The sequence below is a fragment of the Dermacentor andersoni genome, chromosome 2 (assembly GCF_023375885.2).
Source record: "Dermacentor andersoni chromosome 2, qqDerAnde1_hic_scaffold, whole genome shotgun sequence".
NCBI lineage: Eukaryota > Metazoa > Arthropoda > Arachnida > Ixodida > Ixodidae > Dermacentor > Dermacentor andersoni.
This window is the reverse complement of record NC_092815.1, coordinates 49,020,356-49,164,534: the sequence shown is the minus strand read 5'-3', so window position 1 is coordinate 49,164,534 and position 144,179 is coordinate 49,020,356. Positions and strand designations below refer to the sequence as shown.

At 45.6% G+C, this 144,179-nt stretch overlaps 1 protein-coding gene across 1 annotated transcript; it reads right to left on the bottom strand.

Annotated features, from left to right (window-relative positions):
* Positions 1 to 31,313: 31,313 nt before the first annotated feature.
* On the bottom strand, positions 31,314 to 107,325 carry LOC126542336 (uncharacterized). Its single transcript, XM_055077393.2, has 13 exons — positions 106,860 to 107,325; positions 101,509 to 101,556; positions 78,746 to 78,952; positions 71,478 to 71,929; positions 66,295 to 66,561; positions 65,626 to 65,838; positions 60,838 to 61,023; positions 59,870 to 59,887; positions 59,597 to 59,805; positions 51,535 to 51,806; positions 48,331 to 48,484; positions 43,080 to 43,199; positions 31,314 to 38,539 (listed from the first exon to the last, which is right to left on the bottom strand). The coding sequence occupies exons 1-13, from the start codon at positions 107,323 to 107,325 to the stop codon at positions 38,353 to 38,355; spliced, it is 2,799 nt and encodes a 932-aa protein (XP_054933368.2). The 3' UTR covers positions 31,314 to 38,352.
* Between the last annotated feature and the right edge of the window lie 36,854 nt (positions 107,326 to 144,179).

The window sequence follows — 144,179 nt, the reverse complement described above, 5'->3', positions numbered from 1 at the left end:
AGGCTGCCAAGACGTCTAAGCAACTTACCATCTAGCGCTGAATCCTGTCACGAAAGTAACGGGCTACGACGCGCCGCTGCGAAAATGTGTAGAATTAAGAGTAAGTAAAGATAGGAACAGAGGACGCAGACTGAATCTAAGGTTCAGGAAGACATTTCAGCCACCCGCTAAACAGGGAAGTACGAAAATTAAAGGAAGCCGCCTGGCATATAATTTTTCTTTTTTTCTCCGACGGAAGCTGATCAAGGAAACGGGACAGATTCGATTTCGCGCCGGTGCCAAGTCAAATTCACTCGCTTTGCGTGGGCCCACGTTTTCGCACGCTTTCCTTATCAGCCACCGCTAAGAGGTGTGGAGTGGGCGCGAAATGAGGCTTTTTCGTCGCCAGTGACGGACCCGGTACTTCTCGCTATTTTTCTGGCTGTCTTTCCCACGTCCGTACGCAAACTGTAATTCGGCAGAACCAGATCAAGAACTGTTCTGTGCCGACCAAAATTGCGGAAAGTTTCTTTCCTTTTGTGTCTTGCTGCTTTCTCGCTCATTTCCTTGTCTCTGCAAAAGCCTGTTACCTTGAGTCTTGTGGCGGAACGCGTGGAAGAGCCGAGATTTTTCTCGGTTCCATTATAGCCCTTTCTGACGAGCTGACGGAAAGTGCTTACGAAAAGGGCGCGAAGACGCAACGAAGTTCTGACTAGTTCACGTTGACGAAAACTTCGTTACCTCTATCTCTAATGTGCGTTCAAAGCTATTAAATGCTTCTTTAACGCGCTCTGCGCAGTAACGGCATAGGAACATCAGCGAAGGAACATGTGATGATACCGTGCTACATATTGTATTTCACATTACAAAGCTTAAGCATCTATCTAAGATGACCATACCTGCCACTTACCCGTCCTTTACGTCCTCTCACAACAATCGTGACGCAAGACAAAAGGGGAAAAAACGCAATAAAACTAACGCATACGCACTAGCCGCAACAGCCGGGCATAGCTACATCAGCGACTCCTCCCGGAAGTCGCAATCGCTCGCAACGTAGTCTACTGCAGACTTCAGCCCTTTTACTCAGTGCTTTGCTCATCGAGTGTCCGTAAATAATGAATTATTCAATTCCATCGCACCAGTGACGATTAACTTAATCACGACTTCAAAGAGCACCAAGGCGCGCCAGAGAACAGGCTACGCCGCATAGCCCGATATGTCCTCAGGCTGTTTCGGCCGGCACGGCAACGGTCAGCTCGGTTCGGCATGCCTCGGCGCGTCCCCTCCCCTCTGCGAAGCGAACCATGCGCTCTATCAAAGTTGAGCCCGTAGGCGGTGCAGAGTTTGTGGTGGGCTATTATAGAGCCCACGGACTTTTCTCCGGATCTCTTCATTTATGCTCCCGGCCGTTAGAGCCGAGCGCTTTCTCTCCGGATACTTTTTTTTGTTCTTTCGCTCAAACGACGGCGAACTGTGCGATGGCGGCAAGGGGGAGCGCGTGTCCCTAAGTGCGGTCCAATTTTCCCGGAGAACGAGCGTCGCCGTAGGGAAGCAAAATTTATTAGAAGTTCGTTCAGCGGCTGTTCCTATAGTCGCGGCGGTCGTGAAAAAAAGACTGGCATGCCGAAAACATGCCCAGAATAGTAGGTTTAACGCGCCCACACGCTTATACGTGGGAGCCTACGCCATTGTTACGAGCCAACGTTTCTTGCGGCACCGGAAGCAGCTGACAGCTGTGCTTCCCTCGCAGCGGCCGCATTATAACCAGCAGGTTCTGCGCGATGCGGGTGTTTTTCGTTCCGTGAACGCATTTTAACGCGAAAGCGTTAAGGGCCCCGTGTCGCATGCAGAAACTCCGGTGTCGGCGTCGGTGCCCGGCGCTGGCGTCCCCATGAGCGAAAATTCGCGTATATATTTAGATATATGTATATTCCACGCCTTGCTATATAAGATGCGTTATATGCGGGTTATATTGCCACACCAGTCTATCATTAAAGTTGCTCATACCTCGTCTTGCATTTTAACAAGGCTATTCCTGGGAATTTTGAGAATGACGGCCCACAAACAAATGTCGCGTGACAAAACACCGACAGCGCATGCCTTCCATACGAAATCTCCTCAGACTTACATATTAAAAGTGCGAAACAATAATAGAAACCTGAAAATGATGTGTTCTTTTTCTTTCTTTTTCTTTGGGGGGGGGGGGGGGGTCGGCTGTGCACTACTTTCGGGATCGGCCAACGCACGAGGCCGCCTTTTTACCATGGAGTAGGCTCGCCTTCATGTTCAGCATTCGCCAGCGTTTCCCGGTAGACATTAAGGTTGCATAACCTGCAGTTGCCGGGAAGCGTGAGAAGCAGTCAGGGATCTTTGACTGCTATCGCGATCCAATCTTAAAGCCGAAGCTTAAACGTCCTCCAAAGTGAGTGAGTGAGTGAGTGAAATAACTTTATTTCGGTCCAGAGAAGATGCAGGGAAGACCCCGCGCCACCCGGCTAGTCCCACGTAGGGACCGCCAAGCCGAGCTTGACGGCCCGATCGCGGGCACTCTGGACGGCCAGGGTTTGGTCGTTGAGTTCGGGGCTGCCCAAGAGCGCAGCCCACCTATCCTCGCTGAAGGAGGAGCCGATGGCTTCACACTCCCACAACACATGGTCCAATGTTGCCCTCAGTCCACAGGCAGGGCAGTCCGCACTGGGATATCTTTCAGGGTATATGGCATGAAGAACCGCGAGGTTAGGGTACGAACGGGCTTGTAGAAGTCGAAGGGTAACCGCCCGCGCCCTGCATAAGGCGGGGTGCGGGAGGGGGAATACCCGTCTTGACAGATAGTAGTGTGTGGTGATTTCATTAAACCAAAGCAAGGGTTCCCCGCGGGGCTGGGGTACTGCTGAGGCGGCGCGGTCAGTGAGTCCTCGCGCGGCCTCGTGTGCGCCCTCGTTAGGGTTAGAGGGAGAACCCTCAATCGACCCCAAGTGAGCGGGAAACCAAATGGGAGAATGCGGGGAGATACTTTTGGCGCTTTGGAGAATGCGGAGGGCCTGGGGGGAGACCATACCGGTTTGGTAGGCCTTAATGGCTACCTTTGAATCACTATATATTGCCTCTCTGCGACCATCGAGCACAGCCAGCGCGATTGCAACCTGTTCGGCTACCACGGGCCTCGAAGTGCGCACCGTAGCGCAGCAAGTGAGCCTTGAATTGGAGTCTACGATGGAGACGGCGAATGCCTCTTGTTGGACATATGCCGCGGCATCCACGAAGCTTGCTTCAATGTGGTTATTGCGGACATGCTCGAGTAGAGCTGTACCCCTGGCCCGACGTCTGCCGACGTTGTTTGCGGGGTGCATATTGCGGGGAAGGGGCGCGATGTGCAGGTGAGACCTGATGTCGCTGGGAATCCGCACGGCGTCGGGGCACTGGTCGACAGGATTGAGGCCCATTTCGCCGAGTAACTTGCGGCCCGTCGGGGTGCCGGATAGCCTGAGCAGCTGTGAGTGCTCTTGTGCCTCGATAATTTCTTCGAGCGTGTTGTGGACTCCGAGCTTCAACAGGTTTTCGGTTTGGCTGCTTGCAGGTAAGCCGAGGGCGAGCTTAAAGACCTTTCTGATCAGTGAATTGAGCTTGTTCCTCTCTGCAACATGCCAATTATGCATCGCCGCCGAGTATGAAAGGTGGCAGAGAACAAAAGCATGTATAATGCGGATGAGGTTGTGTTCCTTGATTCCCCGGTGCCTGTTGGCGATCCTCCGAATGAGGCCGAGAGCACTCTCCGTCTTGGCGGTGATCTTTCTGAGTGCGGTTCCATTGGCACCGTTAGACTCGATATACATCCCCAATATTCGGAGCGAGTCGACTCTGGGCACCGGAGACCCGTCACCAGTGAAAAGCCGTATTTCGATTTCGGACGCCGGTTTCCAATCACGATGGCCGCCGCCTCTGGGTCTTTTCTTGTAGAGAAGTAGCTCAGATTTCGATGGAGAACATCTGAGCCCAGTGGGGCGGAGGAAGCGCTCGGTCGTATCGATGGCGCTCTGCATGGCGGCTTCAACTTGGCCGTCGCTCCCGCCGACACACCAGATGGTGATGTCATCTGCGTAGATGGTATGGTTGATTCCTTGAATCTTCGTGAGCTCCTTAGAAAGCCCGATCATTGCGATGTTAAATAATGTTGGCGAGATGACTGAGCCCTGAGGCGTGCCGCGTGAATCGAGGGTGATCTCTTGCGAAAGGTATCCTTCGATCTTGAGCTTGACAGTTCTCTGGCTAAGGAAGGATCGGACGAAGTCGTAGGTCCTCTTCCCGAGCCCGAGGCCGGCAATAGACTGGAGAATGAACTCGTGTGAGATATTGTCGAACGCCTTCTGCAGGTCTAATCCAAGAATGGCTCTGGTATCACCCGTGCTCCGGTCGATGATCTGGTGCTTTATCAGCTTCATGGCGTCCTGTGTCGAGAGGCCGGCTCTGAAACTAATCATATTGTGGGTATACATGTCGTTGGCCTCGATGTGCACCTTGAGCCGGTTGAGCAGGGCATGCTCTGCAACCTTACCGACACACGACGTCAGGGAAATTGGTCTTAGATTCTCTATTCCTGGTGCTTTACCGGGTTTGGGAATGAGTACCGTGCAGGCCGCCTTCCACTGTGTGGGGACCTGTCCACTACGCCAGACTTCATTAATCCTTTCAGTGAGGAAGTCGATCGACTCATCATCGAGATTCCTTAGCATCCTGTTAGTTACGCCATCTGGGCCAGGGGCAGATTTGACGTTGAGTGAGAAGAGGACATCTCGGATCTCGGCCGCGGTAAAGTCCTGGTCCAACTCCGGCACCGCACACCCCGCGTAGTCCGGGAACTGGGTAGGGGCAGAGCTATCCGCGACCGGCAGGTACTTGTCTATGAGCCTGTCGACAATCAACTCGTCCGGGGTAGAGTCCGTAGCGAGGTGGATGGCTCGCGCGAGGGATCGTTTCTGGCTGGATCTGGTGCTGCCCTCATCGAGAAAGTGTTTGAGCAGACCCCAGCTCTTGCCTGATCTGAGCTGACCCTCGACGGATTCGCAGAGCTCATCCCATTGTTGCTTACACAGGTTCTTGCAGTGATGTTCGATCTCCCTGTTAACCTCCGAAACCTTCTTGCGGAGCCTCCTGTTATGCTTCTGCCCCTTCCATCTCGTGAGGAGGGCTTGCTTGGCTTCCAGCAGGTGCGCCAACCTGCTATCCATCTTGTCAACGTCGAGCTCAGTGACGACCTCCTTGGTTGCCGCCGCGGCGTCATCCCTGATCCCTTTGCACCAACCTTCAAAATCTGTCCCGGCCATCGGTGCGCGCTCGGCTCTGATCTTGCGGAAAACGTCCCAGTCGATCAACTTGATTTTTCTCGTCTTATAGCGGGCAATCGGGAGGGAGACTTCGATGACGTAGTGGTCACTTCCGAGGTCTAGAGCCGTGTTTACCCACTTGACCTCCCCTACGTTCTTGACAAAAGAGAGGTCTGGGGTAGTGTCCCGGCATGCGGAGTTGCCTCTCCTAGTGGGGAAATCCTTATCGGTGATAAGGGTCAAGTCCACTTCCATCGCAGTCTGCCATAGTTCGCGTCCCTTGGGCGTGTCATGGGTGTACCCCCACACCCTATGTAGGGCGTTGAAATCCCCGACGACTACAAGGGGGTGACCACCGGCCAGGCTGACGGCCCTCTTGAGGAGAGAGTTCGCCCTCGCCCTGCGGTAGCTGGGGCTGCAGTATACGTTGAGGATAAAGAGGCTGTTTCTTCTGAGGCCCTTTCTGGGTGGGTTCATGAGGATTTCAGTCATGACGTACTCGATGCCATCACCAACTGCGCCGAGGTCGCGAGAGAGGCAATTGTACCTTTTGTTGACAAGGGTAGCAACTCCCCTACCTCCTGAATGTGAGGATGCTACCAGATAACCTGCGAGTTTGATAGGAGCAGTGGCGTAGCAACAGGGGGGGCCGGGGGGCCGTGGGCCCCGGGTGCAAGGGGCCAGAGAGGGGGGGGGGGGGGTGTCATATACGTCTGAAGACACCCCTCTTTCCGCCGGCTACACCCGGGGAGAGGGGTGACAGAAGACCTACGGGCCCCGGCTGCCAGACGACCTAGCTACGCCACTGGATATAAGTACTAGTTACAACTTCCTGAATAGCTATGATTTGGGGCTCCTAAGTGTTGGGATTGCTTTCACCCTTAAATATCTTCTACAGAAAATAAATATGCTAATTTAATATGCCTTACTTCTAGTTAACCTAAACTATGGCTGTCTCGTATGGGGCGGAACATTCAAAACGATCACCGGATTATACTATTCGAGTCCAGAAAAAAATATAACGAATAATTTGTTATAAACCATACGGCTTCCCCACTAGAACTTTATTCCAAACGCTCGGCATACTTAAGGTACACGCCTTTTGCATTATCGCCTAGTGTCACCATACCAAAAGGAAATAAAAATACTGTCTGGTAAATTTGCGAATCGCAGCTGTTTTAAGTCGACACTTTGTATAACATAAGATTTCCAGTACAAATAATTAAGAAGAACGTAAGAACGTAAAGAAAATCGTAAGCACGAATTACGACAATCAGATGCTTTACTATACGATCCCAACTTCGCTTGTATGTTTATTTCAGTGTGTATCTCCACACTGATTGATGTTGAGTCTTCATCTGCAATATATAATTACTATAGCCTACTATAATTCCACCTCTAAGTACTTTCGTTGTGCATATTCCAAAGCGTTGCCTCATTTTCTTCCTGGTATTTCTATTTATTTATCTTTATTATCTATTTGTTATTTTTGGTTGTTTCCACTGTAACCAATGCACTGTCGTGTTATGGTTGTGTAACGTTCCGATAGATGCTTTGTGCAGTGTTATTAGATTTTCAGGCAAGCTGTCGTTGCCGATTTTTCTTTGCGATTTTTTCATGTCCCTCGTAAATATAGTAACCTAAAATTTCATAATTAAGTTTGACGCATCTACTTCCTTGACTATCGTTTTTGTTTTTGCTTTTTGAATTATTCAGTGTGTGTTTCGTGCACTGCTCGCTGCTCCACGTGGGACTTTGCGCTAGTCCACTTTCCAACGAGCAACCTTTTTCCGAAACCACGACATGAATTTGTAAAACTCTATGGGAACTAAAGTAATTTCAAAGTCAGTGAAAACAAAGCGTACACTCTACCGGGATTCAGTCCCACCGTATAACTTTTATGCGCATAGCACGCGAGCAAAATACACTCGTTCTGTTAGGCTTTATATATTGCGTTGTACTGTGGTTGCCGTGGTGCGGGCGACCACGGTTATAATCAATGAGAAGCGAATCGGCTGCAGTTTGTCGCCTATTCATGGCGCTGGGACCTTTTCTCTTCTTCATAATCACCACCAGCATCATCGTCATCGTCGTCGTCGTCTTCGAATCATCTGCTTCATACCATTCCACTATATTCTTGCACATGCGTAAGGGACAAGGAGATGATTGGCGAATTTGCTAAGGGGTTCATCAGTTCTGGTTGTCGTTATCGCGTATTGTCATTTTGTCATTCTCCTAATCTGCCACGCGCTGTGGGCTGCTGCTGATGACTGTGCCGTTACAATGCAGTCTGCAAACATCCACGTGCTAATACGAAGCCTTCAGTGCTTAAAGTCATTCTTGCTTTTTTTATATTATAAACGAGAAGTCAGTGCCCTTTACAATGATTGCGGTGCATGAAAATCATCACTTAGTAAGAAAAGCGGTACCATGGCCCGCAAACCGATCAAAGGAAACAACGAGCATTTTGATCGAGCAGCCGCGGAAAATAAAAACGCACAATAAATCATGGAAATCACCGCCGACAATCAAGCCGTGCTTCAGAGATTTACGAGGTATACGTAGGCCAACTGACTGTTTCTTAATTCATTATTATCCTTTTGTTTTTAGTAGTCGGGCCTGCATATCTGCAACATTTTATGAGCGACGGCAGCGCGTAATAGGTTTGCTAACGAGATCATGTTTTACTGCACTGCTAGGGAACTGGTATCAGCTCATAACTTGACTCGCGAACGAGCAGGTTATTGTGTCAGTCACTGACGGGCGCGAAATTGAATTTCCTTCTGGCGCATTTCTGGCAGCACATTGACCTGTGTTCCCATAGTGCATTCGCTGCACTTGGTTAAAATAAAAGAAAGAAACAATTTAGAAGGCGATTCAACCTTCCAGTTCAGTTCGATGAAAGACAATGCCTTCCTGAGCGAGTTGGGTGTGAGAATGAGGTAGAGTCACTGCACACGGCACTCACTCACATCACCCTTCGCATGTGGGGGATTAGAATTAGCGTCGGACTGTTATATTTTTTTTCTTTTTTTCTTTTACTGTACTGTTTTCAGGATCGGCCCTCACATTTAACGAGCACATACCTACGGGAACGGCTTTAACCTGCACTACTTTCCGGATCGGCCGACATGTTAATACTGCACATACCCACGGATATACGGCTCACATTTTTTAAACCTCCCTCCTATCGGGATCGGCCCACGTACTTAAACTGCACATAACCCATGGAAACGGCTTTTGGAACCGTGAGGCTTGTAGTGCGTGAAGAGACAAGGACGAGAGGAAGACTTGACACACACAGGCGCTAACTTGCGCCTGTGTGTGTCAAGTCTTCCTTTCGTCCGTCTCTTTTCCCGTGCTATAAGCCTCACGATGTCATACCAACAAACCCAAATCACTGCATTACGGCTTTTGGAACCAGCCTGCATTTTTAGACTGCACTATATCCGGCACCGGCCCACGAAAGATATTAGAAGCAAAATAGCAGACTGGTGGGATAGTTCATATTGTATAACTTGAGGTTAAGCGCAAAAAAGCATGCAGGGTGACAAAGGAGATGAAGACGCAGTGTTACTAACAACTGATTGTTTATTGCACGCGGTTAAACATACCGGGTGTTTCAGCGAACACTTTCAAGCTTGTTTAAAACTTGCCTGTGGCAGATAGTACTATTCTAGTTCATGAGCTGGTCTACTCGAAGAGGCGGACATCACTTGAACAAAAATAAATTGGTATGCATAATCGACGAATTAACTAAATTTACTGATTAAATCATTGTCTAATTACCTTATGACCAATATTGCAATTTACAAGTTCTAGCCGTGGAGTTCGCAAGGCGGTTTCACTTTGAACGAATTCTCAGAATGACACCAGTTTGGATATATTAATTCCCGAACTTTGCGGAGAAAGGCATTGGCGTTCCAGTTACTTTTTTTAAGAAAACGTCGTTTTATGCATTCAAGCACAAAAATAACTTCGGGCAGAAACTCCGCTTCGTGTAGACCACCTCAGGAACTAGAACTGTGCTATCCGCCACAGGCAACCCTTAAGAATTTTTGAAAGCGTTCGCTGAAACACCCTGTATATACCATAGTACAACAAGAAGAGGGGAACAAAGCTACCGTCCCAATATAGATTGCTTTTTGGTATCATCATGCGTCACAGGCCGCTACCGCGATAGGAGCAGGATTTCTTTTTTCGACAGTGAAACAGACCGGTAGCTTACCGAATTATTCATTTTAATCGTTTCGAACGCCTCGACAATCTCCCTAGTCGCTTGATTAATGTTTCTCAATATTACTCTTGATCTATAAAACGAGGTTTCACAGCCACAGCGCACGCAGTTAGATGACCGGTCTCTGCCATTTTGTCAGCATTGTCGGAATGTTCCTGTAAGTGATCATTGAGGCATCTTCCCGTTTGTGTAATATATTCCTTCCCGCAAGACAAAAAAAATAAAATACAGTGAGCCAGTCCTTCCATGCAAGATACAAATTGCTCTCGGTGTTTTTTTTTTTTTTTTTATTGCGGACATGACGCTTCTGTGCCGTATTGTTCACTTTCGCGCACAGAACAGATAGTTTCAAAGGGGCGGAGAAAACGACGTCAACGCCAATACGTTCCCCAATTTTCTTCAGATTATGGTTAATTTGGTGCAAATACGGTGTGACAACCTTTTTTTTTTTTTTTTTGCCTCTGCCCGATTGGGCAGCACACTCAGGACAATCATCGCGTTTTTTTAACATGCTGCCAGCCACAGCCTTCAGCAGTCGCAAGGAGTAGCCAGGTGCGCTAAGGCACGTAGCTTGATTTACCAAGCTTATGTGCACAAACTGATTTTAAGAAGAGCGTTTTTAGAACAAAGGTTAATGATGCCTCGCTTAACTGATTTGGGGCGCACTGATGAGAATGGTAAAACGATCTTATTTCCTCGGGACTCGTAGCACCAACATACATGACTGTTTAAAAAACGAAGCGCAAGATATAAAAGTCTAACTAAATCATTAACAGGCTCTTCATATGTCAAGATAAGAGGTTGGAGGCACTCGTGGAAAAATACAAACCGCAGACATGGCAGAAGCCGAGCATTCATTGTCGCATTTTAAAAACACCAAATAATCATCTGCATAGCTAAATACTTTCGCGACTGCAGATCCTTCCGAAAGAGTGCACTGAATCCTATCGTAATGAGCGAGAACGAGGTCGGTTAAGAGAGGTGCGAGGCAGGAACCAATACAAATGCCGTCTCTCTGTAAAAACGTTGAGTCACCCGAAGCGGCGAACGACGAAGACCGATAAAGCTCTAGAAGTTCTAAAGACTTGTTAGCGGTTAGACCGACTTCGTCCGGAAGCCCACAATACCGTGGTTGTCAATGGCGTCTTCCACGGACTGAAGTACAGCTATTTATGTGGTAAAGAGTAAAACAAATCTTGAATGTTTGAAGAGAAGGCCGAGAAGCTCTCGTGAATGTTATCTTTTAAAAATTAAATCACTTCGTTAGAGCTGTCGACCTTAAAAGGGTCGAGAGCTAGAATGTTGAGTTTTGCCTGCAAGAAGCCAGAGACCGATTCCTGCCAGAAGCATTTTACCGCGAAGCTGTTAGCCTCTCGGTGGTCAACATTTTTCGTCTCCGTCCGTGAGCAAAAATTATCATCATCAGCAATGCCTCATACCCCCTAAGCAAGCAAAAAATACAATGGCTCATCCCCCTCGCAATGCAGAGGCTACAAGCACTCAGCAAAGTGAAGCGAACAGTTCATACATTAATTGGAGTCACGCATACAACGTAGAGAACAGCGTACGTTCCAATAAAGAGAAGCTCAAAACAATCATCTATCATCATCAGCAACGGCTCATACCCCCGCAATTAGCAAGCAAAAACTTTGTGGAGGACGCTTAAGCTTCGCCATTAAGAGCGGAACACGATAGAATTCAAAGATCCCTGACTGCTTCTCATGCTTCCCGGCAACTTCAGCGTATGTAACCGTAACGTTTACCGGGAAACGCTGGAGGCTAACGCTATGCACAAAGGCGAGCTTTCTGGTAGAAACGCGGCCTCTTGCGTGGTCTGCGGATGCGCGGAGGCGAGCGCCATCTGGATGGTATTACAAGGAACCGGACGCGCCGCATTATGAATGGTAGAAACGCTGGAAAAATGGGTTTGTGTTTGAGTTTCCGCGTAACAGAATTACGTTTTCTCGTATATTCAAATTACAATCAGACGCTATCATGTCTGTTGGTTGTGTGTAAATCGTACTTCACGATTTTTCTGACGCATATAAATTCAATTGGTTCAGTAACGCCTTTACGCTACACGGAGGGCATGCGTGGTTGGGTATGCATGTTTCGGAATAATTTTTCGCTCACGAGACCGTCAGCCCTGGATGCCAGGCACCTACGCTGGATTTTATGCGACACGGGGATTTTCTGCGACTCCGTAAAGTAAAGGCTACAAGTGTTCAGCAAAGTGAAGCGAACAGTGCATACATTCATTGAAATAACCCATACAACACACAGAACAGCATACGTTTCACTAAAGAACAAACTCAAAACAAGCATCCAAACCACCAATAAGACATTGCAAATCCTCCTCATCAGTTGTAGCGGTAGTTTTGCGACAGCTTTGCTGGACATCCATTTTCGCAGGGCCGGGATGGCGAGTCAATTTTTTTTTCTGATACAGTAACACGGAACTGACACACTTCTTTGTATGTTTTCGCAGAAAAAAGACGTTTGCAAACAAAGTCCCTTAGTTTTGTATAAGACCCGACAAAGGGCTTCCAGATTAAAGCTCTCTCATAGTCTACGCACCTCTTTTTTAATTCTTCCAAGGTGCACCTTATCCCGTTTACCAAACGTAGAGTTCATGGCTTCCAATGCCTTAGCACAGTACGCGCATTTTTGAAGCACAGCGAAACTGCCCTCTTTATGGGCCGGAACTCAGAATAACGAATTGTTGAGGTAGGTAATTGTACCATTCCGATTGTACGTACGGACGGGTGCAGCAGTTCTTTCAAGCCCGTCCACACCTTCTGAGATGCAGCGGTAAACGTCAGTGTCAGGCGTGATGCTACCAATCCTCCTGATTCTCGGCTAGTTCTGGCGCTGACTTCATTGGTTAAACGGTGAATTTCAGTCCCTGTTTGAGAACCTTCCTAACGTTTTCCGGAAGGTAGACGTCCCCGGCTGTGTGACCGGGGCTCTGGGTAACAGATGGCGCATTCGGAAGACCGTTTCACTCACTGTTTCACTGTGGAAAAAGTATATCCTGTTCCTGTTGCGATAGCGACCTGTAACAGACGATTATGCCGAAAAGCAAACTATGTTGGGACAGTAGCTTTGTTCCCCTATCCGCCGTGGTGGCTCAGCGGCTATGGTGTTGCTCTGCTCAGCACAAGGTCGCCGTGTCGACTCCCGGCCGCGGCGGCCGCCTGTTGAAGCGGGCTAAGTGCAGAGACGCCCGTGTCCTGTGAATGGGGGCACGTTAAAGATTCCGAGGTGTTCAATATCAATCCCGAGGCCCCCGCTACGGCGTTACCCATAATAAAATTGTGGTTTTGATTCATTAAACCCCTGATATCTTTATTTTTTTACAGTGGAGCTGTATATCTCCACCGATATTACAGCGAAGCTGTCTATGGCTAGGATCTGGAAAAAAATGTGTCCGAGATGATGTTAAGAACAAATCATTAATGTGGGCCTATCCTAGTGATAGTGCAGAAAGGGTCCAAGCTCAATGGCACAAACCTCTGTGGGCTCGGGGACTGCTAACGGGTCGTTGAACTGTCCTTGTCACACGTGGGACCCAAAGGTCTCCCAGGCACAAGGGTAAGAACGGATGTTTTTGAAAAACATTCTTGTACAACTTTTTCAAAAAGGACTGTTAAAAACTTCTTGGCGCTAACCACGCAAACGCGCTAGTGCTACTGGTCGCGCGTTCGGCGTCATCGTCTTCCTCCACAGCTGGCTCTGTTAGGCAAAAAACTATCATCATCAGCAATGGCTCCAGCGTCGTCTTTTACAGCTGGCTTCGTTGCCGCTCATCATTCCAGCGTAGAATTTCACTTCTGCCGTCGTAATGAGGAGGCCGCGTTTAGAAAAGTATGAGCCATTGCTTATGGGGGTATGAGCCATTGATTGTCTTATGTGACGGACACATTTAATAACAGAGGTGATACGCGAACGTGTGTGCGTACCTATAGGACCACGATGACCACAGATTAGGACAATAAATATGTTCGTAGCTTTGTTCAATATTCTGGGTCACATCTCTGTGGTGCGCTAAGCAGCTTCGCTGGGCATCCACCTTCACAGAGGGAATGGCTCATGAATGTTTCAATGTCCGTGCCTCAAAGCTCTCGCGACCTCTATGAGGAGGCAAGTCGAACCAGTAAGGCATATGCTGACACCTGGCGTAGCAAGAGAAAAGCTAAGAAACCATGCAATACATAGTTTCACACAATAATTACTAGAGGGAATTCTCGCGCTAGTGTCAGTTTATCGGGGCAGTTTAGTCTGCATGGGAATTATGGAGAGTGCATGGGTTTGCCTAATCTACGTCATTCTGGCTTTAAATGGCGCTTCAGCTTTGTAAATTCGTCATTTTCAACAAGGTACTGTGTAACAAATATTTAAATAAACATTATAAAATCATCCGCCAGCAGGATTCGCACACAGGACCTATAGCAGAAAAGCCCGGCGTTGAAACCATTACGCCACGGACGGATGCATCGACAAGCTGCATAGGACGCCCTTATAAATTTCTTGCGGGCAAGCCAGCGTCTTGAGATGCTTGGCGCGTTTTAATTTGGGCACCTCGACAGATTGAGCCGCTATTAGTAGCCTTTGTACGTGTTCGCAGCGTATTCTATAGACGCGGAAGGGAAAATTCCCAAAATGAGTAAACTTTTACACTCAGTGGTGTCCTTTGCCTTTCTTAAATCTCCGCCCACATTCACAGAGTGGAATTGCTGCAAATTTTTTGTTTCCTTCTTTTCTTGTTTTACTATGATATATATGTGTAACCATGTGCAAAAAACAATCAATCGTTAATAGCGCTGTCTTCGTCTCCTCTGTCGACCTGAGTGCTCTTTCGCGCTTTACCTCAAGCTAGAAAGAAGCATACTCAATGCGGATAAAAAAAAGAGGGGGAGGGGGGCTAACTCGCCAATTAAGACATTGTCAAAAAAAATTACTACACGCTTTCTCTATATTTCTGAATAACTTACCTTCCTCAAACAATGAAGCTGACCGGCTTCAAAAAAAAATGTCGCAAATGTCTTTTTTTGATGGTGATGTGGCGTTTTATGGCACATGTCTGCCTTTAACTGCTTAATTGTCGGTATCTGAAATGTCAATGTTGCTGTCTATTGTTTGATGCTTTCTCACATGCAAACTCAAAATGAGGGCACCCAAGAAAACTTATATGACGACACCGCGGTCGACGTCACAGATGCATTTTCTTTACCTCATATTTTGCTAATTTACCGAAGTACAGCACTATCTTCAAAACACAACAAACGAAGGAGTTTGATGAGGAAGCTTTACTCCTACCGACGTCGACACATCTTGCCATTAAGTTCGGAGACGGAGCGCCCCCCCCCCCCCCCCACAAAAAAAAAACGAAGTTTAATTTAGAGGCCCAACATTCGAAAACATTCCGGATCATAATCCATCAAAATGTTCTTCGAGTAGCTATCTTGTGTCTTCTATTTCATTAGAGAGAACTTTTTCTTTATGGGAGGAATGGTGTGGTATGACATCTCTTTTCTCATGTATTGCTCCTAGCCCGAAGGAATTAGCCCCTATCCATATATCTTCATCTCCCCGAGCAGGCGTCCATTAAAATAGTACAAACTTCAGGTTTAGTCTGTTTCCAACTTTTATTACTTATTCGAAGCTGCTGCTCCTGCGCACGCGCGTATAATGTCTGCGCAAAACTGTCAAACGCTAGAAGGTAAACTCTTCATAAATTTGAATCAGATTCTACCATGACTACACAGTGTTATTCCTTTTGGAACAACGGGATAGCGAAAGACAAAAGAAAATATATTCGCATGTTCATGTTTTTGCACGTCCAACTTCCGATGCATTTATTCTACTTTTTCGCAAGAACTCTTCTACGAAGAGTTTTGATACGAAGACAATATTGTGCACGCGCACCCCTGAAACGAACAACGAGCAGGAAATGCTCGTAGAGAGTAGTTCACGCGCCTGCGCGTATACTATCGCCGATCTCGTCTCTTTTCGCCGTCATAAGACGCTGGCGTTCCTCGCGGTCGATGCTTGCGCGCTCTGGTAAAAAAATGGGAGGGTATCCTATCCACTAAGGAGGACGTCAACCCCCATATACTGAATTGCATTGTGTGAATTGCACGTCTTCGAAGAACCTTAACAGTTACTTGTTTTTTTATAACGACCATTCTTGTGGCGAATAGCGACAGCAGGACACTCAAACAAATGTACACCTTTTGGGCCGTATCTTGCCACACAACGATAATCGTCATCTGTCTTGCTTGCGTCTCCCTTCTTGAAAACGCTGCGCTCGTTACTTTCACGTCGCGAATGCTCTGTTATGCTGATAACGCGCCTGCCGTTCGTAACTTGGAAGTACGGAACGCGCAGCATTAAAGAAAAGAAATGCGGACAAGATAGATGACGATTATTGTTGTGTGGCAAGATGCGACCGAATGGGCGTAATTTTGCTTAAGAGTGTAGAATCGTTCGTGAGGGTTCGTACAGTAAAAAATAAATAGGCTGTAGCTTCGAGAATTCAGAAAGAAACAAAACTGATGTCTCTGTAAGTTTGCAAAACAAACTCCAGAACGAGAGAGCTGAACGAAATCATTAAAACAAAAATTTCGTAAGTCCGTCCTCACACTGCAATGCGATAGCATTATCAGGATCGGCCCATATACACCTTGATTACACAGCCTCCGAGGCCGGCCCGCTTTTTTTTGAGTCGACACTAAAATCAAAAGTGGGTAAGAGCCGTGCATAATGCATTAAGAAAATCATCTGGAAATTTACGCTAAGGAGTTATCCGCGAAGAATATCTCCGCTTTGTGTGTCTTTAGAAAATGATAAGTAAGGCGAAGCTTTGTCACGTCTCTCTGGAAGGGCTACACAAATGGAGAAGACGAACGTTGTGGAGTGCCGAAAAATAGGACGAAATTGAGCTGTTTCTGAGCGGAAACATCCTACGATGTGTGCCCAACAATCGCTACACAGAGGCGTGTAGTGCTATAACTTTCGGCGAACACCTACAGAGCGAAAAGAAAAAACTTAGAAACCTAGATGTATATTGCTCGGATGTGGTTGTTAAGACCTTGAGGAGAAACAGTGCCTACGATGTGTCTTGTTTCTATATCTTGCTTCAGGGACACTGACAGAAAGTCGTTAATCATGAAAAATACCTCCTCCCATTTTATTGTTACCTGTCTTTTTTGGGAGTGTCTTCATCAACGATCACGATGGAAGGATGGCCTATCGGTGATAGCAACAATAGCTATGTTTGAAGCGTCAGGTTAGCATGCCATGGAGCTTCCTGAACTGTTTTCTTCTTTCTTTTCCCCCCTTTAAATCAACTCCAAGGCCCCAGAACACCGCAACAATAAGAAAAAAATCGCTGGAAACTTCAGAAGTACTGCATACGATCCTCTCGACGCTGCTTGCCTTCCCCACTTGTTGCATTCGTTCATTCTATATTAAACTTGGAAACCCCGCAATTTTGCGAAAGTTTTCGAAACCGGTTGACTAAAAGAACATTAAACAACAAAAAGCAATAGAAGATAGCTAACTTATGTTATGATGCTTGATGTCAGAGACATTCTACAATTTGGCACGGGCTTAACGAAGTAAACATGGTTTCCTTTTTTTTATTATTTCATTGCATACGAGAACTAATTTCCGACAAAGAAAAATAGTTTTTATTGAGATCACCTTCGCTTACGTGAGACAGGAAAAGGACGCAGAAAACTTCATGAAAAACACAAATGAACACAACAAACGAAAGCATTTACAACCTTCCAATAGCGTGCGCCCTTCTCGCAGATACTTTCGCACGAAGTTGGCAGGCAGCCTTTGCAAAGGCTGCCTGCCTTTTTTCACTGGTGTACATGTACACCAGTGAAAAATACTTTTACTGTACACCAGTAAAAGCCACATTAGGCTTTTAAGTTATATTAGACCTTATATATATATATATATATATAGACACATGTACTTGTTTATCTTTTTTGGGTGACCCCTCTTCACCGGTTGACAAATGTTATCGCACAGCGCGAGACGCGTCCGCGTGCATCAAAGTTTCTTGAATGTTATTGATGGTTCTATCTGCTGTCGTCACTGAAGCTTGTGTAATCTGACTGCATGTGCGACGCGAATTGTGTAGAACTTTCTGGAAGGCACGCGGGCACCAACGGTTACTCTGGAACCTTCGATGGCTCATGTATAAAAGCCGAAGCGCTTGACCCGCTCATCAGATTTGCGATCAGATTATTCGCTGTCACTACTAAGTGACAATACATATACAATGTGTTCTCGCAACGATTAATTCTAACCGGTACAGCAACTGTTCCTTCTGCGTCGCTCTACGTCTATGTGAAGACGCTCTCTTCAATGCGAGCCGTGGAATCTCAATTACATTGAGCGCAGATCTACCGGCCATGGTGGCTTAACGGCTTTGGCGTTGCGCTGCTAAGCCCCAGATCGCGGGATCACATCCTGGCCGCGGCTGCCGCGTTTCGACGGCGGCGAAATGCAACAACACCCGTAGATTGGGCGCACGTTAAAGAACCTCAGGAAGTCTAAATTATTCCGGAGTCCACTATGGCGTGCCTGATAATCATATTGTCACGTGGCAGTGACGGTCAAGGACACAGTAAGAAAACTGAATGGCGAAACTAACTATTGGGCAAACCTGTGCCCAGAAAAACAGGCTACACTCAAAGCTGCAGAACGAAAGCGGCGAACACAGTTGGCGACCGTCGAAAATCTGATCTGCGGGGCAAGCGCGTCGCCTTTTATACACGAGGCATCGAAGGTTCCAGAATATTGGCTGGTGTACGCGTGTACGTCTTCCAGAAAGTTATACACAATTCCCGTCGCAAATACAAGCAATCAGATTACACAAAGTTTAGTGACAACAGACAGCGGATAGACCCATCGATAACACTCGAGAAACGTATGATACATGCAGGAGCGTTCTGCGCTGAGCGATAGTATTTCTTAGACGGTGAAAAGAGGTCGGAGCACGTCGGAGATTTCTGAGCTGTTGCTGCTTACTCACGGAGTGACTTGGATTCATGTCGAAGTCTGGTTCGGCAGCTATTGTCGTCGCGGTACGTAGAAGCGGCAGAATCCGAGAAGACAAACACATAGCTGGCTTCCACAATTTCCTCGATGTTTGCGATAGTCGAGCCCATGTTGATGTGCTTATATTCCTGGCTTAAGTTTGTCAGCATCACTTTCGCTTTCCGTCCTTGCAATCGAGTGGTCCCTCTTGCAACGCAAGTTTCACGCTCGAGCATGCAGTATACGTTGGTCGCCCTGAATGACACTAAGTCTGCGGGTGTTGCAGTGCCGACGGAAATAACGCTGGAGCGAGGCGGGATGCCGACTTCTTCGAGCACGGTCAAGGCATGATGACTACGAGCGTTCTCCGACGGTATCACTTGATCTTCGGATAGTGTTATCGACTTCAAGTCGATCATTGCGCCGTGTTGGTTCATGAAGTCCATGCCAAGAGTCACGTTTCGTGAACAATGCTGGAGGATAACGAAGTTGGCATAGCAGGTCCGGTCATGAACGGTAATCCTTGCCACGCAGATTCCAGTCGGCGTTATCAGGTGTCCTCCAGCTGTTCGAATTTGAGGGCCTTCCCATGCAGTTTTACCTTTCTGCAACTGGGCGGCGAAGGGTCCACTTATGGCGGAGTAGTCGGCTCATGTGTCCACTAAGGCGGTGACTGCTTGGCCGTCGAGAAGCAAGTCGAGGTTGGTGGCTCTTTGTCGCGCGTTGCAATTAGGTCTTGTCATGGGATCAGGGCTGCGTCGCGTCGACCTTTGGCTGGTACGTCGCGTCGTCAGGTCTTCTTTTGTCAGCGTATTCTCTGCGTCTAGTCTTTGTCGGGATGGCGGCATGTCGTTGCTACGTCATCGAGATACATAGACCTTGAAGCGTCGTGGTCATCGGCGGAGGATCTTCGACATTGTGACGTACAGCAATCGAACCTCCATCGGTTGCTGCTTTTAGTTTTCCGGATATAGGCTGACGGACCGGCCCAGGGCAGGGCCAGTGTATGGTCGGCGCTGCGGCAACGGATAGCGTCGTGGTGACGGCGAACGAGACGTTTGTCGAGGGCTCCACTGAGTTGCGGCGAGGTAGTCGAAGATATCACGAGGGCGTTAACCTTGCTGCGGGCGCGCTGCGTTGACGGCGAACTCTCGCAGTCCCAAGTCGCGGTATGGGCATCGGCGGTAAACATGGCCGGCTTCCCTGCAGTATTAGCACAGCGGGCGGTGGTCGGGGGCGCGCCAAATGTCCGTCTTCCTCGGGTAACTGCGCTGGGCGACGGGCGGGATTGCTGGCGGGGGCGGCGGCGGACGGCTGAATTGCGGCGTTACGGAGCCCTGGCGCGGTCGCGAAGGGGGACCTTGACGGCTGGCGACAGCGGCATAGCTAATCGCTTTTGGCTGGGTTTGCGGCGATGCCGGAACGACTAGTACTTCCAGCAGTCACTGTATTTCCTCTCGGACAACGTTAGCCATCGAATCAACTTGGGGCTGCAACGCTGGGAACGAATTCCGGAGTTATTCTCGCCCAACTGCCCTTATCGTCTCCAGCAAATCATTGGAGCAGAGTACTTGAAGGTCTGCGTTGTCTGGCGTCGAGCGGCGGTTGTGCTGCCTACTACGCATCTTGAGAGTATAGTCTCAATCGTCGTTTCCTCTGGCGAAAACTCAGCTGCGGTCTTCGGCGGGTTGCAGATCAGTCCAGCGAAAACCTCTTGCTTCACACCACGCATCAGGAAGCGAATTTCCTTTTCCTCAGACGGGTCCGGGTCGGCGTGGCGGAACAGATGAGTCATCCCTTCTGTGTAGATCGCAGTGCTCTCGTTTGGAAGCTGCCCACGGGATTGCAGTATCGCCTCAGCCTTCTCTTTGTTGACGACACCCGTGAAGGTGTCCAAGAAGCTCCTGCGGAAGAGGTCCCACCTTGTCAGGGTGGACTCGCGGTTCTCAAACCACGTTCTGGCGGCGTCTTCCGAGCAGAAGTAAACATGGCAGAGCTTGTCGCCATGGTTCCAGTTGTTGAACGTAGCGACTCTTTAATACGTATCCAGTCAGCTTTTTGGGTCTTCAATTGACGATCCACGAAATGTCGGTGGTTATCCCTGGGCTGCGTCAGCATGATCGGTTTAGGTGGAACTGTAGCTGTCATCGTGCCTGCTGTGGTGGCCATGCATTTCCTGTTCTTCTCTAGTATAGAAGTCCGTGCTCTGGGGGCAGGTGTCGTGGCTTGCGCCTTGCTCGATGGTCCGGGACGAAGTTGGTGTTGTCTTCTCGTTCCGGGCTTGGATCACGGCTTGTAGGGGACGTCCGGTACATGAACGCAAAACACCTCCACCAGATGTCACGTGGTAGTGACGGTCAAGGACTCAGTAAGAAAACTGTAAATGGCAAAACTAACTATAGGGCGAACCTGTGCTTCGGAAAACAGGCTACACTCAAAGCTGAACGAAAGCAGCGAACACTGTCGGCGATCGTCGAAAATATGATCTGCGGGGAAGCGCGTCGGCTTTCATACGTGTCATCGAAGGTTCCAGAATAATCACTGGTGCACGCGTGTACGTCTTTCAGAAAGTTCTGCACAATTCGCGTCGCGCATACAGGCAATCAGATTACACAAATTTAAGTGACAAGAGACAGCGAATAAAACCATCGATAACATTCGAGAAACTTCTGATGCATGAAGGCGCGTCCGGCGCTGAGCGATAACATTTGGTGAAAGCGGTCAATGGTGAAAGATAAACAAGTACACGCGTCAATATAGTTGTTTTGGTAGGTAAGACCCTACAATTTGATTTATCTTTCGCTAGATTCACATATGTTTAAGGCCCGCATGGACGACATATGCAAGATGATCCAGAAAATACGTTTGAAATTCATTAAAAATAATATACGGATGCTGCGATAAATAGGCGATTATCCCCGAATTGCTTTTACCCCAGACGAATACATTTAAATGTTTTTCGAGGTAGTAACCAAAAAAGCCAAGCAATTGATTCTAATGCGAAACTTCGTGCAAAGTCCGTCATTCATGGAGTACATAACGGTTTAAAGGCACGCAAAATGTTGGCGCTGCTCTTCTTCAACGCTAGTAATTTCAGCCACTTTCACTCAGAAAACTGAAAGTGAACTGTTGAAGAGCGCAACTCACCCTTTTGGCAAACACCCACGTGTGACGCGACCAGTTACGCCTCACCCGCAGGCGAACATGAAGCGACCATGAAGCGCACACTTCATGCTCGCAATAAAAACTGTAATTCGTTCACAAACCCAGGAAGCACGCAGCTCGCTAGTAGACGTCTACCTTCCAGCTTGAAGCTAAGGTCACAGCTAGTAGCTGTATTCTATAAGCTGTACTCTAGGCCTAGACCTTTACAAGAAAGCTGGTAACTCAGCTAATGCTCCCTGCACTTGCGGCTAGTAGCCACCTAGAGAAGCACTGCTGTAGCTGTGGTGTAGACATGTAATGCCCAGACTTGTTTCAGCTTTGCAGGTGCTATAGTTAGCTCTGCTTACCATGATTGCGGTCCTGAAAGGTTGAATTCTTATTTTACGTGCCGCTACAACAATGCAAGAAAGACAATGACCTCAGTAAAACTTCCCCTTTGACTTTGTCATCTTTCTAACCCCTATCCCCCATCCCCAGTGTAGGGTAGCAAACCGGAGACTCATATCTGGTTAACCTCCCTGCCTTTCCTCTTCATTCTCTCTCTCTCTCTCTCTCACCCTTTGACTGTAGTCAGTGTCTTTCTTGCGCCAAGTCAATTCCCAACCAGATTAGCTGTTGTCAAGCCCTTGATTTCGTAGAACGCTGATAATTAAATGTGCAATTGCTGAACGCACCCAATAATGATGAGACACTGATGCTGGAACAAGCAAATAAATGTGTGGTAGTACTTCAAAACTATAAATGTGTGAATGAAGATGAATAGGCAACGTGTCACAGCTCAATACAAACAATATGACATTTGGCAAGCACTGAACATCGTTTATATTTTAATGGGTGTGTCGACTATAGTCTATATATAGTTTACTGCCCTGCTCCATACATGAATTACACAAATGTATAGCTGGAATCAGCAGTGGAATTAGCAGCTTACTAAGTGAATCGACTGATATCATTTGATATCTTGGAGCACCAGGCACTAGCCAGGTGGCATTGCGGCTGTTTAAGCTTCCTACAAGATCTGCCGAAGCCAGCCACCCTGGCTGCAACGGAAAGGAACCACAGCATTCTGAACCAACCACAGCAGACCCGCGCCTGTTTCATGGCTTGGTTGAATGTGATAAGCAATGCTGTCAGGAAGGAAAGCCTATACAAGGAAAGCCGGTGCCTATAATTATATATATGTCACACATAAAACATTCAGTGATAGCACATTTATTATAAGAATATAAAGATAATAATTATCTCGTAATTATATGAACACATGGTACTGACTGTGCATAGTGAACACACAGCATTCCATTATAGCCCACTCCTTACACCTGCATATGGATACGAGGCCCACTAACTCCACTAACCAGCCAATTACCATCAGCAAACAAAGAAAGCCCATCGCAACGATCATGTTTGCCACGTGGTTCTAATTCTAATGTAATTGTTTTTCTTTTCTTTTCTTTAACAAAAGGCTAGCGGATGTGCTGTAAAGAAACAATTCATTTCCATATGTACAGTAACAGCTCGTTAATTCGTTAATCATAAGTCTTTAAGACGTACGTGTTAATTCGTGTCAGCTTTAAAGTGTGTGTAGGTTAAGATGCGGCGGTGGAGCACTCGCAAAAGAAAACGGCGGTCGCCCGGTCGTTCACTGGCTGGTTTAGTCGTTCGCTCGATCGTTCGTTTAGTCTTTCGCTTACTCGTTTGTTCAACTATCAGCTCGTTCGACCACTATGTCTCTGAGACACATGTAATGAGACAACAAATGCTGCCTAAATATGAACGACTGCATCATTTCACTTATCGCAATTTCGGCCGCGTCATAGTGCGGCAATTCTATTGCGCGATCATCACTTCACTGAAGTCATATCTCGCAAATGTTATTTCGGAATGAGCGCAACCGTCCTCAATGCATACACCTTAGTGCAACTCGGATCGCGACAAGTACGTCACTTCGTGAACGGATGAGCTAACACACGATGAAATGTTATTCGTGATGAGTCACTAACCTGAAAAAATAATGCACTTAATTGTTTGAGCCTGAATGAAGCGCTGTTACCGCATTCTCGCTTCGCGAACGAATGCTAAACAACTGATTCCATTTTATATATGCGCAGAATCCCGATTCGACGATCGGCCGCGCGTATTTCTGTCGACTTTGAGGCACGAGAAACATAATAGCACCAGCGCCCACCTCTGATCCTTTGCGCGTGCTTAGAAGATTGGCAAGCACGCAGGTTGGCTGCGTTGGCGGCACTGTAGCTTGTAATACCCTTTCGAACCTTGAGAGCAGCGATCGTTCGTGCCCTCTGTCGGCCCTTGTACGTCATAGCTGATACGCGCCGCAAATGCACATAGTAAGGACGGCGCGGATTATTTAGGCTACTGAGGGTTTGCTGGAGGTCAGGATGCTGGCATTCGATCGTAAACGTTTTATTTACAACCATTCGCAACAAGGTCTTGCGACATGCACTTTCCAAATGTTGCGTACCCAATTGTAGCGCACGCGATACATTCGGAGTTGTCATGGGACAGCGTTAGCGCTCGTTCAGATACTTTATTGAACAAGTAGTTATCAAGACAGGAGAAACAAGCTGCCGTCACTGAATTTCAATAACCGTCCGTACAGAAATTCTATGCTGTACACGAAGTTACTCGGAGATAGAAAGTCAACGCGAATGTTTCCAGTGCACCGCCTCGCTATGCGTGCATTCACTCTGCGAAAGGTCGTCTGCTACGCTCGAGTGGTGTAGATGGCGCCCCGGTCGAGGAGGGAGCGTGAAAGTGAGGAGAAACGAGGAGGAGTGAAGGTGGAGGAGGAGAGTGTCGCTACTTTACAAAGTTTAAGGCGTTTTACAGCAACACCCTCTAGTGAACTGAAATCCTTCTAGCTGTACTCTCTCCCCTCGACCTACGTCCCGCAAAAGAGGCCCACATAGAAGTTCCGTGCAGCGTGCTACGAAGCTACGAGCGGCCACCTGTGTCGAAAATCAGACGCCGAAGACCGAGTGGGCGACGACAGCGATAACAGCTCGATTAGTTCCAGGAACCCTGCCGCTCCTTGGATAGCTTCGGGCTTAGAAAAGTCCTGGCATGTTGCGACATGCTTCCGACCGCACTTTTTTTCTGGGCGTGAACCGTGGATGTAGTCTCTGCGCTTGTGCTACGATTGCGGTTGTGTGTCCGGCAAGCCTTCATTGCCGCGGAATGTGGATTACCTTCATGCCAGGATATGCCTAATAAGTGCTGCGTGCCCAATTGCTGGCGCAATTACAAATCGGGGCCGAAAAATCATGCGTTCGTGTTTCCGCAAGATCAATGACAGGATATTGGGTGTCAATGCTAAGGCAAAGAGAAAAGCTGGGATTATGCGGAATAAGACAGCTGTTTCTAAATAGTTGCGCGAATGTTTTCTGCCTCCATTGCTAAACTCATTTCAGATGTTGTAAATATGTGAACTGCGGTACTGTATGTAATAATGCCTCGAAAGCGAAATTATTCGTCAAAGCCTAATCTAGACTGGAATAAATACAGCAGCATCATCATCATCAGCAGCAGCATCAGCCTGTTTTATGTCCACTGCAGGACGAAGGCCACTCCCTGCGATTGCAATTACCCCGTCCTGCGACAACTGATTCCAACTAGCGCCCGCGAATTTCCTAATTTCATCGCTCCACCTAGTGTTCTGTCGTCCTCGATTGCGTTTTCCTTCTCTTGGTATCCATTCTGTAACCCTAATGGTCCAACGGTTATCTAACCGGCGCATTACATGCCCTGCCCAGCTCCATTTTTCCCTCGGTGTAATATCGTCTATACTCGTTTGCTCACTGATCCAAACCGCTCTCTTTCTGTCTCTTAACGTTATGCCTAGCAATTCTCATTCCATCGCTCTTTGCGCTGTCCTTAACTTGTTCTCAAGCTTCTTTGTCAGTCTCCAAGCATCTGCCCCATATGTCAGCACTGTCAAAATGCACTGATTGTACACCTTCCTATTCAATGATAATGGTAAGCTTCCAGTCAGGAGCTGGCAATGTCTGCCGTATGCGATCCAACCCATCTTTATTTTTCTGTGAGTTTCCTTCTCATGACCAAGGTTCTCTGTGATTAATTGACCTAGATAAACGTACTCCTTCACAGACTCTAGAGGCCGACTGGCGATGCTGAACTCTTGTTCCTTTGCCCGGCAATTTATCACTATCTTTGACTTCTGCAAATTAATCTTCAACCCCACTCTTACACTCTCTCTGTTAATTAAGGTCCTCAATCATTCACTGTAACTCATCTGCATTGTTGCTGAATAGAACAATGTCATCGGCAAACCGAAGGTTGCTGAGATATTCGCCGTCGAATATTCCCAGTTGAATAGCTTGAATACTTCTTCTAAGCACGCAGTGAATAGCATTGGAGAGATTGTGTTTCCCAGTCTGACCCCTTTCTTTATAGGTATCTTCCTGCTTTTCTTGCGTAGAATTAAGGTAGCTGTAGAACCTCTGTAGATATTTTCCAAGATATTTACGTAAGCATTCTGTACTCCTTGATTACGTAATGCCGCTATGACTGTTGGTATCTCTACTGAATGTATTGCCTTTTCGTAATCTATGAAAGCCATATAAAGCCTATGAAAGCCACATGTGTCCCGAATGTGAAGAAGGGCGCCCCAGTGAAGTTGTCATGAGATATGTGTTATGGTGCAGTGCTAACTGTGTTAATTATGGCACAGCGCTAACATTTTGTTGAAGAACTTTTGTGGTCGCATGAACGGCAAACTCTTTGACGCCGACGATAAATCAAGGCAAAAAGCTACTCTGAAGAAGAGGGGAGCACTGTGACTTTTCAATATAAGCCATGCTCCCTGTCATCATTTACCCGAAATTCGTTCCCAAACCTAAGGTTGAACCATTTCATTTTTTATGGACGGGCTTGTTAATAATGCAGCGCGTAAATAGTTTTGCATAAATAAAATAATCTTGGAACACCCTCTGTTCTCTGCGGGCCATCTGCTCAACTATGCCTAAAAAAAAAACTGCGCTATGGTTAACGTTGCCCATAAGGGCGCGATGCCTTCATTCAACCTGTATCCCCGAGCACGCCGCCGGCCTCTTCTCCGTGACTTCACTCGCTGAGCGCTCAGGCCTTCTCTTGTCTGGGTGGTGTTGGCCTCGCGCGCGACAGGAGAGGGCACGCATCCGCCCCACTTTCCTCGCTCGCGCACGCGAGATTGAGCCCCGTACGCCGGCTCACCCTCGCACGCTTTCGCTCGCACATACAGCATACGGAGCCCGGCGACGATTTTATCGCCCTTGAGCTTTGGACGGAAGCTCACTGGAGAGAAGCGACCGGCTACGGAGGCGTTGTCCATGCCTGGCCAGGCGCAAACGCATCTCTCTCCACTCAGGCCTACACAAAGGGCCGCAGATGGAAAAAGCAAAGCCGCGCGGCGAAGCCAGCGTGCTCCCGCGCACTAGCACTCTCTCCATCCACGATGGCGCGGAGTTCGAATTATCGGTGACAGTGCGTATTTTCGTGTTAATTAGCGAGATGTGTTGCATACTGTTTCAATGCACTGCTGGACGGACCGCGGCGGCTACTTCGAATCCAAAATTTCGAATTGCCGAATTGTGAATTATAGAGCTTTTACTGTATATGCTGTATGCCTCGCTTTGGCCCCATCTTGTACCACTTCTTCGCTTCCAACAAGACTGCAAACTGAAGGGTAACTTGTAAGCTTTGGAGGCTTTGTCACTGAAAACAAGGGCATGGTTTTGTCTGCTAGCTCCTGAAAATGGTATAGCAAGTCGGTTGTACTGTTAGGCTACAGTGACAGCAGAAGGTGAAGCGTAATGTGCAAAGCGCACAAAAGAAAAGCTAAAGAAGCACAATGAGTTATTTTTGAGGTTAGCTGATTCTGCAATATGTTTTATTAGTAATACTACTAGCTGACAACATCTGAAGTCCGTGCCATGAAGCACGCGCTCGAAATAACAATGACCAGTACTAGCATAGTAAGAGGCTGGCACACCGCGCGCATGCCCCTCCACCCCCCCCCCCCCCCCCCCACCCCCCCAGAAAAAAGAAGGCGGTGGTGTTTTATGCTGTTATAACAAAATTATGGCTGCCATGAGCAGGAAAATTCAATGAATAGCAGGAGAAAATTAGGTGGGGTGATGAGATTATATGTCGGTATGGGGTGGGGCTCGCTGACACAAGACCAGCTGGGTTAGTTGAAGATCTGTGAGAGAAGCCTTTGCCCGGCAAATATAGAAAGCAAGAGAGCGAGAGAAATAAGAGAGGAAAGGCAGGGAGCTTAACCAGATGCACGTACAGTGTGCTACCCTGCACTGGGCAAGGGGAGTAAGGGACGAAAAAGGAAGAGAGGAAAGACCACAGTTTGGCGCAGATTTGAAGGTTTGAACCGAGTCTACAAACAGTCTCAAAGACCTGTCGATGTGAGGTACTGCAAGAACACTTTCGTGGCTTTCTGTGCCATTGGTGCGTACAGCCATGTCCAAGGATATTCATTTCCGAAAATTGTCTAGCGTCCAGCCAGTTCAATGTTGTCCAGAGAGCTTCACGCTCATCGTCATACTGGGAACAGGCATATGATGTGTTCAATCATATATGTACTTTTACAAGCGTCCCAGATGGGCATATCTCCCATTCCAATGCGAAACGAGTCATCATCATCAGCAGCATCATCATCAGCCTGGCTACGCCCACTGCAGGGCAAAGGCCTCTCCCATACTTCTCCAACTACCCCGTGTTAGGGTTGGCGTCTGACACCACGTGGCAAAAGGAATTTCATCCGACCATCTTCGTCGAAATGAAGCGTGACTTCTCCTGCGATGGTTAACGTCCCGCGCCTCGCGCACAAAGAACTTTCTCTCACCGGACCTTTCACCAGGCCTCGTCGAAATTAAGCGTGACTTTCTAATTCGCCATGACCGTTTCGAGTGTGCCTGTCTACCGGAAGCCCCGCAGTGTACAGCCTCTTTTATGTGCGTGTGTGTGTGTGTGTGTGTGTGTGTGCGTGCGTGCGTGCGTGCGTGCGTGCGCGTGCGCGCGTGCGAGTTTAGAGAGGCCCTTTCCTCGAATGGGACCTAGAAGAGAACTTCCACGAACTGGCAAAGCGCAGAAGTGGCGGACAGGCGTCTACAATTCCGGGAGGCGGGACGACTTCTTTCTTCAGCAGGCTCGGTATAACCAGAGGAGGAGGGGCCTTCTTTCCACGCCGGTCACGTGACATCGACGGAAGCAAGATCCCGCCTACGATTGTAGAGAGCCTATTTAAGGGGCTCCGAAATGTACTTTTAAAAAACTTCATGCACTTCTCATTTTCTTTCATCTACCTTTGAATAAACCGTGCAAGTTTCGCACTAGCAATCGTCTCGCCCTTGCTTGCCGCCCCCCTTGCCTGCAGCCCGCCGACAACGCCACGCTACCAAATAAGTAACGTCGGTCGAGCTTCGATAGGCAGGCGCCGCTACTTCTCGGCAGGTAGCAGTACGATACGCTACCCTGGAGTACGCAACACCCGGTCATGTGCTAATTGTGGCCATGTTGTCCCTGCAAACTTCTTAATGTCATCCGCCCACCTAACTTTCTGCCGCCCCCTGCTACGCTTCCCTTCCCTTGGAATCCAGTCCGTAACCCTTAATGACCATCGGTTATCTTCCCTCCTCATTACATGACCTGCCCATGCCCATTTCTTTTTCTTGATTTCAACTAAAATGTCATTAACTCACATTTGTTCCCTCACCCAATCTGCTCTTATCCCTTAACGTTACACCCATCATTCTTCTTTCCATAGCTCGTTGCGTCGTCCTCAATTTAAGTAGAACCCTTTTCGTAAGCAACCAGGTTTCTGCCCCGTACGTGAGTACTGGTAAGACACAGCTGTTATGCACTTTTATCTTGAGGAATAATGGCAAACTGCTGTTCATGATCTGAGAATGCCTGCCAAACGCACCCCAGCCCATTCTTATTCTTCCGATTATTTCAGTCTCATGATCCGGATCCGCGGTCACTACGTGCCCTAAGCAGATGTATTCCCTTACCACTTCCAGTGCCTCTCTACCTATCGTAAACTGCTATTGTCTTCCGAGACTGTTAAACATTACTTTAGTTTTCTGCAGATTAATTCTTAGACCCACCCTTCTGCTTTGCCTCTCCAGGTCAGTAAGCATGCATTGCAATTGGTCCCCTGAGTTACTAAGCAAGGCAATATCATCAGCGAATCACAAGTTACTAAGGTATTCTCCATTAACTCTTATCCCCAATTCTTCCCAATCCAGGCCTCTGAATACCTCCTGTAAACATGCTGTGAATAGCATTGCAGAAATCGTATCTCCTTGCCTGACGCCTTTCTTTATTGGGATTTTGTTGCTTTCTTTATGGAGGACTGCGGTGGCTGGGGAGCCGCTATAGATATCTTTCAGTATTTTTACATATGGCTCGTCTACACCCCGATTCTGTAATGCCTTCATTACTGCTGAGGTTTCGACTGAATCAAACGCTTTCTCGTAATCAAGGAAAGCTATCTATAAGGGTTGTTTATATTCTGCACATTTCTCTATCACCTGATTGATAGTGTGAATATGGTCTGTTGTTGAGTAGCCTTTACGAAATCCTGCCTGGTCCTTTGGTTGACAGAAGTCTAAGGTGTTCCTGAATCTATATGCGATTACCTTAGTAGTAAATACTTTGTAGGCACGGACAGTAGGCAGATCAATCTATAATTTTTCAAGTCATTGGCGTCCCCTTTCTTATGGATTAAGATTATGTTGGCGTTCTTCCAAGATTCCAGTACGCTTGAGGTAATGAGGCATTGCATATACAGGGTGGCCAGTTCTTCTGGAACAATCTGCCCACCATCCTTCAACAAATCTGCTATTACCTGATCTTCCCCAGCTGCCTTCCCCCTTTCCGTAGCTCCCAAGACTTTCTTTACTTCTTCCGGCATTACTTGTGGAATGTCAAATTCCTCTAGACTATTCTCTCTTCCATTATCATCCTGGGTGCCACTAGTACTGTATAAATCTCTAAGAACTCCTCAGCCATTTGAACTATCTCATCCATATTAGTAACGATCTTGCCAGCTTTGTCTCCTAATGCATACATCTGATTCTTGCCTATTCCTAGTTTCTTCTTCACTGCTTTTAGGCTTCCTCCGTTCCTGAGAGCATGTTCAATTCAATCCATATTATACTTCCTTATGTCAGCTCTTACGCTTGTTGCGAAACGAGTAGGCCTTTCTAAATGCCACCCAAAGCCTGAGGTAGCACAATAGTGTCGCCTCAGATCGGGAAACTTTTGATGCCACTTGTAGCTTTAGAGATGGATCAAGTCTATGAAGATGTCACTTCGGAAGATTGCGAGAAGATTGGTATTTGTGTGTCATAGCTTTAGCCACAATATGAAGCTTTCTTACAGCGTCAGTTCTCAATAAGGAAATCAGAAGTCATCACTTTGCCAAAGGATGTAATTAAGCAACTACAGCTAGAAATGACGATAATTTCTTATATGAGCTGTGTTGGCGCTTTAAAAATGTATAAGACCACATGCACTTTTACAGAACTTTCTTTATTTAAAAACACTTCAGTACAAGACTGACCACACTAGAGTGTCACGAGTTGAAATCACTTTTTTTTTCTCTAACCTAACAGAAGAGAGAATATTTTCCTTCTTCAAAACAATGCACTGCTGCTGTCCCTGATAAAACTACATACAGCACTGTAAGAACAAATGAAAGCCTTCTGGCCGCAGAACGCTATGTACACACACGTCAGTCTGCCAAGCAAAATGGCACATTGCATTATGAAGTTCCAGCCACCCTTCGGCATGTCAAGTCTTGGCTGCGAAGCACAAAGGCCTGCAAGAACTGTGGGGCAAATGGCAACACATTTACAAAAACCGAGAACGCATTTACAAGCTGGTCTTCCTGTACAAGCTTTCACAAACTGTCTCGTGGAGGGCACGGACACACCTTAGACCTCAAGGTCTAAAAACCTATGCATGAGCACGCCATTTAAGTACGAACACTTCGTGGATCTCTGTACATTTCTTAGTACTGTCACACTAGAAATAACAAACTTGCCATAACACCATTCACATGAACATAATAGGTTAAGAAAAGAAACAATGGGGACGCACACATTTTATCTAAATAGCTAGTTAAAAGAACATAAAAACACAAGAAAAACGTCTGTTTACATTTTACATGTATTTTTTCTATTCCCTTGTGCAAAGTGAGTTGTGCAAAAATAATACATATCTACATGACAGGTGCTATACTTGTCTCACCTTAAACCACCCCTCTCATTCATTAGATGTTTTAGTGCACTCGAGCACCAGACTTGATTAACATTTACAACTGCAAATGTATTATTGGTGCAATTTACAGAGACATATTTTTGGCACGTTTCCTACTCAAATGAAGCAAAGCAGCTCTGAAGAAGTCCAAGAACACAAGAACAGCATACAGTAAACATCCCAGAAAAATGATTTAGGCAACAATGCATTTGCAAATTCCAAGTAAAAGTGGTTCTGCAATAAAAAGTAGAGCCTATTATCATGCTGTTCATACTGCAGGATCAGGCTGATGCTTCTTATTAGATTAACAGTCTGAAACAAAGCCCTCCACATGTAAGTCATAGGTAATAAATGTCAATCTAAAATCAAAACACTTTAAAAACTTGTTGAGTATAGTAGTGATGGAATGAAAGCCTTTATCAAATCGTGCAATCACTTTCTGCTAGCACACTCTCATAATCTTTTTTTTTTCTACGGTACTTAAAATAAGTTTACTTGGCATGACTTCATTACACTTGTATGCATGGGCTCATGATAAACGCTTTCAAAATGCTGTCACTTCAACATTTCCCTTTCCACTATTGCACATCAAAACGTGTTGCAGACAGCTGGTAATGATTACTTTGCTGTTCAACAACAGAAGCTTTGACATTGTCATGCGGCCTTGAAAATCACAACAGAAGTACAGACAGCTTCAACTGTACAGCCTCTGCGACCCCACATCCAAGAATCTAGTAAAGCACACAGGAATAGTTACAAACACACAAAGAAAACAAAAAGCAGACTCATTACTTTCTGTAGTGAAAATAAAATTGTACTACTTAGTACTATTAGTCTGGCTCCCAAACAAATTGTAATAACAAGACTCACTTGAGTTTTCAAAAGCTATTTCAAGTTTTTCCCCGGCTCACTCAACACAGACATTTGAAATTTTATCCACTTACCATGCCGAATCGCATTCGCTATGAAGTGTTCCAAGAATATGAAACATCATTGCCTTCTCTGAAAGAGTACAAATAGTACTGTTTTCTATAGGCACAAGCTGTGTTCTCAAAAGTCACATTGTAGAGCCCCATTGTTATTGGGCAGTTCCTTTCGTTTCATCTATAGAACCATGCCACCTACATTTATTACATACTGCGACAAAGTTGAAGGAAAACCGACAGTTCTAGCAGACACACACACACACACACGCATGGCAAACATTTTATAGCCATGTACGTATGGAAAACAAAGCAATTACAGTTCTGTTGTTTATGACTTGATATGTAGATGTCCACGTAAACAGCTGTTTAGCTTATCCCCCTTTTACTTTTGAAAAACTGCCCACGATATATCGTGACATATGGTAGAAACATGAGCAGAGTCCTGTATACTTGAAGAAAAGAGCGCTACGAAGATGCGGACTAAAAGAGGAATATGTACGACGGACAAGGCGCTACTTCCAACTAAATGTTTTTTGAAGAAACAGGCTTTTAAATAGATACAACCTAGAATGACCCATCGTGACATCTCGACCTCCCTATCTCATTAGAAATGCTATGTCTTTATTGGTAAGCATCACTGAAGGGCAGGTAATGCACGTGCCTTCGGCCTTTGCAATGTAGAATGCTTCTAATATCTCCCGTTCTAGTCTATCTCTAGACCATGCCAGAAACCTGGTGTCACGAAGATACGGGCGGCAATTGTGACATTTACAGTGTTCTGCCAGATGGCTCCCCGCATTCTTATTTATGGCCCAATTGTGCTCACGCGCCCTTTCATTAAAACACCGTCCGGTTTGACCGATATAAACCTGATGGCAACTTATGGGTATCTCATATACGACACTACTTTTGCAAGCCGTGTACTGCACTGCATGTTTCTTAGAGCATGGTTCGGGTTTTGCTTTTGTCATCATAGGGCATATCTTGGCCAGCTTACACGGTGCACTGAAGGCGCAAAGGCACAGTGTTAATCTTCTTTTCAGTGCACCGTGTAAGCTGGCTAAGATACGCCCTATGATGACAAAAGCAAAACTCGAACCATGCTCTAAGAAACATGCAGTGCAGTACATGGCTTGCAAAAGTAATGTCATATATGAGATACCCCTAAGTTGCCAACAGGTTTATATCGGTCAAACCGGACGGTGTTTTAATGAAAGGGCGCGTGAGCACAATTGGGCCGTAAATAACAATGCGGGGGGCCACCTGGCAAAACACTAAACGTCACAATTGCCACCCGTATCTTCGTGACACCAGGTTTCTGGCACGGTCTAGAGACAGACTAGAACGAGATATATTAGAAGCATTCTACATTGCAAAGGCCGAAGGCACGTGCATTAGCTGCCCTTCAGTGATGCTTACCAAAAAAGAGATAGCATTTCTAATGCGATAGGGAGGTCGGGATGTCACGATGGGCCATTCTAGGTTGTATCTATTTAAAAGCCTGTTTCTTCAAAAAACATTTAGTTGGAAGTAGCGCCTTGTCCGTCGTACATGTTCCTCTTTTAGTCCGCGTCTTTGTAGCGCTCTTTTCTTCAAGTGTGCAAAACCAACTCGCCCACATCAAGCTTCTGCTGCTTCAGAGTCCTGTATACTTGCTGCAACAGCCACTTACTGAGTGGCCCATGAATGACCGCAAGAATGACATCCCTGATGAATCTCTTGAGTGGCAACACAAATTACAAGCAGGCGCACAAGCATTAAGTACTTAATTAAAATATGTTGCTTTTACGCACTTACATGTACTACAGACAGCTGCGTTTATGCTCACAATATCAGTAGGTTTTGACCATGCCAGACAAATGGTACTTCATCACTTAAAAGGCAGCATAACTGTGCAGAACACAGCAAGAAATGCAAGCAAAATCTGCCACCTTTACTGCCCAGCACAAAGAGGCAAGAGAGAGAAAACTTGACTTAGAAAAAAAAAGGGGGGGAGGCGGGTTTGTTATGTTGGCACATTGCAGATATTTTCGTTCTGTGCAAACAAGAGTTGCCGAGACAGCTACCTAGGAGGCACAACATATAATCAGGATGACAATGTACACCATTTGAACACTTGAAATTTAGAATCCAATATGCCTATTATCTTAAAGAGGTGGCATGGTGAACGAGTATAAAACTAAGTACATGAACCACAGCATACTTGGTTCATTTCAAGGCTTTATGCGAGTAAGTCAAAGATTACCAGTATACTTCAACCACCGACAACATTTCAACTTGCTGCCAACTATCCATAAGCACATCAAATTACACCGTAATCACAAGGTGCCTAGCACTGCCTCTAACATAAATGCAACAGCTATGTGCTAATAAATATTAAGGAGAGTCAGAAGCAAGCTTAATAGCAGCTTGCCTAAAGCAAGCTAGAGTCGGTTTCTTCACCATGGTACCAACATTTCCTGGCTGGGAATGCCTGACTCTGCAACTCTCCACAACGCACCGTCTTTCAACTTCCAAGTACTGCTGTCTCATTCTCACAGCTGAGAAGGCACATCATGCAAAATGTGCTCAAGCAGCGAAAAACGCAAACATCAGCAGCGCAAATGAAAGTCGGAAAGTCTGGCGAAGCACCCGGCAGAGGAAAATTTTCACTGGGACCACAATACCACATTGGATCCCATCACAGCACCTGTATCTATACGTGTTCACTCACATCCAATCATTTGTTAGCCAGGAGCGGAATTCACAATACTTTTCTCACGTCACAGTGATAATGAAATGATGGTAAAGGTGCTGGTGAATTATGGACTGCACGAGCATGTTAGAAGTTCTTGAAATCTAGCATCGGAAGCTTAGAGAAAATATTTTGCAAATAGAGCCAAATCTCGTGACAAGAAAGTTGCATTCAACATTAAAGTACCTTTGTTATATCCGATATTAGTTATAGGCATACCATATTCATTACATGCTGATATCAGCAAGAAACATTATATATTTATTTTCTTTTATCTGATATTCCCTAATATCCAATAATTCGTTATTCAGTGTTTGTTATATCAATATCCAGCTTTTCAACTGTTCAAATTTTTCCATTCTTAGCTGAAAGAGCATAAGACGAACACTGGCTAATGACTGGCAGGATAAATAGAAAAAGCAATCGTATTTTGCATACAGTAGTACCTCTTCCAAAGACGGAAGTCATAACACTACGGCTTATGGATGAAAAAATTTCAATGCCGCAGTACTCGCCAGAGAATGTTGAGCATGTTCGGCAAGGCAACGACCCTGGCACCAAAATCACTTTGCCACTCGCATCATGCGAAATGATAAAGATAATGTGTTTGGGATGCAACAAACTGGCACTGTGTAGGCAAAGCTTATTCATGGCAACGTGCCACTTGTATGAAGGTGGGAAATTTCTCTGAGAGGATTGAGCTACTGCGTCATGCTAACTGTGTAACCTCACTGCTGGTTTGTCTGATGGTGCCGGAGATCAAGTGTGTTGAAGGCGACCATAACAACGACATGCATATTAATTTTCTGCCTATTTTTCATGAAGGTGCAAGTGAGTGCTAGTGGCCAATTACTTTCCACACTGGGAGCTCCCAAAAGCAAAACACTAATTTCTTACAGGGCTAATTGCTGTTTGTTAGGTATGCAAATTTTAAGAGCACCATATAATACATTGTAGAGATTTGCATATTTTTAGAGAGGCACGTGCATGTCAGCTGGAAGTTTCCTGCTTATACAAGCCTTTTGTTTTTATATCCATTCCACGTTGCAAATTGAAAGAATAGTTACAGCCACATCCTTACACCTTTTAACTGCAGAAAATGATAATATAGTACACTGACATTTGGTGTAGGCTCTTGAGGCAAGTGCCTAATATGTGCCAACACCCCCAATGAAATTAATTTTTGTGCATGTTCAGATATAGGAAAAGAAGGAGGTAAAAGCACAATAATATATCTGAAAGTCTACACCCTAGCAGAAACATTTAATTGGCACCTACGGTTCAACAAAATTATTAGCCCATTTCTGTGTCTAACCAATTATAGACATTCTGGAAGCCAGTATAATAAAACTGTTAGCAGCAGGAGAAAGGCTAATTATCAAGGACAACCCCTCAGCATTTTTTTTTATCTGCATGACAATAGGGTAAACAAAAGTAAAAACTGCTAAACACAAGCTGAATGTGACCGCATGAGCATCTTCAAGTGGAATTTGATTTTGATGCAGAATGCCTGCCCAAGCTTGCCGCATGTTGATATAGTTAACATGTAGGCAGTCAAAGCACCATGGATGCACTTCTCTGGTCAAAGACCACTTCGCTCGTCTTAAGCATACTGCATGTTTTCATTCTTATACATCAGCTGTGCAACTGGCAATAAAAACACTTTTTACACTACTCACATGCGCATCTTCACCCTCTTCGTAATACGAAACAAAATGTATATGTACCTTAGGAAGTGCCTAAACCGACTAGAAAATTTCACACCATGGAAACAATGAAATAAATACTTGGTAAGATTAAGTACATAACCTCACTTCTTAATTATCTAATGTGCAGTAGAAACAGAGTGAATTATGTATAATGGAATGTTGCCACCAACAAATGAAGTGGTTTGACATCTAGACTTGAGAGTGAGTCCTTCCACACAGGACATTTCACTTAAGTACCACGACAGTTGTCATAGATAAGGAAATGGACAAATAAGGCCCAGAAAGCTGCTTCTGAAGCTTCAGATAAAGGAAAGCAACATCTGCTAGTACTTCGAAAATCCTGCGAGTGACAATTAACAGAGCTGTTGACACAACGATGTCATGACTGTTTGGTTTCTAATGAGAGAAGATAATGAGAAGATAAATGATGGAATAAGCTAGAATAAAGAAACACAAATAAGTCAGCAGTAAAATTTCACTTCAGTTTAAAAAGAACCGTGTATGCTCTTTGTGTGAAACGTGGCACCATTCTGCTTGAAACATGCAAGCAATATTACTCATTCATGAAAATGCACAACATTAAAGAAGGCTAAATTTCAAAAATTGTAATACTTTGCTCAGAATATGCACAGAAGTTGTTTGCTTACAATCTCAGATAGCTACATCCTTACTCAGGCAGACAGGAAAGGCTGAAAAGAGAATTCGACACGTGTACTGTTTTTGTACACTGCCTAACTCTAAGAAAGCTCTAAATTGTGCAGAGAGCTTGGCTCTCTTTTTTTTTTTTTGGCATCTGTCACTCAGTAGTACAATATAAAACATTGAAGAAGAGAATGGGCATTTTGAAAGAAAATAAAGAAATTAAAGGTATTCTATATGATGCTGCCAGCACACAGCAGGTGACACACAGTCCAATGCATTTTCAGAGAAGCTGGTCAATGACTGGGTAGAGAAGCGACATGTGCTCGGCTCCCTTGATGGGCAGCTTGTTGACTGAGTAGTGGTGGATCATCTCAGGGATGCTTTCGAAGGGCTTGCTGAACTGGCCCAATATAAACTTCCCGTCTTCATTGTGCACTATCTTCATATGCATGAAACCCCGTGCACTCCTGCACAGAGATGAGGGGGCAGTACATAAATAACAAGACACAACCTTTGATCTGCACAAGTGGCTGGTGCATGTTGATAAACTGGTAGTCACTGAGATGATAAACTGACGAGCACTGTCATGTGTGCTTATTTTATGCATAATTTAAATGCGTGCATTTATTAACCTCTTCCATGCCTTGAGCAAGCTGGGTTAGTATGTATGCATTTCTGGTAAAAACGGCCAAGGATGAGCTCAGCTCATCAGCGGTACTTGCATTTTCTAGCAATGTCATGGAAGAGCCTAGCTCTGTCTAAGTGCTTGGTTGTGCTTTTGGTAGATGGCAGCACCCAATCCATGGGGCAGCACAAGCAGAAGTGAATTTATTCTTTCCAAGGGGGTAAAACATGTTGGTAACTGGGGCCCTCAAAATTAATTTGGGCATTTTTGGTCCGAATTCGGGATGATAGAATGGCATGGAAGAGGTTAAACATACTGGGATGATACCTTAGTACTAGCATGGAGCATTTCCAACATCCACGGGCTTGCCACTCTTCAAATTTTTGTCGAATTTTTTTAATTGATTGATTGATTCATTGGGTTTAATGGACTATGAGAAACACTGTAGTGAAGGGTTTTGGATTAACTTGTGACACCTGGCGTTCTTTAGTGTGCATCTATAGGAGGTGCATGCATCCTGTTAGAGTTGGAATGCAGCCACCACAGCAGCTGTCACGACTTTCCATGAAAAGCTCCTGCTTTACAATGCAAAATTTATTTTTTGCACAAGTTATGTAGTTATGTCTTATTTAAGGACAAAGGGTAGGTGCCACAACCACAGGGTCTTCTATATTTGTTTTCACTTCAATAAAACAAGAGCACCAATACTTTGATTAAGGGCATTACAGCTGGCTGCCTTTCCCAACACAGAGCAACCCAACTTTGTAATTCCGCAATATTAAACTGAGCAGCTTATACATTGACTGCCCATACAGTGTGCAGAGGTAACAAATAACTTGACAAGATGGCAAGGACATGAAGCTGACATGAAGGAAATGAGGTTGGGCTATGAAAAGGCAGCCACACACTGCTAAAATTGATATTAAGGCAATGAATATCAGCAAAATATTAAAGTACAGCAATAAATGCTCATAAAAAAAGTGACATCATATGGAACAAATCACAGCTGGTAAAAGAACAGTGATAACATTAATAGCAATAAAAAACAGTTACATTACTGGTAAATAGACAATCGATAAAAATGAAACTGGAAGATTTGCTACAAGGTTAAAAAATTGTGGTTAAAAATCAAGTACCGACTGACACTAGACATTATGAAATCTGTTACATTAAAAGTATATGTATAGCAAAAGCATAATTTCTTTTTGCATCAAAGACAAAGAAATGTGCTCGCACACTTCAGGCAATGACAGATAAACACCACTGGCCATTCAACCTATCTACCACGTGCTTGACAACATAACCGTGCTTTTGATAAAATTTTAGCTGCAAGTTCAATGTGTCTAGTCAACATCATGTCGTCTTGTTTTGTTTTTATTCTTTATTGTTAGCATTCTGCCAAAAACAGACAACGATACTGTATCAAAGAGATTGCTACTTATGCAAATATGTAAGGACAGCAGTTCAGTGCAGTTCACCTGTAATAGTATTCACAAAGCCGCATATCCCAATTGTTACAGGAGTATTCTCACTGCACCCAAGCTTAGTTTCAATACACCTTGGATATGTGAAATAGAAAAAAAATCTCACTGGCGGAGATGTATATAGTTATAGCATTATCATCGTCTATGTACAGGTGGACTGCACTAGGAATTGACTAAATGCAATGTTAATGACTGATGCACCATTTTTACTTGTTTATCAGTGTCATTCACACCAAAGGCCCTTACATTTGTTACCTTAGTGGCTAACCAACTCAGGAAACCAACAAGCTTTACATTTAGTCACAAATGCAGTTTTTTGCATAGGTTAGGTAGGTTAAAGATATCATCATCTACTTCCATGATTAGGTAAATAAATATGTAATCGTACTACTGAAGCATAGCACAGCTGGCCAAAAAAAAAGTTATCTGTACAACAATGCTCTGTGTGACACAGAATCTAAAAAGCACTTCAGGTCTAGAAGAATTATGGGCAGTTAAGCTTTTAGCAAAGCTTTAGTTTCAGTTTATTACCAGTTTAACAAACAATGATTAGGTACAGATAGTATGCAGACGAGAGGTCCCAAAATCAACATCTGCAGTGAGACCCTAGTGATATACGTGCCAGATGTCAAATGGTTTTGCTGAAGATGGGCAAAGAATGTGAAGGGTTTCAGGCAGAGCAAATAAATGCGAATGAACACCTACACAACATAACACAGATGCTGCCAGAATTGCAGCTTGCTGAAACAACACACTGCATTTAATACTGTAGAACCTCATTGATACATTCCTGTTTGTTGCATATTCCCAGCTGTTTCACTCTGAATCACTGGTCTCATGTAATTTCCATGAGGTCCCGTGTATTCGCTGCCCATTTGTTACGTTTCTCTTCCCATTTGTTATGGCCAAAAACTGCAGTGGCACAACCCCGATAGAGCATCATCCATTGGCTGCGTCTAGGCTGACCGCCGCACGTTGCCACTGAAAATGATCGCTTTGCATAATCTGCCATGTGGCGCAAAAGGATTGCCATCGCAGTGTTTCGATCATTGCCAGTCACCGACCTCAACACAACTTGCAAATTTGAAAGCCAACAGGAGGTAAACAAAGGTGCAACAGGTCACCCCACAATGACATTCACTCACACTCTCTCGTGAGCTTCAGTACCTTCAGGGCTCGGCAAAGATACTTTCCAGTTGTATCATGATACGATACATAATACTCCAGCAGCAAGTATTTGAGACACAGATACAAGATACGTACTCCCTCAACTATTGTATCCCATACAATATTTTCCATTTGTATCTTAAGACACTTTGATACATTCACAAATGTGTTGTTATAGATCTATATAATGTAGCAGCAAACGCATATGCACAAAAATGTTTGCCTTCAATATTTCTCAACTCCAACAAACTTTGTTTCATTTGAATTAGATGTCTGTTAGTATGTTAAAATTTTTGCCTTTCTTGCTTAAAGTATATATATTTCCATTCCGAAAAAATTTATGGGGGTTGCTTTAGCTGTTTGACATGAAAGCTCTTTATACACTGCGCTGTCATTGGTTTTTGCTTGTGCCTTTTGCAATTGATGGGAGTTGCTGCTCTGCTTGCCGAACTGCTAGTGGGTCCCCATTTAAAACAAGAACTTCTGTAGGAAGCCTCTGCACAATGGCGCAAATACCGCTGTGGTGTCTTACCTTGTGCATAAGCGTATTAGCGTTTATGCAATACCGGAACACCGGACAGGTGTACAACAGCAACAATGCTGGTAGCGAAATTTCTGTTTGATGCATTGTATATACAGAGAGCACATAAAGTTGCAGTCACCTTCCATACTCTACGTATCTGCTGGCGTAATGCGTTCGTTCGTGACATATTCATTACCATGCAATCATTTTCCGATTTTTCTTCTGCAAGAAAACTTGTGTAGCTCAAGAAAGTTTCATACAAATTGTAGTGGGACAAAACGTCACAGAACACCACAGCCATCATTCAAACTACTGCCGCTTATAGCTCCAATTACTTGGTGATTTGCAACAGTAAGAAACTTAAGGGTGAGCTAATAAAAAAAGAAAAATATATCCAAGATGGAAAGGCAGTTATATATCACACAATCACAGTGAATACGTCAAAACACAATACAGGCCATTAATAGCTTCGAAATTTAAGCATGACTTATGTGTTACCTGTTAAGGTCATACAATGGACAATTCACTGCCTGTGGAAATTCAGGTGGCTTAGCGGCAGCAGTATCAGCTTGAGAAGCGGAGTTCAGCCAACATTTATAGTTTCGCACAGTGATGTCGTGATAGCCAGTATCTTGTGTCTTAAGATACACAATACACATTCTTTCATGTATCGGAAATACAGATACTGATACATGTCTTGCCAGACGTATCATGATACAGATACAAGATACCGAATGATTATCTAAGATAGTATCTAAGATAGATGTATCTTTGATACTGCCCAGCACTGATTACCTTGCACGGTTATTTCAATATACAAGGTTGCACGGAAAATGGACAAGGGTTTTGAGTGCTTGAAAAAAAGGCTGTTTTATCAAAGTTACCACCAAAGTGCCAAATAGAAATTATGAGCTTCATTTAGTGTGATTCACCTCTAAGACTGCTCAAAATAGGTTTTTAACACTCAATCTTACCACCAGACACCTTTACTAAGCGGATTTTCAGTAATCTGTTGGCTTCCTGTTCAACTTCAAATAAGATTTTATGTGGGAGAAGCTTTTTGTCTCATAAATGGTACTGCTGCATGATTTATCAGATGTTGCGTTTTCAGGGATCATGCAGTTTTTTTGTGTGGTCTCCTAAAGAACGTAGCAATAGGGCTCTAAATAGTAAATGGTTACAACACCATATAAGGTCCATAGGCTTACTTCAGGGAGAGTGAGAAGTCGTGCTTGGAACTTTCACTGTTGCGGACGAGGTAGCTTCCTTCCTTCAGAACCCTGAGCAAGTTCTCAGCGTCAAGGCGACTGATCGAGCCATGGTACCACCTTAATGGAAGAAAGAATAAAGTCATAAAAAAGTATTTGATACTAGACCACGCTGGTGCTATGGTATCGCAAGTCCCATGCCCATCATCGAGAGATTGCTCAATGCCTCATTTTTGGGATGTGAACACTATGAGATTCATGTGAAAACATCATAAATTGCCCATCCTACCAAACATGTTGCACCATGTGCTTAGATGTTACAGTTGCTGAGAGCAGCTTTCTTTTTATGTTGAGAATAGCAAACTGAGTCACAGCTGTGTGCAGTCAGCCATGCTTATGCACATATTTACTTTATTGTGCCATTTGTTTGCCAATTGTTTACAATGCACATGTAGTGTGCAGATATTAGAAACTTGAGGATCAAGTCAGATGGTAAGGGCTCATTGTGATTGCCCTGGTGAATACAAGACGTTGATCAATACTAGCCTACAGCAACTGCTTTCGTCGCACTCGTTTGTAATTTTCTTTATATCTTGCATCTGAACTATTTCTACTTAGACACTGGTGCATTGCCCAGTCAACCTTTAAATTAATAGCAGGCAATAGGACATTTGGAGGACACTACAATAATTATCATGAGCATAAGCAGGCATGAGAAAGCTGGTGCACAACAAACATCCCAGGGACAGCATCATGTGAGACTACACAAGAAGCCACATGCAGTCGTACTTACCTAGAACAAAGTTGCATTTGTCATGAAAATGCATTCGTTATATCCATTTTTGTTGTAAATGTATATTTGTTACAGATATAGGCGAGAAAATATTGTAGATTTATTTTGTTATATCTGTGTTCATTATCGAGGTCTGACTGCACCAGCCTTCTTTTTCTGTACCATAAATATGCGCTGGATGCTTTGAGCAGGACCTCAAACAGGACACGTTACAGCTACTAAATCTGACTTTCACAACTAATTCACTACAAAGCACCCACCATAAAGATAGCATCTACAATTTAGCAAGGTCTCTACAGTGAAGTCTTGAAGCAAATGAACATGTGCAAGAGCTACCACTTTCATACGGGCCTTTAGTAGTGCTCAACAAGTTATCCAACTGCAGTCACACCAGTATGGTAAGAAACGATTCGAAAAGAATAGGCATATCTTAAACAACCAGAGCTAAATGCATGATAGACATGTGCTTTGGTACATCTTTGTCGGTCAGACAAGTTGTGAATGAAACGTTTGCTTGAAAACAACGATGCCATTACATATTACAATCAAACCTCGATACAACAGTCGGTAAAATCAAATTTCCTTCGATTTAACAAAATTTCATTATATTGAAATTTGACCTTTTGTAAAATAAATACAGTCGCCGATGAAGGGGCCGCAACATTTTACGAATTATCGAGAAATTGGAAAAACAAGTTTGAATGAGAAAAAGAAATCATTTTGTTGAATATGAGAGTTGTTGACGAAAGATGCGGTTTCATGCTGTGTCGACAATAAGCCAGCCAAGCTTTCATGTTCACTCCACCCCCACGGCTGATAGTGTTGCTCGCAGTGGGACAATGCTATGATGAAAAGCAGCAGCAGTGTGGAGTGAACGCTTTGTCTGCCTCTTGCTTCAATTCGTTAAAAAAAAAAACTATGGGGTTTTACGTGCCAAAACTACTTTCTGATTATGAGGCCTGCTGTAGTGGAGGACTCCGGTAATTTCGACCACCTGGGGTTCTTTAACATGCACCTAAATCTAAGTACCATGAGTGTTTTCGCATTTCGCCCCCATCGAAATGTGGCCGCCCTGGCCGGGATTCGATCCTGCGACCTCGTGCTCAGCAGCCCAACACCATAGCCACTGAGCAACCTCGGCGGGTTTGCTTCAACTCGTCTCCCAAAGTCGATATTGTGCAACCCCCAGCACTAAAGGCACTTAGTCTTTGGCACGCTTCATTTTTCGTTGTTGAGCAATGTCACAATCAGTTCACATACTGAAATGGCAAATTGGGCTATCACACAGGTCAGCTTAAAGGGCTCCTGAACCTCTCCACGCGCTTGGCAAAAAAAACATAGCCCATGGATGGCTTACACTCCTGTGAACATCTCAGCCAAGTTTTGCAGTCGTGCATGACGCATGGAGCTCGCAAGCGGAGTGTGAAGTCACCTTTCTCTCAAACGCTCTCTTTTCGACAGAAGCCTGCTCCTCACTCTTTTCTGGATGCATTATTTCATAATATAGCAGACTCCTCCACGTGGCTGCTATTGGCCTGTAGCTGACATCAATCAAGAAGAATGTTTGAACCAGTGCGCTTCTTAATTACTACTGTTACTGTGTATATTTATTGCCAAAGTTTAATAAACAGGCTTAAGTAAGCGAAAACGTGTTTTTGAATTTCCATAATAATTACGTACTTCTGGAAGACGCTGACTATCTATTGTCTGCTAGCTCACACTCGGCCGTGGTCGCCCGCAATGGAACCAACCTTTGGCCACCCTGCTTATCGATATCATAAACACCAGGTCTTGCTGATTTCGTCTAGTTTTGAACTATCAACTAGCCTCAAGCGAGGTAAAACTTAAGGTCAGACTACACGCACCCTTGCCAGCATGCACAAACTCCTGGCCACTCCTGGTTAAACGGCCTGGCAGACTACTTATAGCGCTTAAAAATTCACAAGTTGGACATGACTACTATTCGTCAGTCAAGCTGGTGAAGGACGAAGCCCATCTACACCATGTAGCACAGTCAGACTGGACAATATCAGCGTGAGCACGCAATTAAGCCCTGTCATGCACAAAGCAAATGCTGTGCATTCGTACTACAGTTGCACGTAGCTGCAGTCTGCTCAACAGTGTAGATACCGTAGCCGCCACAGGGTGACATGGCAAGTCCACTCGCTGAGCGCACTGCAGCTTGCTGAGGACAACCATGTTTGGCTAATGTTTGGTGTGTCGTAGGTGCCAAAATCGGAAGTAGTATTGTCTGTGTTAATATCCAAGATCAAATTTGAACTGCGCACCACCATGACGTCCAGCAGGCAGAGTGTTGTGGGCATGCCCGGCTCCCCCGTAGCCTTCACAGTGCAAGGCATTGAAAAAGAAGCGGAAGCACCGCAAAGGGTGTGTTTGAGTGTGCTTGAACGCCACTTCTGCTGAATGCATTGAAGTATTTTTTGTGGCAAAGTATTCTTGAAATAGCCTATTTCAACTTCAAATGCATTTCTCCACTTCAATAAAATGTGGTTCAGAGCCCCTTTATGGCCAGCCTAAGTCAGCTGCTGCCGTCAAACACCTCTTGTATTCATACATGGCACAGAACATGGCTGAAAATGTCCACCCACGGGTACAGTAAAAGCTTGTTAATTCACAACTCGTTAATTCTAAATTTAAGATAATTCGAAGTAGCCGCTGCGGTCCGTCCAGCAATGTACTGACAGCAATATGTAACACATCTGTCCAATTCTCACTGAAATCCGCACCGTCACCGATAATTTGAACTCCGCTCCATTGTAGATGGGGAGTGTACTAATGCGCGGGAGCACATTGGCGTTGCTGGAGTAGCCACACGAGCTGCGCAGCTTTGCTTTTTCAATCTGCGGCCCTTTGTTTAGGCCTGAGTGGAGAGCAACGTGTTTGCACCCGGCCAGGCATGGCCAGCACCTCTGTTGCAGGTTGTTCTTCTCCCGTTCGGTTCCGTATAAAGCTCATGGGCAATAAAATCGTCACCGTGTGCCATATGCTGTATGTGCAAGCGAAAGCATGCAATGGTGAGCCGGTGAATGCGGCTCAATCTCACGTGCGCGAGCGAAGAGTGCGCCCTCTCCTGTCGCGCATGAGGCACGGGACAAATGTCTGTGCAAACATCTCTGCAAACTCGCACACTGCAAAAATCTGCGATGTTTGCAGAGTGCGCATGGTGCCCGTAGCTTCTATGCGATGTGCTTCTACCTTTCATTCGCGTTGAAGTGAGGGTTGTACGAAGGTCAATTCGCTCATTGCTACTGCAGCGATTCCCCACTCCAGCATTTTTCAGCGAGTTTCCGCAGTCATCGAGCGAGATGTGTTCATGTTTACCTGTGCGCGTGTGACATCGTACTTGTTAATTTAGTTAGTAAGTGAATTTTTACAAATTTATACGGCCAATAAATCTACCATCTTTACTTCGTGCAGCTGTCTACTAATTTCCTATCGCAATTAATGTTCACTTTTCAGGCGAAAAATTTTTTTTTCTCTGCACCAGTCAGCGCGACGAACGTGCGGATGGTGCAAGAGCCACCTCGACATCGGGCAAGTCAGACTGCGTTGGCCGCGTCCGGTTACGCTGCCGGCGCCAGTGCTTAGAAGTATAGATGTTGTTCCCGCCAACGTGACACGTTGGTGTGTTGTTCACGCCAACGTGCCGTCAGACTATATATGTGCCTTAACCAAGCGATTTTTCTCTGACTTTCATTAGATCGAAATTTGTATAATTCGAAATTTCCTAGCATCCCCGTGGAATTCGAATCAACGAGCTTTCACTGTACATGCTGCGGCAAGTGCACAACATTCACTGTTCCTACCAAAGGCATGTGAATTGTGTGCAGGCATAGCCTCGGGTATTTGCAAAATATAAACTTTCTACCTGTGAATGCATGATACAATGCAAAGAACCTACAGTAAAACCCTAGCGATGTTTCTTTCACTAAAATGGAAAAAGATATGTTTGGAGCAGGAAATACCACCAAGTGTGTAGTTTCACCTTAGAAATGATTTGTTTCATCAAACTTAGCCTTCAAAAACCAAGAAAATCTCAAATAAATGTTGTTGGGAATGTTATTCTCATTATCCGCACTTAAGTTCATGTGGTTCTAGCTTTTGGGTCCATGAGGTGCAACAGCTCCTAGACAAGTGTGATAACAATGATGATAATGATTACACCACAGTGACGATAGATTAGAATTCAGACAAGACAGACAGGTGACCAACACAAAAGCAAGCAAAAGAAGTTTTTATGGCAAACAACTCCTAAATATCAGTAGTAAACTTTAGTAAGCTGAACTCTATCTGCAATATTGCTTACAAGATCTCAGCAGCAACAACTGCCTCAGTTTTATAAAATTTTCTTTCTGTCCAATCACTACTATTATTTACTAGTACTATCGGCCAGCTTCAGAAGATAAAGAATGCCTAACCAAGCAAAGAAGCACTCACCCCTGCTTTTCAAGAGCGACGCTGGTGTCTACTTTCTCGCCGACGACGCTCAAAGCGGCGCAACCAAAGTTAAGTGTAAGGTTGTGCCGAGACCGCTTAGGCGAGTTCGATGCATTCAGGTTCAAGTTCAGGTTGAGCATGGGTCGTGCTGGAGCTGTGAAAAAAGAGCAAAATAATAAATACGCACAAATTATGTGGGAAAGTATCTGTGGGAAAAACACCTTGAATGGTCACTTTCTATAATACTTTTTCTTTTACGTAAGAAACCATCGAATGTGATGTGCTTCAGTAACGTAAATGGCAAAAATAATGTGATAATGTTTCTAGTGTCCACTCAGTAAATACACTTGAAATCCATGTTACATGAAAATAACACAAATGGGACTTGTGTCCATAGACAGATTTCGTCAGCCATGTCCTCGGCAAACAAATTTATTTTACAGTGAAGCTGTTAGGAGGAGTTCCACAACGGTCTTCTTGCGGTGGCATAGCCAGCATCAAATGTCAATCAGAGGAAAGCCAGCAATGTGGTTTGCATTGGAGCCTCAAATTTGCTTTAAATTGTAATTATCAAAACTTATAAATTAACAGTTATCTTGCGTACAGTAGCTCGCCTGAATAGACAAACATTTCTTTATGTGGTTTATCTCAGCCAGTAACCTGTAATTCTTGTCTCTTCTACCAGAATTCACCAGCTCCATGTTGGAGGTGAGCTAGGAAGGGCCCAACTTATCAACATTTTATAGGAATTAAGTCTCTCGGCGTTAAGGCGAATTTTAGTATCACTTTTTATGAGTACTTTCGTTCCGTATCATCTCTATGTTTCTTTAACAATAAAAAAAAAAAAATTACCAACGATTGCGATAATCCCTAATAAGAAATTTGAGTGTTTTTCCTGTTTTCATTCTGCGATACATTGAGGCACCGCACCAATCATCACACCGAATGACAGAGTCACGACACTCAGCGCTATATATAGACTGGCCACACTGTTGCCGCTTCCCAGTAATTGCAGCTTATGCAACCATAATCGTTACTGAGAAACGCTTGCGACGAAAGCTATGTGCGAAGGTGACCTTTCTGTTTCCTTTTCTTTCCTTTCCCCGTCATGGCCGGTGCCGCCGCTTCCACAGAAGTTTCGCACCATCTTGCACCATCTTGTAGTGCTTCAAGGTGGCTTCCTCTGCTTTCCTCCTCGCGGTCTCTTCGCTCTCACCATATTTTGTCACCCCCTGCGCTCCACGTTGCCTCTTTCATCTTTCCCTGTGCTTGTTTGCTCGCTAACGCCGCTGAGGCACACCAACACTCAACGCAGCAACGACCGCCTAAGAGCTGAGCTATAAAAGCTACCACAGGTATATGTGCAAAGCTCAGATATAGTGAAGCATATGAAAAGGCTCAAAACAGCGAAGGAATTGCGCCAAATATAGTGAAGCTTTTGCAAAGTCTTGGGCAGATTTCAAGCAGTGCCGATACAGACCCTTAAGACTACCACAGGGTGTATGTGAGAACTCCCTTATACAGCTCTGCTGTCTTTGATGTAAACGTAGCTTGGATTGGCATGCGCCCTCAAAGGTTTTTTTTTTCCAAAGTCTTACTACACCTGCTTTCTTGTCGAAGCTTTGTGGAATGCGACTACAAAACATTGGGGAAAGCAAGAAAATCACAATCGTTTTTCGCAAGCCCTGTCACATTCTGTGTATCATGACTCAACTCCAGCTCTTCATTAGCAATTTTTGCAGCCAGATGGACGACATGTCGCCAGTGGCTCCACAAACCTGTAGTATATTTACTACTGTGACTTAGATGAAAACACACGTGGTGCAGATATGTGAAGCGGCTATCTGTATAATCCACACAACAAACTTGCGCTTTCCACATATGAGCAATGATTTTGAATGTTATACCTCAGCATCATAATTGTAGCCTGCACTTCCATGTCTGAAGGTTTAACCTGCTGCAAGGGACAAGAGCATGGCTGAAGTATAAAGACACATGCGATACATGCGTCCAAAGACACAACAAGCGAGTGATTCTATTTCAGCGTGTGACAAACATCGACAACTTGGTTAGGCTCACTCGTGCTATTCCCTCTCCTGTTCACCACATGATAATCTTCAGTGATACTGAAAGATGGGAGAGGGCAGTTTGGCTGCATTCAGCATGTGCGGTGCAGCCAGAGTTCGCCACAATCCGCTCCCTCTTTAAGCTCTCATTAGATTCCTATTGAAATACATTTACTTTCATTGGATTCACAGTGACTTCAACTGAGTGGCATTATATCACAGGTTGAACAACTAAAACAACCCACAATATAAAGGAGAAGTAGTTCATCCTGAAAGATGCACAATTTTATATTCCTTTAGGTTAATGGATACTGCATTGTGATTTGAAATCAGTGTCTCCACACCTTGAGCGTTTATACTGCCCAATTTGCTCCTTTTATGCCTTTCTATGTGTATCTGTGTCATTTCTGTGCTCCTTAATTGCACATTTTGCTCTCTGGAATTAAAATTAGTTTTTGACAGTAATACAGTACTTCTGTGAATGGTCTTCAAAATGTACCTTATAATCCACTGTACATAGAATAAAGTCCCAAAGCCACCTTGACTGTGGGCCACTAATGAAAGGAACTTAGCTTAAATAAATTTAAGCACAGTATTCCAATAAACTGTAAATTATTTTTCGTGCCCTCTCAAATATTTCACTCCATAGTTTATCACCTAAAAAGTCCATGAAGTTTTGCCAAGCTTTTTCCACTGCGAATGACTTGCACATAGTGTTCTTATTCAAAAACACATTAGCTGCATAGTTTAACCCCATGTATTCAACATAAACAGTGACTGGAAATATCGCTGGAGCTAACGGTGCAATAAGAGCACCTCTCTTCATAAGGGCAACAGCTGCCCTGCAACTGCTCAGACAGCAAGTCTGCAATATTTTCTACACCCATGATAGCAAAACAAATTTAAGCAAAAAAAATAATATGCATTAGCGCCAAAGACCAGCACTTTTGGTTTGAACAAGCTCACGTAAATTACTCAAGCGCAGAGCAAAGCAAGATGCGCCATGAATGAGCACATTTTGTTCTTGGCAATATAGTAGGTACAAACTGGCACAAGTACAGCTTGAACTTGCAAGCAAGAACACAAAGAGTAAACCAACTTGTTGTGCTCCATGTATGCAAGGTAGCAAGTCACTGACCGCTGGGCCTGGCAGGTGGACCTGCGGCAGGTGACTCCATCGCAATGGACGTGTTGGACGAGGATGAGGAAGAGGAGGCCATCATGGCCACTGAAGGGGAGGATGAACTGGGGCCACCGCCACTGCTGCTCGAAGCTGTTGGCGCAGGGCTGGCGCGACAGAGCTCTGAGGCTTGTGGAACTGTGCTCTCGGGGGACGGAGGGGGCAGCCGGACAGCCGAGGGCGGCGCCGCTGGAGTGTGCTGCGTGGGCGACTGCACTGCCGGCCGGGACCTGCAATTTCCATCAAAGAGAAGATTAAATTCAGAGGTTTTATGTGACAATGGTTTTACGTGAGCGAAAGGAAAATGAGTGGATTTCAAAGATCCGAGCAAGACAGCAAAATGCTGTAGTGAAGGGCTCTCTATGAATTTTACCACTTGGGGATCTTTACGGCACACAAAAATGCTTAATAAAGGAGTATTTTTGCAAACAGCCTGAGTTTATTATTCATACACAACTTACAGTAAGTTGCGTACCTCATATGCATATGTAAGTGTACAAGAGTGTGCCCCAATTACTGTCACACAATTTGGTCGAAAATTGTGCCTCTGATTTCTTGACATTTCTCCGCATCCTTTCTTCAAACATATCATTATTTTTTTTTTTTTTTTGTATTTCAACCGTGTTTCACGCAGAGTTGTCTATTTTTGGGAAAATGGCCTACCTGGACTTGCAATCTCGAAACTAAGAGAGGCCAGATACTCTTTTTCCGAAGTCGCCAAAATTTTAAGATTCACCGCGAGATTATCCACTGGGCTCTCAAATGTGGTGCGCTTAAAGGGGCCCTGAACCCCTCTTTATCAAAGTGGAGAAAGGCATTTGAAGTGAAAATAGGCTATTTCAGAAATGCTTTGCCACAAAAAGTACTTCAATGAATTCAGCTGGAGCGGAGTTACTGGCAATCAAACACCACCGCTGTGCTCCCGTTCCTTCTTCAATGTCTTGCACTGTGAAGGCTACGCAGTTCAAATTTCATTTCGGATGTTAACGTAGATGCCATTACTTCTGCCTTTGGTGCCTATGATGCGCTAAGCATAAGCCAAACACGGTTGTCCTCAACGAGCCGCAGTGCGCTCAGCCAGTGGACTCGTGGCAGCACCCTGCGGTGGCTGCAGTATCTACACCATGTAGGCGAACCACATCTTGATGTCAGCTATCAGGCAATAGCAGCTGTCTAAGCGAATGATGAAATAGTGCGTCTAGAAAAGAGTGAGGACAGGGCTTTCTGTTGAAAAGAGAGCATTCGAAAGAAAGGTGACTTCGCGATCCACTTGCGAGCTCCACGCACTGCGTAGGACAGCAAAACTTGGCTGAGATGTCCAACCCATGGATTATGTTATTTCACCAAGCCCGAGGGGTGGTTAAGGGCCCTTTTAAGCACTTAACCAGCAGTGGTCATCCTGCAGCCTCTCTGGCCATTTCTCACCTTGAGAAAATTGTTAGGAAGATAATCCAATGCCAGACATGAAGAAGCATCCGAAGACTGGCCATGGAGCTGACTCTATCAGTGACAACATTGAGAAGAGCCATGCAAACGGACCTGAAGATGTTCCCTTACAATTCCCAGAGAAGACACAGACTGACAGAGGTGAAAATAAAGGGCAGGTGGGAAAAATGCTGGCTGCTGTTGGCACGAAGTGCAAATAAGGAGCACTTGGCAACTGCCTTCATGGTAGTTTTCATGGTAAAGGCTTGTTACAACACTTGGAACTCTTGTGTGCTTGCTCTGACGTCAGAGCTTGCCGATGCAGCCAGTTGGACAGTTTCTTTAAAAACTCATGTGGTGTATGTCAAGGTTTGAGCTGCACATTCCTCTTGTTTTTGTGACAAATGATGCAAAGATTGACACTGACAAATACCTTTAAATTATTTTAGAAGCTCATTCACTGCCCTGGTGCTAGTCCCACTTTGTCGAGTAGACTTTGTTGAGTAGACTTTGCAGCAGGATGGTGCCCGAGCACAAAAATCGAAGAGCGAATCAACAGCAAAGCATTGGTGTCATGCTCTCATTCCCAACTTTATTCCATTTGAAGAGTGGCCAGCGAACTACACCCTGACCAAAACACAATAGCCTTATGTGTATGAGCTGTTCTTGAAAAGGAGGCCCACACCCATCACCAAACCAGCATGGCGGGATTGAAAGAATCACTGGAGCAAGCATGGAAAAAAATTTCCCTGGGATAACTTACGTGCTGCGAGGAAGCATACTCAGAACACTTAAATGCCATGACCCACTAGAACTTGTGAATATCAATATGTGCCACCAGGACATTAGTTAAAACATTAATTAGTTAATTTTAGTTATTTAGTCAATTATGCATTTCAATTGTTTGTGAAAATAATGTCTACCTCTTCAAGTAGACTACCTCATAGGCTAGAATTGTGCTGCCTGCCATAAGCAATACTTAAAAATTTTTGAAAGTCTTTGCTGAAACACCCTGTATATTTGGTGAACACCTAATAAATTATTTTCCCGATATTTCTTAATTATCAAGCTAAATATTAGGTATAAACCTTGTGACAGTACTTATGGCACTCCTTGTAGATATATAGACCTTGTAAGCATTTGTAGAAAAATTTGAGTAATACTTCCAGCATATGGAACAAGCAAGAATTCATCAGTTTCTAACACCAGTGAAAGGGGCCTTGAACAACTTTTCATGAAAGTGACGAAATGCATTTGAAGGTAAAGCAGGCTATTTCAGAAATATTTTGCCACACAGAGTAGTTCAATGCGTTCATCAGATGTGGAGTTACTGGCAATCAAACACGCCCTTCGCGGTGCTTCCACTTCTTCAATGCCTTGCACTGCGAAGGCTATGGTGGAGCAGGGCATGCCCACAACGCTCCGCCTCGTGAAAGTCACTATGGCACGCAGTTCAAATTTGATGTTGGAAGTTAACATAGACGCTACTACTTCCGATTTTGGCACTTACGACGCACTAAACGTTAGTAAAATGTGGTAGTCCTCTGCAAGCCGCAGTGCACTTAGCTGGTGTAAAGCCCCTCTATTCTTTAAGCCACTGGACTCGTCGCGGCACACCGTGGCAGCCGTGGTATCTGCGCTATGTAGCAGGTCGTAGCGACATCCAACTTGCTCATTTTGAAGTGCTATTAATAAGTCTTACAAGTCATCTAACCAGGAGCGGTCAGGAGTGAGCGTGCACTTGGAAGCGTGCGTGTGTTTTGGCCTAAAGTTTTGCGGGGTATGAGGCTAGTTGAGCGTTCAAAACTAGTCGAAATAAGCAAGACCCGCCGGCTACGACGCCAATAAGCAGGGTGGCCAATGTTTAAATACTTCGTGGGTGGCTGCAACCGAGCATGAGTAGACGAGAGTTGGTTTTCTCCAGAAGTACGTAATCATTATTCAAATTTGAAAGCAGATTTTTGCTTACTTCAGCCTGTTTAGTAAACTTCATCAATAAATATAGACTGTAACAGTAGGAAGATGCGCACTGATCCAAACACCCTTCTTGAGTGACAGCGCCAGCTGCTGGTCAATAGTAGCCTTGTAATAGAATAGGCTTTTTTCAAAATAAAGCATCCAGAAAATAGTGAGGAGCAGGCTTCTGTTGAAAAGAGAGCATTTGAGAGAAAGGTGACTTCGCGCTATGCTTGCAAGTTCCACACACTGCGCACTACTGCAAAACTTGGCTGAGATGTTCACAGCAGCTTATGCTATTCGTGGACTATGTCTTTACACCAAGCCCAAGGGCTGGTTCAGGACCCCTTGAAGCTGTAAATTTAAACTCCTCATGTCCCATTACACACACATACTTTTTCTTTATATCATATTATATATTATTTATATTATATTATATTATATTATATTATATTATATTATATTATATTATATTATATTATATGTAACCTTGTTTAACAGCATGTCCTGTCTGCATCCTTCTAACATGCTTATATCAGGTTTACATATTTAGTGTTTTCTGAGAAAAAAACAATCCTCAGAATGTGGTAACTCTTTCATTCCTTAACTCAATGAGTGAACATGGCATATATAAGCCCACGACCTCGTCAATGCATTTAGAGACTCCCAATGTAAACTCAAGAGGAACTTGTGCAAGACTTTGAGAGAATTCAAGTGCCCCCTAAAGGACTCCAGGAACTTCATGGACAATGCAAGAATGTTAACCTATAGCATGGAGAAGCATACAGCTTGAAATGCTGCTGCTTGTATGTTGCCGCAGATATGTACAGTTGACTTCCATTAATTAGACCTTGATGGGAGTGACAAAACTGATCGATTCATCCAGCCAGTTGAATTAGAAGAGGCATAAAAAGCAAAGCATTTGAAAACACTGCTACCTCATTTGATAATATTCACTCAAGTCTAACGTGCCCCTGAATCTACTGTGCACCAAGTTTTTATGGATTAAACGTAGAAAACAATGTGCGGCCATAGCCAATGCACACCTAATTTTAGAACAAAAAAAAAAATGCAGTATACCTATGATTTTAGAAACCAGGAAAAGATAAGACTGGCAAAGTTGATCTTCACAGAATGCAAATTTATTTATGCTTAATGTCCATGGTTAGCATGCTTTACCTCTATAGGTCCCAACATACCATCCTCTGTGCAGTCACTTGTGTTTGATGTTCTGCATATCTTTATTGTGATAGCAATTATATGGACATTCCAGGCATATTTCTGTCGCCGTGAGGTTCCATATCAGTGAAAGCATATGAGGGTGAGCCGGTGAATGCAGTTCAATCCTACATGTGTGAGTGAGCAATGCGACCCGGATGCGTGCCCTCTCCTGTTGTGCGAGGAAAGGGGGCTGAAGCGAGGGAGGAGGGGCTTCTTTCTCCCGTGGCTGCTACAGTGCCTCGATGTCCTCCTCACCCGCTGCTCCGTAGAGTGGAGACAACCATGGCGTCTACTACAGCGTTGGCCAAGCGAATCGCGGACGCCGTAGTAGACACCTTTTGTGGATGCCGTAAGGACGCGTTGGCGGTGCTTGTGTGTCTTGGAAGCGGTCTGCGACATGGCTAAAGTGCGCACCCACGCGGGCTTCATCTTGAAAGTGATCTGCGATTTTTGCAGAGTGCGCATGGTGCCGGTAGCTTTGTATGCGCTGTGTTTTCATTGTTTCGTTCGCGTTGAAGTAACAGATGCACGGAGGTCAATTGGCTCACGGCTACTGCCACGATTCCTAACTCCAGAATTTTCACAGCGAGTTTCCATGCTCATTGAGTGAGATGTATTCATGTTTACCTGTGCGCGTGTGACACCGTGCTGGTTAACTTAGTTAAAACACTTTGACGGGCTAGTTGGTTTGAATCCATGATAGAATGTGTAAGCGCGACTGAACAAGGACGTAGAAAGGAGCAGACACACAAAGACAGCGCTGTCTCTGTGTGTCTGTTTCTTTGTATGTACTCGTTAAGTCATGCTTACGCATTCTATCATTGTTAATTTAGTTAGCAAGTAAATGTTTCCAAGTTTATACGGCCGATAAAACTACTATCCTTGCTTTGTATAGCTATCTACTAATTTATCGCAATTGGCGCTTCGCCTTTCGGGCGGAACTGCGAATTTTTTTTTAATGACCCTGCAACCATTACGAGCATAGTGGTGGCCTACACTAGCCACCTCATGAGTTCGTCATGCGGTGCAAGACTATGACACACTGAAGACATGTGATCTGGCTCTATTGCTGCTAGCGTATCACTTAAAAAATTCAAGCAGTAACCATTTCAGGATGACCATCGACATTAATGCAATTAGCACTGAAGCAATTTAGCAACGCACCATATTGCCACCATCGAAACTTGTCACGTATGTGGCATGTACTGCAGCCTATGCTCCTCTCTCCCACTTCCCTCTGAACATGCTGCACCATTTAGTGGCACCTTCACAAAGTTTGTGCCTGGTATGTGTCTGAATGTACACTCAGACAAGATTTTCTGAATATACATATATGATGTGTGTTCGATTCTGCCCAGGCAGCAGCGGAAAAATTTTAAAGGATTTTTTTTTTGTTATTGCAGAGAGCAGCACATACCTTATGGCATGTGTTCAGTGACTCAAGTTGGCGTGAAAGAGGTTCATTGAAGAGTGGCACATAGCTTGTGGAGTAGGTGATACCTAGAGTATGATATACCTAGAGTATGCGACAACAGGTACGTATACCCCAGTCCGACAGTTGGCTATGAATTTCGTTTTCCCAGCACAGCAGACAGATTTTCTACCTATTAGACCATGGACTACCCAGTGACCCAAGCTGGCATGAAAGAGATTAGATATGGACAGACAGAGTGACAGACAAACATACGGTATATTAGGCGAATTTCCCAAAGAATACTAATTGAATTAGCAACTTCTCTTTTGGATGAGCTTTCCTAATGAAAGTAGCGTGTTGTCGCCAACCCATGCAAATACTTGTTCTGTCACCATCTAGTAATGATAAAAGCGGTGTGACACTGGGATCTGACAATAGAATGTTGCTAATGCTGTGAATGCGGTTTCAGTTTCATATCTGACTGCAATATGAAGGTAATCTACAGGCCCATTTTCTCGAAAGAAAGCTACACACTAGGATCAGATAAATATGTAATCATTCATTGTGAACTGCCATTTTCACTTGAAACTTTGCTGAGGGCAGGCTGAAAATCTGTGTTTTTGGAGGCAGACAGCATGCCTTTGACACATTCACTGTCCTCCTAGCACCAAGACTGATGCTCTAGTCATAAAGGTCATAATCGTTGTCACCATCAGGGGTCAGGAGCAAGTATGTTTACCAGTCAAGTTCGAATTATTCGGTGAGGGGAAATTAGAGGATTAAATAACGATAGTCCTGACTAATTGAAATGCATGGGCAGCGGTTTGGATTCGGACCTTCTGTTAGAATTGAGAAATTGTCAGGATGAAAAACTGAAAAACTGAATTAAGTGGAGTTGAATTAACAGAACTATACAGTAATGGAGCTATTTTTTCATTCTTTCCTTGCAGGTTTGCTTCACAAACTCGCAAATCTCAGAGACAGTACACGCAGATCAATGCCACTTTCAGTGGAGTGAAGCGGGAACTCGCTGGAGTCCATGTGCACCAATGTTGCCGGTACCACATCTCAATCAGTGCTGTGTTATGTCGCACGAGATGAGTCTGATCATAGCAAACTGTTGCCTTTTATCAAAACCCCATACAAGGTTTATCTATTTGCTAGCGCAAAGTGGCTGTGTGTAGTGATTAGGATTGTGGGCTTCTAATTTGCAAAATCATTCGTTCGATTTCAGGTATACCTGCTTGGATGTCTCTCTCTTTCTTTTTTAATGTGCCATGCCAGAACCAAAGTTTGATAAACAAACCCAACTGGCCTGTTTCCCAGCTCATTAACTGTTTGCAGTGACATACTCATAAAGAAGAATGACAGCTGGTGTTGAATACCCCAACCCATATTTGGTCTCGATATATGTATAGGGAATAATTACACATTCCAGCTAAGGCATATTTTGGAATTGTTTCAGAAAGTGCTACAGGGAGTAAAGCTAAATAACAATCTGATTACAAGTTGTTTTTGTGCAAAAATGAAAGCAGGATGACACACATACACTTGTGACAAAAACAAAAATCTTTTTAGCCTTGAGAGCACAAAAGACACTGGGATAGTGTAGGCAGATGTAAACGAAGTGCTACAAAGACAAAGCGCTGTGTGCACTTTCTATGCTGTCTACACTGTCTTTCATATGCAAAAGGCTAAAATGCAATACCAACATTCCCAAACTTACATTCTTTTAAAACAAACCATGATTGGCCATCAGCACAGAATGAAATGTGAACAAGAAAAAACTGATCAGAACACCTGTCATGGAGTGCGCAGATGGTTTCTAAACATGCCTTAGTCCCAGTTATATGTTCTAGAGCTGAAGTGAAACCATGATTAAAAGTGCAGGTGAATCAGGGAACTCAACAAGATAGTCTAGTTAGATAATCTTGTTAGTGTTTGAAGCTATGCTGGCAGTCCATGGAAAATGCAGCAGCATCAGCTGCCATGTTGGTCTAGTACCTATGATCGGGGACTTGCGGAGGCGAGTCACCATTGCTGCGCTTGATCCTTGGCAAGTCCCAGGGCCGGTCGTAGTCGCTCTCTGGTCTCGAGTCCGAGCTGGGGCTTTGATTGTGCGTAAGCAGTGGTCTTGCAGCAGGATACCGCTTGCTGTTGTCAGAGAGCCTCCGCTCAGCATTATCAATTTCAGCCGAAGTTGAGGAGATTCCCTGAAGATAGAAAATTTTGGACTGAAATTTCAAAGTATGCTGACATTAAGGCCACGTTCCTTACTTTTCTGCACTGGATAGTCTAGATGGAAGCACCTTTCTTTTATCATCAGAGAAGGCAAGGAGCAGGATTCATGAGACAATCACTACAACATAGAACGGATCATAAAAACAAGCCAGCACAGACTTTGGCAGTGGGTTTGTTCCTAGTATCTTTCCCTCGCCAATTGTAAGCAGTGGATAGTGATGGCGAGCAGCTAGGATCCACCAAGCTTGCTTGATGAGATTATCACTTCAGGAGCTTTACTTGGATTGGGGTAGCCAAGAGCTGATGCTTGCTCTTTTTGTTGACCACGTGGGACATTCACAGCTTCGTCAACACACAACTGCATTGCTCTATGTTAATGTGAAGAAAGTTAACACTATGACCTTTTTTTCTTGAATCGGCTGTGTGCAATGCTATAGTGCAGCTTTAAAGGTTTGCAAGTTCCACTGACCTCTGAGAGGCTGCCTAAGAGACATTGGTAACCTCTCTGCTCTGTGTCAAAGTCAACTTATTTGCTCAATTCTCCACATCTCTGCCTCACATTTCTCACTGTGTACCACACCTTCTAGAACAGATTGAAAGGCACATTCACTGGCTGCTTCACTTTCACTACTTTCATTGGTGAATCACAGACTTAAGACAGGCCAACATATGCTGGATTAACTGGTTCTTGGCTTGCTGCTTTTTCTTTCAGTGAAAATACGCCAGCATGTCTTTAAACAGACTCACTATCATTTTCATGCCATTTTCCATGTTTGAAAGACTGACATTGCTACCGAATTGTAATGGTGATGCTCAGCTTCACTGTAATACACCTTCATTCTTCTTGTAATCTTATTAGAATTCATTTTTACCCTGCTGGTCATCAGTACTTGCACATACATCATGTCTTTTTTACAGTTCACTTGTCTGAAGAGTAATAACGGTGCATGGACACAGTATAATGAAGTTTATTCATCTCATCGATGTAAACAATACGTGCCTACCTTAAAGGGTGCTCCATTGATTACTGTGGGTGGTGCGGCTGCTACCAGTCTCCCCCGCTTTTCCTCAGGTTTTCGAGGACTATCACAGGATGAGTTGGAGAGGCTGTCCACGGATGGTGATGCTCTGAATGACTGGAGGGCGCAGCTGGAGCCATTTTGAAGCGGTGCTGCCGTGCTTGCCACATGCTGCAAGACAACATTCAAACGCCAATGCACCTCAACTCCCACAACATTATCCTCTACGAGCCCTTCACTCTGAGTACTCAGTGTGTCCACTAATAATATCACAGGAGAATGCAACAGTGAATTTGCCCATTTGTCTAGCTTAGGTGACTTCACTTAGGTCATCCAGCAGCTGTACTTGTTAAGATGTCGATATCTGTGTTTGGAAGCATTTGAAAAACTCCTTCCATCTAAGTTCAGGTAACCATCTCTGTACACCTGGGTAGGCACGATTACTAATTGAGATCAAAGCAGGCAGACATGATTAAAATTATGGGTAATTCACAGTATCTAAACATGAAATATACTGAGTGCACTGCAAATGACACATAAAAAAACAATTCAAGCATGTTAATCAGTTATGTTCCACTGTCGCCGCTGTTGGCCAAGAAGTTTGACTGTGATCTGACAGAAGGAAGCGAGTTCCCATTCGCATTTATTCAGCTCTGTGAGCTCTGCTTCGGCTGGTGAAGGGCCTTATTTCATAACTGCTTCTCCCCCTCAAATCCTTTCTTTTCATGTGTCAAAACTGCATATCTAGACAACAAACAAGAACAAGAAAATGATTATTGTAGTGGTGAAAGCAACTAAACAGTAAGATGGAACATAAGCATACATGAGCATGGCACACCATTTCAACATTGCCTCTCATGGCACTAAGTGAAACTGAGGAAAAGAAAAAAAAAACCGTCACATGTGAGGGTCTGCAGGGCTTACCCTAGTTGTTGCTGAAAATTCATCACACTATGGGTGAAACTGCTCACAATGTTTTTTTGTCTGTTATATACCATGACTTTCTACAAAGAAATTAAGCAATTTTTATAAACACCTGTGGCATATAGCTCTGTTCTAGCCCTTGGGCTGATCTGCTTAAAGAGGCGGATTGTATTTGCACGAGAAATCAAAATACATAATGCACTAGTTAACAAATTTTAACTAATTATGTCTTTAACTAATTATCTTGCGACACATACTGCAATTTACAAATTGTAGCAAGTGAGACTGCAAGGCATATGCACTTGAAGATAATTCTGTGGATGACACCATTTTAAAGATATGCACCATCAAACCTGCAGTAAGATGCACTGACGTTCCACTTACTTTTTTAACAGAACGCTGCTTCATGCATTGAAGCGGAACAATAAAGGTAATTGGGGCACCAATGTATTCCTTCGCAAAGTTCAGGAATAAATATCTAAAAAGTGGTGTCATCCTGAGAATTCATTCCAAATGCATCTGCCTTGCAAACTCCCCAGCTACAATTTGTACATCGCAATATGCGCCGCAAGGTAATTAGTTAAAATTTGCCAAGATTCTGACTGGTATCACAGAAGTTGCGGGGCACAGTAGCGCTGAACTTGGCATCACAAGTTAGCGGCTGGGAATGATTATATTTCTTTAATTGCTTTTTTATACTGGTTGTAATAGCATGTTATTATTTTGTATTACTGGCAGTGCTTCCAGGGCAACAAAGTGCCAACAGGGATACTAAAGCTGGAACCCAGACTGTTTTGTGGGTTGGGGCTTGGTGAGGCATGCACATGCCAAGAGTGTATGAGATTGGCTGTCTGCTATTTACGCACTTTGCTGGGGATGGAGAGGGGCGAGGGAGGGAGCATGGGCTGGTCACATACTAATGGAATAGCTTCAGGAACTGACACCACTAAAAGTGACACAGCTAAAACATAGGATGAAGCTGGAATATGCCATGCTGTAAGTGTTACACAATGCTACCCATGCTACACAATGTGACAAATCTTATATTGGCTTATTTTATACATTTCTTCTTACTTATTTTAAACGTACCAACTGCTACTTGACCAATCGCCTGTTGATTGTATGTTCCATTGTATGGAGATCATCACGATCATTATCTACATGCTGATATACTTCGTGCCCGATTCCCTGTCATGGGTACTGTGCCTACGTGGGCATCAAAACATGGACATGTTTCTTGGCCGATCTTTCGTTGTGTGTCTACACCATAGCATAGCATGGAAACAATTATCATCAACAAGTTATAATTGCCTAAAAGAGGTAGTTGGCATTATCCCAATGTGTATTGCCCAATTCTTGACCAGTCTCCCGTTGTGTGTATGCACCACAGTACGGAAAGCATCATCATAATCAACACGCAGACACGCTCCATTGGTCGATACCCTTTTGGGCCATAGTATGGAAACCATTATCATCATCAACATGCAGCGACCATATGAAAGAGCTAGTCAGTGTTGGCACCAGAGAAGTATACGTGCGTTTGTAGCTTAGAGCATCAGGCTGCTGCGCTGCCACGCCAAGGTTTGAAACCCAGCCGCCACCGAATGCACTTTTTTTTGAAGTGAGGTTGAATTTACCTGACAAAAACATGACTAGCGACAAACTGACTGATCAACCTAGGCCAAACTATGGCATGATGGGCAAACAAAGCTTTGCTTTAAAAAAAAGAAATAGTACAGTGTAACAGAAGGTGGACTTCACTGCACACAACCATCTTTAGTCTCACTGAGCTCTTTGTTAAAGAATTGAAGGAAGTACTCCACTACATCAGCTCCAGCATCTAGTTGAAGGTTCAGTTGAGGAGGCCCAGTGAAAGGAAACCGGCAATGCAGGAGAAATATTACTCTTCCTGGTATCAAGTTCTGTCCATGCACGTGCATAGCTAATGTTGTCCACACTGTTGTCTTCACTGTCGTCTCTGTCATCAGAGGTGAGATAGAGAGCCCATGACTCACCAGAGTCCTTCGAAACCAGTTCGAAATTGCTTCCACTTGAGAATGCTGATGTTTCGGAAAGCACACATTTTCTTTTTGTATTAACACTATGCACTGCATTACCAGTGCTTCCCAGGGGGCTGCCATTTTGAAGTCAAGTGTAGCCAGCACAACAAAAAAAAAAAAAAACTATCTTTGCTGGACGTACTGTGGAATCTGGTATTGTTTTCTACAAATGCACTGCAATAGGCAAGCCAGGGCTATCTCGAGGACTCTATTATGAGGCCAAGCATCTTTGGACTGGCTTGGCTTGACTTCCGCACTTTCTGCAAGTAAACCCTTAACGAGCTAAGCCAGTCTTCCATATGAAATGGGTTAGAACACGAAAATGAAGGACCATATATATATATATATATATATATATATGTGTGTGTGATTATAAAGTATCACTTTAGATTTTTTGCATCAAGTATTTGTCCATCACAACCATCTTACAAGAGAACAGATGCAGTGCCACTGGAATGTTTTTTAGCAATGTGCTGAGCATACAATACTCCTTTCATCATGCTGTTGATAGCATAAGTGCAAAAGCAAGAACTATTCAATACCTCTGATGCACTGATGGCATATGATGAAGCGGTTGGCCTGAACATTAGGTGAATAGTGCTGCTTAATGAATGTACCTAACAAGTATGGTATAGTATGGTAAAACTGGCCGAGCTGTTATTGATGATAGAGCATGACCGGGCACACCGCCAGAGCATGTGGTCTAACGTGGCTAGTTCTCCACAGTCGCGGCAGGTAGCATTGGTGTAAGTATCCTGATAGATTTTATGTAAGAGCGACAGATTGGGATAGGTATTCGTTTGTAGTAGATGGAGCGTTAATGCCTGAGGTCTATTGAGCCGCGGATGAGGACCAAAGTAGGTTCTACGGTTGAGATAGTAGTGCTTAGTAATCTCATTGTAGGTGGAGGGCGTGTCCCTGTTCTCTGGGGAGTCGGCTTCTGATTGGTCGATGGTAGTGCGGTGGGCAAGTTCACGCGAAGCCCCGTGAGCCGACTCGTTGAGGTTGGGAGGAGCACCCTTTATCTGAACCTGATGTGCGGGAAACCAATAAATTAAGTGGTGGCTGATTACCTTGCCCCAAAAAAGTCTGAGGGCCTGCTTGGAAACGGTGCCTTTTAAGTATGCAAATATTATACAGCAGACAACTTTAGTTTACTCTTCGTATAAAACAGGATCCTAAATGTGCTCTATCTAGTGAATCTATTTTTCCCAAATAAAAACACCTGACTTCAGTGATTCCTGCATCTCTGAAATCACTGCGACAACAGAAACTCCCCCCTCACTCCACAGGCCCGAGTTCGAGCAAAGCTCTAGCAGTCTTGTGCAAACTCCCAATCTGTATGCAATTATGACAAGATAAAAACAATTGGATCATTATAATGAGAACGGCAAAATGATGACAAAGCTGGCCTAATGACATTGATGGTGTGATGAAGGTGGCATATTGATGACGACAGTATGAACAGGATGTCAAAGGCAAGGATAATTACACGGTAATGACAATGGTACAACAATGGAGGGGTGACAACAATAATATTGATAGCAGCGTGGTGATGGTGATATAAATAATTACGGCGACATCATGACAACTTAAATACTCCAGCAGTAAAGTGCCGCATGTGGTATTCATATCCTTTACAAGATATACGACGCCTATATCACAGAATAACGCTATGCACTGCAGTGCAATGGAATAGATGGACAGAGAGACAGAGTGAACTCTGCTTTCAGCTCTTAGTTGGTGCTGCAGTAAAATGCACTGGCAAGTAGGAATTTGCAGAGCTTACGCTGGAATTAGCAGCAACTGGCTGTAATGGACCATGCCGGCCTCGTTTCTCATCAGGCCTGCGGGGACTGTTGTCTGAGGAGGAGGATGACGACACATTGTCTGAGGATGTAGAGCGGAACCCATTGAGCAGCACTGGCGCCAGGGCCATAGGCTCCCCTTCCTTGCGGTGGCCACCATGCCTTGGGCGCCGCACTGGCTCTGAAGGGAGCACCTGAACAAAAGTCAGGGTCAAGGCGTTTGAGTCCTTCAAATGACTGAATGTTGTAACAGTCCATAAACGAAATCTGTAGGCAAGTTTAAATTGTGTATTTTAATGGGCACAGTTGAAAAATAAAGTGGGCACACAGGCTGGAGCTATCCTCTATTTCTCGTTCCAAGCAAAAAACCCTAGCTTTCACAATGAGTAGCTGTTTACTACTATTTAACAAGCACAATCATTCAATTTTGCTGCTATTTTAGCGAGGCAGAGAACAAGAGCAGCTGCATAGAATTTATTTGTGGTATGCATAAAAGCGCCAACACATTGAGAACAAGCATGCATTTCATAACACTGCAGCAATGTGCAGAGATATCTTGACAAATAATCTGATGAATACAACGCCAGGTAGAATTGCAGATTGAAGGATAGCATGAAATCTGAAACCATCAACAAATGATGACTACTCACCTTGACACCTGCGTGGATGCTGCGCTTAACGGCGACAGCGCCGAGAGGTGCAGCAGGGGGGTTCTCAGAAATAGGGGACTGTGGTAATGGATGGTTCTGGTAAATGGCCTTGTCGGCCGCTGACGCTTGCTTGCTCGCCAAACCCTGCCCTCTGGTGGCAGGAATCGGAACTGAAGGGTTGCCACCACCACTGTTGCTCGAACCACGAGGTGTTGGTGCTGGTTGCTGCTGAACGTTAGAAGATGCTGAAGTGCTGCTACTGCTCCCCTGCAGTAGGATACACTCATGTTCTGCCAGTACACCCATTTATCTTTTTCGTTAAGTGAGTGGGCATGGATGTATTTACAGATGAACCTTAGCATTAAGTTTCTTCTTTCCCAACTTATATGCAGAAACCTCATGTATATATGTGCTCTGCAGTAGGACATATATGTGTCCTTTTCTGCATGCTCAAGACAAAAATACAATTGTTTGGGGAAGGAGTTTGTTCAGCTGATCTCGAGAGGGAGGGGAGTGCAAACCCGGTAAAAAATTATCAAAACACAGAAGTGATTACCAAACTGGCTTACACCAGAATTATAGCTGATGGTTTTGTTGTTCTCAGCTGGTTCCAAATGGTAATGTGTCTCAGGACATAAACCAGACTCAAGGGGCTTCTTTGAGCAGAAGAAATACTGATAAACCCGCTATAGACTTTTTCACAGGTGAGAAGGGAAAGTAGGCAATAGCAGCCTGCCACCTCATTCCCAACTCAGTGGACTGTTCAGCAAGAGAGCAGCATGCTCTTCACACGTGGTGATGCCCTGGTCAAGCTCTCGAAAATCAAGTCTTTCCTCATTTTTAGTGGAGGTTTGGAAAGTCGCATTTTAGAAATGTTTGTGAAGATTGTCATATGTCTTCAAATGCAATAGGTTTCACTGCCATTTGTTCACACGTCGAGCAAAAGCTGATGATTACTACGACGGTGTTGCTTCATTTAGTAGTAATAAGGTTGAAAGTGAAGGCTCGACCTGATGGACCGGTATGACCTGATCATGCCATATAATTGTCATGCACCATGATAAACATGCATACTCATTATAATATGGTCTCTTAAAGCCATTTTTTAAATCTCGATTGCATGTTATGAGCTTGGTCACCTTGAGCTTTACACACATTTTTCGATTTCGCAAAGAGTGTCTGCGAATTGTTAGGCTTTGTATTTGAGCTGCAGATATGAACAGGCCTGGTGACATGGTGCTAGAAAATAGCACATAAGCTTAGGTCTTCCTGATCAAGAAGGAACAATTTTCTACACCACTACAGTTAAACTTCGATATATTGAAGTAGGTAAAATTGGCAATTTGTTTCGTTATATTGAAATTTTATTGTATTGAAATTCGACCTTTTGTGCAAATAAGTACAGTCGCCGATCGATTTTTCTTACAAGGGGCCGCAGAACTTTCTGGATTATCAGGCAATCCAAAAAATAAAATTTGAATGAGAAAAAAATTATTTTGATGAATTTGCGAGTTGGCAACGAACAATACGGTTTCATGCCACCTCGACAATATCTTCACATCAGCGGTACAAATTAAGCGAAGTCAGCCCCGCTTTCGCATGCATTCTACCCTCGCGACTGACAGTGTCACCCGCACTGGGACGATGCTATCAGAAAAAGTGCCTGCAGCGGGGAGAGAATGCTCCATGTGCCTCTCGCATCAAAGGGTCACCAAAACTCGAGATTATGCAACCTCGCATACTAAACGTGCAGTAAGACAGCTTACATTGTGCCACGCCGTCTTGGCATGCCCACGCTTTGCACATGCGGCAGATTACCTCTGAAGCAGGGTGCGTGGCTATGTATGCACCCAACCACGCTCACAACCATGCGCAGCCACGGCCGAGACGCGTGCCAGAAATCGCAAAGCGCTTAACCCCCCACCCCGCCTCTACCGCGAGCAAGCTCCCCTCTCCTTCCTTCTCTTTGCTTTGGCGGCACTCGTGAAGCCACCATCTTTCTTGACTCACCCCGCCGCACTTTCACTCGCACCTGAAGCACACAGAACTGCGCGGGCCGCAACAGGATCTGATCGCACTTGGACTTTATACCGAACATGATGCGCTCTTGTCGTGCCACGCGCAATTTGAGAGATGCATTTGCAAGAAGTCGCTTGTAATTCAATCGTATGACCATCTGTCTGCGGAAGTTTCCATTTATTGTCTCGGCATTCCTTTGCGGTGGAATCGAAATTTTCTTTATAGTGAAATCGCACACAAACACACTTTGTTATATTGAGGTTCTAAATACATGGTGTTCTATGGACAAGAGGTAATGAAAAGTTAAATACTTCGTTATATCGAGAACTTCGTTATATTGAAGTTTGTTATATTGAGGTTCAGCTGTATAAGCATGCATACTCATTATAACATGGTCTCTTATAGCCAGTTTTGAAATCTCTATGGCATGTTCTGAGCTTGGTCCACCTGGAGCATTACACTTCTTCAATTTCGCGGATTGTCTGCGAATGGTTAGCCTTTGTTTTTGAGCTGCAGTTAGGATATGCCTGAGGACAGGTGCCACAAAACGGCACATAGCTTAGATCTTGCTGATCAAGAAGAAACAATGTGCCAGCGCTTAATAATTTTGTAAATGTATACATCTCAGCTAGTTAGCGAGAACCACTATGTTGCAGCTTGCATGAAAAGGGACAAACAAATGCGTTATGTATATATCCTTCTGTGTGATGAAAAAGAGGAGTGGTCCTGAACATGCAGTGTGCAATGCGTAGGAATGACCTGCACCCCATGATCTATGCATACAGCCGCTTTGCACACTCCAGAATTGCTTTGACAGCTGTGTTGCCTGCGTGAACAGCAGGACGTAAAAGCTTAGCCGAATTTTTTTATTTTTTATGTGTTTTATTCAGGAGGATGGTGGATGAGGAAGGAGGTTTGTTGCAACCATGGAGTCACCATATGTAAGCAATGAAAATCTCTCCAGCTTCCATTAAAATTTCTTTATCTGATACTACAAAGTTTTTGGGAAAAGCATTAACAGCAAAGATATACTAGTCCCTAATAAATCCTTGCAGAAAATTGATTAGTATTTAACAACCACATAAACCCATTGCCGCGTCATGCTAATCTGCAGCATCGATTTCTGGCACATAGAAGACTACATGCTTGAAAAAAGTATATGAAAATATAGGCTCACCCACAGAAATTGAAGGTGTTTTTGTATCTCAATTTGCACACCGCGTAGCATTCGAGTAATTTGAGTTGCATGCCTGCCAATTCTCCTGAATATTTTATAAAGCTTACGAAATTGGGCTTGTTTTAGAATTTTATGAATGTTGTGTCTAATTTTACAATTTTAGTTCGAGAAAAAGTTTCGCTCATCTGTCTCTGAACCTCCTGTTCGTAGTTATGTAGTGGTGGAAGGACGCAAGAGAGGTATTTTTATATGTAGAGCTAGTTTATACAGACAAGGTCTTGAAGCAGGCAAACTCAGCAACACCAAGGTTGCTAAAGAAAATCAGTGATATAAAACAGTGCGTTGCTTGCAGTATTTGGTGTACCAAGTTTGTTGCTGCTTGTGTGCTATGACTATTGGTTAATCATAATTCAAAAATATGTACCTCTGAACAGGTGCATGCTCTGAGCAAGCTTTAAACAAAGCACATGATATCCCTCTACTACTCCTTGTCACATTTGTTGGATTTTATGAATTTTATTGTTCACAGGTTGGCAGGTATGGAGTTGTTTATTGCTACACAATCGTAGTGCACTTCTTTGTAAAAAGCTGTACTGCAGAGAAGATGCCAGGCTAAGCAAAAGTATTGGCAAAATAAGCAAAATAGATATTGCCTGAGGTAGTGGTATGCAGCTTAACATTTTTCGACAAGGTAACCACCATGCCATACAAGCACACATAAAATGTTTTTTTAATGTGCAAAAGAAGCAGATGCGCCGTGCGGCAAACAGCGTTTTCTCGTGATGCCGAACGCCACTGCAGATGGTCGCACAGCCCAGCATGGTGGCTGAATTTGACCAATAGAGTTTGACACCACTTTACTATAATGGCGACACCCACAATACTCTTATTTATTTATTTATTTATTTATTCATTCATTCATTCATTTATACCTCAAATACCCCTTTTGGAGTTTTACATGAGGGGTGGGCATATCTAGGTCATATTTTCAATGAGTGCCTTGAAAGATGAATGACTGGAGTGGTGCACCACTTCAGCAGGTAGATTATTCCAGTCTTTCACTAAACTGAATGAAGAAAGCATTTAGATGAGTGGTGATGCGAGTGGGAGGGGGATAAACAGCCTTTGAATGGCTATGACGGAATGAAGTGCGATGTGCAGGCATGATGCCTGTCTGGTGAAGCAGCGAATGATAAAACGTAAGAGAGACACAGTCTTGCTGCTTTGCAGTGGTGCTCAAGGGTTGGAAGGTTCAGAGATGACTTAAGTTTAGCGATGCTAGTGTGGTAATAGTAGTCAGAGTGAATGAAACTTGATGCACGATTCTGTATGGATTCCAGTGCTGTTGTCAGGTTAGATAGGTATGGGTCCCACACTGAGCATGTGTATTCCAGTTTGGCTCGAACAAGTGTTGAATATGCAAGTAGGTTTACTGAAGGGGGGAACAAGATGTAGATTACGGCGCAAGTAGCATAGTACACGATTGGCATCATTGCTAATGCTGCAAATGTGTGAGGACCAACCGAGGTTACTGGACAAGTTAATACCTAAGTACTTATAAGAAGTCACAGCACATATTTCAGAACCGGCGATAAGATAATTAGCTGGAATAAATGACTGGCGACGGTAGAAAGTAAGTAGTGCCATTTTATTGATGTTGAGAGACATTAGCCAATTATTACACCAAGTTTCAATGACGTTAAGGTTAGACTGAAAAGCACGAGAATCAGCGTCATTAGTAATAGGATGAAAGGTGAGGCATGCGTTAAAAAAATTACATTCGAGGTTATTCTAAGACAGCATTATGGCTGGTTCGGACCATGTTATATCAGGAAAGTTAATTTCATCTAAGAGGAATAGTTGAGCATGACTAAATGACATTCTAACAGTTTGCAGTGCCTCGTGGAAGTGAATAGTGAAGGAGGTGCCTGAAGGAAGTGAAGGAAGCATAGTGAAGGAAGCATTATTCACAGGCTGTGCCGCATACCTGGTGCGGTGGCGGCTTCGGGCAACAGGCATCCTGCAATGAAGGCTGCCTTGTGATGCCTCCCTTACGACCTGGCGTAACTGACACTCCCGAAGACGAGGACGATGACGGCACCGGGTAGAGGGGGCCTGCACGGGGCTGCTGCTGCAGCCCAGCGAGGAGTACAGGGCTCTGGGCCATTCGGTCCAAGTCCTGGTCCGGGTCTCGCTGCTTGACGCGTGAGTCGAACGCCGTCTCGTAGATGTGCCGCTGGCGGGCCATCTCGTCGGCGGACAGCGCCCCCCCTGTGGCAGGGCTGGTGTGCGCCGGAGTGGGGCTCTTGTTGCGCTGCTCTTCGGCTCTCAGCAGCCGCAGAGCCACGGCGGCTGGGCCCGTGTCCCAAGGGTCGCAGTACTGCACATCGCCAGCGTCGTCGCCGCATGCCTCTGCTGCCGACGCCGCTGCTGATGCTGCTGAAACCGATGTGGACGAGCATTGATACCTCAGTGTGCACATATTGTGATAGCACAGTTGAGTTTCGTTAAGCTTACACCAGTTAGTTAGACACAGCATCTAATCAGACCAGGTACCAGCAGGCCCAAAGCACGCTGAATACTTCCTTCGTTTGAACAAAATCGGCCAATTTGAACTATCCTGGAACAAAAGGTAAAAAAAAAGGGGGAACATAAAAGTGAGGACTTATATTCTCATTTTTTTTTACCCCTCGCGTTTCGAGATAAACAGATTCCTTCATGCCCAACTCACAGTTGCATACTTCTTACTAATTTTGCATGTGCCCTCGAAGTCCAAATAACAAAGGTTGACATGTTAGGTGGGCACTGATGTAGCAGGGAATTGCATTCTTATATCTACTTTATCACATCTAGAGTAAGACCTTTCTATAACAAAGTTGAATGGGAGATGAAATTCACTAAAACTGTTGCTTCGTTATAACCGTCCTCTGTCCTTACAGCCAACATTTCCTGCTGGCAGAGGGGAAGTTACCACCAGGTAGGCTAGCCAAAAGCGATGTAACCTGCTTCCATGCACCGGCAAACAACCGCGAAAGAAAAAAAGAAAGAGAGCGCATTGTGTGAAGATAATTTTCTGGCATAAAAGTAATTTATTGTTCTGGACTGCGGTATATGCGCTGCGTCAATTGATCGAAGCCGCAGTGAACTACACAGGTGCGAAGTCAAGGGGCATGCGAGGTGGTCCCTTCCCTTATCCCAATTATGGACCCTGCAAAATTCCGCCATATATGTTGTTGAATTCCACTACCTTGCCATTTTGAGCCTATCGGAGAGGCTTTAGCAGCCTTGTGAGCCAAACAAAGCTGACAAGATGGAGAGATTAAACAGTGCCCACAATAGCACGTACCCCTGAACCCGTACATTGTAAATCTTCCATTCTTATCAAGCCGCCCGCCGAGCAGCCAATCCTATCGAAAATGACAGTGCTGCGGAGTGCGAGTCGTGTCGGAGTCAATGACGAAGAACAAAACAATGCAAGAAGAAATGTGACGTTAGAAAATACGGCCCCCGATTTTTATGTTCGCGGTGATTGCTCGGCTTATCGCTGTTTTGTGAGTGTGCCAGTGAAGCGCTGCAAGCCCCTGATTATGTAAAACGCCTATTGTTAGACGCGAGTGGAAGCTTCTAAACAACAGCAACAACAATAAAAGCGATTTCTTAGCAGCAAACAACCGTTGTGCGAAATCAGAGGCTCAAAATGCAGTAGTGCTTCGCCAGTATGCTCACCAAATGCTGATAAGCCGTGAGCGATAACAGTGAAGCCACGAATCTCTCAATTTTTCGCGACCACGGAGGGGTTAGACAGCGCCACATGTACTGCAAACCATGCGCTCAGCTACTCGTTTCATTCCGTAATCGGGAGCGACAGCATGGTGACAGCGGAGTGCACTCAACCAAAGTGCAGTGTATTGTGTGCATAGGGTGCGGGAGCGTAGTGTCTAGCAAGTAATGCTAAACTTTACCGATCAGGTAACGCGCAGTTGATAGCCCCATGATGTACGGAGTGAACTGTATGCTTTGATGAACTGCGTGTTCACATGAATGTTTATCCCTGCATGGTAAAAGGAGATGCTTCGGCGGAGAAATTGGCGGCATGCCTTTGCAAAGCTACATCCACACGTAGATTGAGCCATCCTCCCCCTCTTCCGTTGCGGGAGAGTAGTGCGGAAGTTGAGCGGCCACTGACTCGGCAGCGCGGCTGGTTCGATGCATTGCTAGATAGCAGACAACTCGCAGAAACCTTGTAAGTTGTACTGCCCCATCAAGCGAGTACAAGAAACGTCGCGCGTCGTTAGGTTTGGGGCTAGTTGGCGCGACGTCTTCAATGAAAATTCGGTATGAAATAATCGAAAATGTTTGTTATGTCCGTGTATACAAAACTTTTGCTTAAATACAAGGAGACTTTAAATGCATGGGCACTTCAAGGCATATTTCAAGGCTTCAAATGCATGAGAACTTCAAGGCTAATTAGAGTTACTTCATTACATGTGTAGTAAACTGCTCAATATAATGATGTTTGAATGTATCTATCGTCAGCATAACAGTAAACGCTATGAACGGTGCTTCAGAAGGCGTCCATACGTGTGATATTCAGTGCAATCCACGTTTCATCATAGCTCTGCGACATTAGGTGCTATACGTCAAAAGCTGAGACATAGCTTGAAAAACGAAGCTCGAGGTAAGAGGATAGGACAAACGTGCAGTAATCACTAATCAGCACTAATAGTACTAATCTTTCATCGATACCTATTTCTCTCAGTTTAAAGATCAGCTTATTATGCGGAACTTTATCAAAGGCTTTGACAAAATCTATACAAATAACGTCAATCTGGTGCTTCTGATCTAAGGCTGCAGCGAGATCATGAACTACTTCAATTAATTGTGTAATGGTAGATAGTCCAGTACGGAAGCCATGCTGGGATGAGTAAAGTAAACTATTCACTTCTAGAAATTGTAAATATTGTTTTGCGACGATCTGTTCTAGAAGTTTACAACTGATACATGTGGGTGAAATGGACGGTAATTATTTACAAGTGTGCGATCACCGCCTTTGTACACTAGTATAACTACGGCCCTGTGCCAGTCTGTGGGTGGAGAATGCGTATGTAATGATTTCTCGAAAATTATCGTTAAATAGTAGGACATCCTTTCAGCATAGCGCTTCAGAAATTCAGGACAAATTCTGTCAGGTCCACTAGATTTTTTTCCATCTAAATTCAGTAGCAATTTGAGCACCCCTTCTTGTTTGATTTCCAGATTTTCCACTGGGTAACATGTAATATAGGGTAAATGCTCGTCTGTATTCGTGTTTGTATTATAAGTAAACACAGATTGAAAAAAGTAATTAAAATGTTCGGCAATGTCCGCAGACGTTGTTAACTTTACGATGTCTTTTACGATTTCTTCAATTTTATCTTTCCTACTGCTGAGATATCTCCAGAATTTTTGTGGAGAACTTTTTAGGAACCCTGTCAGTGTTTGTTCAAAGAATTGCTTTTTGGATAGTGTCAGAGTACGCCTTAACTCTGTGCGAAGTCTCAGTATTTCGTCCGAACCTTTTTTCTTTTTACGCAGTCACTTTAGTTTTCTTTTCATGTGAATGATGCCGCGGTTAATCCAAGGTCGGCATTGTTTACACTTTTTTTTCGAGTTGGCACAAATCGGTCCCACACAATGGTTTACTATATTTTTAAATTCATTCCAAAGCTCATCTACAGTTTTTTCCTTTGCATGGTGCTTAAATTGGTCAAACGAGAATTCCAAAAAATCTAATATTGAATTCTCATCAGCACGTTTGTAGTCCTTTATCGTAATTACAGGGGAGCATTTCATATGGGACATACTGCTAGTAGTCACATTCACTACAATCATTCTGTGATCGGAAATACTGTCTTCAATTGTCAACAAATTATGTTCTATATTATTGGATAGGAACACTAGGTCCAATAATGACCGCGACCTAGAGGTTAGTCTTGTGTGATCTTGAACGATTTGATTTAGATTAAAGGAAAACATTATATCTAGTAGTTTATCAGCGCTGGATGCTTCAGCGCTGCTGCAGAGTAGGTCCTGCCAGTTAATGTGTGGTAAATTGAAGTCTCCGGCCATAATTTACCGTGTGTTAATATGTACATTGTTGCACAAGAATGTGTTCAATCGGTTTAGGAAGTCCAGCGAAGTCGAAGGTGGCCGATAAATTGCACCAACTAGATAAGCGACACTTTGAAAGGAAATTCTGCACCAAACTGTTTCAGGGATGTCACTATCAATTAGAGCCGCATGGACAGAATTCTTTATTATGATACACACCCCTCCTCCACGTGAATCGCGGTCTTTCCTAAACATTTTGTACCCAGGGGGAATAATTACGTCATCTTGTATACCACAGTGCAGCCAAGTTTCTGTTATCAAAACCATATAAGGGCTCTGTGACAGCAGCAGAAATTCTAGGTCAGTTGTTTTGTTAACTATGCTGCGTGCATTTAAAACAAGAAAACGTAGCTATGACGTAGGTGATGAGCCGGGCGTCACCATCAAACTTGTTGAATCGTCTGGGTTAGGCAGGCAGCCTGCCACATCAAACTTTTTTTGCTTTTCTTTACTGAATGTACTTTCTTTAAGATGAAATGAAAAAAAAAATACCGCACCTGCGAAATGTATCAGAATTACGACCAATTGATGAGGGGAGTGGACCTCATCGACAGGTATATTTCATATGCTAAGACGAAGGTCAAATCTAGGGAATAGGCCGTTTGGATGCTCAGACATTTCCTTGCTGTCTGCAATGCGTGGGTCGAATACCGTCACGATGCAACAGCACTGCACCTACAACAAAAAGAGGTACGGTCTGTCCTGCCTTTCAAGCAGGATGCAGCCAAAACATTAATCAGATCTAACCCAAATCGAAATCATACCAGTGAATAAAGGTACGAAAGTAGACCAGCAGCTCCAGAGACCAGACTGGCCTAGCTGCCTGACGGCAACATGAGAAAATTGTGTTGGCAACTTCTCAGAATTTTGTAAAATTGAAACTGCAATGCCATGCAGGAACAAAGACTGCAAAGCAATGTCGAGAGTTTCGTGTATGAAATGCAATGTTTTCTTGTGCCTGCAAGGGTAAAATTGTTTCGTTTATTTTTTCCATACTCCCAAATAATGTCCATGTTTGTGGACAATCTTTTGTACCGTTTGGAAATGAAAATTTTTTCACGATCTTTTTTTCTGTGCAATTATTTATTTATTTATTTATTTTATCTTATTTTCAATACTCTCAGGGCCATAGGCGTTACAGAGAGAAGGGGCACACAAAATCGGTGGAGGTTCACTTAAATTTGATGACATCGGCGATGGCAGCGACGAAGGCAGGGAGATGGTTCCAGTCATTCCCAGTTCGAGGAATAAATGAATTAATTCAAAGGCTAGTTCGACAGCGTGGTATGCCTCTAATAAAGTTGCGGTCAGTTCGTGAAGATATATAAGATGGAAAGAGGAATGCATGTCTGCTCAAACAAATCTTTGAGAAGGGTTGGTGTAATAAGTTCTATAGAAAATACATAAATGAAAGTATTTACAGTACAGAGAAAGAACCGAAAGACCAAGGGCTGATTCATTACAGATATGCTTGCTGTTCGGGAGTAATTTGAAGCAATAAAATGGGCAGCGCAGTTTTGGATAGACTATAAAGTGTTAATTAAGGTTATCTGAACAGGATTCCAAATGGAGCATGCATATTCTAGTTTAGGTCTTATTAACATCCTATACAGATGAAGCTTAACAGTGCTGTTAGCAGCTATGAAATGGCGCCGTAAGAATCTGAGCGTGCGGTTAGCCTGGTTAGATATGTAGTTCACATGTATTTTCCAGGACAGATTGTATGGTATGTGAATACCCAGATATCTGTATAATGAGACAGGTGATAATGAAGTGTTATTAAGAAGATAGCGAGGGGTGTTATGAAGGCAGCTGGAAATATGCAGGTGTTTGTATTTAGTGGCGTTAAGCGTCATGAGCCAGCCGCTGCACCATGAAGAAATTGCATTCAATTCCGATTGTAAACATGCTTCATCACAAGGATCAGTAATTAAATTATATAGCACACAGCCATCTGCGAAAAGTTTATATGGGAGATAACGTTGTTAAGAAGATCATTAATGTAAATTAGAAACAATAGAGGACCTAACACAGAACCTTGAGGAACTTTAGAGGTTACGGAAACAAAAGGTGAGTCATAATCAATAACTGAGGCATATTGGCTACGGTTGGAAACAAAACATTCAATCCAGCCTAATACCTCATCATCAATATTAAGGGAACCGAGTTTAATTAGCAGTGGATCATGAAAAACTGTGTCAAACACCTTTTTCTGAACGTCTCCTGACTTCTGAAACCATTTCAAATGAAATGTTGAAAATATTTCTGTTCTTCTTGTCTTCATCTTTTTCGGTAGTGGAGAGGTTAAGTGCGATTTGTACCTACCTTTTCTGTCTCCTTACAGTGTTCAGTTTTCAGTGCTTTTACAAGGTTTGACCATGCCTACCAGTGTCAATAAATTGTTTTCAAACTGGTCACATGGTTGGCCGCTAGATGTTGTTGATGAAAAATGCACTAAGGGAGGCAACTGAGAACAAATCATGACCATTTGGTTACAGATGTCTGGTTAGTTGTGCAATACACTCTCCCCCCTCCCCCCAAAGTAGGCACCTGGATCTACCCCTGATGGTACGCACGTACAGACTGTCCTTTTGAAAAGTTTTCAGGCCACTGAGCTCATGACCAGAGTTTACTCTGAACAGTGAATGGGAAACGTATAGTATATCCATGATGCTTTAACTCCTAAATCAGGATTCTCTAACAACCGTCAAGCATCAGGTCGCACGCGTCATCGTGTTCTATAAATCAATAGGGTGAGGGGGATTCTCGCTCTCATCCTTGACAGCCTTGGAAAACCGAGAGTATGACACAAGCCTCAGGACAGCAGCAGTTTTTATTTATTTGCGGCAACTTGCTAAGAGAGAGAGAAAGAGAAAATGCATACAATGTAAGTTTTCAATGCTTTTTAACTTCTCTTTTACTGTACTGACTTACGAATTGTTGCATTTATATGCAGTATATTTTAGAAGGTGACGTTGGACATTTGAGCTATTTATGGATTAGTTTCTCGGTCACTGAGGTATCCTAACTGCATAAACAGAAGTCAATATCGTCCACTTGTGAGAAGGCGAGAACATTCGCGTTAGCTCAACGAAATTTTCTCACCAGCTTCATCCGCTGTCTTAGAGGCCTTGATGCCGGGTTCGCTATGGATGGCAGAGGACGCCGACGCAGAGCTCGAACCGGAGGCCTGTGACTGGTGCGGTGGCGGCTGAGGGCTCGACTTGCTGCCACTGTTGCTGAACCGCTGGTTCTCGGCTGTGTTCTTTGACGATGACGAGCCGCAGCTGATGCTTGGGGATGTAGGGGCCGCTGCACAGAAGAAAAAGTATGGCGAGCTCTGAGACGAGCACAATAACAACCTTCATAGCATTTAGCATAAATACAGTTTGTCTAAGAAAACCTGCCACACAAAAGTCCAAAATTTTTAGTCCATCTAGAGGTCGGTTAATGAAAGTCAAAATTTTCGTGCATAAATTGTTATTTTACTTTGTTGTTGTTAACTTGTGCTATTACAGATTTTATCTGCTTTTCAGGAAAACTTCGACTTGACAATGCTTTAACGACATAAGAGATAGCACTTCATAACACTTAGCATAACGGTTAAACATGACGCGCATCGTGAAGCTTATGGGTCTTTGAAGACATGCCGAAATCTTGACCTACGGGCGCTTTTGCATCATAGTCCCGATCAACATGCTGTCGCCGCGATCAAGAAGAACCTTTCTTAGGTGCTGGTGTCAAAGCTGTCAAAGAAAAAATTCCCAAGACTGCAACAACCATCGTCAGTACATTCTGCCAATCACTCCGACTACAGTGGACTACCACACCTGGCCCTCGACTGCCCATTTACCAGAGCCAAGCTTGAAGCAGCCCTTAACAGGCTTCACGAAATATGACTCTAGGAAGAGATAGAACAAATAACAAAAAAACTGACTCGCCATCCCGGCCCTGCAAAAGTGGATGTCCAGCAAAGCTGTTGAAAACTTCCACTAAAACTGCTGAAGGGGGATGCTTTATTGCTTTGAGTAATGGTAGTAATGGGAGCAATGGTAATTTTCACAGCACGCTGCTGGTTGAATTGCCGCTTCTTTTTTCTTTTGCCGCTCCTCGTACTCACGCTTGTCCTCGGGAGTCCTAACTATGCGTGGCCTACACACGGTGCTGCAATAATGAACTCATTTGCTAGTTGCTAGTTGATAGTTGCAGTTGCAGTTGCTAGTTGCAGTGCTGGTTGTTTTGTATATGAAAGGATTCGACATCTCGCCAACGTAGCTAATGAGCGCATCCTAGGTCGCATCAATGAAAGCTGGGAAAGCAGCTTAATACCGGCGCTATGGAAACACGCCGAAATTACTATGATTCTTAAACCCAAACAATGTTATCACAATACAAAATCTTCGACCCATCTTGCTGGCGTTGAGTGCCGGAAAGCTTTTCGAGGACATGGCTCACGATCGGCTTTCTCTGTACTTGAAAGATAACCAAAAGATCCCAAACACCATGCATGGATTCCAACTGCACTTGTCTATGCAAGATACTGTTACAGTGTGGTATATGCCGACAGCACAAGAAAGGAAGAAGACGAGGTCAACTGTTTTTCCGATAGAGTGGTTCGGAGCCCTCGCTGCTGCTTTTAGTTAAACACCCGTTGCAGAGCTCCTACACCATCATATTTGGTGTCGGTGCGAGGTACGCTTGCTACGACGCTGCGCTGGATCTCCGTAGTGGATGCCATGTTGGTTCCGTCACGATGTCTTCAAATGACGACGCCCCGTCCATATCCACCCAGGCTTCATCACATCTAGTGCAATTGCACCCTCGTGGCCCAGGGATTTTCATCAGCACAAATGGCATGGACATGGATGACTGGCTCACCTGGTATGAACGCGTCAGCCACCGTAACAGGCGGGACACGACACTCATGCTTGATAACGTAATCTTCTACCTCCAAGGCACAGCTCGTGTGTAGTATGACACACGCGAAGAAGACCTGACTAGCTGGGAAGTCTGCAAACAAAAGATGTGTGACGTATTTGGAAAACCTGCCAGACGTCAGCTATCAGCCAGACAAGAGCTTGCTACACGGGCTCATGTCGTCCACAGAGACGTATATTTCCTATATACAGGACGTGCTGGCTCGTTGTAAAAAAACAAAGACAGGTCAAAATCGGATAAAGTCAGCCATGTGCTAAAGGGAATTGCAGACAATGCATTCAATTTGCCTTTGTGCAAGGATTGTGCGATAGTTGATGCCGTCCTTGAGGCGTGCCGACACTTCAAACAAGCTAAAAGCCGATGCATTGCTCAGCGATTTGATCATCTGCCAAAGACTGCAGCTACTTCCTCCTGCATCGACGTTCCAGCCTTCCGTCAGCCATAAACTACACCTATCATGACAGAGATCGTCCATCGGGAACTGGAGGCCATAGCTCCAGTGATACGTTATCCTCAACCGCTCGACAATGACGCAACAACTGTATCACTCATTCAGTCTGTCGTCCGACAAGAGATTGCCAATAGGAGCCTTGGTGTTGATTTTAATTAAACACCAGTGCAGATCTCTTACACCATCACAATATCCTTCTACAAATCAAGGAACACATTATTGGCAATCTCAGTGCTAACCAAAAGAGGGTTAATCTAGACCCTGACGTTAAATACACCTTTGGCAATGTGTCTCGCGAGGCTATGCCAAAGAACCTGCAATACACCAACTGCAGGCAAAGGGTCTACAAATACATCACAGGCTTCCTCTCTAACCAGACAGCAACCGTAGGAATTGGAAAATTACAATCACCACAAAAGGGCACTCCTCAGGGATCAGTGGTATCTACATTACTTTTCAACATTGCAATTATGAAACTACTTGAGAGACTGTGCAATATCTCGGCACTCAATCATGCTATTTACACAGATGATATATAGACACCTTACAGGAAGAGATCAATTGCATGGAGACGTATCTCAAAGCATGCGGCCTCTCCTGTGCCCCTGAAATATCAGAAGTGCTTGTACTGCGCAGAAGAACGAGAGGTCGACCACTGCCTTCAACGCCCGGCCCTAAAGTCGAACTCAATAGCACCACCATCCCATCAGCTGATACTCTGCGGGTACTGGAGTAAGTTCTCCAAAAGAATTGAGTGGGCTTGACAACCCTATATAAGCTTCAAAGTACCATCACTCAAGTCATAAATCTGGAGAAACGAGTGATGAATTAACAACACAGATTTAAGGAAGAAGATGCCTCGAAACTAACACAAGCCCTAACCACTAGCTGCATCATCTATGGCACTCCCTATTTGCGACTAAAGAATGCTGAGGCGTTGAACATTCTCATCTGCCAAGCGAATAACTTGTGCTGTGTCTCCCGGTAAAATTCTCAACAGAGAAGCTGCCCCGGCTGGTTGTTCACAACACCTAGGAGAAGTTAGTGGAAGCTCGCAGAGACAACCTAATCGAGCGACTCAAACTAACAGAACCTGGTGGAGCCACCCTACACCAATTTGGATATAAAGAAGGGCTCGAGCAATGCAACAAAAACAAACGCATACCTCTCCAACTCAGAGAGTGTATTACGATTGCTAATATACCTCGAAACATGCGCCCGGTACACCACAAGGGTAGATGACAGGCAAGAATCAAAGCACTCAAGAAGGCATACGAGAAAGATGCTGCAAAAAGATTCATCAATGCCGCTCAATACTCGAGCAAAATCGCGCAAGTGGTGAGCGTCACAGACAGAACAGGAAAAGAGCTTAGTGCAGCAAGCAGCATACATACTGCCACTCAACAATAATCGTCATCTGCCTCGCTTGCGTTTCCTTTCTTGAAAATGCCGCGCCCATTACTTTCCTGTCGGAAATGCTATGTCATATGCTGATAAATGCGCATGCCGTTCGTTACTGAAAAGTACCAGGCTCGCCATGTTAAAGAAAGGAAATGCGGACAAGACCGATGACGATTATTGTTGTGCGGCAAAAGGGTGTAATTTTGCTTAAGAGTGAATATACTACTTAAGCTACACAACCCACTGGACATTCATATCGTGTGGACACCTGGTCACGATTACTTTGTGGGGAACACAGTGGCTGATGCTGCAGTCCAAGGTCACACTAATCGGGCATCTTCGAGAGGCAATCATACTTCAGCGCCCATCCCAACACGACAGGTTAGACAGAAGGAAATACATACCATTTGATCCCACGCTTAGTAGGGAAGAATCCATTCAGCCACGAAGACTCGAAACAAATTCCTTCCCACATGCCCTGCATCCAAGCCGATAGTGCTGTAGGAGCATCTAAAACTAACGAGAAACAAAGGCACCGACTACAGGCGACTCCAGAGCAATACCTTTACCCACGGAAGCTTACTGCATCATTTCCACTCGACGCTATACAGCTACACCTGTCCACACTGCAACGTGCCAGACACCCTGGCGCACCTCCTCCTGCAATGCACGAACACCTGAGCAAGCATCACAGCGACACAACTAGTAGCAGCAGACGCAGACCCAAACCTCCTCGCCCAAACATGGGAGGCTGCGATCTCCAAGCCGGACCTGGTCGACCAGCGCAAACTCATTGCCCAGGCCCGGAGGGCGATCCAAACCAGAGGGTTTCTGGAATGAGGGACCCTCCCACCTCGATTGACAAGTCACTACTTCAAATAAATCTTCATTCTTTCTCTCTCCCACACGCCCACATTACTGCATGAGATACACCCCACACTATATGAATACAACTGCCAGTAATGTGGAATACCCAACACACTCTATCACATGGTTTGGGAGTGCGATGGTGTCAAGGAGATGTTAGCAAACAGAGCGCCATCTGAAGAGCAGTGGGAGGAATTGCTGACCAGCACAGACCCGAAGGACTAGCAACTGGTGGACAGAGCAAGGTGGACAGCCGAAGGCCATGGCATCCCGGCCTAAGAAAGCCACTCACCTGAGGGCGACATCGTCGGCTCTATCTTTTTAATAAACTTTATTTCATCATCATCATCATCATCATCATCATCATCATCATTACCGTTCCAAACACTTTGCGCTACAGGACTTCCTATTATATTCCCAAGACAAGCAGTAGTTTCTTGGGATGCACAGTCATATTTGACATGCACATTGAAGATATTAGAGATGCTAAGCTATTTAAATCAATCGTGAAAATGTACTACTGCATACAATATACAATTGCGTAGAGCAACAGCTATGACAAAATTGGGCATTTTCGCGACTTGGGTGGCGTAGCCTGAAAGTAGACTGGTACACCTCGGCAAGCTTCAAGCTGACCCTGCATCTGTCAGATTGAAGCAGCACACAGATGAAGCGAAAAAAAAAGCACAATATTTTTGCTTGAGACGTCCGAGCTCGGCAAACATTTGCAACCAACAATATTTCAAAATTTATCTACAGCCTTTCGAACTGTGGAGCTTGTCATGTTTGCTGTATACGTCCACCTTTTCGACGGCAGTAAAGCTATATAATGCTGTATACTTCACATATAATGTCATACCATTCGCTTGCCAATTTTACGACTGGAGACACTGGGTATACACATCAAAACTGCAAGCATTATCACAACAAAGTCCGATAACGTATCTTACTATGTGCTAAGTGTTTTAGAATAGAAGCACAGAAAGACTGGCGTATGTCAATTATGACGGCGCTATTTGAGGATCATTCACCTCACTCTTCTTTTTTCATCCATGCCTAATATCGACAAGCCTCTTATATGGCTTTGCATTTTCTAACTACACTGCATGTGAAACAATTAATTTTACTGTCGTACTTGAAACTGATGTGCTTTCCTCTGCTGATATCAGTTCAGAATGGTGCCGTAGCTGCAATATATGCATTCAAAATTGTTTTGCAACATGTATAAATTTTAAAATCTGTCAAATGGCCCATTGAGTGACAAAGCCAGCGGCGTCTGTAGCAGCGAAGTTTCTAGTTAGCTGCGACGCCCCCTCACGAGCACGCCTAGCGCGCATGTGGCGCTGGCTCGCACTTGCTGGCTCGGGCCTCGACAGAGCAGAACAGATGAAAGGGAACACCTCATGCACCGGCATTCCTTTAGGGTACAGGGCATCGCCGCGACGCCATGTCACTCTCACTCTCGGAAGCCTGTGTTATCTGCGCGTTCTTTGTCCATGGAAGCTGTCGTCTGCATTCTAACTGTGCCTCGGCAGGGCCAACTTAAAATGCGCCAAGCATCCTAGTGCGCTCGCTTGCCCGCGTGGAGTTTATAACTCGAAGAACCGCTCAGTGGCGTTCAATCGGATATTAATGCTTTCATATTCCCAACTTATAAGAAGTGCTTAGCTGTCCTCAGATTTTTTTTTCTTAATGCAAAAGAATTATACGCCCATTACATGAAAATCGGTCGGCATCATCAACGCGACCGATTGATGGTACCGAAAATGGCTGACGGCGCAAAGATTAAAAGCATGTCAAAAACTGTCGGATTGACGTCAAATTTCACAGGGAGGTAGGTCCCTGTAAACAACGTAAATTAATAAACTTCAAATGAAAATTTGGTATTTCGGTATGGGTGGGAATAGCACCCGGACCTCCGGAGTGCAAGACGAGCACGCTTCCCTGACGCCACGCCTGCTCCACGGTTATGGCTGACCAAACGTGTGCCTAGTGTGTGCGTCATTGCACACGTCAACATCGCAGCCAACGGGGAGGAGGTGCCGCCACGTATAAAATGAGCACACTGCCTGCCACGCGTCACTTGCTCTTCATATTTCATCAGTGTTGTGTCTACTTCAATGGACTCTCGATGCCGCATCATGAGTGTATAAAATGAGCCAGTCCGTGGCCAATATATAGGCACGCAGACACACTGAATCAGCAGAAAGAAATTGAATGTATGTAGAAAACATCAATGGAAAACATTTCACCAAAGGGACTCCAATGTTTTGCGTTCCCACACGTAAGCAGTCTTAAAAGTTTCTGCAGAATTTTTTTTACAACTGAAACGCACAGAATGAAAATGTATGGTGGTTACTTATTACAAGTACATGAAGGCTGTGAAACAAATGCTGTCTAATTGAGCAAAAGCCTGGCTTCGACTTCGCTTTTGAGGAATTTGTTCTTGACGTAGATGAAGCGAAAATACTCTTTATATTGAGCGAGCGGAGCCCCTGTGCCATGTTACTAAGGCTGGAAAGATTTTACTGTTTTAATCTAGGATCATGAAACTTCGAAGAGTTACTTGAATATCACGATTAGGAAAGTGAAGCCTTCTGTGTCGTCTTAACTTTGCCACACACGCAGTTCCCTTCCAATTTCAGCCCTTGCAAGTCGACGCCGGACAGCAACGACGAGACACTAATCCTTAAAAGGCAATGGAAGAATACGCGTCCGGATGGGACGCGCAGGGATTACCGGAAGGACACGATAAGGAAAAGCGCACGAAAGAATGGGAGCATTAGGAAGTGATTAGTGTGTCCGGAAGTAACGGCTCCCTGAAGCACAGCAAATCTTGGGACAATGAAAGAAGCGCGCTCAGCGCGGGAACCGACAGCGAATTAGAAAGGCCGAACAGCTCGATCGAAAAAGGTTCCTTGCCTTATTGCGCCGTTTATATTTACTCCCGCGCGCCCATTCGGTTCCTGCCGTTTCACATTTTTATTACACAAGTTTGCTACATACAACGTGGTAAAGAGACCACGCCTGCCACACTCGCTTTCGGCACGCTTTTGAAGCAAGTGCGAGTGGCGCGGATGAAGAATGAATACAGTCTTCGGGGCATCGCAGCGCAGCTTACGCCGAAAAAAGCAGCGCGGCTCACCAAATTCGACGGGACTTCCCTGCGACGCGGAACTCATCCGATCGGATGGAGACCCTCGGGATTCGAAGCCGCGCAGGGAGGTCGCCTCTTTCTCCGCCCGTTTCCCCCCGCTTCTCGTCTCTTCCACATCCTCGTGTCATCGTCCGGGATACCAGAAACTGCCTCCGGGAGAGACACACTATTCAACCGACCGGACAGACGTTCCCGTTCTCCAGCGCTGAGAAACCGCGACTTCTATGGCATACACTATATAGCGTCTCCCGCCTTTTCTCCTCTCAGCTCTGCGCCTTCATACCGAAAAGCAACGCTCCCCTTATCCTCCTCCTCAACTGGCGCTCTCTCCCCAACCCCGTTCTCCTGATTTCGACTAATACACACCGTCTCACTAAAACAGTGCAGTCTTGCAGAAGCTGAAACTGGTACCGTCGAATTAAACCTCAAATTGTCACGTCAGGACGGGCCCCGAACGGTAAACGGCGGTTAGGTAATGCTATCACCGTTTATATAACATGATCAGTCGGCGAACAGACGGCCGTCATTCGCAAATCGCTCATCTAAGAACGACCTTCGTCAATTCTTCCCCATTGGCTCACGTCGCTTCTAGATTCACCAGCGCTGCACGGATTTCAGTAAATCAGAGTGCGCATGCCACCGAACGAATCGCTCGTCCGTTCGCAGTGGTTGTGACTCGCCTTTATTCCCAGATAAACCGTTCCCCACGCTGCCGCCGAGAATCCCTATAAAGCGGGCGGAAAAGGTCCAATCGAACGGAGGCTTTTGGGGAGAACAACGGGAGACGCGTGCGACAGTGTACCCGGGAAGGGCTGGGGGGGAGTCAATTTTCGTTCAAGATGGCTGCGTCTTCCGTGCTCCGGCTTAAGCCGAAACAAGCGTCGATTGAGGAGATCGCTGACAAGCCAAAGCTTTGCTCGCCGTGCTCCAGGGGGACCACCTTTTTGCAGGGACTGTAGGGACACGGGCTTTTACGTCCGGCAAGGAAAGCTGCGCGAACGAAGCTGCAGACAGTGCTTCCCTTGGGAGCGGATTAGGTGCGCGAAACTTGTAGGCTGCCCAGATGGCCGCGTCTCAACGGTCATGCGGATATACAAGTGGAAGCGCTCTTAGTCGTACAGCGGCAAGACGTATATGGAGCGTACGGTGAAGGCCAAAGCAATGCTTAGATTACACGGCTGGCTTTCAAGGAGGCTTCACCTTTTGAGAAGCCCAATAGGCCGGGAGAAATAAAAAGAAATATACGATAAGCGCCATCCTAAATCGTGGAACTCATGAGAAGGGTAGATAGACAACACTCTTACCAACATTGCATTAACGAATGAAGCGCAAATAAGTAGACTTTTATAGGTTAAAAGACGCGTGTTTAAGTTTCCGGCATGGGAAGCACTGCAGACGTAAACCAACTAGCCCAGCTTAGAACCCCCGTTAAGTTTCCAAATCAAAAGGCACTCTTGCCAATTGCGCGTGCTAAACAGTTCTTTAAGTGACATCGAAACATCAGGATATCAATTGCACTATACACCGTTTTATGAGTGACTGCGAAAGTCAAGGTATGCTCAGTCGCCCCTATTTTGCATTTCACTGAGCGAAGAAGTGAACTCTTAGAGGCCTGCGCGAGCATTGACAGGCATGTTGAGCCTTTCGAGAATAACATCGGCATAAAAGCTGGCACAGCTCAGACTGTTGCAAACCTTGCCGCGAGCTATGTGACTACAGAAAAGAAACGCACTGACGGCGCTATATACGTGTTTCCTCTTTGTCAGCATCTAGTTTGCGTTATGATTCACAAGAGCAAATCTGAACAACTCACTCAAACTTCCAGACAACGTAATATTTTTAGATAAAAAAACATAAATCCAGATTGTGTATTCCTTAGCACGCACGAAGCAATTTCTTTTCCTTCTCCCCTTCTTAAACAGCTCAAAGCTTACCGGGACGTCGAACAAGAAGGAAGACGCACGAGCCCTGCGTCAGCTACAGCGCGCGGATATTTTGTCCAGAACATTGATGACAATGTGTCAGAACCACGCGCTATCAGGATATTTTACGCCGGATATAACCTGGACCCAGCGGAATGAAAGAATAGAAGAGCCCGTGCAAGCGCTGTTGTTGCGCGCGCTTCACGCAAAGGCTCGCAGACTAAACGAGAAAAGTCTCGCATATTGACGAGCTATCAGTATGCACAGCGACGCGAAACGACGAAGAGTAGACACTGCCTGAAGAAGAAATTTACACAGCAGCTACTACGGTGAAATAAATAAATAAATAAATAAATAAATAAATAAATAAATAAATAAATAAATAAATAAACAAATAAATAAAAAGCAGTAACGAATGTACAAAAGGATGCTAAAGACACACGGTTTGCCGTAAAACACCGCGCGAGAAATTTGGTGAGAGGCCCCGGAAAATCGAATAGGAAGCGTGCCTAGTACCGAGACAGCAGCGAGCGCGAGTAGCCGATAAAAAAAATAAACGACAAAGAAAACAGAAGTAGGAGAGAATGTGCCCAGCCACCAACATTGACGATAAATGGGTTATAAACTGCCGAGATTACGTACTGGATGGAGAAAGATATAGGCAAATAAAGGGGAAGAGGGGGGGGGGGGGGGGGGGGGGGGGCGACTGCCCGCAGCCCGGCAGGCACGAGGCTTTTCCCACTCTTTTTTCTCAGGGCTTCACTCGTTTTCCCCCAACGACTCTCGGAAAAGAAGAAGCATCTCACAACTCCTACTGTTCCCTACGTGACACATTCGACCTCCTTTCTCACTCCCCCTGCTCCACCTTTCTTAAACGTTGTCCTCTACGTTTTTTTTTCTTTTTTTTTCATCAGGTTTCAAACGTCTCTCCTTTTTTTCCTCTCCCCTGTCACGTTATATTTATGTTTTTCATGAAGACTCCTCGAAATGGGTTTCTAATATGCCGGGACGAAAATTACATTTCTGCTCGACACACACATACACACGCTATAGGACAGCCACCAAGTGTATTTTTCTTTTAGTGCATTTATTTTACATTCTTTTTCTTTTCCTTGCGTAGGTGCCTCGCGGCGCCGCTTTCTCGTTTTTCCTCCCTCGTGTGCTCATCCTGGACAAGTTCCACATATACACGACCGTCTCTGCATCTGCGTGTGCTTTATAGCACGTAAATGGCACCAGGCGCACCGCGAAGTGTAGGAGGTAGGCTCCTATATAGAGAGGCAATATAGGCAATCCCCGCCAATCCCCCGAAACGACGAGGGCAAACACGAAACGAACGTAAAACGCAAACAAGAAACCACAAAAAGGTGAGGGAACGAAAATTAAATGTGTCCTTTATTTACCTTCTGCAAGAGCAACTCTCAACCTTGATTTTCATGCACGTCACTTCTTTCACTAAACTCGCGTTTGTAGCCCCCAAGCAAGCGTAAACACATCTGCAGCAAACAGGATCAACAGTGCCTACCCTTGGGGGACAATGGAGCTGTGTTCAATGTTCCGCACAGCGATTGCTTCGGGGGGGTAATATCATCGGTCTCAACTAGATAAATCTCTCCTGAGCGCGTTTTCTCAATCCCCGGATACGGGAAGTGACGTGTGGAGCGTAAACTGGCGAGTAACTACGCACCTCAGTATGAAGTCGCAAAGAGGAGCAGCCGCGTTGAACTAAACGAGCATAATTCGGATTTTATACGGCTATGTATTTCCGCGGTTCTGAAGTCAACTACCTAGGCAGGTGTAGGTCGCCGCAGTGAATGTCGCTAGAAATAACCGATGCTGCAGCGAACACGCTTGTGCCTTAACATGTCGCGCTTTTAAAGGCATCTACCGGTGGAAGGTAGCTGAATGTTTCTGCAACTAATAAGCAGCAAACGACAAAAGAATTGTGCCGCACCAGCCGCAAGACGAAGCTGATACAGAACTTGGATATGTCATTAAATGATGAAGTTTATCTATATAGGATAACCATCATCCAGATTATTATGGATTCTCATTTCATTTACGGCTTACGGCAATAAAAAATGAATTTGTCCTACACTATATATCCACATATCTGGCGCCGACATCGGAGAGAAGATTCTGCAATATTTCTTGCCCTCTTCATGTGACCTCAATCACCCCACCTGGAACAGAATTAGAAGCGAAAATTTATATTATCTGCAAGATGAGCCAACATCATCTGAAAAGCGCCGCTCCGTGGATAATTAAGTCTGCGCTCAGCGGAGCCCGCCATGGACCCACACTCCCTATCTAGTACATGGAAAAAAAGAACGCACTAGGCGTGCACGCGTTTTCTTCTCTGATAAGATAAACAATCTGTACCTAAAGTTTGGCGGCACTGCACACGTACAAAAAAAAAAAAAAAAAAAAGAAGCATCACGAAAAACTATGTTCCTCTGTAAAGCGTGCACCACCGTACACACTGACGCTTGTAACAAAGCCGCCTTTTGGCAAGCATAAACGTGGTTCTGAGGACCCCCAGCCTTCAAAGGTAAGCGCATGTTAGCGATCCAACTTTATATATCCTTTCCAGTACTATCTCTTTATTTTAGACAATAAAATTGCTAGTTATGAAGCGCGCTGCAACATACGGGGCGCCTGGAATAATCAGTCAAGCAACAGCAGCCACGCATCCCTACGATATTTTCCCCTGTTAAGCGTGCACCGCCATCGAAAAGGTTGCATGCAATAAAGCCATCTTTACAAGCTAACGTCCTAGTCCGTAATCTGTCGCAATAAAGAGGACGAAAGATTACGAAGGACCGATACACTAGAAAAGACAAACGGGAATGTCGCAGACCCCATTTAATAAGCAGGAAATATAGGTGAGACATGATAAAATAGGTGTAGCCACCAGCTTTATGACACATGCATTTAAAAACCAATAGCACGCCTGCTACAAGCACTTGGTCAAGACGAAGACAACGCTGGCGCGTGCAATAGCTTGGTAACAATAGTTACAAGAATTCTTAAATATTGGAAACCTTCAAAATTCCTAATTTTAGATTTTTTGCCTATATAGTTGATGTACTTCAAGATTTGTTTCCGCCAACAGAGAAAAGGCAGATTCATTCTGCTGTGAAACTGAGACATAAAATTTTAACAAGAAATATTGACTGAATCACGATAAGCATAAACTTGAGTAGGATAGTGACAAAGCAATAACGTACTTGCTCCAAACATTGCATTTAAGATATGCGAAATTCATCAAAGCAACGCCCAGCACGTTTGACACGCTCCAAAAGGAACAACCCGTTTTATTAACGCCTACCAACAAATCCAAAGTAGCGATCTTTCTTTTTCCTACTCCTTCAAGATCAAAAAATGAAGAAAACTAAGCAGCAAGTGACGGGGACAGCAAAGTATAAAAGAAAGAAGTTTGCTTAGCAGAGAAACCGGACGCATAACAAGGGTTCTACATAGGAACTCTCTTAGCCCAGTCTACGCGGACAAGGAGCGGGTACCGCGCAGCACGCTACGAACAACCGGGCAATAACTTAGCTGTTCCACCTTATCGGTGTTCGTCCGGAACTTGTTTGTGACGCCTTTCGCTTGGAGAACTCCCAGCCCCTTGCGTAAGCTCACAGCAGCGCAGCGCTGGCGCGGAGCAGACCTCGCAGCGTATTTTTCTCATCCAGGCGCCACGTTTCCTCCAGCGCGATACAGTAAGCTCGCACGAGAACGTTAAGAACAGATGCTCGGCACTTTCGGTCCAATCTGGCACCGAAGGCGTGGACCTACGCAGCGATCTGCCGAGTAAGGGAGAGCAATAAAAGATAAACGCGGAGAAGAAAAATCTAACGAACGGAACACAACCGTGTCTGCGCCGAGAGGAGCTACTAATACTGGGATAAGAGCAGATTTCATAGCTGAGGCTGAAAATTGCTTACGGTCCGAGGGAGCACTTGCCTTTGTAGAGATGATGACTAGCTTCCCTTCTGACGATATCCTTCGAACAAAAGATACAAAACAAAGTAAGCAACACGCAACAAAGGATTTGGAGGTAGTTCGCACAAGAGCCGCGCTTGACAGCTCATCGCCGCGGGATTACTGTAAGTTGGGCGCCTGAGGCTGAGACTATCGCGTTTATTTTACTGGTGTACTTGCGAAACATCGGGCTCGAGTTTCTTCTTATCGCTTCGTCGTGTCCTTTATTCCAGTCGCACGAGGTTTGCAGTTAGAAAGACACGATCACAGCTAGGTTACGATAATGTAATAAAACCACGATGAAACGCCAGTCTGCTACCCCTCGCTCGCACTTAATAGTGCGTAGAGCTCAGCGCCACGTAGGTACGTGCGCACAATGTATTCAGAATTGGGCCGCTATTCACAGCGCAGTACGATATACAAACAATACACGTTTGACGTAGGCGATGGCTTAAGTGAACACATCTGGCTTTATTTTTCTGCCAGAATTTATTGCCTTCAACTACGAAGAAGTGAACAGTCGCGCAGATAGATAACCAAACGAACGAATCATTTTTTTTCTCGACTAAGCCGTATAGAGAGATAACCATTCGCAAGCTATTCGCTCCGACGCGCACTCACGTCTCCGACCACCCACACAAACACACGTATACACACACGCGCACACACTGCGCCCGTTTTATCTTGCTTGCTCTTCCAAGCGCAGAGGGACGCCATCTCATTAGCCCCAACAAACTCAGCCAGGTGCAGCAGCAGTCATCTTCAGACGCGAAAGGAGGGCCGAGCGAAAAGGGGGGGGGGGGGGGGGGGCTGGCACAGCGGCCCTTCAGAGACAAGCTTCAAGAAAGGCTCGTAGAATGTACGCCGAGGAAGGAGCGCCGCTGCCAGAGCCACCGTTGGCCGTCGGCCTAATTACGTTAAAATGGGAAGGCACGGCTTTCCTGAAGAGGGCGGCAGGGCGGCCTCTTTCGCCAACCGCCCCCCCCCCCCCCCCCTTGAACTTTACGCGCTGAGCGACCGCATTAACATATTGCGCTGGAGTGCCAAGAATCTGGCCCGCCGTCTTTCTCTGTCTTCGCTCTTTGCTGAAGACTAGCAATGAGAGGGGAGAAAGGAGAGAGAGGCGGGAGAAACTAAGTACGAAACCTGGAAATCTTGAGCGCTTGTCAGAGGGGATGCACGCGCGGCACGGCAGAGATTAGAAACGCTACCGGCGCGTGGAGGTGGATGATAAATGGTGTCCCGGCATTCTCGACAAAGTTGAGAGAAGGCGGGAAATTTTGTTGCCTGGAATAGAACGGTCGATACAATTAAGCGTGCCATCATAATTAGCTTTTGCACAAGAGCTTTGAACGGCTTCACGGCGTTCTCAGCTTCGTGCAAGCAGACGCTTGTTTCTACCAGAATTCAAAGCCCCCGAAACAATTTTAGTCGTTCGAAACTGCTTTTTGCTTGAGTCTGACGGTCAGAATTGCCCGTAGCCATTGTAAACCCGCTCGTTGTTGAAGGTATGTACCCGGCACAGGTACGTGGAGCGCCAGCGATGCTTGGGCAGAGACTTGTAACCATGCCGCGCATCTTCAAATACACGCTATTATTTATTGCACTCATTTTCTCCTGGGCGCCGTTTCAGGTTCATTAAGGCAAGAAAGCAGCCCAAGACATGGCGCAGCCGTTCCTAATCGCGAGCTAGGCTCGTGTACTGTCTCAAGTAGAAGACAGAAGCGGTGACGCTATAGCTCGCTAAAGGAGGCTAGCTGTCAAACGTCTTTATCTCATCGTCTGCGTCGAGACCTAAAACGACTTACTTATCTACCTACACGCCACCTCACAAGACTTCACAAACTGCTCTAGTTAACTTCAGCTTTCCATTAAAGACAGCATTTCTCTCTGTACACCACGGGAAGATGTCTGAAACATTAAGCAGCAATATAACTTTGATAAGGTATTCGTAGAGAGCATATCTTACCCGCCAGGGTTGCTTAGTGGCTATAGTGTTGGGCTGCTGGGCACGAGGTCGCGGGATCGAATCCCGGCCACGACAGCTGCAATTCGATGGGGGCGAAATGCGAAAACACCTGTGTACTTAATACCCCAGGTGGTCCAAATTTTCGTAGTACCCACTACGGCATGCCTCATAATCAGATCGTGGTTTTCGTACGTAAAACCCTATAATTTCATTTTTTTTTAGAGCATACGCTTTTTCAGTGCAGAGCATGAATGGCGCGGACAAACAAAAATGACGCATCACAGACTGCTCTTTGTTTGTCCGCGCCCTCAGTGCACTGCAAAAGAAAGGTAATGGGCAAGCACTAGACTACCAGTGTGTGTTACGCCAATTCATTTGCAAGACAAATAAACCAAATGGCATACCGGAGACGGTGAAGCGTTTAACACTTGCGAACTCAACGTTATCTTGAGGAACCTAAGCGATAAAACCATCCGAGCCTTTACACAGCAGCTGAACAAGGAAATCTGGGCACCGGGTGGACATTACCCGAGGAATGGACTACCGCTCAGATAGTCCTTATACCCAAACCGGGAAAACTGCGCAGGCTCGATCAAGTACGACTGATCTCGCTCACGTCTTGCCTGGGCAAACTTTTCGAACGAATCGTACTCACTCGAATTGAACAACACCATGGAGGAACATGGACTACATCCCAATCGCATGTACGGATTCCGGAAAGGCATGTCAGCACAGGTTGTCTTCCTCCTCCTCAAGGAAGAAGTACTCAAACCACAGCCGGGCAGCAACAACAACATACTCCTAGCCCTCAAAGTGGAGAAAGCCTTTGATAATATAACACACGAAACCATCCTAGATGGCCTCGCCGCCATAGGATGCGGAGAGCGAGTATATCAGTATATTATCGCTTTTCTCAGTCGCCGCAAAGCCCGCATCGGCATAGCAGGCATATAATCAGACATTTTTGATCTACCGCAGATAGTACTCCGCAAAGATCAATACTATCTCCTTTCCTCTTCAACATCGGACTTAGAAAACTTTCATTACAACTGGAAAACATCCCAAAACTCGGATGTGCCTTCTCTTCCGACGATATTACCCTTTGGGCAACCAAGGGTTCATACGGCGACAAAGAAAACGCATTACTGACAGCTATCGAACACATAGAGTCATGTCTAACCGCAGAAGGAATGAGATGTGCCCTACACAAGTCAGGGTACCTTCAAATCCGGCCCAAGCAAGCTAAGAAACATCGAGAACCGCCAATACATTTCGAGATTGCAGGGCAACCTATAAAGCGAGTACCGAGAACAGGCTTACTAGGTATGCACGTCTAGGAGAATAACGTCACAAAGGTAGCCTCAAAGAAATTAAATCACGTAATAAGAATCATCACATCACTCATCGCCAGAGTAGCGCGCAGCAAAGTTGGCTTCACAGAGGACGAAACCATAGGAATGGTACAAGCCCTCGTCATCAGCCGTGTCACGTACGCACTCCCGTATCAAGTCAAGCGCAAAAGCGAGACCGAGCGCATGGACACTCTTATAACAACGGCGTACAACACGGCCTTACAGCTACCATCAGGCACAAGCACATAGAAATTACTAGCGCTAGGCGTATACAACACCTTTGAGGAGCTAGCAAGCGCCACGCTCATAGTGCAGAGGCAACGCCTCAACAAGACATAACAGAGTAGGCACCTTCTTCAACGGCTAGTACTGTGAAGACGAAATACAACTCCTGCCTAACCAAGTTAGAGAGAACATTGTAGTGGACCCTATCCCCAAGAACATGCACCCCACCCGCAATCAAGAGAGGAGAGCAGCGCGTGCCCGCATGTTGCACAAACGCTGTTTCGGAGATCCAGATACATACTATACGGACGCTAGCCCGTATTCCTCGTCACCACGTCGCGAGATTAAATACACAACCGCTGTCGTAAATCAGGGGAACCTGGTAGCCTCTGCCTCCATCCGCGCCACAGGCAGCGTACGTAGCAGCAGAAGCAGCAGCGATCGCTCTCACACTTCGCGACGCCGAGAGCAAGCGAAGGTCCGCACGCGTCCTTGCGGACTTGCAAGCGGCATGTCGTTTATACATCAATGGAACACTTCCTTTACAAGCCATTCCAATCTTGGGCCGCTCACTAGAATGAGCCCACGCTATCGTCTGGTGCCCCGGGCACGAAGGCCTGCGAGGCAACGAAGAGGCGGACTGCGCAGCTCGAGGTCTCACTAGCTGAGCGGCAGACCACACTGTCCTTCAGCCCCAGACAGACCGACTAGTGACCCACGAGTTATTAATCACAAGTAAACAGATACTGCAGGCCTACACAATACGCTCCCCCACACAAAGCTCTCAATAAACTCCAGGCTATAGACTGGCGCCGCCTGCAAACAAACACATACCCACACTTCTCCCACCTACACGCTATCTCCCCAGACAGATATACGTCCCGGACATGTCCCTGGTGTAGCAACCACCCAGCGACACTCGCCCACATAACACACGAATGCACCGACCGTCCGGGCGAAGCAATCTCGCCACGAGTCACAGCACACACACTCGCTACGCGGTCTTGGGAGGCAAGACTTTTCGAACTGGGCCTGGAAAGCCAACAGGCGACCCTCGACCAGGCCCGGCGAGCCGCGATTGCCAGTGGAGCTTTATCAGAGGGAACCACCCAGGAATAAGCCGCGCACAGATTTCTGTATTGCTAAAGTTTCAACACCACCACCCCCACCTACCCAAGATTTTAGTCCATTTTTCTCTTTCCGACACACATACGAACGCAAGTCCAACAATACAATATATATATATATATATATATATATATATATATATATATATATATATATATATATATATATATATATATATATATATATATATATATATATTATATATATATATATATATATAGCACACGATTGACGTTTCCTTTTTTTTTATTAAACAACCTTTTCATAAAGATTCGCTAGGGCTTTTCTGCGTTACGGCAACGTTGATGCAGGCTTCTTGGAGTTTATTTATTTATTTATTTATTTATTCATTTATTTATTTATTTATTTCATGTACCCTCAGGGCCATTGGCATTGGAGAGGGGAGTGGCTACAGGCATACAAAACAAGAAAAAATAGGAAATGTGGTACAAGGAATAGGAGTATTGCAATAAAAGTTAACAGATGTGTCTACTCATACAATATTAGCTAAGGCGTTCTTGAAAAGCTGGCAATCTTTGATGGTGGCTGTCAGTGCAGGAAGGTGACTCCACTCTGCTGCTGTACGAGGTATAAATGACTGAAAGAAAGCGTTAGTTCTACAAAATGGGACACCGACTTTGTAGGCATGATCTAATCGCGATGATAGGTGACGTGGGGGAGGGATTAATTCGCTACGCAAGTGTCGATGGTGAAACATTTTATGGAACAGACAGATACGAAACACTTTGCGACGTGTTACTAGGGATGGTAGATTAAGGCTTGATTTCATTGAAGATATGCTAGCGGTCCTGTTACAGTTGGAAAGAATGAAGCGAACCGAGTTATTTTGGACCATTTCTAGTGAATGTATTAGGTTTTCATAATGAGGGTACCAGATGGATGCGGCGTACTCTAGTTTCGGACGTATTAACGTTTTGTACAACAGCTGTTTGAGGGATGAGGGCGCTTTAGAAAAGTTGCAACGGATGTAACCAAGCATACGATTAGCATTGTTGATTATGTATGTGATATGTACAGACCAAGTGAGAGTGGAAGTGATGTGTACACCAAGGTACTTGTATGAGCCTACCGATTTTAAGAGGACATGATCTAAGGAATAAGTGGGGATACTGTTGCAAGTTCGGGATACGCGAAGAGATTTACATTTTGTGATGTTAAGTTCCATTAGCCATGTTTTACACCACAATGAAATAGCGTTCAGGTCAGACTGAAGAACGGTTACATCGTCACTGCTTGTTATTTCTCTGAAGATTACGAAGTCATCCGCAAATAAATGGATATGAGAGGAAACAGAAGAAGGCAAAACGTTGGTGTAGATTAGAAAAAGAAGAGGCCCGAGGACGGAGCCTTGTGGGACGCCGGAATGGACAGGGTTTGAGTGAGAGTTAAGATTATTAGCTAACACGTATTGCGAACGGTTTTTAAGGAAACACTCAATCCAAGCAAGAAGTTTGGGGTCAATGTTCATGAGCTGTAGTTTGTGAAGTAGCAGTTTGTGACACACTTTATCGAAAGCTTTGGAGTAGTCTAGGAAGATGCAATCTGCCATTGAACGAGTATCAAGAATTAGGTGTAGCTTATGTATAAAGGAAGCCAGCTGCGTTTCACAAGAATATGTTTTTCGAAAGCCATGCTGTGAACTTGAAAAAAAATGAGTTTGACTCGAGAAAGTTAGCAAGCTGTGAATATAGGATATGTTCTAATATTTTGCGTGGGATACTGGTTAGTGAAATAGGCCGATAATTGAGAGGAGAATGCTTATCACCTGATTTATAAAGTGGAATCACCTTACCGACTTTCCTATCAAGGGGCAGGTATCCTGTGTCAAGCGATTGTTGGAAAAGTTTTGCTAGTAAAATAGATGAATAAACAACAGTGTTGTGCAAAAATTTCACGGAAATTAGGTCATGGCCAGGAGCAGAGGAGAGACGCAACGATTTAATCACGGTTTCGACGCCACATGGTTCAATTGTAATTGGAAACATAGCCTGGTAATCATTACAAGGTGCAGTGGGTGGGGAAACATTGCAGGTTACAGAAAAGTTTTGGATAAATGTTTCATTGAGGACGGATGCAATATGATCACAGGGTATGGCATTCCCGGAGTTATCTACAAGAGTTATCTACAAGAGTTATCTACAAGAGCTATCTACAAATTATCTACAAGATTGATGATGGAATGGGGCATACAATACATAGACAAAACGCTCATTTCATCTGCAGCATTCCGCAAAAGACTAAAAATAATACATGTCACCCAAACGCTACATGCGCCATGTTGGAATCTCGGCGCTGACACCCGTTGTTGCAAATGGGTCGCAAGCCCCAAGGGTAGCGTTGGCCTGGCGGCCTGGGGCACAACTGGAAGCATCCGAAGGTCCCGGCAAAGCATGAGTCGACTGGTAACAGAACTTGTTTATTCTAGCATCGCAAAAGAGCGGGCGGTCAGGTCGACCGAAGTGGAGAGACGGGAGAGCACGTAACTCAACGGAAGAAATCGGAGCCTCTCTCTTGGCGTCCGGGGGCAGCTGCTCTTATACTCTCGGAGTTGAGGGCAAGAAGGAACGCCTCGTCACAGGCGCACGTGACGGCGCCACGGACACGCTGAGAGACACGTTGAGACGAGTGTAGTGACGCATCCGCCGGGCCGGCGCCGGTCAGACCTCCTCGCTTCACACTTGGGGAGCTCCTCTCCCCGGCTGCCGCGCTTTGACAAGCGTGGGCACCAACATGCACACACACACACACGCACACTTGAAGACACGTGGCATTGAAACATGCCTGGACGCGCTTGGCGGGGAGGCGTTTCGGTGGCGCTGAACGGGCCAAAATGTCCGCCGATTTGAACGAAGCCCCGGCGTCCGTTGCATCCGCGCCGGCTATACCGCGCGTCGTAGGCGAAACGTAACAGCCACAACAACCTCAGCGTGCAGGCGAGACGCCGCCTTCAACGTTTTCTCAAACACCCTTCATACTCATTCTAAGCCGTGTCAAACACGACACATGTCTGCGAGCACGCAAAGCTGGCATTTATACGACGGCGCATTGGTTTATAAATAACCTTCTGAAGAAACAAAGTTATCTCCAGACCATTGGTAATGAAGACACGTAACGCAGGCGAAGGATAATAAAAAAAAGAAAGAAAGAAGTGGCACGAGCGAAAGGACCACAACTCTGAGAAGAGCAGACGTCCAGGAATCTAAATCGCATTCCACGCGTTCGTATATCAAAGGGAATCACAGAGCAAGAAGAGAAAAAGATTCGCAGGCCGCGTCCGACAAAGCCTCAAGACACGTATATTCAGAATGTACGGAGAAAACACAGATCCCTTGCTATGTGTCGGCCGCACTTGAACGCATTCATGAGCGACAAGCTCGACGAAGCACTGCCGGGGAAGGAGTCAGGGGTGAGCGCAACACAATTCACCACCCGTCGAGGGCACATGCGCTTGTAGCATATACGCATGTAGCCTGGTTCGCGAGGAATCGCGGAGCAGCTCAGCACGCGCGCGGTCCATAAATCTTCGTTTAAGCCGCGTCTGCGTGCGCGTTGCTTCTCCACGGCGGATGACGCGGAGCGGGCCGAGGTTGTTCCTTTCCGGTTTAGCTGCGGCTGTATAGACACAAATTCAAACACGGTGCCTCTTAGGGATCTCAGAAGGGCCGCATTTCGGGAAGAGGTTCATCGAAAACAGTCTTACGCTTACGTAAGTGCTCACAGTTAGGCCGCGGCCTATTGCAGGGCGACGCAGAAAAAGAAAATTGGTTAAAAATGAAAAGCCGCATACTCTTCCCCATACAAAAACCAGCAGAACGCAAGTAAAATGTACTCGGGACGGCGCCAACAGGTATAAAACACAGACAGAAAGGGGCACGCGAAGACAGCATACATAAACGTGGCAGGCATGCGCGCACACACACACACACAGAGAAACAGGCGGACACAGTGCGATCGCATGCAGCCGGAAACGCGCCGGGAATCGTAATGAAGCCCGAGCTTTTTTTCTCAGCCGTTCTACGCTGCAGAGAGATACCCGCGCGCAGATCCAGGATCCTTTATAACTCCGCGCTGTATATAAACGCGTGCGAGCGAGCTCCCGACCCCTGAGCGACGGGCAAAAGGCGGCGGCAGTAGCGCGGCTGCAGGAGCAAGGCGGCTCTTTCTTGAGGCGCGAAACGCGTTCAATTATTCAGCTGCAACTGAGAGCCGCCGACACTCGCCATGCGCTCAGGCACAAGAGCAGAGCAGATCCGGGGCTGATAGTTTCTCGGCTCGAAAACCGCGGGCTCCGGCAGAGGAGGAGGAGGGAGAGATATAAACCCTCATTTCTTCCTTTCTCTTGTATATGTGTGGTCTTGCCCTTGTTTTCCTCGCACCGTTTTGAGATATCCTGTTTCTCTCCGGCGCATTACGAATTTACTTAGAACCACGCGTTCGTCTCCACACTCACCCGACCTAGATGGCGAGAAATGCGGGGAGCATTCGCTTCGTTGCTGTCCTGCGACCAGAAAAAGAACATAAAAAGAGAGTGAGAAACCACTGAAAGTGTCTGTGGCTATCATCTTATAATATTGGCAGCTGGAAGGTGTTCGGCTGAAGTGTGGTTTGAAAAATGCACGACCACCCGATAAACTAAGCCTGTCGTAAAATATGTGCCAAATCCTCCCGTATATATCTATTTCATGCCGGATTACGACGGTAAGACCCGAAGTATGCAACTGTAGTCAAGGCACGACAGCAGAGTATACGTGATGACTAAACAAACAACAACCAACATAAAGATAAATATATTTGACAACAATAACAAGCAAGTCGCGGTGCGCATCACGGTCGCTTATACATCGTACGTATAGTAGATGTCACAGCAACGCTGCACAGCAGAACGTGGTGAAAAGATGGTGTGTAACTAATTTAACTTTTTTATGTGACGCGCGGTGCTCGCTGAGCGAAAAACACGGCAACCGGCTTGTCAGCTCAACCAATCTCATACGTTGACGCGCGAAACGTCGGGAAATCGCGAGAACGTGGCACAACACAGACAAAAACAGTTGCGCACGCCAAGCAAGAATGACACTGCGCTCTCGTGATAGCTGAAACAACGAATGACATTCAACGCTATGGCATTTTCGTCGCGGGAACGCGTATTATTTCCAAGCCGGATTAGCCCCCACGCAGTACGACAGTCACGCAGCCCAGCTATAGTTTGCAGGCACCTGGTGATTAATACCACACATTAGGGCACAGAAAATGTATTGTGCAGCCGCCCCGTGAGCGGTGCATCTCACGCGCAGTTAACACCGCATTAAAGCGACGGCATCGTACGATTCCGCCTTAAAGTGCAGCGCCATTGGACACGCGAACTCGGGAAAGAGATCAGCGTAAGCTCCGAAGTGCTGGGACGCAACTAGCATTCATTACACGCATAACAAGCGCTGAGCAACAGTTCGCATCAGCGGCCATTAACCATATAAAACGGCCAGAAACGACGTTTAACAGATAGGCATAAACAACACGGCAAAAAGAGTTTTCTGTCGAGAAAGTCGCCGGTTGCAGCCTACACGAAAGTCGCACGCGCTTTCCGTTTCGAGCCATTAGGCGCCTAATTAACCATCTCGCTGTAAACGCACACCCCGCCAGACGTCGATCGCCAAAGCTTGCCGTGAAGAAGAAGCAGAAGAGCACGAAGCGGGCTCGAACAAGCGCGTGGGGACCATAACGCAGCGCTCACATTTAAACCCATTCCTAAGCACAAGCACCGAGTAGTTAGATGTCTTGCTTTTCTTTCTTTCTTTTTTTTTTCTTAGTGCCCGAGCCAGCGTGGACTGCTATTTGGGGACGGCGCAGTTCGCACACTAATCTCGTTCGCGCTCCACGCCCCAGCATTCGCTTCAACGGGCTGTTTCCGCTGCAACGGCTATAAAGGCATTTTCCTCATCAGCCCATAGGTTAATTTAATGACAAAGTGCCAAACACGATAAGCATTTATTCCATTAGAAGCCTCCAGCCTTCTATCGTTAATATATTTAAGGCATTTTCGTCGTTCCCAAATGTGCCCTGACTATAGCCGGGAAGGAGCTGACGCAAAGCTAAAGCGAACGACGCATGACAGCACCAGAAACGAAAACGACAGGGAAGTAAGTGACGTCCGCATTCCGCGGAATGCAGGATGAAATGCAGGATGCAAGCTAATTAAAATCCTGTAGCAGAGCCGATAGCGCCACTGCACCGCATCATTTGCTGAGGTTATAAGCGCTATACTTTCTTACAAAAGGCCACAAAAGCGCTGCTGCGATATTTGAAAGCGACCGGATTGAGTCAACGTCTGTGATCCGGACTGAGTGACCGACTGATATCTCCAGTGGACTTTCTCTTTTCTTTTAATCTTTCCGTCCCCCTTTCCCTCTCCCCAGTGTAGGGTAGCCAACCGGGCTCAGTCCTGGTTAACCTCCCTACCTTTCATTTATCATTTTCTCTCTCCCCCTCTCTATACGAGAAACAGCAGCAATGAAGCAATTAGCGAAGCGGGAGCATGAATCTATGCGCTGTACGAGACTTAATTGAGAGGCGGGGGGACAAGGGGGACAGGGGGGGGGGGGGGGGGGGGGGGGGGCTTCTTGCACGGAACGATGAGAATCGGCAATGCGACCAGCATTTCAACCTATGGACGCCAACGTCGCACAAATTCGGCATTATGTCAATCTCCGTGGAGTATCAACTCCTACATCAAATAAATGACGTGCTACTGAGCAGCTGTGCAATAAACGGCACTTGCAGAGTAAAAATTAAAAAAGAAAGAGGGGGGGGGAATCTCCGGGGCCCGCATTCACAAAGGTGGCGGTTTGGGCTAGTTTTGTATTGAATTTTGACCATATATATGCGCAGCAAACACGGAGGCAAGGTGGAAGTTTAACGCTTGTTCTATAGTCGTGGTGTTCCTGCTGCACTTGTGAAAATGGATACGGGCCAAATTTTGCTAGATATACCGTACATTCACTACGACGGTCGCCGCACTAATGACAATAAGGTATCCGTAATCGCTTTGAGGCCTTCCTTCTACAGGGCGACAGTTTGGCGTTGGGGCAAGTTTTCTGGTCGTTTGGTTACCTATTGCTTGTCCATGAGACGCGGATAGCGTTCGTGCAAGGAAAACGTCACGCAAGAGGCATATGGGTGCGCCAATAAGGTCATCTTTTCTATTTTTACGTGTTTATTCATAGGCGCATTAGAAGGCGAGCATGATACATACGACAGACTGCGATAATGTACATCACTGCGAATAGGAGGAAGAGACCATAACAATCGCTGTAAAAGTACGCTACGTAGAACAGCTATAGGCTAACAGAAAATCCGGCGCCTCAGTGTGTGGGTATTCGGAGTGGCGCTTCAAGCACCGTAGAAATGGTGGGAAACACTATAGCAATATTGGCTCATGTAGGCTTAACGCGCATTGCGACTAAGGCATTCCGAAGATGGGAAGACAACAGTATGACAGTAAGATGTAACACTGCAGACACGTGTTGTCAACCTGCTATAACCTAACTGGTGGTTCAGTGGCTATCAACCAGTGATTTAATCAAACGGCGTGACGTATAGCACTGAACATGATGCTGTGGGCACGATAGCACAAAGCGCGGCCTAAGGTGAGACCGCAAATCAGGTAACTTGCAAGAATTATCACCAACGCAGAGCTCTGATTACCATCGCTACTGACAAGTATGACATCGAGGAGGGCAAACTAAGTGACCAATGCATGAAGTTCCTTAAATTGTGAGAATTGTATGTCCCTATATATCCTGCCAACTTCTTCAATTACGTGCTCGATACAACGGTTGGTTGACACCTGCTCTTACAGAACGCTCTAGCATGCGAATTATTCTGCAAATGTGTTTCCGGAAAGACCTTACAATAATGTGCTGGCTTTTAACAGCGTGAGACTGTTTAAAGTGCGTTGAGGTGGAAGGCAAGGTGAGAAAAAAAGCATGTTAAACTCGTTCAACAGGCGCACATAATAGCTCGAAAGTCAGTAAAGTGTCAATACGAAGCGATGTTCGCACCATTATCATAGTGGCTGAACAATTGCATTTCCAGCCTACCTTCCACGAAGGCTGTACTTAGTACTACAGAGATGCAAGAGATGCAGATCCAGACAATCTTCATTAGCTTCATCTTATAAGCAATCCGTAAGCTGACATAAAGTTATTTTACACCGATCAAAGTCAATGATCATGTCATTCAGAAAACTTCATGTTCGAACAAGCTATGACGGATATAAGTAATGAGTATAGCATCTGACGCATGCATAAAGGACCATGCACGCTTCCGACAAAGAAGCGTCGTCAAAGTTTCAGTGTTTTTCACGAAATGTTGCCGAGTAGGCGTAATATATCTTGCAGCTCTTCTTTTCTTTTTCTCCTCAGCATGCCCTCCGGCAAGAATTTATTGTCGTGTAGGAAAGCCTGTGTTACAGTAAGTGTTCGGCATACTGTTCAATGTAGTATAGCTGTAGCCAAATCGGCAAATGACATACTGTTCGTATAACGAACGCAATTACGATTTATCTATATGTATTACTTCATTATGCGCAGACGAGGAATGCGGGAGATGGAGATTCAAGACGATGAGCAAAACGTGAACAAGGTGAATGCAGGAGCCAAAGTCAACTTGTCGAAACGTTGGCTCCTGCATTCACCTTGTTCACGTTTTGCTCATCATTATGCGCAAGTACATTCTATCGTAAGTTCTACGTCACAGCATCATTTCTTCGGTTCCTCACAGCAGCTAAGCGGCACACAGAAAACAACCGGTTCTGCAAGAGTCGCCACAATAGGAAACACCGTAACAATGGTTTGCAACACTTGTTTTCGACGCTGCTTACGAATGGAACGATATACGCGCAAGCAAACTTTTAATCAAAAGACGCTAAAAAAGTGCTCTTCACACTCACTTTAAAACATCGAAAACACACCTAGATCAGCTGGTTTTAAAACTATATCCAATATCTGGGGCGGCTTGCACGAACATTTAATAACAAAAATAATAACAAATTTAAGAACTCGTTCTAGTGGGGCTAGGAGTTGTCTAGGGAACATTTAAGAGCGCATTCTCAAATTCGTTATTACTTTCATTATTAAACGTTTGTGCAAGCCGACCCTGAAGTAATTCAAAACGCACTACAAAGCGAAAGAAAATTATCGAAAACTATTGGTGACAGAAACCGAAGACAACGTTATTTTATTATATTTTTTTTTACTATGAACAAAATGAAAGCATGCTCACACAATATTCTCTCTCTCTCTTTATTTTTGCAAACAGCGGCCACTAGTGGGCGTCCCAACATTTCGGCGCTTTCCAGAAGAAATAAAGCGGATTATTCGTCAGCGGACATGGTCAGTGAAATATATGCCGCCGGAAACATATTCACACCTGTCAGGTTGTCCTGCAGCATATTACAGAGGAATGAAATATGCGCTGGACCGCAGCGCACGGCCACTCACAGTCGTATACAGAAAGTAAGCGCATAACCTAAACTATTTAAACGCGGACACGGCGGGCAGCACTTACGAGGCAAGATATTGCGGACATAAATCTTCCTCTTACTACCGGCCGCTGCCATGCTCTGCCGGATAACTTGGTCTCGTACTCACAAATGACGTCCCCACCTAGCCTGTGACCAACAAACATCGTCAAACTTGCCGTTGCCAATCGAAGAAACCCGCAAGATCTACAGCGCCGCGGTCCTAACAATTTTCTCCGAATGGTCGAAAGGCCAGCACGCAATGCCATCGGAATGACAAATCTCACCTTTCGTCTGGCAACAGCACTGCGACAGGAAGAGGCAAGAACCGCCTTTAGAGTTCCGGTCGGCACTACGCAATTTCCTGTCCCCCGCTTGAGCGCGCTCTTCAACAACTATCCCAGCACCACTCGCACTGGCACCGACGGGAGTAACAACAGTTGAACTAGCGCTCGCGGGCTCGAGGAACCAGTAGTCCTCGGTGCCACCTCCGGGACAGCGGTCGGACGACGAAGCGGACGATTTCTTCTTCGCCTTTCGCTCCACGTCGCCCAGGCAGGTCTGGCTCCGCTGAAGCAGCGGCCGCCGTCGCCAGAAGGTCGACGTCCCGCCTGCTTCGGGACGCCGCGTCGCACGACGCCGTGTCGACGCGCCGACAACAGCCGTCGATTGTTGGGACGGCGATGCCTTTTCCGCGGCGGTGCTGTTCGCACTTGAAGATGCACGACTCTCGGGCAACCGCACGGCGTCCATGTCACACACGCGCGCAGACACGCTGCGGCACCGTTAGGAATCGGGGCTGTCACTAGCTCATTCGGAGCCGAAAGAAGGGATTCCGCCGCACCGATTAATCGAAATCACCGCGACAATGGCGTCACACTGATCTCACGAGGAAAAAAAAGGCACAGCTTCAATGTTTCTGTCCTCTCAACAACAACGTCGAGCACGGTATTCACGACGTCGCACCACACTAGACAAGAGCACAGTTGCTTACTACAGCAGCACCGGACGGAAGCGGCAGAGTGGTCGCTCTCACTGAGCCGCTGGCGACGCCAGCTCCTCGTGGACGGCTAGCCGGCTCCCACAATGCGTCACGGGGGGATCCCACCGCCAACTGCACCGAGACTCCGCGTGCACTCCCCCAACTTTGCAAAGAAGGGAGGCGCGGGAGCTGCGGGGACGCAGTGCACGCGGGCACTTGCCGCACCGCCAGCAGCACTTTGTCTCCCCCATCTGTACCCCCCTGTCTTTGCTCGAGGGAGCGCGCGCCTCTCTGTGCACGACGCTTTTCCCTTCGTTGACGAAAGCCGCCGGCCGCCGGCGGCGGCGGTGGTTGATGGCGAAACACAGAGCGGCGAATGATGACGAAGCGAGAGGCACCGCAGCGCCTTGCTTCTCTGTGCTTTTCTGCCGCCTCTACCCTCTCCTGCTCAGGCGACCCCCCCCCTCCCTCCCACGGTTCTTCGTGGCGAGAGACTGACTCGGGGCCGACGCAGCGATGACTCATGCGAGTGCCCGCAGCCGCCGAAGTCACGTTCTTCGATTCGCGCACAGCGAAACGCGCGAACATTAAAATACGGGGAGCTGTGTACCAGGAACGAAAAAAAAAAAGAAATGAACTTGTGAGGGGAGGAGGACAGAGGAAGATGGGCAACAATCGACCGAAAACGGCACTCGAAATCAGATAAACAAACATGTACGCGCAAGCAGAAGGCAAGGTAATCATGGCATCCCCAGCAGTGCAACTTCGCGTTCCACGTATACCGGTACAGTTAGTCGAAGCAAAAAGAAACAAACTTGCGAGACGTAAGCTGTCTGAAATACCCTCTCTGCGATGGGCGAAAACTTTAGCTCAGTCTTCGCGTACGTTCAAGCATTCGTACGGCTACGCGGGTTCTTCGACTCTCGAAATTCAATCAGGGAGGACGTCTTAGAGGTGCACAGAAAATCAAAGTGCAGTGCCGTTATATTTGGAACCGGCTAGCGCGCCTGCCCCTCGGCGCGTGGCGCAACGGAGCTGTAGCAACTGGCGGTCACTGACACGTGCTCCTGAGGTAATCGGATCGATAGGGGGCAAAATGTGCTCGCGCTATGCCGCACTCAGTTTAAAGAAATGCTCGCTCCCGTTGGAAGCTTCGAGCCGGCGTTGCGACATACGACCAAAAAAAGAAAGAAAAAAACTGTAAAGATTAATCGTAAATCTTCTTTTTTACCTTGCTTTAGCTCAGACATATGTATACGTTATCGCAAATGATATGCTTATCAAGCGGTACCAGCAAGAGAAATGTGAGAGTGCAGGGCCTTCAATATCTGCGGCGACCGAAAGTATAGCGGGGACTAGTACAGATTACCTGAAACGCTGAGTGTGTTTTCTAAAACCAAGGACTAACAGAATCAAGCGAACAATGTGAAAAAATAAACCGGTAGCAAATTAAACAAAAATCCATTTTGACAGGGGATGCCACCAAGCTTTTTATTATTAATGCGGAAGCATTGTATGTCCCATGAGGCAGAAAGTCCGGCGTTATCAAGCGATGGTACCAAAAATGGCCGACGGTGCAAATAGTAAAAACAAGTAAAAGGTGCTCGTATTTTCTCAGGGAGACTCCTGTAAACAAAGTAAATTAAAATGACTTTGAAAAAAAATTTGGTACATTTCGGTCTGTGTAGGAGGTGTCATTGAAGACATCGTGTCGCAGCCATCTGGCTGAGTAAACTTACTCTAAATCGTGGAGCAAAGGTGGAATAAAGTGAATTAAGGTATAGTGAATGAACATGAGCTAAAGTGGATTAAGCTTGATTAAGATGAATTTGAATGCTTTCGAATCCCGTAAGGATACTTAAGTGAGTGCAAATTTTTTGCTTCCCTTCCGCGCTTATTATCGGTCCTTAAAGATTTTGATTCTCGTTAATAAACCATCGAACCTAGTCGAAATTTACTGCCCCAGGAACTTTTCATTCTGTGTGTTCCCTGCCTTTAGGCCACCAGTACCACAACCACCTTTTACTATTTTTTAACCGCAGATTGATTAACGTTTCCTCTATTTTTCTCAAAGTTGGACGCCTCGGAAGGGTAACATTTACCTCTATGTCATTTACCTCTGGATGAATAGTGCAAGATGCTATAAGAAAATATTCTCTATGGCATTTGCGCTAGTTGCACATTTCCTTTCTTTCTTTCTCTCCATATGTTACGCATGTACAGGCGTCATCTCCTATAACGCTTCTCAGACATCCTGACCTAGCGGCGGACAGTACAGAGCTGCCCATTAAATTATTGTAAAACTTTTCCCAGTAAGTTCAGAAGAAGCAGCGTCGAAATCGACTTACTTCGACGTGTCCCTCGGCTAAAAGTTTCAACAAATTTTCAAGAGAATGATCTGTGTGCACACGATAGAGGTGCGCCCCCACCGCCGTATGCGCTTTCATCCAGTGCGCGCACTCTTCCCGGCCAAATGTGACTGATAGGGCGAAACGACGCAACTATGCATATCCCGCTTCTGCCTCGCTCGCGGCGGTGCCCCCGTCCCACACCTCAACCGATCGCCCCGCATGTATACCTTGCCTCACACAGCCCGGACACAACGAGGCGACAAAGCGGGCCGGCGAGACGAATGACGTCACCGGATGCCGTGACGCAATCCACAAATGTTTGCAGACAAAACGCCAGGCGAAGCCAGCTACCAACGCGCGTGCGCACGCCACCGGACTCCGCGGAGTTATGTCCCCACGGGGCCAAGGTGGGAGCGGCCATCAAAAGCAACTTCCGCCTCGCGCAGGAGATAGGGGAGCGAGAATATGAACGCTCGCGGAGACACTCGGAAGGAAACAAAAACGGTGAAATTATCATACGAGAAGAGGGGCGCGGAAAAAGAAGTAAGCGGGGGGGGGGGGGGGGGGTGATACAGAGAGCGACAGAAAGAAACTTGGCGGCGGAGGATGGCGCCATGCAGCAGCAGCTTTAAGGAGGAGTTCTGGATCAGCGCGGAGAGAAGACGACCAATCAATAATGCGGTGACGTCAGTCCCAAGATCGAAAAAAGAACTAAGGAAGAAGACATGTAGGTGAGCTCGGTATTCGGTCTCCGGTGAGAAGCCCTAGAGAGAGAGGGAGACAGATTTCCAGGCTGTAGAGAACGTGTGTTTGGGCGTCCGCTCGTTTGTTTTGTTTGTTCGTGCAAGCGTAAAACTGGGTGTTTACAAGCGCTGAAGGTTCTTTGTAGCCGACTAAAGAACATAAGTAAGGAACACGGTATCCTTTGACCGCTCGGAAAATGCAGGCGTAAATAAACAGCGAAGCGGGAGCTGCTGGAGGACGAGGAACTAAGTTGCACCGGTGAGAATGAGAGGCTGAGCGAAAACGACCAAGCGAGCTTATATATAAACAGGCGCTCGGAAATTTTCTTCTCGCGTTCGTCAAAGGGGTTAATAAACAGACGTATCGGGATCGGGGATCGAATTCACGAAGTTCTTCGTTCGTAAGTGAATGTTTGCCATTGGCTGACCGCCTTCGCTAATAATACGTCTAATACCACGATGGGCAGACGTCGGCTTTTACGAAAAGTTCTAGCGTAAGTTCAGTACGCCTTACATGAACTGAGCGCGCCTTAATCTTCTGTCGCGACGAAAACGATTAGGAAACGACATTTACGTGCCAAAAATAGCCAAAGCAAGCGGAGCAAACGCAGGAAAATAGCGACGACGGTGCACTATTAAATATGTGTGCCGTCGCACACTCAGGGCGATAGGTGGGCCGTGCCATTACACAACGCGCCTTAGCAACAATGTCGGGCCCTGATTAGGTCACCGTAAAACGCAACGTGTGCTCGCGTCGCGATTTAATCGGAAAACAACTGCGCCGCTTACAGCGACAGAAACGTGCCTGTTTCACAATAGGCACGTTTAAAATAACTGAATCCTTTCTCGAGGCTTCTTTTGCAGGAGCAAAATAATAATAATAATAATAATAATAATAATCAGAAAAGGTAAATAACTAAATAAATAAATAAACGGCAGGAAGCTGGCAATTACTACACAGGATTTCGAACCAGCAATGCTTAAAGAGACAAGACAACCCACAATACGTACGCTAACTCTGAGAGTACAAGTACGTAAAGGCGCGCGTAAACAGCACGGATACAAATAAATAAATAAATAAATAAATAAATAAATAAATAAATAAATAAATAAATAAGACATGAGAGGAGGAAACGCACAGGAATATGAACAGAAACGAGAAGGTGCACTCCGGTGAAGAAATTTTGCCGAAAGTAATGTTCATCCTGAGTATATGACGTGAACGAACCTACTCTTTTTTGGCCTATATGATCACCCCGATGGGAATTGGGCAGCCTCCGAAGATGAGGCCGTGAAGTTCTGTTTCGATCACCTAGGCGATTCCATAACAAGCTCGAAATCAGAGCGAGTGCACAGGCTGGGCAGATTTATCAAGGATAAACAAAGGCTTATCATCGCCAAGTTTACCTTTTTCAAGGATAAAGAACAGATTTTTGTCAAATGCACGTAAGCTTAAGGGATCCACTTTTTACATGCGCGAAGATTTTTCTATAACAACGCGACAAGCGCGCCCAAAACGTCTAGAATACGCAAAGGCCCAAAACAAACCCTTCAAGCTAACCGTAGATAAGCTTCGCATTGATACTAATACGTATGCTTTTGTTAATTCTAGCAACGTAACTGTGCTGTGTACGAGATAGCGTGAGGCTAACACGTACACGCGTAAGCGGAGTCAGTTAAAGTGGCCATCCTTATCTGTGCCTTTTAGTAACATTCGAAGTCTACTGCCCAAGAGGGATGAGTTGCGTTCTTATTTAGATGACAGTGATGCTGACATATTAATACTCACGGAGGCCTGGCTGTATCCTGACGTAGCCAATGAAGAACGCTTGCCAGATAAGGACAACTATAACATATATCGGTGTGACGGCACTGGTAAAATAGGAGGCGGCGTGTTATCAGCGGTGAAAAAGACAGACTTATCGTTTTCCTTTGATACTATACCCTACTACAGAAATAACTTTAGGCTGCATGTGTTACATTTTAGTAACGCCACCAATGCGTTACATCTTACGCTAAAATACTTTTAGGATTGTGTTATCGCCCTCCCGAAGCGGATTCTTCTTTTCCTAGGGAACTACGTGATAACATACAGCGAGTCACACAACTATATTCGGCTGACGTAATATGCCTTTTTGGCGATTTAAGTTATCCGCTCATTGATTGGTCTGCCATGTCGCCCACATGTCGCGCCTCATCAGTTTTTCTCGATTTAACTCTTGACTACAACTTATCGCAGGTTGTCAACCAACGCACCCGCAGTAGTAACATATTGGAGCTGGTTTTAACGACTGCACCAGAGACTGCTGGTCCGATTTGTAACATAGAAGGAGTAAGCGACCACAAGCTCCTTAATTTCGAAATTAATCTACCTTTAACTTTTACAGGTTCAGCGACTAAAACTATTCGGGATTATAACCGTGGTAATTACGACAGATTCAACACCGAACTAAAAGTTTTTTATAACGAGCCTTTTCTGCCGTCGTTTGCCTCACGGACCGTGAATGAGAACTGGGTTCTTTTTAAGCAAAAAATATTAGAGTTAGTTGACACGTATGTGCCGCTAATCTCTATATCCAACGATAAAGATAACACTTGGTTTACCAAACAACTTCGAACATTACGCAAAAAAAAAAACACTCCGCTTTCTGATGGAGATTCTGCGGTTGCTTTCAATGCATATATCGCTTTTTTTGTGTACTCAGGAAGATTGTTCCAACGTGCCATTAGCTCCTGAACAACCCTTTCCTTTCATGGCTCCAATCACTAGCACTGCCGAAGGTATCGTGAACCTCGTCACGAATGTTATCACATCAACTCTAATATACTGAAGAATACCACCGATATTTTCAGTCGCTTTCTGTCTCCTCTTTAACCAGTCTTTTACCATCAGGTGAGCTGCCTAAGGACTGGAAGATTGGTAAGGTAGTTCCCCTATTTAAATCTGGTGACAAGCACTCGCCCCGTATATAATTATCAACCCATTTCACTAACATATATATGCTGCAAATTACTTGAACATATTATAGCTTCTCACATGTACGGTCGCCTTGAGTCAAATAACTTTTTTTCTCTAATCAGCATGGCTCCAGAAAAGGCTTCTCATGTGCCCCTCATTTATTTGAATTCACGACTGACCTTCACTTTAACACGAACACTAACAATCAAACCTATTGCCTCTTTCTTGACTTCGTTAAAGTGTTCGATTCTGTACCTCAGTGCCATTTGATTTCCAAATTGTCTGCCCTTTGTATTGATTCATTAACACTGTCTTGGCTACATAACTTCTTGTCTTCGCGTCAGCAATTTACAGTGGTCAACAATATTTCGTCTAACCTTTGCGACGCCACGTCCGCTGTCACCCAAGACAGTGTGCTAGGTCCATTACTCTCTTTAATATACATCAACAACTTGCCCGCTAACCTTTCATCCTTAGTTACGTTTTTCGCTGAGGACTACGTCATCTACTGCAATATTAAATGTTTTTATGCTCATTCTACTCCCCGAAATGACCCTGAACTAACCCATACATGGTGTAACTTGGCAGATGTCCTTTAACGCCTCTAAATGCAAGTTCATTTCGTCTAGTCAAAAACGCATTAACTCAGTGCTTCACTATTCGACTAATAATATCGTGACACTGGCCTATAGTACAAATATCTCGGCGTTTACCTTTCGTCGGACTTATCCTGGACAACGCATGTAACAGCTGTCTCATCCAAAGCTTCTCAATCTCTCGGCTACTTGCGTGGAAACTTGCGCAACGCGCCTTCTAAAGTACGGAAATTAGCTCATATTACTTATGTCGGCCTCTGCCCCATATGTTAGCACTGGTAAAATGCACTGATTGTACACTTTGCTTTTCAATGATAATGGTAAGCTTCCAGTCAACAAACAAGACCTTGCATTTCAGTCATTGGAAGATCACCGCGTCATTGCTCTTTTATGCCTGTTTCACAGGTTCATTTATAGCAATAACGTTCACTGTCGGCCGTTCCATGCTCCTGTGCGCACATTTCGATGCATTCACAACGCACTTAGTTTCATGGTCATTCATGGTCAAACACTGGCATTTAACTCATCACCACTACCTATAGCTATTGCACATTGGAACGGTCTCCCGGATCACATTGCATCCATCTCTAATCGTGAAGCATTCCTTGATAAACTGAATTCGTTGTATGTTAATATTGTATAACAATGTTGCACTTTGCTATTTTTCTGTCGTGTAATTACTCTTGCCCCTCTTACTCAATGCCCTTCAATAGGCCTACAATGTATTGTGAATAAATAAATAAATAAATAAATAAATAAATAAATAACATGAAGCGCACCTCATCGAAGATGTCCTAATGAAATAAAAGATGTTGCATACGATTCCGTCATACTCGCGTGCTCAATTTGAAAACAAGAACGTTTCCTTTATCTCCACGCGCGTGCGTGCGTGCGCGTGTGCGTATGTGTGTGTGCGTGCGTGCGTGTGCGTGTGTGTGTGTGTGTGCGTGTGTGTGCGTGTGCGCGTATGTGCGTGTGCGCGTGTGCGCTCTTTTTTATCAAGTAACTCACAGAGATTTAAAGAACATCGCGTTTCGCAAGGCCAGCGGTCCAAAAAGCAAAAGTAATGTAATAGCGAACGCGAACGCAAGACTCCACAATCACATGGAAAACACGATAAAGTTTTCCAAGGAAACGAATCTTCCACAGCTTAGAAGCGACGTCATAAAATGTCTCCGGTCCTCCCACACAATACGGAAGTGATTTCTTGGCCATCGCGCAACAGGAAATGAGTGTCCGTCGTCGACCAGCGCGAAGACGGGAGAGAAACACGACGTCATCGCTGAGCCGAGCGCCTCGACGTCGGTGGAAACAGAGCGTATGGAGAAACGCAAGCACACGCCGGGGGTTTCAGTGCAGCGTTGGCGCGGTGTAGAGCCACAGAGCAGAACTTCCGAAGTCGACGTTCTGGAAATGAAAGTAGACTCCAATCACTCTTTTCAACCTGACAACAAAAGAACCCAGGGGAAAATGACTCGTCCGCTCTGAATACCGTACACAGGCTGCACCGACGAGAACAGAGCGGTTCAATATCAACTTCACTGCACCTTTCGACAAAAAAGAAAGAAAGAAAGACGCTTCGCGACAGGTCATTTGTTCATTTTCATCGCCTGAAAGGATCGACATACACTATGTTTCAGTTACTTATTTTATTTTATTTATTATACAGATTCCCACAGCGCCCTCGCGGGCTTTAGTATAGGGCGGGGAGAGGGGGAGAGTACGGAAACAAGTACATTTAAAAAAAAAATGTGCCCGACGATTACGGTACCCCCTAAAGCGAAATTTGAGCGCAGCTCGATACGCATTTTCATTTCGCGATACATTGAGGCAAAGAATTTGAGGCCGAAGTCACCGCACCGACTAGAAGTGGGCCAGTGCCTTCAGCGCCTTCGCACAGGGAGGGCCAGTATGGGAACGCTGGCATGATGAGCGGAATCCGAGCCCGCTGTGGAAGACGACGACAACGAACGCGCGAGCGGAGGCACGAGCGCGTGACGTCGACTCAACCCAGGAACGGACGCCTGGGAGCTGCGCTCTAGTACAAACAATATGAAACACACTGCAGGTGCTTGACACAACAGTAGCACTATGCGGCCAATACCGGAATACACCACAGAACTCTAAGTGTCGTTTATACAGCCTCGACCGATCACTGAAACTCAAATTACCAGCGAACCTTTCACGACGTGACGCAACACTGCTGTGTCGGCTGTGGGTAGGAGTAGCATTTACCAACTCCTACAGCTATCGTATTGGAATGGCGGATTCACCAATGTGCGCTAAGTGCAAGTGTGAAGAGACCATCAGTAATCTTCTGCGCCACTGTTCTCGCTTCGATTATCAACGTGAGACTCTCCACTGTGCCTTGAATAGACTGGATGACAGGCCAGTTACGGAAGCGAAGATCTTGGGAGCCTGGCCTCACAGTTCATTAGCCCAGAAAGCAGTTCGAGCACTTTTTCACTACCTGAAGGCAACAGACTTGAGTGCCCGACTATAGACATCCTACACCTAAGTTTCTCTCTCTTTCTTTCACTCCCAATTCCCCTCCCCACGTGTAGGGGTAGCAAACTGGACTCAGTCTGATTAACCTCCCTGCCTTTCCTTCTTCCCTTCTCTCTCTCTATGCGGCCAATAAACCAAAAAGCAACAGTCATTTGAACAATTCTCAGCGTTGCAAATATACGAGAGTTATAGCTCAGTGAGCCAGCGGGTCAGCGTAGACGTCACAGCGCGTGTTGTGCGGCGCATGCGCACAACACGCACAGCACGGGAGTTCCAAGTGTCTGGAACTGGTGCTCGGCAACTACGGGAGTTCCAAGTGTCTGGAACTCCCGTAGTTGCCGAGCACCGGGCCGGGAGCACACTTGCATCTATTTTACCAGCAGGTACACGGCCTCTGCACCCGTCTGACTCCCACAGCAGCAGCAGATGCTCGATTACTTCACGCTGTGGCGCGGACAAGAGGCCGCCGATAGACCCTCGCAAATCTCTATAGGGCCCCGTTTCATCATAGTTCGTTCATAATATGTACTCCTGAGTTTAAGAAAACATTAAGAGCGCTGCGGCGTAGTCCATAAAAAGCAGACCATTCTATTAGGTTCTTAGGCGCAAGGTACTTCTCGCCCTCGCTGCGGAAGTTTTGGTGCAAAATATTCCAAAGGTACCTGGGAATGCACTAAGCGATACCCAAATAATTACAATCCTAAGTCATACCTACATTTCGTCGACGCTTTTATGAACGACTGAGAGTACAACGATAAAAAGACGGCAAGTAACTTAAAATTAGATTCCAGCCTATGGCAGACATATTAAGAAAGCTTTGTTAGTGCTAAAAAATCAATGACCAAACAAGAGCGTTGTTGGTCACCATATTAGAAACGCCGGTGAGTATCTTCAACTGTTTATGGGGAAGGAACCTGTGGGGCTTAACTTACCAGAAAGCATGTTCCTCAGCAGACTGAACCTGCGGTGTCGGCACCATATAGAGCTACATATACAGACCTAGTCATAAGATGGCGCCTATGTTAAAGTACAAAAAAGGGAAAAGGAGAATATTGGCGTCTTAAATCAAAAAAGAAAATCAGGCTGCATATTAAATACCAACTTAGATACTCTTTCCGCACATTAAGCGGTGCTCTCTAGGAATGCTAAGTACGCAAGTTTCACGCCGGTCGGATTCCTAGCGGCAGCAACGCTAAAGCAGCAGTAAAAAATTACTTCCATTTCTGTGATTTGCAAGTTAAAACGGACCCCACTTCTTGCACCGGTCTCGTGTTTCTCCCTCAAAATAGGAACCTTGTGTTTTGCAAATTTCCTATATTACGCGTAGAGCAGAAACAGAAAAAAAAAATTGAACACTGCAATAGGAAGTGGTGAGACGGCTCGCCAACAGAATATGCGACAGCAAAACATAGAAAGCCACGTGTCTATCTGCTTCGCCAAATGCCTTTCGGAGGACCAACTGAACACCAATCACGGCCGAAACGGGAACTGGTAAAGAAGGGGAAAGCAAGAGGGGAGCCGAAGGGAGGAGGCGTCTTGAAGAAGAGAGGCAAGGGTGGAGGACTAGGGCTACCGCTCCTCCTCCTCCTTCACCGGCAAAGGATGCGGAAAGGTCACCCACGCAGGGATGACTCATCCCCAGGATCGATAGAGAGCTCGGCGCTGGTGGTGGCGCCTCGCATTCGGCTTCCCCGCGCAGCAGCAGCACACACACACACACACACACACACACACACACGCACACGCACACACGAGCCAGCGCTGCGCATGCGCCGGCCCTGCGACGTTGATGATGATGACCGCGAGAGTGCCGCGCCATGCCACCGGCGACCGCCCGCCCGCCCCCTCCTCTCGACCTCCTCTGGAAGCCCTGTGTGGGTCAGCAGCAAGCAGCCCGTGTGAATGCGCGCGCTTCACGCTTTTCGCCTGGGCGACGTTCGCGCTTCGACGAGGAAGGGCACGCGACACGTCTCGCTCCAATGTGGTAGAAGAGGATGGGGCCATCAGCGAGAGGTTGTCGTTAGGCCGAAATATCCCGAGAAGGGTTTAGAACTGGAGGGTCTCACGTTTTGGTGGCGCAGGAAGAAGGCTCCGTGGAGAAGTAGGGTGATCCGCGTGCCTCGACAAAGAGCGGTCGGAATCGGGCAATGCAAATGGTTTTGTTTTCTTTCCAACACAAGCGCTTGGGGTTGATAATTGGGCGATGTAGTTCACAGTAGATGCAAAGTAAGGAGCAAAAGTCGGGACGTCGGGACGCCACAGGTTATGCAACTGAGCACAAGAACGCGGGTTCGTTTCCCAGTTAAGCCCGTATATCAGTGGGAAATAATGTATAAGAACGCTTGTGCACCAAGCCTCAGAAGCGAAAAACCCAAAATTTTCGCCTGCTGCACCTATTAATAGAAGCAAGCAAGAATCGACGAAATTACCTGCAGAACGGCTAGAACTGCTTGTTACGATTCGCCCGAGACATATAGAGGCAAGGAAACATTGGCGAAATAATGAAGCGATTGGATTTGCTGAATTTTCATCAACTACACAGATTTGTTGTACTCTCAGTACGATACTACAAATTTCACTGGAAAAAAGAAGAAGAACAAAGGCTTACGTAAAATAGGAAGATGCCGGCTATACCACTTGTGTGCACAAAATGTGACAAAAAATAAAAAATAAATTAGCACCACATTCCGAGGACTTTCATTTCTCTACTAGAGGACGACGTTTTCTAGCAACCATACGAAAAATCAATAAATACATAAAAAAATTTGTGTGTTTTGGCAAAATAGGTTTGTGCATTTTTTTCAAGTGTTTACATTATTCAATAGACATTTGCTGTGCATCTTTAAAATACACAACAACGAAATAAACCATCGCACAGAGTCAGCAGCGTGCAATGCAGTTCTGCACTGTGCTGCAAATGTAGAAAACTTACGTTTACCTACATATTGTCGCATGTGTGCTTATTTAATGTTGTATTTTGCATTTATCACCGGCAATTTTATGTTACTTCCATATTGTCGCTTTTGGTTTGTTTTCATATTTCTTGAGTTGCTCTGCGCATCTTGCGTATTTATATTGTGGTCTGGATTGCCCTGCATGCCCTCCCACAAGCATTGCCGAATTTAATGAGGCAGCACACGTATGTGAATTTATTGTGAATAATAATAATAATAATAATAATAATAATAATAATAATAATAATAATAATAATAATAATAATAATAATAATAATTTTGATGATGATGAAAGTGGCAACCTACGGCTCTGGAAAAGTATACACAAATACATCTTATGAACAAGTACTTATGCAACATAAATGATTCCAATGAAAAGTCCCGTATTGACAGAGGTAAACAAAAACTTTTGCAGGATCGTTAAAGCAAACGATACCTGCCGCTGTGAAAGCGAGCGCTATAGTCGTCAAGTAACGCTTAAGTAATGGCACCGCAGATTTTCATTCCCCTGCTTGAGACAAAAGTAACCGTATAAGCCGATTGAAAAAAAAAAAACAATACGCAAGTGAAGGAATCAATTGTGCGACATGGGGGTAGCAGTGCCATACGACCAAAATGGTGCCGATCAAACTGCCGCTCGACCAAAATGGAACGCGCTGTCGCGGACAGTTTGCCAGTATACGTCACGACTGACATTTCAAGGCTGGTGCTGCATCGTTACCGACACGTTCTGACAGACATTGTGTCCTGTGCAGCCTTCATGTATAATTGTTATTTAGGCGTGTTCTGCTCTGGGAGAAAGTGCTCCTGTGTTAGAAATGGTGGGGCTTAACGTCCTGAAACTGCACAGGGACGCCGTAGTTGGAGCTCCACATTAATTTTGGCCACCTGGGGTTCTTTCCTGACCGGCAGAACGCCCACACTTAAGGCCGGTAGCCTGACGCCCAAACCGACGAAGTTCGGCAACACGGTCACACCGCAGGGAGCGGTTATCTCACCGACCCTCTTCAACCTCTCAATGATCGGACTGTCCAAGAGGCGCGCCGAGATTTATGGCGTCGAGCACACGATTTACGCGGACGATGTCACGATCTGGTGCACAGGCGGCAGCGATGGGGACATAGAGCAGAAACTGCAGGAGGCAATCGACGTCGCGGAGGAGTATCTCGTCCCTATGATGCTCAGGTGCTCACCTAAGGAATCGAAGCTCTTACTGTACAGACCAAAGAGAAGGGGACCCAAACCCAAGGGCTGGTAACCCCCGGAGGAAAACGACATCCTCCTGCGTATGAAGGGCGGCAAAACTATCACTAGGGTGGATTCTATCCGGGTCCTTGGGATGACGATCAAAGCCAACGGTTCCAACAACCCTTTCACCAAGAAGGCGGAAAACGTCATTAGACTTATCAAGAGAGTCACCAACCGACAGCAAGGCCTACGCGAAGACAACATCGTCCGGCTGGTGCACGCCTTCGTTCTCTGTCACTTTGTCTACGTCGCTGCAATGCACGAATGGCAGAGGGCGGAGAGGGAAAACTCAACGCGCCCCTGAGAAAGGCGATTAAGAGAGCCCAGGGATGACTCATACATACGAAGACCGAGAGGATCATGCAGCTGGGCATGTACAACACTCTAGAAGAGATTTCCGAGGCGCAGGAGAGAGCGCAATACATCAGACTCTCCACCACGCAGTTGGGAAGGCAAATCCTGAACAGGGTAGGCATATCGCCTACCACGGCTGAAGATAGGCACTGTGCGATGCAGAGGAAGCTGCGGGGCTGTATCACGGCCATGGCCGTTCCGGGGAACGCACACCCAGTACACAAGGTGGGCAGAAGGCGAGCTAGAGGCAAAGCCCGCTCGAGAAAGCCAGGGAACGAGTAGAAGAAAGCACTTTCGTCGATGCGGCGTTCGAACCCAGCAGGCGAGCGTTCACCGCGGTCTGCCTGGATGGTAGAGGAGACGTCGCGAATTCCGCGTCTGTATATACAACGGATCCGAAGACTGCAGAACAGGTAGCCATCGCCATGTCACTCCTGGATGGCAAGGAAACCAGAATACACAGTGACCCGAGGGCGTCCGCGAGAGCCTTTGCCAAGGGCGCCGTTTCTAGACAGGCCCTGACGATCCTCCGCAGCAAGGAAGTTAACCCGCACACGATCATCTGGTTTCCCGCACATATGGCAGAAATTGATGGAGCCCCAACTAATCTCAACGAGTCGGCTCACGATCGACGCTGCGCGAGGGCTTACAGACCGCGTGGCGCCAGGACAGCCAGGCTTGAAGGTTACGCGCTGCAGGGTCCATCTTCTCTCGTACAAGGAACTCACGAAACACTTTTACTTCGAGCGCAGATCATATCTGCCTCTGCACAAAAAGCTTAATATACCCCAAGCTCTCACCCTGAGGCTCTTGCAGACGGGGACCTATCCCAATCCCCTATCGATAAGCAAAGTATTTCCCGAAGCCTTGACTTCATAGACTTGCCCGTGATGCGGCAGCTTAGCAGACTTAAAACATATGCTCCGGCGGTGCTCCGCGTTACGCAGCGACAAGGACAACACCAAAGAGCGTTGGGACGCGGCTATCCGTAGCTTCGAACTAGAAGAGCAGACATGGGCAGTTCATCGGGCCCGCGATGCGGCCGAGAGGCCAGGCCTTTCGGTCCCAACGTGGGAGCAGCCCGCTTCGGGCTAGGAAGCTAGTGCGACCTGAAGGACCTGAATAAAGTTTTTCACACCATACCATACCTGGGCTTCTTTAATGTGAACACAAAACATGGAACACGAGCACTCTTGCATTCCTCCGCCATTCGGAATGCGGCTGAAAGCGCCAGAATTCAGCTGGCGTGCTCGTGCCCAGCAGCGCAGCGCCATTGCCACAGAGCCACCACGGCAGGTCTGCTGTGTTCCGAAGCTTGTTAGTAACAGCAGTAAACTTAGCTGTCGTACTTTCAGCAATAGCAAAAGGTGTTTCCCGCGAAGACACTCGCATATCTGCCAGAAGAAATATAGTGTTGTAAGTAAGCGGACCTGCAATAACTTTTTATCGTTCTCTCTCTCTCTCTCTCTCTATATATATATATATATATATATAAACGAGAAAAAAGGGTTAACCGAGGGGCCCAATTTTTATTAGTCATATCATAAGAAGCCAACAAACACTGACACCAAGGACAACATAGGGGAAATTACTTGCGCTTAATAAATGAAACGAAGAAACGATAAATTACTGGAAATTAAAGTGGATGAAAAAACAACTTGCCGCAGATGGGAACCGAAACCACAACCTTCGCATTTCGCGAAGGTTGAGTTGGTAGAGCATCGCACGCGAAATGCGAAGGTTGTGGGTATATATATATATATATATATATATATATATATATATATATATATATATATATATATATATATATATATATATATATATATATATATATATATATATATATATATGTCTGCACAAAGTACACTAAATTAGGGCTGCTGGAAGTATTTGCGACGTTGAGCATCAAGGAAACGCTATACGCTCCAATATTTTGCGCTATTTACGTATAACTTGTCTAACTAGTCTCAAGTTAACAGCGAAATGTGTTAGTCACGCAGCGGGATACCTTTAATGTACCATGCCATATGACCTGAGTGCATGCGCATAAAAGAGTCCTTTTTTTTTTTTTGCGGAGCTCACATCCCGTTAAGATTCCGGATCTAAAATGGCTACTAGCGCTGCTATATATACGAATCCTTTAGGGACCTCGCTGTGCTGCAAAGTCTGGTTATATAGGACAACAATGTGGTTCCGGCACCCACGCTAAAACGTAAGCTGCTAGGTAGGCGCCGGTTTTTAATAAAGCACGCACGAAAACGCCATGTAGAGAACGCACAAAAGGCGTGCATGTCGATTTACTGGCGCTTTCTCTTATGGCGCAGATTTCTTGCCATAACACTGTTTTGATGTAAACACCCTTTTCTGCAGATAGCTATGGAAACGACTCCGATGTGATTTCATGACTCTAAAATCACACGGCTTCTAACGGACGAGCATCCGCACTTTATAATGTCCACCTGTAGCGTCCAGTTCTAACGAACTGTCCTCCACACTGTCATTGTTCTGACGGCGCGGCGAACGGGGGCACACGTCGGCGTCGACGCTGTGCTACCCAGAAAAGGCGGTGGGTGATAATTTGATGTCCCAGAAGCGGCCTCAGCAACAAGTTCCTGATGCGCTATGATGATATCAGATGTCTATATAGAGTTTTTGCTTTCGTTGTTCTGATCAGAACTTGTCTTACCTTCTTCCTCGCATACGGCGCCGCTCTGGTTGCACTCCTCTATCACCTAAACAACTTTAAGACTAATTACTGAAGAAGATTTAGTAAATCCGGCACCTAATTTATGTGAAGAAAACGACGGTTCTTGCTCATGCAGGTGACCTCCTTTATTGTGGGTTGATTTCACATGCCGCCATCATTTGTCATTCATTCATTCATTCATTCATTCATTCATTCAACAATTTAGCGTTGTGGAGAGACCGGTCTAACATCTGCTGCCGGCGCTTCCCGTTTAATGAAAATACACAAATTAGGCGATCGCCCTGCATTAGTCGCGGACTGCACAAGACACCTGAAAAAGGCTAAAATTAAAGTATTTCATCAGCTCCTTGAAAAAGCCTTCCAAGTTGGGCCCACTGGCACGATTCCCAAAAAACAGAATGCTAGAAGAACTACGCACAGTTTCCCAACACCACCCATGAGTAGTGAAGCGAGTACATAGTAGAGCTGAACTGCCAAATAGCAAAAAGTGAGATAACCAAAAAAAGACAACAAGCTTCTATAGCTCGTCGCTTCCGGGATCAAAGTGCATCCGGGAATTTCATTACACGAACAAAGGAGCTTCAAAGAGATCAGGCGTTCGCATTCCTCGGAAGAAATTGAGGAGGCATTTCAGAAACGAGACTTTTGGCACGAATTCCAATTACTTGCCACGCTTTGCAGGTATGCGAGATTCACAACCAGTGCAAACCAGGCACCGACACGCGGTTAAAAGAAACGAAACCGCAGCCAACAAATTAGAGCCGTAGAAAGTTCGTCGGTGAGACGCCTGAGACGAACAAGGTCAGAAGCCAAGGAATCGCTAAGAAATTAGATAGCCCTGGTCGTATTGCTTATATCTGCAGAGACGAAGAGAGAGAAGGAGAAGCGAACAAAAAAGGGAAAGAAATCAAAAGACGAAAGCACAGTGAGAAACGAAATTCGATCTCGTAGCAGCGTTAAAGATCGTCAGAGTCGATTACCCCCGCGACTGCGCGAAGGCGCCGAGTCTTTTACGTTCACGGCGATCGTTCACGACTGCAGCGATCGTAAAACTGCCGATAGCGTCGCATGATCGGGGCCCGGTGAAACAGTGTACAAGAGCTGGCCCCGTAAAATCCTCGCGCACCAGATGGGCGCGAGTCCGTGGGCGGTGGCCATGATTGTCCGCGTCGCCAGGCCGAGTTAGGGACGCGGCGACGCAATTGGGGAAGTCCGACTCATCCCTAAGAGCGGCGACAAAAGAACAATAGAGGAAGGAAGAGTTACGACGCTGCCCCCGACTTGGTAGTGGCCGGCCGCCATTAAACGGGCTCTATACGGTATACACCCTCATCTCACGTTTTGTTGTCATTCTTGGTGTTTCATTACTTGTTTCGAAAGCGAGATGACAGTGCGTTACTCGAAAGTGGGAGAGCACTTCCCTATCATTCCGGATCCTTCTTTGGCAAAGTGACTTCTCAGGTACCCCGAATTTTCTTCTGAATCATGTACCACTGGTTAGTGTTGAGCAAAACGCTTTTCCCAACAACTTCGCTTCCTTCAGACAACGCGGGCGTCTGATTTGTTTTACGTAGTGCCGGAGTGACTGGCGTACGCAAAGACACAAATATCCGCTTCTGGAAACGTCGGCTTAAAAAAGAACTCGCGCTTAAGTGGTTGGCCTTCTTTCCTTCCGCTTCAAGCGATGATACAGGTATACACGCAAGCACATTGACGACCCCACATTTTACTCGTGACCGCTGTGAACCACACAGCAGACACGTACACAACACACAGCATAGTAGTAGATGCTAACACTTATACGAGGCGTTTCTGCGATGACCTTCGACAATTTTAACGATCTCCTGTGGCAGATTGCAGAATTGTAGTCCTTGATCCGGTCTACTCGAGGAGGTGGACATTACTTACACGAGAAGTCGAAATGCATAATACACGTACTGTGCGACTGCCCAGCATATATGCTGGAGCGAAGGACTTTAGAAAGTTTCCTAGCCAGCGTTGGCAGGCAACCACTGTCGGAGGAAGCTGTCCTCGGCCCATGGCCTGACACTGCAATTTCAATGCCTGCAACAAAAGTATTATTGAAGTTTCTGCAGGACACCAAGCTCGACGAGCGGCTCTAGCGAGACAACTGTCTCATGTACATAAGCACTCACCACTTCTCTTATCATCATCATCCATCCCAGTACTTTCACTTCCCTTCCCTCTTCCCCAGTGCAGAGTAGCAGACTAGAGCGCACTAGCTCAGGTCGACCTCCCTGTCTTTCCTATCAATAAATTCTATTCAATTCACTTCGAAATGCATAACAGAATAATTAAAGAATATTCATCAATTAAGTTATTTAACTAATTAGCCTATGGCACATATCGCAATTTACAAATTGGAGCCGCGGAGTTTTCAAGGTGCATCCACTTGAAACGAATTCTCAGGATAACACCAGTTTCGAAATATAAATTCCTGAACTCCGCGAACAAATACATTAGCGTTCCAGTTAATTCTCCGTTTCAATGCATAAAACAGCGTATTGTTAAAAAAAAAAAAGAAGTAAGTGGTACGACAGTGCATTTCTACCGCAAGTTTAATGGTGAATATCTCGAAAATTGTGTCATTCGCAGAATTATTTTCAAGTGTATATGTTCTGCAGTCTCACATGCTACAATTTCTAAATTCCAATATGTGCGGTAAGATAATTAGTTAAACACTGAATTAGCACATTTTTGTTAGTTAGCCGATTATGCATTTCGATTTCACGTGCAAGTGATGTCCGCCTCTTCGAGTAGGCCAGCTTAAGCACTAGAATTGCGCGGTCTGCCCCAGGCGATATTTAAGAATTGCTTAAGGTCTTCGCAGAAACACCCCGTATAACTAAGCCAAGCTACCAAGTTTATGCATTTCCATAAAATCCATAAAGTTATCGACATAAAGAAAGAAAGGAAGAAAGAAAGAAAGAACAAGAAAAGCTGCAGTTGTAAAGGAGTATTTAATTTCGAGGGGCAGGAACAGGATCCTCTGTGCGTCAGTTTACGCGGTAATAATACTACATAGACGGAAAAAGTGCTGAAGAAAAAAGGCAGAAGATGAGGAAAATAAGAAACAGCAACAACTGCAGCAGAAAAAAAAAAAGAATTGAAGATGTCAGATGCGCCAGAGCAACCGATAAAACGTTCCTCTCGAAGCTGGCGGGCCCCTATCACCACTCCGCACCACTTCGCACTCGAGACACGGTCGCCCTCCTCCTCGTCGTTCACGCCGAACGAATCGGAAGGAAGGCAGCGCGGCGGCGGAGGTCTCGAAAAGTCCGCGTGGTCAACCGCGGCCAAATATGGAGTCACTGCGGAAGCTAGCGTCAAGACCCCGGTGGTGCCTGCCCAACCCTGCCACCCCACGAAGGAATCAAGCGCGCGAAACGATTCGTCTCGGCTGCGTTCCTTTTTCCTTTCCTATCTTTCTCCTTGTTCCTTCGGGAGCGGTTCGCCATCCGCGCGTTATGCATAATTCAACGCGCGGCGGATTCGCGCCGCAACCGCCGCGTGCTTTCCGGGGCTGTAAGGGCTCGCGCGCGCGCACTGTAACAGCACAGTGATGTCTCGGAAACGAGCTGTTGCCTCGGAGAAAGGGAGCGCGCACTCGCGCCCGTGTTACAAGGTCCGGGAACGTCGTTAGACAAGAAGATGCTCGCGACGCGACCCGGCCGCCTGCTACGCTTGCCACTGTGTAATTCCGTGCACCACTCCCGACACTTGAGAGATGGATCTGCGTACGCATCTGAAGAAAACGAGTAACGGAGCTGAACAACGGAACGTGACTGAGACAGACGCAAGCGCATCTTTGAAAAAAAGAAAAACTAGTTAATTCACACTTCGCGCTTTCTATTCTTTCTTTCTTTAGTTTTTTTAATATATCATTTGAGTACCGCTTCATGCCATGATGAAGAACGCCACGGCTCTGCTTAGCCGTTGCTTTCAGATAAAAATATTTTGCACAAATGCCGCAGTTAGCCTCAACGTCAGCATACCGTGATTGTGTGAAGTCTTCACTCACCCGCTGTGGTTGCTCAGTGGCTATGGTGTTAGGCTGCTGAGCACGAGGTCGCGGGATCGAATCCCGGCCACGGCGGCCGCATTTGGATGGGGGCGAAATGCGAAAACACCCGCGTACTTAGATTTAGGTGCACGTTAAAGAACCCCAGGTGGTCGAAATTTCCGGAGTCCTCCACTACGGCGTGCCTCATAATCAGAAAGTGGTTCTGGCACGTAAAACCCCATAATTTAATTTTTATTTAATGAAGTCTTCACTCGAGATAGTAACAGCTGTCACTCTGCGACCAAGCTGCAACAGAACGTAGCGCGTAGCGCAAGAGATGACATCGGCGACACAATGGTAGGCGGAGCATGGCACACACCGTTAGAAGTGGCACGTACAATAGACTACCTCAACAAGCTGTCGTACACTCGGCTCTATATCTCAGTAAACGAAAACATGAATAACACCTAAGCGCTTTCTTTGCCGCAGGGTGCACGTCGAAGCTTCGTCTAGAGAAGTTAGGCAAGTGTCATTCTGAAGCGTATACGTGTCAACGGTCATTTTCCAGCCTTAATATCATTCCACCCTGAAAAAGGAAGGAAAATAGTACGCACTGAATTCTCATTCTTAGAAGAAACATGTGTTCCTTTCAAACTTCATATTATGTCCTTAACGTCCACCAATAAGACGATATTCATGGTCATTTCAGAGAACCTTTAGACAGTGACAAAACGTTCTGAGAGCATCTCGATCAGTAATAATAAATATTAGCCAAAGAACGCAAGAGGAAGCTGGAACATGATACGACAAAATTACACATTTATACAACATTTCACCTCCGAACTAACTTACACGGGCCACAAAGGAAAGGTGCAGAGCACCAAGGGTGCACGAAGGCTGGTGCTGAACTGACTGAAGTTAATTAAACAGGGAAGCCATTTCAGATGTAGGGCGCAACTACGTCCCTGGGCGGACAGACCAGCAGCGCTCGTGGCGCTAGCGTGTAGCGAGACACTTTAATGCACAACTGCACGGAACTGGCAGCGAGGAATCCACGAACGGAAGGGTGAGGAATAATGAAGGCGGTGAATTTCCTGCTATCTTCGCAGCAGCAAGGGGTAGTGGACACGGTGTACCTCACGGCACTACGTGTCCTTCCTTTCTTTCTTCTTCTTATCTTTTTTTGGGACACTGACGACGGAGTGCTTATAGTAGGTTGTTTTTTTTTTTTTTTTTTTTTTGCTTTCTTTCCCACTTCAGCCAGTTACGTTGTGCGTCTTGCACCGCCTTAACGACACGCAGACAGCGTGCGGGAATTCTGCGACGTACGCCCGCGGATGAAGGAACAAGGTTCCTTCATTACGACTGCAGCGGTCGGGCACGCGTGCCGTGTGGGAACAAACAGGTGCCATGTGGGAAAGCTTGCATACTGATTGTTGTACGCGTGCGTGCCTGAACGAGGCACAAATAAAATAATCAACAGAATGTAAACCAGTAGTTTAAGCTATGGAGCCAAACCAACGCTGTATGTTACGTAGGCAACGATCGAAGTAACAACGTAACAACAAAAAAGTTCACTCGTACAACGGCAGTACAATATCGGTATAATAAATTACTCGAATGACGCGATTGTATAAAAACAGGGACGTCCGCGACATATTCGCTTTGTTTCGGCGCAATAAAAAGCAAACCTGCACACTCACCTGCTTGTTCCTGATCTTGGAATTCCATCGGTACACTTCTATAGAACAAGCACTAAAAGATAGTTCAGGAACATGAGTGTCGCGCTTTACATTTTCTGGTACCTATTTATATTTGTATATATATACTGCTAGTTCAGGCACGTACCCAAGGGGGAGCCCGGGGGTGCCCGCCTCCCCCACTTCCGAGATTCAGACGCATACCCCCCCCCCCCCCCCCCCTCTTTCTCCGCCCACGCCACCACTTCTCACACACATTCCTAAAGCGCCGCCAAATCAATGTTGAGACTTGATTGACAGCTATTCGCCGGTTCCACTTGTTGCCTTTTCCCTGCTTTTGGATGGCGATAGTTATCGGCGTCTCCTGGGATGGGAAGGCCAGTTTCCTCATCAATTCGGTGCCCGCACAATTAACTCGAGATGCATTCAGTTGTCACTATCTATTCAACGGTCGCACGCGCATCGTTGTTGCTTCGTTAATTCAACCTTCTTTGTCTAGTCTGATCCAGGGACCAGGAAAGGGATTCAGTTCGTGGTCAGCTGGTCTGTATGCACGTGGAACGAGTTGCAGCCAGAGAAAATGCCAATTGTGTTTAACTTTTCTTTTTGTTTCATTATTTCCTCGAGTGACGGCTCGCCGCGACGCTGACAGATCCTCGGAACAATACACCCGTGATATGGGTTAGATAAGGTGGAAAATAAAATAATGCGAGACAGCGTCCATCATCAAACCTTGCAATAACCCTTAAACTCATAGGCAATATGTCTGTCGCCCGTTAACTCGTCTGGTTTTTCCCTAATTGTACAGCACTTTTCGTGCTGTACAATTGGCAACTGGAAACAAGAGTCTCAAGGAGTTGAGAAGTTAAGCGATCTACAAAGGGAGAGGGCCTAGACAACAGCCAAACAGGAAGGAAAAGCGAAAATTAACAAGTTTAGCTATTGTTTATGAAAATATTTATGGATCAGCAGATGTTTATTTAAAAAGGAAACAGAAAGAACGCCGCCGGAAGTGGAGGATAATTCCGTGTGTTCTTAAATTAAAAAATTAAATTATGGGGTTTTACGTGCCAAAACCACTTTCTGATTATGAGGCACGCCGTAGTGGAGGACTCCGGAAATTTCGACCACCTGGGGTTCTTTAACGTGCACCTAAATCTAAGTACACGGGTGTTTTCGCATTTCGCCCCCATCGAAATGCGGCCGCCGTGGCCGGGATTCGATCCCGCGACCTCGTGCTCAGTAGCCGAACACCATAGCCACTGAGCAACCACGGCGGGTTCCGTGTGTTCTGAATGACGCTTCTACAGTTATCATTAGAGCTGCCTAACGTAGCCACTTCTCTGCTGTGCTTATGTATGTGTTTTTCTATCCTTTGGCGGTGGGCGCAGTACGTCTAGAATCGCAGCGTCCTTCGCTCTACGCGGTTGTACGCGACTGGCGGCCACGCATCGTTACGTAACTTCCCAAATAACAATACGAGTCGGTCGTGACACTTGTTAGAGCAGTAAACGAGGGATCCAAAAGAACTGTGATTGTTCCGCAAATATATTCTTGTATAATTCTTCCAGAGCTAATTAAAAACGCTACTATAATCGGATACAACTTAAGTCTGCAATGAAGCCCCGCCCACACCCTAATAGCCGCCAGCCACTGTTCCTCCGCGGGGCTACAAATAATTCGTACTTTAAACTCTTTCTGTTACCCAAATAAGGCGGTAACTACAAAAATAAAATTATTAGTGCGTAATTTTATACCTTTCCCCTCGCCTATTATAGTGGAATGACGAATTCCTAATTCTTTATTGAACTGAAATAACTTGGTTACTTACCCGCCGTGGTTGCTCAATGGCTATGGTGTTGGGCTGCTGAGCACGAGGTCGCGGGATCGAATCTCGGCCACGGCGGCCGCATTTCGATGGGGGCGAAATGCGAAAACACCCGTGTGCTCAGATTTAGGTGCACATTAAAGAACCCCAGGTGGCCGAAATTTCCGGAGTCCTCCACTACGGCGTGCCTCATAATCAGAAAGTGGTTTTGGCACGTAAAACCCCATAATCTTAAAAGCTTGCTTACTTCGCTACAACTATTTGTTGTGAAGTTTCACTTCAGTTGGCAATGAAGTTTCATGAGTAAAACGGGTGCAGCAGTGAAATGAACAACACCGCAGACTTTTGAAGACTCCATACATTTTGTCCATGTCTGTTGCAAACCTCATTGCTTCTGCCGATGAAAAGACTCTTCAAGAGCAGCAGACGCTCTGGAGGTATCAAGTACGACGTCATTTTGAAAAGACCGCATGAAGACGATTTTGTGTGCTTCTGTGATTGGCTGGCGGAGTAACCTAACTCCGCGCAGTCCCTGTGCCTTTGTTTCCAACTGCTGTTTTTTTTTAAGTTCTATTCTACTAAAGTAATCTTTATTTGACACTTTTGCTTCTTTACTTGTTCTTGGCGCTTCTTTCCTGCGCGAGTCAATTTAACGTGGTTCTTTGTTTAACAAGTAAAGGAGAGGTGTATCGCACAGCCGTACGTGTAAAATACACCTCATTTCAGTTATCTTTTGTGGGTTTACGCGTTTTTATGGCGAATGGTGGGCGTTATTCACATTTGTATTAGTAAAGGTATCCCCTCCTCCCTCATTTGCATCCCCCCGAAGAAACATCCTGGGTACGTGCCTGTGCTAGCTTATATTGCTAGTTCTCTTCACATTGCCGAAACACCGTTCTTTGTCTGCACAGTGTGCTGCTATAGTGCCAAGTGGCTTAAGTTCTCTGTGAGCCTGATTCACAGTTTTTAGCTACTACTTCCTATTTTTCTGTGAGGGTATTCGAGAATCAATGTCGCAGAGCCACTCCGTTAACAGACTGCTGCAGGGACGACCGATGCCGATAGACGACGCGGAGTAATCCCGTGTGTTCCCGCCGTATATGTGGCGGGAGTCACTTGGTTAATTTCGACTACTGGGAGTTCTTTAACATGCACTCAGAGCACAGTACACGACTGCTTTGGCATTCCGCTGCCTTTGAAAAGCGGCTGCCGCTTCTAGCAATCGGAGCAGCATTTCCGCGTTCAACCGCACAACTCCACAACCACCGAGCCGTCGCGGGGTTTTCTGCGCCGGTTTACGCCCAAAGAACCACAAGGGTAAACGTAGGCAATGCCGCTGTGTGTTAGCTCAAGATCAACGCAGACAACGTGCTGTGTTACGCACACGAATAAATAGACACACATAGTAGAATTTCTCAATTTTATTAAGACTTTAATGTAGCGTTAGTCTTTTGCAGTTATTTGCATTTCAAACAGCACAGGAATAATAAGAAGCATGCCACACCGGTTCGATTCAGTTAATGGTTTATCACGCCACGTGCCTATGTCCGCCTAAGCCCGATTTCTGATTTGGAAACTACAACGCATCGCTGAAAAATTTTATGCAATATATCGCGGACGCAACAATTGTTCCTAGAAAGGTCACCTGGGCTGTAAAACGTCACCAAGCTCAAACACCGCTAATTTTTCGTCCAGAAGCACTTTGTCCGAAAACTCACTGTGACCGCATAATAACAATTATGATAGTATTACTCGAAAGGGTGCATCAAATCATGGCACATGCAAAATTATGCGCCATGTTGCGACAACAGTGCTGAAATGCGGATGTTCTAAAAAGCAGGAGGCTATAACTCGTAGAGTCAAAGAACTGAATTCGTAGTTCAGCGCGCAGAGTCAATAAATGCCCGATGCGGCCCCCATACTTGCCCTCATTCTCACTGAGGTTGAATGGCTCCGGCACGAGTTTACATTGAGTGCGCTCTTCTATATAAAACTGTAGGGCACAAAACGGCAAATAGCGTTCTCTCGTTCATTCAAATGAAGGCATCAAGACACAGTTCGCGTTCCCCCGGGGCTTTTAGCAGCAGACCGTCTTTTTTTGTGCTGTGACATAGCGGTATCTTCCCAACACACCATTTGCAAATGTTTACTGCTTCTTAAAGGAGTTTATTCTGGAACAACGGAATAACACACAAATGCAGTGCCTATTAAAAAAAGGAGAGAGCAAGTAATTCAAACAGACGACTCTAGAATAATATAAAGGAAATCGTAACCCCTTTTCTTCTAGGAACTGGGAAATGGTTGCGCTTTCCCTTATTTCTTTCTTACTTTACCTTTATTCCTTTTCTGCAGGAGACAGGGGCAGAGAGACAGAGAGTGAGAGAGAGCGAGATAGGAAAGAAAACGAACACAGAAAACTTAGATCGGACGCGACATTCAGCGATTGCATTCTTTACGACCTGTTCCGCTGCTGCAGAGGCAAGACTTATTCACGCAAACCCTACAGTGCCCCTGCTCTCGTTCTCCTTCACTCTGGGCAGCAGCATTTTTCATCCCCTTCGGAAAGCGTTTTCCTTGCTTGTTATCACTATGCTTCCGGAACACAATGGCCTTCCCTTCTTCATCATTCCATTCATGCCACCGAGCCGGTTATTTCGCTGACCTGTCGTCCCCTTATCCGCGCCTTACGAAAGAGTCTTCCCCGAAATAGAAGAAGAAAGGAATGATGATCACGAAATAAGTAAACGCGAAAGGGACCAGACAGGGCGCACTGGACGCGAGGGCTGCACCCATATTCGTCCGCTTTCCGTCTTCATTTGCGGTCGGGCGCATTCCGACGCTGCAGCCATCGCCCTATCCGCGCCGAACACACAGCGCGAGTTCTCCAGCACTAGACGAGGCTAGCGACGCATATGAAGCAACCGCGCTACTGAGCGCGCGCAGGGGACAATGAGATTCCGGAGCACTTTGTGACCAACAATGGGCCCGAGCATTCGGCGTCGACGTCCCCCGGGCCACCCGTCATCCCTCCCCTTCCCTCCCTCCCCTTTCGTAAACGTGCCGACTCACTCGCCCCGATCTCCCTGTTTTTCACTCACCACCCTGCTTACGCAGTCTGCCTCCGTCTTCGTCCTGAATTCTTCTCTCACTCCCGACTCGCCGTTTGGAGTCAAAGTAGCGGCGCGGGAATCGACTAAGACACCTTAGCAGAATGCTGCAACACGCTGATCCGCATACAGGTACTACGCCATTACAAGTTGCGTCATGGCCCCTGGTGCAGTTAGTTTCTTACTTGGCACGTTGTTGCGGTCCGAAGAAAATGCTGGTTTAAAGAAAACGCAAATGCCGATCAACCGCACATATCGCCAGAGTCGCAAAGCATGCCCGTCGAGAGTTCTTTGGTTTCGCCTGAAATGATGAGGGCACGGAAGCTTCGCTCAGCATTACTCAGAGTTGTTTGTTAGCGTAAAACAATTTATTATAAAGATGTTGAGGTTTTCTGCCGCCATTACCGCTTCAAAGCCGGATTTCTGACGCACCGCTTTCACCTATTTCGTGGTGGAAGTTCAATATTTTCCTTCATGCAGGAACACGGAAAATGTAACACGCATTCACGCACGCGCGCGCTCACACACGCTACGGCCATGTGTTCTACTGTTATTCAGCATCTGAAGTTCCAGAATAAAATGCCATGTGACTGCGCAGAGCGTCGCATAGAGAGACATTCCACTAAAAAAACAAAACAGAAAGCTCGTATATAGGAGTTGCGATTTAGAGTCTCAAACATTTCACAAGAAAAGCCAACACCGCTCATTACGCCAGCACATTCTAAGGCACGCATTCGACGAAGGTGTCATAAAAAAAAATAATAATAAAAGAGCGACATCACTGCCGCTTCTGTTTAACCAACGCTGTATCCGCTCGAATGAAGTTAAGCCGAACCGTTTTCTTTTTACGCTTCCCTAAGCGCGTACTAGCCAGCATTCAATGAACTAGCCGCCCCAGTCGCGTCGCATGCCGAGCTCGTTACGACCTCCGAAACGGAAGCGTGCGATGCCCTATCTCACCACATGAAAACAAAGGGCGCCCGCCCGCGTCCGGTCGAACGCCTCGAACAGAAAGGCGCCATCGACGAGCAGGACAGGATCGAAACCTCCTCCCGTTGCGCATGCGCACAAACGGCGGCGGCAGCGCTAATGATGAGAGATAAACTTATATCGGCCGCTCTCCCTTTCTATAAGGACAAAGCGCGAGCCACAACTCCGAACGAAGCTGGCAAAAGTGGTGAAGCAACTGCGGGAAAGCGGAGTGGAAAAAAAGAAAGAATAAAAAGTGTTTCGAACGGAGTAAGGTAAAGAACCGCAACTAACAATAATAAACAACCAGAGTTTTGACGAGGAGGGGAGCGGCTGCATCGGCTCGAGTGAAAGAGGTGAGTATGCGGATGAAAATGTACACGAACGAACTGCGACTCACGAACACCGTGCAGCATTACAAAAGGTATACCACTGGTGCTAACCAATCAGGAGCCGCAATTATAGTAACACTCGATAAATCGAGAAGTGTGCGCGAATGGCCGGATTCTGCAGGGTTATTGCATTGCTGACCAGCACGTTATTGGCATAACCTTTAGAGCATTCTGTTGAATGCGGCTTCCAATTGGCTGGTGCGAGTGGCGGCATCCGCAACGCTGCACGAAATTTGTGAGACGCGGTACAGAAGAGAAAGGGAAGAGTGGAGAAAGAAAAAGCGAAATGTTCGGGTTGCCCGTATTGGAAAAACACTTGCGCTGCACTGGCCGCGCCGGCCAGAGGCGCTTTCCATCATATTCACGCGGCGATGGCGGAAGGCCTTATCGAATTAGGCGCAGCACCCCGAGGCAGGTTCCCTGGTCATTGTCCGACGCACCGCTCTTTGTACCGGCCCGTGTTGCCAGAGCGGATTACAATGACAAAGGGCCCCGCGCGCTGCGTCCGCATCTCGCGCCGTCGAGTGGTGCAGCCGTTGCACGGCGCCGCTGAAGTGCGGGCCTACATATAAAGGAGTCGAACAGGAAGCCAATAAGAAGGCAGCAAATGGACCCTAAAGAGCTACGCGGGCCTAGCCCAGGAAAGGTTCCAAGCGATGCCGTGTTCGTACAGCGCAAAAAAAAAAAAAAAAGGAAACGAGCAAAACGCCCCCCTCGATTTTTGTATAGGACCTCTGACAACTCGTGCACACTTTTGTGTGACGTAACTTGGCAAATCTTGTCAAGTAGAGCTTTGCTTTCCTTTATTTTTATTTCCTTTTAATAATGGACCACTGACAGGACTCGGCAGATGCCGTATGTTTCCACATCCGGCACGAGGCACGAGTCGGGCTAAAATTGAAGTCGACGAATTCTTCCATTATCTGGTAAAGAAAGATGATGATGTACAACCATGAGAAATGGTCACTCCTGGATGAGAAGTGCCATTCCCTTCTATCGAACAGACGCGAGCTCTCAGGATAGGCAAATAAAATAGACAGAGGGGGGAGGGGGAGAGAGTGCAACTCGTGTGCTCGAGGAACCATCACCGTAGGGTAGCCGAACCACCGTTACGGCTACGAGCTCGTTACGGCAATGCCGAAAGGTTCAACACGGACACCCCGTTTCAAGAAACCGTCAGCAGCCTGATTCGTAATCCCAGAAAGAAAAAAAAATTAAGCGACAAGCCCTTCTCTTCGAATTTGCAACTTCTGCTGCAGTGCAGACGTTCACGACCTAACAGCAGGGCTTGCAACACCGGTTCCGGCGAGACAAGCCTGCGCAGCAACGTGTTCGAGCGCAGTCCTCAGTGCGGCTATCCCAGTTGGCCCCACGCTGGCACTTGGCAAACAACCGCGGGAGTTCAGTTAATCAAGCGTCACATGCGCGGGGCAGCGCGCGAGTGCTTCCGCGCGAGCGTGGACACAAACTCAAGATTGCACCGCGTGCACTGAATAATGCATTCGCTGTCGCCGAGGCGAATTTCAGGCATACAAAAAAAAAAAAAATCCCGTCGCACGCGCAGACTTGGAGCGTCGAAGAGCGGCGCGCCACACAGCGTTGGCCAGCCAGGGGGAAACGCGAAGCGCCCGCCTCGGCGCGACAGGCACGGCCCGCGAGCGTACCCGCTGGGTTGACGACGCCAGAGTCTGAAATTCAAATGAGCCCCCCGGAATATCTGCGCCGAAAGTAAGGAGACGGAAGCTCCTCGGATGAATTGTGGAAAAAAAAAAAGCAAAAGCGAGGAAGAAACAACGAAGACAAGAATCCTTCACGAATGTCGTTCTAAAGTTTCGAGCACCGTATACATCGAACGAAGCCACCGGGTGAATCCGGTATTGTATTCCATTTGGGAAACATGCGACGGAAAGAGGTAGGCTGAATCACGTCGATAGCGAGATAAGAAACGCAGAGAGGCTATGAAAGGGAACGAACAAAAAGAAAAAAGGAAGAAAAGAAATTGAAACGCGTATAACATGCAGAAAGAGATATAAAGAGATAGGAGGAGGAAAGCAACTAACGTTTTCACGAAGACGCAGAGCGCCCGAGGAAAACGGCGCGCGGAATACTTTTCACCGCGAAGCTTACATAACGGGCGCCCACGATGCCCTGCTCTCACTGTATACATATAAACAAGGAAAGCAGCCATTCGCCTGGTACCATAACCAGGGGCGGCTTGCACGAGCATTTAATAATGAAAATAATAACGAATTTAAAAACGCCTTCTTGTGGGGACTAGGTGTTGTCTATGGAACATTTAAGAACGCGCTCTTAAATTCGTTATTATTTTCGTTATTAAATGCTCGTGCGAGCCACCCCTGGATATGTAGCAAGGTAAAAAGGAACTTCGATGTTTCTTTCAAAACAAAGCGAGTTCTATTATTTCGCAGGGTGTGTGCGTCGCGCGCTACATTATCCGAATTCTATCAGCGCCTGCCCGCCGCCACCTGCACGTCAGGCAAGCGCAACAATTTGCGTTGGCGTGCGCCCGCGCATTCTCGCTCGCCCTGTACAGCTGCGATGGAAATGAACTGCATGGCGACTCGCGCAGCGAATTTTCTTTCTCTATTTCTTTGTTTTTGTTCGCCTTCTGCGTCGTGTATACAAGGATAGCGGAACAAGGTTTCTGTTGTTGCAACGTTTCGGGGCGCTCGCAATCTCAGTTCAGCCGTGGAGTAATAAATAAATAAATTAATTATTGAGGAGGAAAGAAACAAAGAACTGGAAAGAAAGAAAAGCGACCCAATTTTTCACTATACTGTGGATCTCCCAGAAAAGTGTTTTCACCGTGAAAAATAACAAATCCAAACACAACGTATCTTACTAGAATAAAACGCAAAAAAAGAAGAGCACGACGCGCTTGTTGTTCTTCACCATCACGGGCACGCACGCATGTATTGTTTGAAAACGAGACGAGACGCTTTCTTTGGAAAATAAAATTTTAAAAATGGGGAGTAGTACCATTCGCCGTTCTGCGAAATAATGAAGATATATATATATATATATATATATATATATATATATATATATATTGCATATCCATAGCACGGTTGTTTTATTCTCAACAACATCTCCCAAGTTCTCAGCGTGTTTCCCGGGTTCACTCGTATCGTTTACGTGAAAGCGAAAATAATGTACTTTTCCTTACCGCCTCAAGAGAACGTTGAAAATGAAGCGTATTGTTTTTTTTTCTAATATTTCAAAAGTGAACGCGTGTTGGGCTCAACCTATGTGCATTTCAAGCTGCATTACACAGCCTCTATAAGGCTTTATGACGTTTATATTTTGCCGTGCTTATCTAGGAAACACCAATCAACTTCGAAAGCAGCGAGATAATAATGGCGATATTCAATTAGGCACTCTCCTGTATGTTAATCAGTGGAGGAGCATAAATAAATAAATAAATAAATAAATAAATAAATAAATAAATAAATAAATAAAGCTAGACTAAGCCAAGAAAGAAAACAACGCCGTGCGGCGTTGTTTTTCTAGCAGCGAACTGCACATTATTCTGTTAACTGCTAACTGTACACGATTCCTTACATGTCTTCACAAGTTCTTTCTCGAAGAATTCTTCAAGATAAACCCAAAGGCGACAGAACAAAGGAGACGTGTGAGCAAGTTTCGGGGAAACCGGTTCGTTAAATTCACCTTATATCGTCAAATGATGGACACGCGCTTGTCTCGTGAAGGTACACGATTAGAAGAAACGAAGAAGGAAGCGTTAGAAAAACCTACACGAACCACAACAACAACGAAAGGCTGTTTCAGACGATGCGGAGAATATACAATAGGGGAAAAAGATAAATACACGTATTGAAGCAACTTGTATGTCTCATTGTTTCCGCCAATTCAGTCCCTGGCGTCATTTATTCGGTAAAATGACAGAAGGAAAGAGAATTCCAATCGAGCATTAAGCTGGATAGGAAGAAGTAGCCCACAATGGCAAAATCATGAAAGAGGCAGCGACTAGTACCAACATTCGGGAGCGAAGTATACATGCGCCATCTGGTGTGCACATGATGGGTTAATATTGTCTGCTTCTTACTTTCTAGCTGAACTAGTTTGTCCTCGCGAAAAAGAAAGTTCGCGCCGCAGAAATAAGAAAAGGATGTTACGGATATGTTTAATTTACATCTGTTTTGCTATTGAGAATGCTAGACAGTAAATCTTCGAACAGCGCTATGAACAGCGAATAAATATTTAAACATAGTAGCAAGAAGGCTCCAAATGAAACTTTTATAACTGGCGACAAATGATGCAACTCCCGTATCCTCACCTCTACTTCCCCACTGCTTGAAGAAAATAAAAATCGAAACAAACAAACTCGTTGACTGTTGGGCTAGTTGGCGCATCAAGCTGCGTCGCTGAGCGGAATAAGGACAGAATAAAAGGATGTCCTGTTCACGCGGTTTCGACCTGCTCTTATTCCACTCAACGACCCAATATGAAACAAAGAAGTTCCATTAGCCTCGAGGTAATAAGAGAATAATCAGAAGTGCAGTTTGATAATGTTAGGCAGCTTGTAAAAAAATAAAAAAAAAGACAACGACGAAAATTAGCTGAGCAAAGATGATGAACACGAGATGCGACAGCATTTCTGAATGCATTATTACTCGATTATGCTCACAAGAAGGCCGCTAAAGCGAAAATAAATTGAAGCGATGCACCAACGAGATACAAAAATATGTTCTCAGAAATGCGAGTGGCTTTACTGTCTACGTCATAGTAAGAATAGCATAAACGGTGAAATATGATATCAAGTAAAATATATGTAGATAGCGCTCTAAAACATCAATAAGGAAAAGACAACCTCGCCGGTACAAAGTGCAAAAAACGGAGCGCGACGGACACAGCCTTGCAGAATACAAGTTCCACACAAAGTCTAACTGCATTAGTACAAGATGCTCGAGTGAAGGAAGTAAAAAACGTCTCAGGGAGTGAATCTCAACGGACCACGCTAAGGCTCAAAGTAATTATCACAGGCTGCTGCAGAACGGCGTCAACGCCGTCAAGGGCTCGAAAGAAAGTAAAACATAGCCCAGAAGAACACGCGAAGCTCTGCGAGCAGCAAATCTTGCAAATACATTAATATAGAAGATAGAGCAAGGCCTTAATGCAAGAAAGGGAGAATGTGGCTTAAAAGCTTGGAGAATATTTTGGCGACCCCCGAAAAAAAGAAAAGACGGTCAGTTGGAAGCCAGCAACAAGAGAGTAGAGAATGGTACAACAGGAATTGCATTTAAAAGAAAAAGAAACCACGATTATCGAAGAAAGCAAAGCGGGCGATAGATAACTGTGCGTTCTTATAAAGGAGCGTAGATTTAATGACCTGAAGCCGAAATAACTGGCGCGGCAACGTTCAAGAAAGAAAGAAAAAGAAGAAAGAAAGAAAACTTGGGGGAAGGGACGGAGAAGGACTGCGGACACCGCTGAATCGGCTGCAAAGGAACAGGATAGCACAGAAGACACCCGCCCAATTAGAAACGCGGATCTCGATGGTTGGCAGCAGGCAGGGTAACAAGAGAAATGGAGCTTAAAACTCTGCAGCATCGAAAGAGCACGAGCTGAAACGACAGGAAACAGACCAAAGATCAGCAGCAAGAAAAGAAAAGCAACGTCAGCAAAAAAAAAAGAAAAACACATAGAAAGTGACGAAAAGAACAGCGAACAGTAAGCGAAACAGAAGAAGGAACGAGAAAGAAAATGAAGTGAAGACCAAAGAAAAAGCAGCGACTTTGCAGCTAAGAACGTGAAAAACAGAAGCCGTCAATCACAGGCGCGCATAATTAACGCCCGCCCGAAGGCTTTTTAGCGCGTGCACTGCTGCGGCAATAGCCAAGAGCCAAAGCTGAAGCGGGAGACGCGACGGAAGCAGCTAGCGAAGCCGGTTCGGCTTACGAGAGAGGGAAGGAGAAAGACGATCTACAAATGAGACGAAGAGCGCAGCGGTCTCCTCAGCTGCGAGCAGCAAAGCTCTTCGCGAAGCGAGTGCGCGCGAACGTGCTCGCTTTTTGCCTTTGCTCAATTTAAACGCAGAATACAAGTGTTTGAATTAAACTTTATATTAGTCTTGTTTTAAATAGTGGCTCCCCATGCGCAGGCGGAATTCCAGATATTATTGGAAGCGGCGGGAAGCATCGGCGATGACGGCGAAGTGTCGCTTGGGTTAGGAAGAGTGCCTCGGTGAGGCGACGGCCGAAAACGAGAGTTCACTTTCCTTCTACCTCCGCTCTCTGGGTCCGTTTAATTAAACCGGGCTTTAGAAACACCCTGGCACGGTGCATCGTAGAATCGTTGGCGGCAAAGACAAAAAAATTAGTAAGCATAAGTGAGGCAAGCGCCGACTGTTCTTCGGGCGAAAAGATGTTCGTTGAAGAATTATCCGGTGACTTCTGCCCGTTTACGACAGCACGCAAGCTGTTCGAGTGCTATAATGAGACACTGCTTTCTTTTCCTGTCTCTTTAACTGGCATCACGCCAAAAGCACGATTCACAAGGGCAAATCGAGCTTACAATGGAACATTCATTTACACTGACTTCAGCGCCAAATTATCCCACCAAAAGAGCGATCAGGCCAATGCTGGGCGAAATATTAAAAATAAAAAATGGGAACTTTAGGATCCCAGAATTATTGCCATAGCGAAACGCAATTAGCTGTAGGGACGTGTGTGCACGGTCCGCATTCGTCCTTTGAATTCCCTACACATACAAAAATGCTTTTCCTCAATTTGACAATCGCTGCAGAGAAGCACGCTTCGCAGGAGCCCAAGCGAACTACGAGTACTTGAAGGAGGCAGCTTGAACTGAGCGATTACGCCAGCCATCGCGTATTGTATGCGTTCCGTCACCGTCTTATACCGCGTTTACTTAGCTACCCAACTATTTCGCAACAGGGGTTCCTGCGCGTGTCGCTATCGGGCTTATCATACGGAATACGCCGGTTCTTGTCAGATCACCGAAGCTAAGCAGTATTTTGCTTGGTCGGTACGTGCGAGAGAGACCACCTGGACACGCGGAGTAATGATTGTTTCCTATATGCTGCGGGATAGTTTCAGTTGCAGTTGAAATGTCCGCGGCATAAGACGCTACACCAAAGCTAAATAAAGCAAAGCGCTATCTTATTTCGAAGCGTGCAAAGCACATCTAACGCGGGTCAACCTTCTTCCTTTGTGTGCCTTTTACTTGGACATTATACTTGGTGCTTGCACTGGTTGATGAAGCGCCTTGTCTGAAGCTTCTTATGTGTCATATGTGCCTGCGACACGTGCAATTGCGAAAAAAAAAAAGATTTGGCTCCGAAGGTTATACTTATACGAAGGTTCGTGCCATCTTGTCTGAAACCTTTACGATACCATATCTAATCCCAATAAACGAGAAAAAAAGACAGGAAGAAGAAAAACGCCAGAAAAATGCACAAGCGTTAGCACCCCTACGTCGGAGGCCACAGCCGCCAGACGCCCAGTGCATAAAAAACGGTGCTGCACTACTGCTCGCGCAGCAAACGCAGAGGATTCACCGGTGCGTGTAGTAAACGCGCATTGCATGCTAGCGCAACTCCACCAACGTGCACACGAAACGTCGATTGACGAGCATGAGCACGCGCGTCAGCATCACCGTGAAGAAAAGAGATCCGAACTTGCTACGGTGAGCTTTTATATGAAGGATCTTTACTTTTCTTTCTTTCCGATAAGGGTTGTAAAAGAAGATAGTACCCTATATTCCAGAAGCACGATATACAGAAAGTATAAATAACATCTCCGCTAACCGCTTTTAACGATGAGTCCGCAATTACTTGTTCTACCAGCGTACTCTGAGAGCATTTCTTAAATATATTTACCATAAAAAATATCAAGAAGTAAAGAGCAACAATAAAACGGGTTGCGCCTTAACAGGGAGACATCAACTATACTGAAGAAACTAAACTGGGTTATAATCTTTCATTCCTGTCCAAGCTTGCACGTTAATAGAAAATAAAAGTGTAATTATAAAGTCAATCGATCTGCAAAAAAACGATGTAGAAGAACAAAATTTACAGCACAAAAAATACATTTATAAGATATCATATTCCCAGCATAGATCGAAGCACAAATATAAGGGAAAGAAATCACATTAACTAAACAGTGATATCCAGACGGAGAAA

Coding starts and splice junctions, on each gene's coding strand:
- LOC126542336 (XM_055077393.2), bottom strand. CDS start 107,325: ATGGACGCCGTGCGGTTGCCCGAGAGTCGTGCATCTTCAAGTGCGAAC. Junction 101,557..106,859: donor GTGCTGTTGCCAGACGAAAG/GTGAGATTTGTC, acceptor TTCTGGTCGCAG/GACAGCAACGAAGCGAATGC. Junction 61,024..65,625: donor CAGTTGCTGCTAATTCCAGC/GTAAGCTCTGCA, acceptor GTTGTCTTGCAG/CATGTGGCAAGCACGGCAGC.